Source organism: Vidua chalybeata, chromosome 2 (genome assembly GCF_026979565.1).
Source record: "Vidua chalybeata isolate OUT-0048 chromosome 2, bVidCha1 merged haplotype, whole genome shotgun sequence".
In the NCBI taxonomy this organism is placed as follows: Eukaryota; Metazoa; Chordata; class Aves; order Passeriformes; family Viduidae; genus Vidua; species Vidua chalybeata.
The window spans coordinates 85,318,974-85,426,924 of record NC_071531.1 but is presented as its reverse complement, the minus strand read 5'-3'; the positions used below and the strand labels follow the sequence as shown (position 1 = coordinate 85,426,924).

The 107,951-nt window shown below is 37.4% G+C and overlaps 2 protein-coding genes and 1 long non-coding RNA gene across 6 annotated transcripts; 2 read left to right on the top strand and 1 right to left on the bottom strand.

Annotated features, from left to right (window-relative positions):
- Positions 1-25,033: 25,033 nt before the first annotated feature.
- On the bottom strand, positions 25,034-61,774 carry CEP126 (centrosomal protein 126). 2 transcript variants are annotated; one of them, XM_053935806.1, is made up of 11 exons: positions 61,006-61,762; positions 60,034-60,159; positions 51,268-51,413; positions 49,768-49,888; positions 46,090-46,288; positions 35,807-36,191; positions 30,060-30,184; positions 29,647-29,734; positions 28,912-29,121; positions 26,491-26,554; positions 25,034-25,386 (listed from the first exon to the last, which is right to left on the bottom strand). In XM_053935806.1, coding segments are annotated over exons 1-11 (1,911 nt in total). In that variant the 5' UTR covers positions 61,452-61,762; the 3' UTR covers positions 25,034-25,385. The 2 variants fall into 2 exon arrangements, with proteins under 2 accessions (XP_053791781.1, XP_053791779.1); XM_053935804.1 differs by lacking the exon at positions 25,034-25,386 and having other exon boundaries at positions 26,490-26,554; positions 34,064-36,191; positions 61,006-61,774.
- A 7-nt stretch (positions 61,775-61,781) lies between these two features.
- Positions 61,782-76,912, top strand: ANGPTL5 (angiopoietin like 5). Of its 3 annotated transcripts, XM_053935808.1 has the most exons (12): positions 61,782-61,892; positions 62,009-62,040; positions 63,827-63,877; positions 63,970-64,062; positions 64,648-64,688; positions 66,399-66,546; positions 67,525-67,628; positions 67,971-68,064; positions 68,848-68,948; positions 73,244-73,364; positions 74,383-74,568; positions 75,631-76,911. In XM_053935808.1, exons 4-12 carry the CDS (start codon positions 64,017-64,019, stop codon positions 75,948-75,950), a joined length of 1,161 nt encoding a protein of 386 aa, XP_053791783.1. In that variant the 5' UTR covers positions 61,782-61,892; positions 62,009-62,040; positions 63,827-63,877; positions 63,970-64,016; the 3' UTR covers positions 75,951-76,911. The 3 variants fall into 3 exon arrangements, with proteins under 3 accessions (XP_053791783.1, XP_053791784.1, XP_053791782.1); XM_053935809.1 differs by lacking the exons at positions 61,782-61,892; positions 62,009-62,040 and adding an exon at positions 62,945-63,317; XM_053935807.1 differs by lacking the exons at positions 61,782-61,892; positions 62,009-62,040; positions 63,827-63,877; positions 63,970-64,062 and having other exon boundaries at positions 64,587-64,688; positions 75,631-76,912.
- A 5,104-nt stretch (positions 76,913-82,016) lies between these two features.
- Positions 82,017-83,968, top strand: LOC128781681 (uncharacterized). The gene is made up of 3 exons (XR_008428453.1): positions 82,017-82,195; positions 82,830-82,896; positions 83,836-83,968. It is a non-coding gene; the product is annotated as an uncharacterized LOC128781681 (long non-coding RNA).
- Positions 83,969-107,951: the final 23,983 nt, after the last annotated feature.

The window sequence follows — 107,951 nt, the reverse complement described above, 5'->3', positions numbered from 1 at the left end:
TCTCACAGAAGACATTTGGAGGGTGGAAAATGTATCTTTCTGCTGTGAAATGAAGTCCGGTAAGTATATACTGTTAAGCAATAGTAGTCACTCCCTTTTAAGCAGATGAATTTTCAGCATTGTTTGTTTTTCACTTATTTTCTTATGTGTGATTTTGAAGTTTTACACTGCTGAATAAACTGCGGGCCTTAAGTGCAAAGCAAACAAACCAGCCTTTCCTTGGCAAACAAAAATCACATTACAGAGGACCAGCCCTATTGTACCTCTGCAAAGTGCATCAGTCTTTAAGGCAAAGGTCAGCTGGTGACAGAGGAGCAAGCAGCCTGTTTCACTTGGAGTGGTAGTGAAGAACCTGAATGGTAGCACCTCCCTCCCTCCTGCAGAAGTCTTCAGCATCACTGAGGGATAGTTAAGCCATGTGAATTAGCCAAATGGAGGAGGAAGGGGGTAATTATCAGTCTATATATTAATCTGTGACATAAATTAGTCTTTCCAGTGTTAAAATACTGTGGGGTAAGTCTGATGGAGAGTGAATTAAAGTTCAGATCCTGCATCCAGTCTGTAAGGAGGACTAGAACCACCCAGCCTAGAAGGCACTGTACATACAGTGAAGTTCAGTTCCTGCAGAAGATTTATGGGGTATCAATGTCCAATTCTAGGCACTTGAACTGATAAGAGATTCCAGGTTCAAGTTTGTGAGAGACAGAGGCCAATTAGAAGCCAAATAAAATTGTCTCTAAAACAGTGAATAGAAGTCTGTGATATATCTGAATTTCCCCCTTTCTCCACCACCACTCCAAAGGGTTACTCTTCAGTAATTCAAGCTTGCAGGGCAGGAGTCATTGTCTGCTCCAGAGTCAGACTCTAGATCCCAGGTGAGGGCAGGAATTAACACCTCTGCTTGTTCTGCTTTTTTCTTTTGAAAGACAACCAACTGCAGACCTCATCCAGGAAGAGGAAGACCAGGATTTTACCATCTTGAGGAAGTCCAAGCTCAAAGCTTTTATATCTCAAGTGCCTCAACTACTAGGGATGCTGTCCCATCCTGAGTTAATCTGCTGCTGTCCTAGCAAGTGTATTTCTGAATCAGTGTCAGGACCCTACAGAGACTCAGCAGCCACTTTTTCCTAGTGGTAGGCCTGCTGCACTCCAGGCTAACTCTACTGTGACCTTGGATTGGGCAGTTGGGTGAGACAGAAGTGTAAGGCACCTCAATGGGACCCTAATCCTCTTGGCTTGGGAGCCGCATTTCAGCCCCAACTGTTGCCCCTGCTTCTTGTTGGAGCTGCATGGACAGCATGCTTGTGCCTGGCTATAAACCCACCAATCCTGGGCCTGACCTCAGATTCAACTTTTGTCATCCCTTTGGACTGGTCTGATGATCTGGACTTGTGTTTGAACATGGTCACTGTCACCAGACCTGCTTTGCTGGTTAGGGTGCTGTGGGATGGGGCTGTGTCAGGGAGGGCACTGCCCTACCAACTTTACTGTCACCCTTGGCTGCCAGCTCAGCCAATTTTACAGAGCAAGCCCCTCTTGCAGCTGCCTGACTTTTATGTAATTAAAAGGTTGTTATATTTATGGCAGATTTGTCCATCTTGTCTGTCTTAGTTTAATCAGCTTCATATATCTGAGTGACTGCTCCATTAATAATCTCTGCTTCCAAAGGGTGTGTGGTACATTGCTTTATACATGCACTACAGCCTATTATGAGGCTAAATTCAAAAAGTATTTATATATCTAACATGTAATGTATATATCTAAAATATGGATAATTTACAATCAGCATCTTAAAAAGTATTTAGAAATAAGTAGTAAAGAAAATATGTGAGGTTTAATACCTACAGTAATAGGTAAAATAATACAATATAGTAATGTGAGTTTAGGTATCAAAGCAACAAGCATTACAACATCTAGATTTTCTTTGGTCCTCAAGAAAGAGACATGAAATGCTGAAGATGCACAATTAGAATTAGAGCAAGGCCCAGGAAACTCAACACAGTGTGTGAAACCATCCAGGTCTATTCCCCCCTCTGCAAGAGGGAAAGGAAGAGGATTCACACACTTAAGTCTCATCTCTCAATTACAATGTATATACTCTCCTGGAGATTCACTGCCTTCTTTGAAGGTTGGTGTCTAAACACTTTCTCTAAATCAGATATGGGCTGCTGCTACTTTTAAACCAAGCCTAAGAAAAAAAGGTTTCTGAGCTGCTAATCCTCTTTTCAAGCAATACATGAGTTTATAATATACACAACAACTGAAATGCCCAGTTTCAAATTCACCTTATGTTTTGAGAGTTCAGCAGTATACCCCGTTTCTTCTAGGCCCACAAGCCAAATATATACTTGTGTACACAGTTTTCCTGCACAGTTTACATACAAAAGCTTACAAGGTGTCTGGGTAGTTGTGTCTCAGAAACTGCTTTGCTGTGTAGAAAATAATATTTTACTGTAGTAGTTGGAAAACATAAACATGAATTTGTATCTATAATTTCTTGGTTAAGGACTTTATGAAGGAGGGGACAACTCTGGAGCCTGTTTGAATTCCAAAAGACTCTTTATTATTTGGATTTAGGTCTGCAAATTCTTCAGAAATTCTATTTTTAAATGTTTTTTACTTATTCTGGCTAATGTTTTCCCTTATTATTTGTGTAGCCATACTTCAAGGTGTTATGTTAAAAATTCCTTTAAAGCATAACAGTTTATCTCCCTGTATGTGCCTAAGCACAGCTGAACCAGGCTACTGGATGTGCTGTTTTTCTCTGGACAGTGATCTGGGTGTTTGTAGGCGTGACTGAAGGTCTGGGTGATGGAAGCTTGATTCAGTTGCTTGAGCTTTTTATCTGCCACTCAGGGAGGCGGAACATTTTCGTGGGGCTGTCAGAAATGACACAACACCTAGAGGAGGCCTGTACTTCTCCAGACTGATGGCTGGAGGCCAGCTGGAAATTTTAAATGGCACTAGACTTAGAGGTGAGAGCTGACACCTGGGGGTATGTTTCAGGTTCAGAGACATAATTTTAGGTGCCTACTTGTAGGTCTTCATAGATCAGATAAGCTTCCATTATCATCAAGGGAGATCAAGATCTCAATTTAATTGCAGAGAGAGGCATTTCAGATGCCCAAGGTAGTTTTCAGATTGCCCCAGATACCTCTTTTCTGGTTTTCTGGAATGGCAGCTAGAGGCTGAGTCTACTCTTAAGTAGTGATGTATCTGCCAGTTCCAGAAAGACCATACCCTTCTTTTTCTCAGATAGGGCTAGGTGACCGTGTGCAAGCACCTGAACTGAGTTCCAAGTCAGTAGTGTGCTTAGAGTGAACATTTATTCAGTTGATGAGATGAATAAATCTCCATAAGGTGAGCTCAAAACATCCTAAGCTCCATAACTGAACAACAAAATTGAAAGCACAACTCTCTCTTCTATTGTAAAATTACTTACTATCCCTCTTGGCTCTGTACACCTTACTCTCCACCTATATTCTCAATAAAGCATCTAAGACTATTACCTTCCCACCAGTATTTTGTACATCTCAGTTTAGCCCCTCTCCCCCATGAGCAAATTACAGCAATCTACAGGATCCCATCTTTCTCCCTCCCTCCCTTGCTCCCAACACTCTCACATTGTACCCAGCCTTGGGTTACTTTGTTCCTTTTACCCACACTGACCCTCAGGGTTCTTTGCATCCTCTGCAGCTCTCTATGCCATGGCTTTCAGGTCTCACTCATACGACCCTCACTTTGTGCACCAAAGCCAGGGAGTTGTTGATTGTCCTTACAAAGAGAAGGCAGAAATATCACCACTATCTCTTCACCACTTTTTCTTCTCTGAAAAGGGGACACAATATTAGTCCTATATTTAAACATCTTCTTTTTTGCATATTTTATGTTAGACTGCTGAAGTACAGATGGGTTCTAAGCAGTTGACTAATGTATACTCCCTGAGTGCTTATTCTATTAATTATTCACCTTGATATTTCTTGGCTTTTCTTCTTACTGAATGGGACTTTACAGGGTTTCCATTTTTGGGGTATCAAATAAAAAATTCAGTCAGTAACTGAGGGTTTTACAGGGTGTAATGCTGCATTTGAGGAGTTTATTAAAGGTTTCAAAGAGGGAAAAGGAAAGCTCCATTACAGAATGAAACTGTGTGTGGTTATCCAACAGGATATATTTACCAATAATATTGTTGAGGTGACTTTGGAGGTGCATGTGTTAGCAATGAACAAGCAAAGGTTTGCCTGCAATATTGATTTTACACTGAGAGAGATGATCATGACAAATCTAAATGTAGTTTGACATAAATTGTTTGAAGTTAGGATATTTAGGACCCACAGAGACCTTGATTTGCCTGCTACATGTATATGAACGTGTTGTGTATGTGAGCTACCCATCAATACATTTCACTTTGAAAATTTTGCCTAGTGAAAAATCAGGGTGTCCACAGCTGCTGTAAAAGTCAGGAGTTATGAAGGGTTAAGCCTCACTGTGTGGGGTTTTTTCTCTTCCAGACACTGAGGCTAAGGCAGGGAGGGAAGCTATTAATATGTGAGATTTAGAATTTAGCACTGTTCCCTATCAAGACCTCTGGTTTTGGCATTAAATTCAGTCTTTTCTTCAGGGCTGACAGGCAAAGCAAGTTCTGTTGCTCTCTTAAAAGCTGGGTAAGAGATCATGTGACTTTTGCTTTCGTAAAAATAGCTTTTATTGCAAAAGCAATTTTTTCCTTTGTCTGCTGTTTATACTATTTAAACAAAGCTTATGAAGTGTTATAAAATAAGGTACCCAAATGTCATCTTCCATTCTGTCTGACAAGCATCCTTCATTGCATAATCATGGACCTTAACCTAGGCTGTCTGAGAGACTGGCAATCTAAACCCTGATCCAGTCTGGAAGGGTGGAGAAACTACTCTGGTTTTGGATTTGCATACTAAATTTATGAGGTTTTTGCTGAACAGCAGTATTTGTTCTTTGACCTTTATAAAATGCCTTATTTGCTTGTGAACTTATTTTAAACCATTAAACTGGTTTAAATTCCTATGCAGATTTTTTTCTTGCTATTTTTCAATCATATAGAGAAATCCAGTCTATCCTATTCTTCCTAGACAGGGGAGGAAAAGGTGAGCTCCACTGTGAATTTGCTTCTTCTGGGTTTTGCAGAACTGAAGTCAGTTCCCAATGTGACCACAAGCTTCTACTGCAATCTAAGCAGGTGATTTAACACTAGACCACAAAGGGCAGAGAAGGTAATGCTGTTGGGCTGAGGTGACCAGATTCTTAGTTATATGTCTGAGCTGCCACTTTGGAAAGTCTCACTCTAAGCAGAAAGATACCTAAACTATCCATCAGGAAAGAGTATCTTACAAAAGGACAACTTCCATATGAACAATGAGAACTGAGGCATGCCCTTGAATTGAAGTGTCCCTGATTTCAATTAAAAACTCTGGCTGCTAATTCTGTGATCCTTTTTATACTCTTCAGCTCAACAAATATGGCACTTCTATCCAAACAGACACTTTCAACAGTGAGGCTGATGGACACCTGTCCTATACTGCCCTCTGATCTGGAGGTTATAAAAGGCAATACATGAATGCACATTTCCCCTATGGGTAAAATCCACACAGATGAAAGGAGAAGGGTGATACTGTCTCTCTTGTTTTATGCAGGATTCTCTCTACCAGGACACCTCAGGGAATGCTTACTGAATTGAGCTTGGGAAGTCACATCAAAGAGGAAAGTCTACACTTTGAATCCTGATAAGTCTAGGACAGATATTCTGTGAAGTCAAGTTTAAGATTGTTTTAGACTTGTCCATAAAAATAAAGAAAATACCAGGAAAAGTTTTTTTGGGGGAAATTTTTCTCCCTTTTAAATTTTCCAGCCAATTATCTTGCTGTTTCCCTCCACAATTATGATTTCTACAGCAGCCAATAGATTATCAGCCAAGACATTTTTTTTCTCAAGGTGATGCCAGTACCTCTTGCCATGGAAAAGGCAGAGATGTTTCATGCAATTTGACTCAATTTTGATTATTATGAGATAAAGATTCTTCCAGACACCTAGCAATAATGGGTTCCTTGCTAAGCATCAGGTGCTATGACTGTCCTAGTTCACCGCTACAAATTTAACTCTAGGACAGACAAACATGTCTAGGGACCTAAGCATAATAAGTACAGGGGAACAGAATGCACCCATGTAAATGTCTGAAGCAAAAGGTTCTTGTTATTCTACTTAACCTAAGAGCCAGGCTGTAGCAATCAGGATAATTGAAGAGTGAGGGTAGCCTTTCAAGGATATCTATTTTGAAAGTACTAAGGCAGCACAGCCTGAAGTCAAACAGAGGGTCAATTTAGGAAAATGGGTGTTGTCAAAACAAAAATGTCACTTAACTTGACATTTCTGTATTTTCTACGGAAGAAACAGAAAACAGGTAAACTTTTTGTTTAAGTTCCAGGAATTCTGTGGTTAATTAAAATCTGTTGGTGGCTCTGGGAATTTTCTTCAGTGTGCAAAAGACTACAGGGTTTCCAGGAGACAGGAAAACCCAGTGTAGTCTCCCGGGGCAGAGTTGAAAATCTAAAACTTGGGTACCATAGCTTATGATAGATGCATTAAAAAAAAGCCTTTTATCCAGGCTTCTTCCTCAGTGCAAGGCTGAAGTTCCCATTAGTGCTAGAAATTTTAGGCTCTGAGAACAACAATATAGATTTTAGGAATCCATATCTATTTGCACAATAGAGTTATCTTGAATTCACAGAGCAGGGAAGACCCAGGTCCTTATTATTCTACCAAGCAGTGTTTATTTGGTCACAGGAAACTAGGAGGGTTTTTATTGAGAATTCAGAGTTTTGGTTTTGATTCACATAAATTGAGATTATATAATGCAAGCCTATTTCTCCAGAACTTACAGTTACACAACAGAGTAAAATAACATATCAGTGAATATGATTGCTATGTTATCTTTGCAGACTCCTCCTCCTGGATCAGCTGGTGTGTTTCTTCCCTACTTTCTATTCTAAGCTTCTGTGTGGTTGCTTTATAGTGTTAAATAGTAATCTTCTGACAGCACTGAGCTTTAGAATGCACATTGAAGGAGGCAATTCCTCTCCCCAGATGCAGGTTCAAGACTGAAAGGAGAGGCGGAGCTCTTGTTTATGGGCATGAAGTGTGTGGCCTAAATCTTGTGTATGTCCTCCAGCAGGAAACCAAATCAGAGAGCTCATCACTTTGTCTACAGATGCCAGAAGATAAAAGGATATGTAGACTAGTTTGCTTCTGTAATTTATTTGGTGAGAATGAATTTGCACCTGCAAATTGAACAAAAACGCTGCTGTTGATCCACAGCAACTAGAGCAGGATACTATTCTTGCAAGTGCAGAATATTCTTCTAGAATCTGTCCTTATATTGTCTTCCCCATAAGGTGTTTGCATCTCTTTTCAGTCCTTGAGTCTTACAAATCATGCTGTGTAGTTGCAACATCAGCATCAATCTTGGCTTCTCTTTGACTCCATTTTGAAAGGATCATTATGAATGAGAAGAGCATCCTCTTAGCTCTCCAAATGAGTGTGTACATCTCAGTCACTAAAACCGAGTGTGCATGTCTCCGCAGTTACTAAAACAATACTGTCCCGATGGGAAAATGACAAACTCACTCTAAGATATGAGCCAGTGAAGAGTCTCACTTGTGTTTTATGCTGCACTGTTTCCTTTGAATAAAATAATATGTAAATGCTTTCTTAAAATGTTTCCAAGAAGATATACCTTTTACTTGGAATAGCAAGAAACCAAATTGAGCCACAAACTATCCATTCCATCCCCTGCAAAAGACACTGAATTGTCCTTTCTGTTCAAATGACATGATGAAGAATGAATAGTCTGCTTTAATTCCTTAGCAATGAGTTTGAAAGAGAAATGGCAACATTTTGCTTTTGATTTTAATACTTTCTGTATTTCAATGTCTAAATTAAAATTCCCCTTGCTAGAGCTCAAGCTAAGAAGCAATTCTAAAGTTTTCAACTTATAAACTTTATAATCAGAAGTCCTGGCAGAAGGATGTGAGGTTTTTCTTCTGAGGGATGCATGATTTATAGTGAACAATCTGGCTTCACAGCAGGAACAATGGGATCATTGCCATTTTCTCTAAAGCTGCAATTCTCTTCCTATTCATGTTGTAGTTCAGCTGAGGAATATTTAGACTAGAGTGGTAAATGTTTGGGTATTAAGACCCTCTTAGGAAAAAAACTGCATAAGGGACATTTAGAGAACATTTAGAGAACTAACATTTAAAGAAATTATTTATATAACAATAGACCAAGAAGTTCTTGCCAAAATATAGACTAATCATGCCAGACATGTGCATACAATAAAAGAGTTTGTAATCTGGAGGAGAGGTGTAAAGGGTTTTCAAGCTGTATCCAAGACACAGTAAGTAGGGAAAGGTTAACATGCTCTTAATAAACCCATAACTTCCTTCAGAGCTTAATCTATTAAATGCTCTCAGAATAGTACACAATCTGACACTTCACAATTCTATTTAGAGATCTCCATACATTTCAGAAAGCGCTACTTAATTTTCTAGAGAGCTTGTAAGCATTTCCTTATTTCATAAGCACAAAGAAATACAATGATTTTTCCAAAAGGCTTGTGAGAGAACTTCATGCATTAATATCTTGAAATGCAAAATGATCACTTTTTGTGGATACTTAGGTTTACAGTCTTAATACAAAATTTTACAGAACATACTTTTTAAAGTTAGATGTAGAACACATTGAGAGTTATTAAGAGAATATCCAAGTGTTCAAGGAATAAACAAGGGATTTCAGGAAGCAATTTTTCATACTGATATATCTTTTTATTTGTCATCAGACAATTAGATCTCTGATGTCAAATATCCTGAGAACTGTAATTCTAGCAAATCATCAGGCTCTAAGATGCCATTGCTGTTGCCATTACTGAAAGTTGGTGGGTCAAATCCCATGACTGGAGTGTGGCTGTTGATGGCTGCAGGCTGTCTAGGACAGACAGGCAAGGAAAGAGGATCAAAGAGGTTGCCCTCTACACCAAGAGGGGTGTGTATGATTGAGCAGGAAGACATCTCTCTGAAGAATAGCCATGAACAGATTGAAAGCTTATCAGTAAGAATCAAGATACTGAGACAACAGAGGGAAACCTCATGGCTGGTCTCTCCTACAGCTTGCCTCATCAAGAGAAGCCCATTGGTGAAGCCTTTTTGTTCCAGCTACAGGAGGTATCACACAGGCTCTTGTCTTGCTGGGGGACAGTAATATAGATAGCAGGATCAAGTACACCCCCAGCAAGTTTGCAGATAATACCAAATTGAGTGGCATTGTTGACACGCCTAAGGAATGGGATTCTGTCCAGAGAGACTGACAAGCTCAAGAAGTGGGCCCATATGAACCTCACAAAGGTCAATGAGGCCACATGCAATGACCCAGCAATGTGCATTTGCAGCCAAAAAAGCCAGTCATATTCTGGGCTGCATCCAAAGCAGTGTGGCCAGCAAGGTGAGGGAGGTGATTCTGCCCCTTTGCTCTATTCTTGTGAAACTCCTCCTGCAGTGCTGCATCCAGCTTAGTGGTCCTCAGCAGAGGAAAGGTGTAGACTGGTTGGAGTGGGTAACAAAAAAAATGGTCACAAAACCAATCAGAGAAACACACAGCCATTCGCTCATCCCATCCTGGTGGGATTGGGAGAGAATCAGAAGAATGCAAATGAGAAAACTCATGGGTTGAGACAAAGTTTAATATTGCAGTTTAATATGAAAAGCAAAAGCCACACATACAAGCAAAGCAAAACAAGGAATTCACTGTTTGCCATGGACAGGCAGGTGTTCATTCATCTCCAGAAAAGCAGTGTCCCATTGTGTGTAACAGTTACTTGTGAAGACAAACCTCACTCTGACATTCCACCCCTTCTTTCTTTCTTCTCCCCACTTTACATACTGAGCATGATGCCATTTGGTCTGGAATATCCCTTGGGGCAGTTGGAGTCAGCTGTTCTGATTGTGTCCTCTCAACCTCTTGTGTACCCCGAGCATCCTCATTGGTGGAATGGGGTGAGGAGCAGAAAAGGCCTTGACTCCATTATCCCTTCTCAGCTATGATGAAAACATCTATATATTATCAACAGACTTTTCAGCATAAATCCAAAGCACAGCCCCATTCAAGCCACTATGAAAAAAAAATCACTCTATCTCAGCCAAAACCAGCACAATGACCTTTAGAGGTCATGTGCAACCCAAACTATTCTATGAATCTGTAAAAGAATTTGGATTACATTGGAGCAGTGAAGGTCATCATATATATGTAAGGTAGTCCCTGCATAGAAGTATTCAGATATTAACAGAAAAACTTCAAACTCATTGGCATCAAGTTCCCTAAGGTAATTGAAAACATAGTCAGAATTAGCTAATTCCTGTTCATTATTTGGTTAGCAACCAACTAAAAGGCTGGCAAGCTACACCTCTTCCTCTCTGGGCAAAAATAAAGCGAATGCCCTTCCTAAGATCATGTTTATTTTTAGTGTCTTCCTTTATTCCAGACATTTATTTTAGCAAAATCAACATGTTGACTATGTCCTAGTGAAGCCTTAATAGTAAATGTGAACACTCTCTGCAACATTATCAGAACAGACAGATTTCTCAGACTCTCATCCTGTCATTGGACAAAAGCCCTCAGCTAGACAATACAACTGCTTGATTTGTGGGAAAGGCAATGTTAAGAGCCGTAAATTGGCATTAAATGGAATCAGAATTGTTTGCTCCTTTTCATCTCATTGAACATACAGACTGTTTGGCTGTGTTTATACTGCTGAGTTGATTCAAGCCTTGAAGCTGAATAGCACTGGACTGGCTTGTGTCCACACTCCACAGGGTCAGCTCCCTGTAAACTGGCTTCTCTCAGTGACAGCTAAAGGGCTCCAAAACAGAGTCAAGAAGAGCAGTAAGAATTAAACCATGTAACACTAAGTGTCAATGCCTGAGCTCATTACCTGGTCCCCTTTGGTTTGGCAGTATAGATATTCCCTACAGAAAAAATATCCAGTTGCTGTGAAAACATATAAGCAAGAGACTGGAGCACGAGTGATAATGCATCCATCTGACCAACTCCTTATCCTGCACAGGACCATTCCCACGAATCACACCATGTACCTGAGAGCAATGTCCAAATGCTTCTCGAGCTCTGTCAGGCTTGGTGCTGTGACCACTTTCCTGGGAAGCCTCTTCCAATGAGTCTATAGGAGTACATGTCACAGCCTAGAAAGAAGGCTTCTCCTGGAGACTTTCAGGGATATTCATGTCTGGAGAAGCAAAGTAGAGACCTGCTTCTCAAGACCATTGTCACAGCAATCAGCAATCACAAAGAATTCTGTTGAAAGCTGGGCTTACAAGGATCCCATGTACAGTGGTGTAGCCTAGGCAGCTGTGCCTGCCTGCACCCAAGGGTTGGTTACCCCTCCTGCATGTATGTACACACACATACAGCTGGGACACAAAATTCATATGCATATACATGGACATACAGATAGATCTGTGAAATAAAAGTAGCACTAGTAGTGTTTGTATAAAACCAGATTGTGCTATGACACTCAGTGTAATATTAAAATGCTGCTTAGAAATCTTCTCAACAATGGAGACATTGATTTGCTGTGGTCCTTTTAAGATGTTGCCCTGGGCTGCTATTGGGAAGCTGCTTTGCAGGCTGCCAGATATGTCTTTTTGTTGTGTAACACCAGGGGTGGCTTAGTATGTGAGGCCATCTGAAATACTGGTTAGTCTGGGAGAAGCCAAACCCAACATGAGTCACACTCACACTGTATCTTCGTGCAGTGTGGGGGTGGGACACTGGCACACACTATCTCCTCCTCTCTGCCTAGTTCTTCCCAGACCATAAACAACTAACCTTTCTCCACATTTAAGCTTGGGGGTGAACTAACACTCAAGTAGCATGAACAATCAGGAGATAACAGGCAGAAAAATCCAGCAGATACCAACAAGATAGTATAGATGCACTTTGTGTTTACTAAATTTGAAATAACATTTTTCCTTTGTGTTTAATCTTCCATCTAGAGTAACTCCAACTTTTGTAGTGGAGTTGGTTGGGTTCAATTGGAAAAATTATTTAGGTAATATTGAAAACTCTGCCTTGAAAGCTTGAGTCTAGAGACTAGGAAGGTGTAATATTAAAACTCCACCAACAGTAAATATTGAACATGCTACTGCAATATATTGATTTCCCTTGATATGCTCACAAGGTGATATGATATTGAAAATACAGCCAATTGTCCCCTACTGCACCAGATTATCTGCTTACTGCCAGATTATCTTTGTGGAGGTTAAACCATGTCCTAGGCACACAGATTTATCATCTGGCTGACTGATGGAAACTGTAATCCACATTCACTGGGCAGAATGTCTGAGCCTGTGTATTTTATTAGACTCTTAAACTACCTCTTATAGCTTCACTGGAAACATGTGGGATTAGAGGGAATGTGTTTAGACAGTGACCTACTGATGTAGGTACCCTTTAACTGATGGCACAGTCCTGGGACTCTTCCCCAATGCAACATTAGTAAAGCCACCTGCTCTAGGTGAGAGTTTAGCTGTGTGGTTGCAAGCTGTAGTGTGTCACTTGTTTTTGGGGCCAGAGAATTGTCTCTGATACATTTTATTTACTGACAAAGACATCCAAACTGATCCATGCAGAGCCAGCTTATCTTCTGAACACCCAGTGTCCCAGTTGCATTGGACATATCAGGAATTAGGATGCAGATATCTCAAATTTTCTCGTTTTAGGTTTGACAACACAATTTCTCATTTACTTTTGGAATTCCAACACTTAAATTACTTGAATGAAGGAGAATTGGCTACGAGTGAACAAAGTTTTGTCTATAGGAAGGTGTTCAGTTTGGCCCAAGATATGCCACAGGTGCATATGCACTGGTGATCATCATGTTTGCATGTTATATGTCCTTTTATAGCCAAATTTGGTCATCTCAGCTTGATATCTAGTTTTTTTTTAAAAACAGCACAGTATGCCAAGAGAGAAAGTGATAGAAGTCAGTAGACCACTTCATAGTCTGCCTCCAATGGCATGCATGTCACCTAACTTCTACCCAGTGCTTATGGCTGAGCTCATCTGTAACCTCTCTTTCAAGTCATTAGAAACAAATAAATATTTTTAGGGAATGATTCATCTGACTTATTTCAGATATATAGGAACAGGTGGATCATACCATAAAATTGCTTGTTTCTCTCCAGTTGTTATAAAGGAAGCACTTGGCAATATTCTCATACATAATTTCCTCACATTTACAGGAGATATACATAGCTTCTAATTCCTCAGTCTACAATAGTGCCATACAATTATTTGTTACATTTTCTTCACCCTTTCTGAATAAATCCATACACAGCAGAAGTAGGCATCTAGATATATCAAGGCATAGTTTTTGCTCAGGTGCAGTCCCACCATGGTGGTCAGGCAGTGAAGGGTAGGAGCGCAGACCTCAGTGGGGTGTAGGTGACACGTGATGGCCTGGGGAAGGGGGGCTGCTTGGGGGCCCTCCTCAGCACACAGCAAACACAGTGACCATGGACCTGGTGGGACCTGGGCTCTGCTACAGCTGCAGATTTACAGTGTGGTAAATCTCCGGCTTCTCAGCTGCCAAAGGAAACACGAGCAGCCACAGGAGTCGCGTTCTTTATAGGAAATGAATAAGCACAAAAGGGCCATCTGATACCCCACAGGCCAATGTGTGAGCACTGTCTTATTAAGGACAAAAGAGATCTGAGGAACTGGCAGATATGTCAAATTTAGTACTCTGGCTTTTAAAAATATGTCAATAACTCCGTCTTCTCTAACCTTTCATATTTTTTCTTCTCCAGAAGAAACAAACAAAAAAACCCCAGTAACTTTTAGACTCATTTGATTTAATATATCTTGCATTTTATAGTACCAGAAGGATTTTAAAATGCTGTATTAATTATGGGCCAGATGTTGTATGCAGGCTAAATTGATAGGACTGTTCAGGGCTGCCACAAATCTGTGTGTTTGTTGTCAGCTCTCAGGAGAAGGGTAATGTAGCTGACAGCTATGTATCACTGAACAAGAATTTTGACTGAGAAAAACTGTATGATTTTGAGAATTATATTGTCTTTTAAAGTGTTTTCTGCAAAATTTCTAGAAAGGATTTATACTTTGGTATTCAGAAACTGAACAAAAGCATTGTCATTGGATTATTGGATTCACCTCAATTTGCTGTAATGTACTCTGTGCATTTATTGCTCTTTTTGAGAGTCATTTAAATGCTTTTGTGCTTGGTTAATAAATCATACCTGAGATTTTAAAATCTTTCCAAAAAATGTGGGCACATAATTTCCATTAAAATGAGTAGGAACTTTGGACTCTGTCCCTAACTTGGACTATTATAATGTTGTATGAATAATTATTCATCTCAATATATTGAATACTTTATTTCACCTTCTCTCATTTCAAAATTAAGAAGAAAAATAGAATAAAATAAGCACTTCTGATAAGGATTTAATTGCAACATATTTGTTTTGAATTTGTATTTTTATCAATAGCACAAAATCCAAATTAAAGTATTTTGCAGAGAATAGTCCCACTTTTCAGAATCATCTTGCTTCTACATTCAAAAGAAAAGTAATCTCCTCCCATGTTTTCTATATTCCTAGCTCCATGCAGTAAGTAACAAAACTCAAGCTTTTCCTTGGCTTCCCATTTTGCAGAAGACCCCAAATAAGTGTGCAATATTTTTAGCAACATATAATAATAGTAGTATACAATTCAGTATATATACACTATAATACTTATTACATATCTTGATATAATAATATAAGAATATTGAAAAGTAGCTTTCATAATGCTCCCCTCCATGTGGTACACATCCTCAGTGTTTAAAAAACCCATGAGTAATAGATTCTGAGCTATCAGCGTGCTGAATTAGTAGGGACATCTGACTCCCCAAATGGGGTCTGATCTATTTTATCTGACTGTTTTAGAATATAATCATACTTACACAAATTGGATATAGTGTCTCATGATAATCTCCTTCATCGAAACTTTAAATCAAGAGATTTTGTCTTGCATATAGTTTAATTTACCAACCTTTGGTATGACCAATAGGAAACTTGCAATATGTTTTGGTGGAGCTGCCTGTTTGTGCAAAACCTACTAGCCAACAAAGGTCACTTGAAAAGACAGATGAAAGAATTTTAATATTTAGCTCTCTTGGAAAAACTGAGCCCAGATTACAGGATCTCAGAAAATAGAGCCATTAGGTGTTCTGTGGGAAGATGGTACTGACTTTCTTCATGCTGTGCTGGTGTTGGGTTGAAAGGATGTTTTTTCTTTTGTGTGGGGTGTCTGTTCCTTCATTAATGGCAGATTCAGAACAACTTAGAACTGGTCTCAACATTTTTTTATATTGGATGAGGAATGGAAATGAGCCACTCCCAAAACAATTTCAGCACAATTTTCTGTATGATATTCAGGCAAAGCTTATCCTGATGATGTTCTTTTCATTTGGGTTGTTATAATGCAAAACTATGGAGACTTAGAAGCTGTCTGGAGAGGAACTTATCACAAGGCTATGCAGCCATAGGCAGCCATAAGAAAAAAATAAACGGCCTTAAGCTGAAGGAGTGCAATGTTTAGATTAAACATTAAGAAAAATATTCTCTACTGTGATGGTCGTAAGGCATTTGCACAGGTTGTCCAGAGCGGTTGTGGACTCCCCATTCCTGGAAGTGTCAAATGCCACTTGGAATAGGGCTCTGAGTAACCTGGTCTAGTGGAAGGTTTCCTGCCCATGGCAGGAGGTTTGGAGCTAGGTGGTCTTTAAGGCTCCTTCCAATCCAAACTATTCCATGATTCTTTGATTCTCTGATATTTTTACAGAATCTTTCAAATGACATGCACCCCACAGCATTCTTAGGTGAAAGAAGAGATGAGACTGAGTCTGCTACAAGTGCTGATAAAAAGTAAAACAAAACTAGGGGCAATATGCTCTCTCCAACTCATATGCACAAAGGACAGTTGCATTGGACCTATATGGTCAATAAAGTAATACGTTTAGACCACAGCTGTGCTGGAGACAGTTCAGGAGACCTTGCTGTTCAAATTACCATGTGTATCCAAATGGCTTTTGGCAAGCTTTGTACCTTTGCTGCAGGGTCTCCTGGGAGTGGTAATGCCATAGTTAGCTGAGTTTGAAACTCCTTTCCCTTTCTTCTTCTCCTTTGCAGCCTGCCAAAGCTTGGATCCAGAAACTTCTGGCCCTGCAACCATTTTCCTTAGGTATTGATACGGCAGTGGATTTAATGACACAAACAGAGAAAAAAAAATAGGCCTAAACTGAGAAGAAAACAGGAACGTTTTAGTATTTTAGATGCAATCATAAATCCCCAGAGGTATTAATCTATGTAGCCAGCATTTATGTATCTGTGTAGCAACTGTGCAGTGCCAGGAGCAGTTTCCGTGTTGGAAATGGTCCCTGTGTAGTGTTTATTGTTATAGTGCCATTCCTCTCCTTTCCTGTCATGGACTCATGGCCAGAAGAGCATAAAACATCTACCAGATCCCTGAAAACAGGAAAGGTGAGTGAGTACTGAGAGCATACAGGGGGTCTCTCTTTTGCAAGTACATATTTTCTAACCAATTATTTCTTCTTTGAATGTCCCCTATGTAACAGCCTTTGAGGATAGCCTGGAAAACACTTGTTTTACTTCCAGTGCTGTCCATGACAAGGCTCATGAGTCAGAGCCCTGAGGTGTCTCAGGTCCCAGCCCTGGGTGTTTGTTAACATGTTTTGGGGCTATGAAGTACAGCTGAGCCATGGGGAAGCAAATCTCCAGAGAATGTGAGGATGGACAGATTGGGTCTGTGACCCCTTAAGTGACTCAATGGTTTGACTCAGGAATCTTAAGGGTTTTTTTTTTTAACCTAAATGACTCTGTGATTTTAACATGAGCTATCAGAGCTTGTGAGCAAGGGACCTAATAAGGTTCAATGGCACCGAGATCGGACCATGTGGTTGGACCATTGCAAAAGCAGGAGACAGACTCAGGACACAGATATTCATTTATAGTAGAATGTAACCTCAACAGGGTTGAAGAAGTATTTTATATTCCTCTTCTCTGTCCTAATTCATTGAGATAATGAGGCAGCACAACTGCTATACTATTGGTATATCTATCTATCTTAGAGTGACTAGAAGCCAGGGCTAATGATTTAGTTCTCCAAAGGGTATTAGCCTCTGGAAAATTCAGAATGATATGCATGTACCTTAAGAGGATACATAAGGTAAGGACACAGGTCCAGTACCTAATCCATATGCAAAGTTTGGTTCTCATCCATGAACAGAAATGCTACTACCTTGAGTTAACAGACTACCTGGGCATCAGTCATTGGTTCAAGGCATTTGAGGCTCCAAATCTACTTGTCCCTGAGTGCTCTGAAAAATGAGGTACCCACAGAGTACAAGTAACGAATGCAGCTAATGTGGAACACACATTTCAGAGCAAGGTAAGGGGTGGAGGAGCTAGTAGCCTATTGTGTAGGGATCTAATCCTCAGACAATGAGTTTGCCATAATGGTTTGCTCTTACCAGTAGGACCCTTACTGTCAAGTTTACCGTTTTTCAAAATCAAAGTATGGGGATCTAATAACATGTGTCTTTTCATATTGACTGAATGTGTGAATACAAAATATGATTTAAGAAGACTCACTGTGGAGCTTGTTTCCAAAGCTGAGGAAAGAAGCCTTCTCCTGGAGTTCTCCTGCTTGACCTCAGCCTTGCTTTTCTTACTCTGGTGCTAGGTCCCCAGAAACATGGAAAGGGCAGTTTTCAGAGGGGAGGCTGGATGATCCTGCTGTAAGCACTGCATTGGGTGTGAATGGCAATGAGACTAAGAAAGTAAACATAGAAGGCAATTGAAAACTTTTTTTTTTTGTTGTGAAGATTTAACATAGGATTCATTGCTTTAAGCACTGCCTTGTCAGATCATTGCCCTTTGACAGGGCTTTAATAGCTGGAATAAAACAAACTGTCGGGATTGTCTCTTCGTAATAAAGCTCTTCATAATAAAGTACGTATAAGTGCTAGAAATCAATTACACTTGGATAGGAAAATTGGAAAGGAAAACTTTTTTTCTAGAAAGTATGATTGATGAGAAGTGTGGCTTTTGTGGGAGATAAAGAATAGTTAAAACATTTGGAGGAAAAAAAAAAGGAAAAGTTCACCTTTTTCTATCATTTAATACCAAGCATTCAGCCAAAGGAAAAAAGGTATGGATTAAGCAGAAGACTGCCAAAGTTAGTTAAAGCTTATCATTCATATATTGCCTAGAAAATGTCATTTATTCCTATCCTAATTATTTCAAATTTGGCCTGTCTGGCATTCAGTGGCAAGTCATTAGCAAGATAGACAAGCTGCTATTGCAGTACAGTCTGAACTCTTCTGGAAAAACATGCAAAACATTGAAAGGCACAGAAAAAAGTGAGCAACATGTTCCTATTTCCCCAGACTTACCAAAGAGAAAAGGTACAGGATAGGAAGCAAAGATCACCTGAATCCATTTCAAATATGTTGGAAAAATTAAGGTGAAAAATTCTGTGCAACTCTTCTGTAACACTGAGGTGAGGAGTTGATGACAGGACACTGTATAATTTATTTTAAACTCTACTGGCAGTTCAGGCAGAAGAGATCAAATGGAAGGTCTAGCTACAGTTCCATCACAGGATTTAAGGACGACTGTTGCTGTTCATTCAACATGCAAAGACTCAGCTCTTGTGCCTTTAATGGGTCCTATTGTCACAGCACAAATTGAACACACCAAAGGTGTGCTGTCAATCTGTACAACATCCACTATCCTCTGTGCCCCTGTACTGCAGAGTGTTTCTCTACATTCAGTCTGGCCAATCCATGTTCTTTAAAACAGGAGATACTATTTAGCAGCAGTTTTCTGTGACGTGGAGCTGGCTACCATCTGAAGGTTTGCCTGACATGTTTCTGCTGCCCTGTCTCCTCACCTACACTCGGTTGCTTAATATGTGGAAACTGGTCATCAAATTTGGGGTTGAGGGGCCTCTTATCTGACATGTGCATCAGCTGTCTGGGAGAACATAGCTCATGAGAGTATTGCTACAGCACTTGATATTTGACAGGACCTTGAATAACAGGCTAATAGTGCTGTGTGTTTATTTATACCAGCAACAGCACAGTAGTCAGTGCAGGTGAAATTGGGAAGTCACATACCGTGATAATGATAAGCTGTCCATGTTTCACATGAGTATGAGAAAGTGGTGATGACAGCTGTGTGGCACTTTGAAGCCAGATGCCTCCTGTATTCCAGATACAGTGCCCTTTAATCTCCTAAGAGCCATGCTGGATTTTGCTGTGCTCTGCATGACTTCATGTCTTGCTGTGACACTCTGAGACAGCCTCCTGCTGAGGTTCTCTGAGCAGAATTGGTCTGCAGGCTTCAGAGCTGCGTTGTGAACACATAGAGAGAGGTCAGTCTATTTTCTAGCATGGTGAGTGTGGAAAAGAACCTCCATTTTCTTTCTACTGGTGATCAGGCCAAATTGCCTGGCAGCATTACTGAAGTATTAATTAATGTGCTGTACATCTTCTTCTGGATGCACAATGACTGCTCAGCTGTTGACAAAGAGCAGGTTCCCAGCATAGAGGCTCTGGGGGAGCAGGAAGGAAAGTAGCTCTCAAGATGTTATTGTTATTTCACCTTCTGTTGGTTCTTCTGCACTGGAAGAATGTTCTTTTGTTGATTATGCATTATTTGCAAATATTAAGCTATTTTAGAGTGACTCAACCATGAACAAACATAAATATGTGAAAAGGCATTTTAAGGCATGTCTCCAGAAATCTTTACATGTAATAAGCTTGAGTATGATGTTTCAAGTAATCATTCTGAGACTTATTAAGGCCAGAAATATAAGCCTTAGCTAAATGCAGATTTATACCACTCTGTATGGGACTGGCTATTTTCCTGAGAACTTTCTGACCTAAGTGTGTGACAGAAGCTTTCTTTTTTAAATAACCTTATGAATGTTTGCTGGCATGGCAAAGCAAAAGAACAAGATACAATAGCCTCTTGGTATAAATCTCTGTTAATGAGATCAGGACTAGAAACCTCATTGTTCACTCACATTCTGTCTGAACACAATCTGCTTCTCAAATTATAAATCAGGGGCAAGACACTGTGCCATTGTGTAACCCTACACTCTGGCTCTGGAATGTTTCCTAGTCATAAGAGGATTGTCATCATTTCATTTACGAGAGAACTATCAAACAGGCCTGGGCCATATTTGGTCTACAACCCCCTCTTGAAAGAAGACAAATACCCCTGCCTGCAGCAGGGTATTTTTGCACCAACAGCACAGAGGCATGCATTATAGTGTGCCACATCCTGTAGTCTAAAAACAAAAGAAAAAAGCACTGTCAGAAGCAGTGCTCATTACTAAGAAAACAAATTTGTGTATGCATACCCTATATATCTGTCTCCCTCTATAAAACAAACACATATGTGTAATAAGATCCTTGAGTTGGAAGGTTTAGTTCTGTCAGCAAAGGTGCATTGTGCGCACGAAGTCTCTGCCATCCCAGGAGACCTTACAGCACATTCTGCTTCAGAAAGAAGGAACAATCCCCTCTGACAATCTCAGACAGACAGAGAGAAGGACTTCGTCAGAGAGTCAGAGAGAAGACTTAGAGGGTGTGGATGGTACAGTCATTTGAAGAGATCTGAAGGACATAATTGCTTTCACATTTTCATCCAGCTTTCTAACAATCCAAGAAAATGGGGAAAGACTTACTAATTTTTTGGTGGCTTAGAAGCTGTCTAGGAAATCCCAAGCTCACTCATTAGCTACATCAAATGTAGGTTGTTAAACAATTAACCTAAATGCACAACCTGCCAGCCAAGTCACCTGTTCTCTTTGGTAGGACTCACTCTACAGGAAGGGAAAGAGGTTCACCTTAGCACCCTGTGTTTTGTCTCCTTAGTTCTGCCTGCTGTTAAGAACAATATCATGAAAGGTCAGTGTAAATATCATCCTGCCCCCCATATCCCTACATAGCTCTGTTCTCCAAAGGGAGACTGTGGGCATGGGCTGACTGGACAACACAGAAATCAATGCTGCAATGTGAATAACCACGAGAGAATAACACCAGCACTCTGACCTAATGACCTCTGAAGGCCATGTTTCCCGGTGCCAAACCCTTTGCCTACAGCTGAGAACAGGGTTCAGACCACTTGAATAGATTGTGTAAGTTTTGCTTTTTATTAGATGGCCAAACTGAGAAATCAGAAAGGGAAATAATTGCCACAGGCAAAAAATTACCAAATATTTAAGTGGGCCTGAAATGAAACACTTCATATAGCTTTTGACTAATCTTATTAAGCTAGTCTCAAAACCTTATTTTGAAGTGAAAAGTCAAACTTTTAAATATAAACAGAAATATTTGAACTTTAGTGGGTTTTTTTCTTTGATGAAAACTCTGAATATTAATTATTTCAGCAGCATTTCCTTTTTTAGAAATATATGTTTTCACCTTTTCAGTTTGCTTAATAGCACAACACTTCAATGATCATTCAATAACAGTTGTCCATTCTACTGGCATTTTTACCTAACTGCAGGATGGCACAATCTTCAAGAGATTCAGCATCTTTTAGAGTCCCTTTCTCCTTTCTTTTCTCCTTTCCTTTCTCCTTTCCTTTCCTCTTTTCTTGTTTATTTTTCTTTCTCCTTTCCATTTTTATTTCCTTCTTTTTTTCTTTTTTGTTTTTGTTTCTCTGAAAGAGCACAAACTACTGGATACAGACTAAATAAAAATGTTAAATAATTGCTTCCTTCACAAAAAAAGAATAAAATTTATATATACAATAATAGAAACTTTATATGTAGATTTGAGTCACCCACAGACACTTCGGTCACCCTGGATCACTGCCAACATTGTTGCTGGTTTGGGATTTATATTCAGTATTGAAGGAATTGTGTAGCTATGATTTGAAATACAATTCCAAAAATACTGTGGAGTCATCTCTAGTTATAGGGGGTCAAATTCAGTTTGGGTGAATTCTCTCTTATAAAAGCCATGGTATTAGAGAAGGAATCCTTATGAGCCAAATGATTATGAATATTATGATAAGGATGAAAAAAGGATATGACACCTTCTGTCTACTGGATGGAGCAGATGTGTTTTAGTGTATTTGGTGATAAGTAAGTCTGGTCATTCCCACACACCACCGGCCATGTTTTAGATGGCACTCTGCCCACGTGTTTCTGGTTTCTTTTGTGCTGTGCATTGTCATTCCTGTTGTGTCTGCAGAATTTGACACTATTAGTCAGGCTCTCCTCCCTGCAGGGGCTTTACCAAAGATGCTGCCACACAACTCAAGACTTGTGTACTCTATACTGGCCTAACACAGGCAAATGCATATTTTGAGGTAGCCTTTTGGTCTCAAATGCTTTGATGTACCCTCCTAGCAGCCTGTTGTTGTATGGCACAGTAGTGTTCACTGCTGCAATTTTACACACACATTAGCTGCCCCCAAACACTTGTGCCTATTTTGGCTGCAAAACAGCATGCTCAAAATTCTTGAAACATCATTTACAGGTGTCAGTAGTAGTTCTGCAAAGGCCCTTCACAGGGCTGCAGTTCTTTTAACCTGTGAATATGGTAGCTAAAGAAAATACTTTTTTCCCATGAAAGCAAATTGACCGGGAGCAGTGGCTGGAGGATGAGGGTCTCTGACTTCTCCCAGTCCCCTCTTCCCACCCATTATCACTGCAGCTCTTGCCACCACCAAGACCTTATCAATGAGCATAGGCGAAGACCTGCTGTCTAATGACCCTGGCTGGAAGAAAGTTCCAGAAGAGAAAGGAGAACCAGAGCCTTGTTCAGAACTCCCAGGCCGCTGTGGCAGCTCCAGCTGCAGCCCAGCCAGTCCCTGTCTCACTGGACTCCAGCAGGTGCTGCAGTAGATGGTGGCTATTTGCTGTGGTGCCCTCCCAGATACAGAGGTAGATAATTTTCTTCCTGACAGCATTGCAGGCTGCTACACAGGTGATGGAGAAAAAGGCAGACCTTGGCAGGGTAGGGGTGCTTTCACGCCCTTTTAAGCCCTGATGGGACATAAAGGTTGTGTTAACTTCAGCCCATTTCTTCTAACCCTGGCCTTCTCCTGGCCATGTCTGGGCTCGAGAGGCTGTTTGTCAATGACACCCTCATGAGGCTCTGCTCTGGCTTTTCACAAGTGCTCAGAATCCAACTGCTGCCCCTGAGTTTGCACATTCCTGATGCCCAAGAGTCACCCTGTTTAGACACCTAAACAAAAATTATATTTCACTATTGTCATAAGAGCCAAAGTGACCTCAGAAACAAGGTTATTACCTTTGAGTTGAAGCTTGTAATGCTAAATCAAAAAACGAATTTGAAATTATTTTCCTGGAAATGTAAATGCAGACGCCTGCTTTTGAAAGAATGCCTTTAGGTAATTGAAGAAGTTGACTCATGGGCTTTACTTTTGCCACCTAAACTGCCACCCAGGAGTAGAAACCTGGTTAAGCTGCTGCTCTGGCTTGCTGACTAGCCACTACCATGGCCTCTGGTATTTGGATTATTTGCTTTCCTCTCTGTTAATCTCTGTAGGGAAAACTTCCCCCCCTATTTAAATATGAAATCCTCACCATACTGGAATGTCACAGGGGACTGCTGACAAACAGAGATGTAAGGGCTCAGTATTTCAGGGCAAACCAATTTTGAGTTCCAAGTCAAAATGCTCCTTGTTAGTTTGTTTCATGCCTTTTGCTGGGAATTCTACATTTATTTGAACACCAAAGACCAAGTAAGTACTGACAAACACCAAAATCCTTTAGGCATGTTGACTTCAGCTATAGTTTCCCTTTTCTGGTAGAACTGTCAGAACAGATGGGAATAGTGGTCATAAGAAAACAAGTTTCTACAATTTTGATGTTTAAATACAGTTTATCTTAACAGTCTCCAGACTGAACTCAGCCCTTTTAAGCCAGATTTTTCCTTCAAAGATGTTGTAATGCCTAGGTAGGGAGAAAGGTTATTTATTGTTTATTATTCCATTCTTCAAAATATTTTCTTGAAAAAAATCAATCTTTCCCTAAACCTTCTTTGTAAAATATAAGCTGCTATTTGCTATATGTAGTTCACCTTAGTCTTGGATGACACAAGGCACCAGCAGGTAGCTCTAAACCCTGAGAAACTGTCCATTGCTACAATGGGCTTCTTTTCCTCTTCTCTTTTTCCTACAGTTGAGTCCTTCCTAAGCAATGGCAGCTCTTTTTAAAGACAATGATATGATGATCTTGGTATGATGGGGAACAACCAAGTTTTTAAAATACTTTTTCCAAATTATCATTTAAGAGCTTCTTTTGGGAAGATGCATTCCATTTATAGAATACCAGTCTCTAAATGGGGGGAGATGTTCCTGTGGTTGCACTCTTATGGCACTGAGTCCATTCCTGAAATAAGGCTCTTCTAAGATTCCACACATTTTGTTTCAAAGACTAGCAATAGCACTCTGTGCGGTGGTGGAAAAACAGGAGGAGTGCTTAATCCCCAAGAGAAACCCTACAATTGTTATTGTGTAGGTATGAACAGAAAATCAGGCATCTAATACGGAGTTATAAATTGAGAGATTTTGTAAATTCTTTTTATTGTTTCCTGCAGTTCATTAAAGCCTAAATTTGTTGATGGATTCTGCTCATTTAAAAAAAAAAGAGATGTGGATGTGGCACCTGGGTACTTGGTTTAGTGGCAAACATGGCAGTGTCAGGTTGAACTCAATGATCTTCCAACTGAAATGATTCTGTGATGTTACGATTCTATGAATGCTTGTCTGCTTTTTATCAAAACAGCAGAGGAAGTGAAAAAGAAGAAGTTAAATACTCACCATTTCTTAGCAATTAACTAACTTCACAGATTTAGGTATCATGCTGGTTAACAAAAGGCCTTTAATCCAGATCTGGCATAACAATTCAGTTGGGTTTTTAAAATTGATTTTACAATAAAGTGCAGAATAAAATAGACTTAGTTATCCTAAAAATGCTTACCAGTCAATTGACATAAATTATTTGAGTTTCTGCCTTCTTCTTAATTTTGTTGGTAATTTTGTATTGTCAAACATTGTACATACTGAATATAAAGTACATAAAGCCACAAGATCCTGTAGCAGATGATGTCAATGTCTGCTGTACAATTGCAGTGGGTTGCCAGCTGGAGGTACTCTGGTACTGCTGTGAGGCTATTGCAGGGCTCACCCAAGGGGAGGACATGCATTGCTGAATACTCTATAATAAAACAGAATACAATGAGATATGCATGTATATAAACAGAAATGTGATTATGTAGAACATTCAAGAAACATCATTTGATGGTATCATGTGATCTGTTTTCCATTCTATAAACAACTACATACCTTCATCTGGATTTAGAGGTTGGTATTACAGAGTACAAGGTCCTTCACAGAAATTACTGAGTAAATATCCATGTTTTATCTGGGTGTTCTGAAACAAGGAGAGCTGAAACAGGTTTTCTCTGGGTGAAGTAAAAATTTAAAATCCCATTGTTTCTCCCAGCAGATTTGATGAAATCTCATTCATCTGTACTTTTTCTGCAGCTGGGTACTTGTATGACAGTTCATTCTTATCATCAAGAAGAATTCCAAACCAGTGGCTGAGGTTTGAATGTATATCTATAGCTGGACACCTGTTTCAATGTGTAAGTATATACTTGTAGTGAAAGAAGGGTCTTAAATGTCCATCAGAGAACTTAAAGTTCCAGAGACTGGACAGCTTGAGCAATATCTACTGTTTGTTTCTTATTCAAGAAACAAGAATCCCATAGATGTATTAGTGGGAGAAAGCTTTGTCACAGACCAGTCAGCCAAGAAAGAATTCTGTCTACTGAAAGCCAGGGGAATGTATTGGTGAGGAGAGCAACTTTGTTTCCTTTTTTTCTTTTTTAATGTGGGACAGACCATGAAAGACCAGAGAAAAAATGCATTATTAAAACACACTTAGATCCAATAAAGGTAATTGCACAGAAAAAAACCCAAAATTTACAAGTTGTTTAGCCATAAACAACTAAATTTGTAAGACAGGAGGCAGAAGAAAGGAAGCTGAGATTCCAAGTCACACCTATTACTGAGATTCACAAGAAGAAAGGTGCAGATGCACGCACCATGGTCTTTTCAGAGTCTCATAAATTGTTAAAGCCTGTTTACAGTAATATAAAGCTCATGTTTGTTTGGGCTCGTTTTACATAAACAGAAAATAGGGCAAGCCAGCTGAACAGAGTCATATCAGTATTTTCAATTATATTTTTACAATAAAATAAGCCATAAGGTTAGTTTGTAGAAATTAAAGCTGAACACATTTAAATTAAATACTTACTAAGGGTTGCTTATCTGCAAAACATGTGAAGCAAATGGGTTTCTGGTAATGGCTTTTTGAACATCTGAAAAAAGCATGAAAGTATACAATGAGTATTAAATAAACAAAATACTTCAATAAAAATAAGATTCACAGTCAAATATTTAACTCAAAACTTTCTGAAGATTGTGGGAATGTAATTTAATAGCACTGGTTTTATTTCCCCTACCAACAGCTGCTGAAGTATAGGCCATACCTCTAGTTTAAAAATTTGCATCTAAATAGTATATGAACAAAAAATTTAGTACCAATAAAGACATCTAAAGTTAGAGAAAAGAATCCCATCTACTCTCCAGCAACAAATATTCCAAATGTAGATTGGCTAGTGATTGACTGCTAATCATTAAAAAGACCAATACAAAGCTACATGTTTTTTTAATTTGGTAACATGTGAAAACAAAGCCAAAAGAAGGGACGCAAAAAGATAAGAGTTTAGAAAAGCAATATACTTGTATGATGTGTAAATACCTACAACCTTACCTTACTTACCTTACTTACTTACAAGTACTTACATGTAAGTCTACCTGTAAAATTTCCCAGCTTCCTATTAACAATTTTAATCCCCAAATAATTAGGCAAGCTAATTAAATTTCTGAGATACATATGTATTACACTAACTTTCACAGTTACTTCATTTGCAATCTGTTAATTCCTATGATTCTTACACTGTTTCTTCCATATTGCTATGTACTTTTCTTACAGTTTTCCTTTTCACACTTTGAAAATTTCAGCGTTCTTGCTCCCAGTTCTTTTGCTGAATTCACCTTTCCCTTCTTTGTAGTTTCTCTGTTACTTACACAGAAATTTAGTTTCATATGCTCATATTTCTCTTTTCATATCTACTTTCTTAACCTGAGCACATCATACTGAATCAATTTTCTGGTAAAAAATGGATTCTTAAATTACCATTTGCCTGGAAGCAATAACCACAGGTTATGATACAATGAAATTCTGAACCACTGTTTGACAGAGAAAGAATTGTAAGCTACAGCTGCACAAAGTTTCTAAACAATTGCAAAGATCTTTTATTCTGCTGTTGTAGTCTATTGGAAACTGAAGCCTTTTTCCTCATTAATTACCATGTAATGTAGAAATATATGGATAGTGTGCAGAAGTTTAATAAGCCCTGGTTTAGTTTGATTCCAGTCAATAAGGAGGTAAACTTGAGTAACCTGACCATAAATAGTGCAGTCCAGAAGGAATAGTAGTAGAATAGTAAAGTGAAATTAATGGACTTTAAGCAAGCACATTCTAATAAACTCAAATAATTGGCGTGTAAAATTTTATATGAAAAAAGTGCAAGGAAAATGTAAAATTCAGGAGAGCTGGCAATTCCATGTAGAGCACAAATGGCAAGCAGTTGTTCCAATCATATAAAAAGCCAAGCAGCCAAGCAGAAGAGACTAAGTCATAAGGTCCCCACTGATTTCAAGTACAGGATGGAGCACACAAAATACCAAAACTATGCCAAACTAATGTGAATTTTTAATAGAAGACCTGTATAATCACATCAGTCAAAGCAAATCCCAAAGTAGCAAGAGACTCAAGAAGTAAGTTTGTTCTTCAAGTGTAATATCATAGGATGACTAATGAAAGTGTTAGCTAATTAATCACTGGGGAAAAAATTATTAAGAAAAAGTACAGACTTTTCCTCCACATTCTTCAGGAAAATGGAAGCTGTGATTGGGGAGTTCATATAAAGAGCACCAGTATAAAGCAGATAAGAAATCCACATGGCATAAAGGAAGAACAAGTTAGAGAACACTTAGGTAAGTCTGACATTTTTAAAATGATTGCACAAGAAATATTCACTTAAACATTTAGATTTATCTGCAGCAATGTCAGATCTCATTATTTCTAGCCTTCCAGAATTCACAGAGAAGAGGAACGTTCTAAAATACTGGAAGTAAGAAAATGAAAAGCCATTCATTATAAAGGGATGCATTTGCAAAAGTATATGACATAGAGGGAAATAATTTGCAAAAATAATTGCAAAACAATTAAGATGGATAAGCTTTGGAACAGATTTCCAAATGAGGCTGATGCACGTGATGCACCTTGAAGGAACAATTTTGACAAACATCTCTTACAAACAACATCTACAGTTAGGTTGAGCCAGTTTCTGAAGATGTCCTCCCATCACATTTAGAATTATTTTTTACCAAGACAAAAGTCATCATTATTTAAAATTAATTTAATTGACTCAAAAAAGGGTTTCCTGATTTTGATACATGTTTGTTACATTTAGTAAACAACAACAACAACAACAACAGAAAATATTTCTATTACAAGATTCCTGTTTTTAATCCCAAAAATCTATGGTAACAAAATATAAAGTTATTTAATCAATTGATGTAGGATTATATTTATTATCCAACTTACTTTGTAGCTTTTGATTCAGACAATCCAGAGACTGGAAAATCTTCTGTTCTTCTATGGAAAGGGTACTCCTGCTTGGACACAGAGCCCTTTTAAGCAATGAGAGCTGTCTGGCTGGCTTCACACGGTCCATGGCTGCTAGGATTTCACCCTCTGCAACTGGTGTACTTGCTAGTTTTTCTGCCACTAGAAACTGAGCAGTGCTTTCTGAAACTGAAGAGATTACAGGGAGATCTTCAAATGAGAAGGGCGCATTTGAATAAACATTTAAATTAACTGCTCATTTTCATAACCATAGGTCTGTGAAACACACAAAATTGACTTTAAAAGAAGAAAAAGGTGGGAAAATCAAGAAACATGATATCTTAGAAAATGAAATAATTAAGGACACTAATGCATCTTACAAATGGCATCAGAGTAGGTACTAATGAGTTTGGAAATATGTAATGATAGCAAGCAATACCTGTCCACATCATTCAGTTATATGTGACATATAAAATTAAAAAAAACCCCAGGAATTGAATGAAAATGGAATATATGTTGTAATGCATTTATAAAATCATTAATATCATGCTATATGATGCTATATCTTTTTATTACGGGAAAAAAATGCTGTATAGAATTACCCTTTCTTACTTAGAATCACTGATGCCAAAAGACACAAGCCATGTTACACAGTGGGTATATTCTGTCATTCTACTTTATGTATAAGAACTGAAGTGAATTGTGTTACTATACCTTCCTCAGATTTAGAGATGTTTTTCATCTTTTGTACTGGATCAAATGCAGATTGAATGGGACTCAGCTGGACAGCACATAATGAATTCTGAATAATGAATAATGAATATTGTAAGAGTATTTTAAGTATAATTTAAAGTAACTATACTATCCTCTGAACATGTTTTAATTTTTTAATATTAATATTTAATATTGTATTACTAAATGTTTTCAAGTGAAAAAAAATATTACAGTACACAAATACAGAGATGTATTCTAGTTGGTTTTATTCTTTTCATTAGCAGTGACAGCAAGCTGACTATGCACATTGATTCAAAATCATGTGACAATGAACAAATCTTTGTTATTCCTGAAACTCTTTCCATTTTGAAGATAAATAACATTTTTATTTTTTTATAGTATTTTATATTAACCTGTGCATGATGAGCAGGCTTCCGTATTTTAGAGACGACACTTTGTCTTCTGCATTCTAAAAAACCTCGGTGTATATTTTCATAGTTGCCCAAAACCTGATTTTGTCTTGTAACAGGAACACCACCTTAAATGACATGGAGAAAAAAGTGAGCCAAAAATATGTAAACAACATGATAAATATAGTAGTAGCAGAACTAACAATGGTGAGTAAATGTCTCTGTCCACATTTAGATATTTACATCTGATCTCCTTAAATTGTCTTAGATGTGGACGTAAGCAGCTTAAGTGAAGCCCCATGTTGAGTCCCAGATAATAAAGATGGTCTGTACAGAGGTCCAAAAGCACCAATATATGTTGGTCTTACCAATTAAAAAGGAGAATGAAAGGTGAGCTGTGATATAAAAAATATCAAATAAGTAATGTTTTAGAAAATAAATTGAATTTAAAGAATAATCTTAAAGTCTAACTGTCCAACATAATAAATCACTGTTGATAAATTGTTGTATTTATATGTTAATTGATTCAACTTTCACTAGGATTCCATAGTAGTGTGCAGAGAACATGTAGTAGTTCATAAAGTTTGTTTGATTCACAAAATCACAGAATGGTAGACATGGGAAGGGACCTTCTGAGGCCTTCTGGTCCAGTGCACCCACTCTAGCAGGGCCAAATAGAGCTCATTGTCCAGGACCATGCCCAAATGGCTTTTGAGTGACTCCAAGGATGGAGACTCAAGAAAGTCTCTGGGCAATTTATGTCAGTGCTCAGTCACTCTCACAATAATAAAATGGTTTCCTGATGTTCAGAGGGAAATTCCTGTGTTTCAGTTTGTACCCACTGCTCAGGTACTTTCAGTGGACACCATAAGTTTAATAAGTGTCTCTCTAAAAGTCCTCTTTGCAGCTTCCTCCCAGGTATTTACATACATTGGTAAGACTCACTCCTCAAAGCCCTCTCTTCTCCAGTCTGAATACTGCAAGCTCTCAGTGTTTCCTCATAGGAGAGGTGCTCTCATCCCTTTACCATCTTTGTGGCTCTTCACTAGACTTTCTCCAGCATGTCCATGTCTCTCTTGTACTGAGGAGCCCAGAACTGAACACAGTATTCCAGGTGTGGCCTCATACATGTTGTGAGGTTTAAAAGTCATGGATTTAAACATTATTTCTATAGCTTGGCATTTTGTAGTTAATCTTATTAATTCATACATTTTGGTGCTAATTTTTAAAAGGCAGTACTGCTGTGCAGCATCTTCTCTCAGCCAGAGAGGTCTAATCTAGACACTGTACCTCAAATTTATCTCAATTTTGTCTGGTGTAGCAATTTAAGTTTCAAAATTAAAATTATGTTCTTAATTAAACTTTCATGCATACAAATTGGAGATGCAAATTAGTATTTTCATGTACAATATATACCAAGGAGATACTATATTCTTATTTTTAAACACAGTTACTACATTTGTAAATGGAGTTATTTGATTTAAACTTGGGAAGACAAATTACCTATTTATTTACACAATAAATATTTACATGTGCAGTTTAATGTGCAGTTCATAATTTGACCAAGAGTTGCATTAATGATTCTAACAAAATTTTATTTATTTTCTGGTTATTTCAGTGACACTAAAGCAGAATTCTTATCACGCATAGAAAAATAAAAGAACTGATCCTAGAAACATATTTGAAAGTAGTCATCTGGCTGCTGCCATCAATAGTAACATGGGACACATTAGCTTTGAAATGCTGCCATTTAGTTATTTGCAAATTATTGTATCACAATACATGGTGCTGAATAAAATCTGAAAAGGAAGGGAAATGTGATCATGTTATATTGAATATGAGAGAAAACTAAAAAAAAAAGAAAGAAGAAGAACCCCCTTGTTATATTAGTAATCACATAATGCTTTTCTGAAAAAATAGAATTCAAAAGTTGCTCTATGTCTGTGCATCAATACTTAATTTAATTAATTTACAAGACTAGATCAATGCCAAAGAGAACATTCCTTTGAAACATATAATTCAAAATAATAATAATCAATAGTATCTTTAGGGAATGTGATACTGAGCAGTCTACTGCTATTTAACTTTAAGCATGTTAATTAGCCCCATATTTGTCACAGGCTAAAGGTTAAACACATTTTAAAGCCTTTACTGACTAAACAAGAAAGATGTTAAAAATTCTATAATATGTGTCAGGCAGAAGATATACAACTTGAAGCCTGGAAGCCAAACTAAATTAAGATCCTCATGGACAACAGTTGTAATCATCTGGTTCTCACTTTCTGTACATTTGGCAAAGCATCGCAACAGGTCACATTTTCTACAGTGTCTTCACAGACCTCATGGAACTCTGCAGACATTTTACTAGAGAGCAGTGCAGTATTCAGTCTCACTGCAAGCACTTTAGGACAAGACAATGGTGTCTATGGGCATTTGCAGGCAATTGAACAAATAACAGCAAGTCAGTAATAGTTACTAGAATATTTAAAATAAAGAAGACTTTCAAAATGCAAAATATAAGCAGATACTGAGAGAGGGCAACCCACATAAATTTTAAAAGGCAGTTACTCAGCCCTTCTCTAAAAGAGCTGGAGGTATGTGACGCTGGGGATGTAGCATTTAAAGTTGCAGTGAAGACACTGTCAGTAGTGCAGAGCTTGGACCCAGGACATTTCCTGATTCATTGATCTGATGTGTAGATAAGGACATCAAGAGACAAAAATCTCTGCTGGAAGCAAGGTGTGGTAATGCAAGTCTTCATTCATTTCCAATGTGAAATCAAATAGGTTAAGTCACACAGATCATAAACTCATCTGTTTGACTTTGAACTGGAACAGACAAGCAGATAATATTTTCTGTTCCCGCTCCTGCTTTAGGCCAAGAATATTCACCTGCCTGCATCTGCTCTTACACAACAGAGCTGTTCTGAATCACTCCATTAAAGTTGTGAAAACTGTTAAAACTGTATTACTGTAGATAAAATTAAGATGTGGGGGGTTTAAAGTAAAGGGTATTCATCATTTTGTTAGAAAGTATTTTTGAGTTCCATGGCCAATCCTTGGGGTGATCCCAATATGTGAAGCAGTTTGGAGTACTGCTTGTACCTGACATACAGCTGTACAGCTTCAGGAGCTTCAGCTGCAGCTCTCAATAGGAAGCAAACCAGCATAGAATGTAGAAATTACAAATACAAGGATGTCATCAGTGCCCAAGGCACAGAATATAGCTAGCCTGCACAGGACAAACAAGGCAAATCAAAAAACATAAAATGTAAATTGGAATGTAGGAGATTAAACCCCAGGAGATTAAAGTTTATTCTCCCAAAAATTTCTTATCCATCTTTCCGGTATCTTACCAACCAATCTCTGCCTCATATTGTTTCCAAGGTTAATTTTTAATAAAATACAGGATTGTTCCTCAAATTTCTTAAAATTCTTTATAAATCAGATATACCTTCCAGCAGAGCAAGGTTTGCCTGGCAGAAGCTCTTTGATTTTAACTAATCTTTAATTTTTGCTCAGCTTTTAATAGTATGATTGGGACTAAGTCTCAGTAATTGTAGGCATTTAGAGTGTTAGCATTTTAAAAACACAGTAGAACTAAACTTCTTTCTCTCTCATGTGGCAGTGACTGTTGGACAACAAGCTATCACTCTTAGTTACCTTGTAAAACTCACTTGTACAAACTTAGTCATTTCCTCCTATATCATTATTTAGACCACCTGTCACATCTGCTCATTAGTCATGGATATAATCTCAGGGAAAATACTTCCTTTTCATTTAATATTGCAGAGAACTATTAGAAATGAGGATTGACGTTTGAGAGGCCTCTGGGCACCACTAGAATAGAAATGAGAATGACAAATGGTGAAAGCTTGTTAAAACTGGTTGTGTTGTGCGAAAGGATTAAAACGTTGGGTGTTTTAATTGAAAACAAATCTGTGATGTACTTGAAGAGACTTTTGTCTGAACATTCCCCCACCCCAGACCCAGAAATATGACTCTTACCAGTAGCAGAGTCTTTTGGAGCTTGGGTAGAATGTGCTCCGTGCCAGAAGGTGCTTGTTTTTCCAGCTGCTGGGATATGATGGAGATGTAATCTATTTTCTGTGTTAACAGGTCTTTTCTCAGAGCAAGTTACTGAATGATCGTGACAGGCGCTTGCCTTAACATTATTTACAGAACAAATATTTTTTGCCCAAGGTTTGTATTTGGCCCTGCTGCAGTCAGGTGTAGAGATGGCAGTGGCCACACCAGCACAACCAGCAGTATTCTCACTCTTTTCTGCACTGTTCCTATTTAAAACCTGACTTGCTAGCACAACATGCCTGTCATTGAAATCACTGCTGCTAGCACTGGTAGCTTGCAGGCTGGCAGGCAGCAGTGACTGACACCCAGGGCTGGCTGGGTTTTCAACACTTCTGTTTCCTGGCAGAGGTGTGGAAGGTGGGTGAGGTGCAAGGCATTTCCCTGGAGCTTTTTGAGTTTTGCTGGCTTCAGTGGCTGACTGCACTTTGATCATAGTGCCTCTTCTCTTCTTCAGCATAGAATGTGACTGGACTCTTACAGATGTTGCTCTTCTTGTTATTTTTGCCTTATTTTTGAGTTGACCACCTTCATTAATTTTAGCATTATTGCTACATACTGGGGGTTTACTTACTTCATCTTTTGATACCATCCAAGCTTTCTTACCAGAAAAGGATCCTGTAGACATAAATATATTCTGAGATGGGTATTCTTTATTTGATTTCTCAGTATTAATGTTTGGTTTTGACATATGAGAATTTTCCTGATGATTTTTTATGAACATGGGGTTTGAAGGCTGAGCAACAATACTTAAATTGTTCTTAGGAGAGTTATTTGCAGTTTGAACACACTGCTGTTTTGAAGACGATATTTCACTGATGCTTTTTTCATAGCATTTTTCATTATTTTCTATTATTATCTGGTCAATTTCATCACACCATTTTAGCTTCCTATAGTATTTTTCATTTTCTGCACTTTTCTTTTTTATTTTTGCCAGTTCTAAACTGTCTCTGATAGATGACATGAGTTGAGTTCCAAAACTGATCCCATGGTCTGTAACCACAGCTTTGAAATGACTGGATTCATATTTAGAACTCTTCTTTAAGATACTTGTGAAAAGCTTTGCTCTTTTTCTTGCAAGAATATTATTTTTCAGGATTTTGTCCTGTCTAGGAGTGTCAGAATTGAACTCTGTATCAGGTAACAGTGACATATTTTCAATTATATTTCCTTTTCCTTCTTTATTATTCTGTTGCTTAACTTCCAACAGAAGTGAGACATTTGGTGTGTCCTGAAATAAAGATGTTTCTGAAATAATGTAATTCATACATTTAATATTTCCTTCTTTTATTTCAGTCATTTTTCCTAAGGTATTTTTTAAAAACCCTGTACTGATGTTTTTGTTCTTTGGTAACACATCAGCTGTGCTGGGAATGCCAGTGGAACATCCCTGATTAGGAAATAAGATTACAGATGTTGCAATAGGTTGACTGGATGCTTGCATAGATTTAGTTCTCTCCTGTGGGGTCATTTTAAAAGTCTGATCTTGCATCAGATCCTGAATTCTTTCTCCTGGAATAGAATCAGGGCTGTCCCAGGCTCTGCTAGGACTGAAAACAGGATGACCAGTGGCAAATGTGCTAGCTGCTCCAGAAGATGGCTTGCTTCTGTCTTTTATGTTTTGCAGGAAACTAAATGCATTACTTACAGAGCTCTTTTGCTTACCAGAGAGAGAGAATTCTGCAGGTTGTTTTCCAGATCTGTGAGAAGCAGATGATTCCTCTTCTGAAGTGTTTACATGTTCAGCAGGAGTTAGAACATTATGTTTAGCTAAAAGATCATGAGTAGGTATGTTGTGGTAGTGTAGCAAATCTACGTTTCTCAGACAATTATTTAGATGTGCATTTTTAGAAGTACTTTGATCTGTGTGAAGTAAACCATTTTTCCTAGTCTGGCATTTTTCTGGATCATACAGGGCACAGTCACACTGTGTGGTAAAAGATGATTCACTCTGTGTTGTGCAATTTCCATTTTGTTCTCCAGCCTCAAGACTGTCAAGGCTCATCAGGCTTTCTGAATCATCTCTTTCTTTGACTTCTTGATGAAAATTCTGAAATACAGGCATTAAACCAAACTCTCAGATTTTTCAGAAATGTGGTTTTGCTGATAATAATTTTTCATTAATGAGAGATTAGACCAAAAAAATAATGAGCCTAGTGTTTTTTGACTTGGGGTCATATCTCCATGAGTGTTTCCATCAAGTCAAAATATACCTTTGTTAAATAATTGCAAAAGACAATGACATAGTTTGGGAAGAAATCCAGTGGAGAGAGCAGCATAGTTCAACAAATTTAATCCTAAATTATATATAAATTCTGCAGAATTAAAAAAGGAACTAAATTTGTCTGAAAAACAATACTGTTTCTGAATTTGCCTATGACACTGGATGGTTTTCATCCTCTCTAAGGGTACTTGAGTTATAAATTGAAAGAGAATCCATGAAAATGAAGGTTTGATAGGGGATCTACCCCAAACTGCAACTTTTCCACAATACTAGACTATGTTTATTTTCATACGAAGTGCCACAAGCAATGAGGAGTTAAGCCTTGTCATGGCAAACACAGAAAAGTCTCTTGGTTATCATACCCACCATGATTAACAACTCCCCCCAGTGAAACTCTTTCTTCAAGTGTTTCAGAAAGAAGAAAATATCTCCTGTTCTATGAGGACAGATCAAGTCCCAGGGCATAAGGGACTCTCATCCACTTCCCCAACCTTTTTATTAAATTTTAATGGAGTGAGGAATAACAGCAACTGGCACCATATGAAACACCAGTACTATACAAATGTTTTCTTCACTATTACTCTTCTATCCAAGCACTGAGATGCTGACATGGTTGAAAGTACATACTTTCTTAAGTACAAGACTTCAAAATACACATGAACATAAAGGAAAACAAGCATGTTGACTATTTTCAGTCTCATACACTCTTGCCTGGAAGTTCCCTCTCACACAGCTCAGCAGCAAAGTATTTTTAAACTTATGTTGGACAAAATTGATGCAAAAAATTAAGAGAAGCTGAATTAGATATGCAATCTCATGCAAAAAAGATTTTTTTTTCATTAGTGACTTCAAATGGAAAATGTTTCAACTAGCAAAATCTGTTAACCTAGGGTGAGTGACTATATGTCCCCTAGCAATGACATTGAATTAACATTTTTCAAACTCACCAAACACAGAATTCTTTAGTGAATAATAACACATTTTTGTAGTAAATATTTTTTATTCCAATAAAATTGTTTTATCTAAATATTGCATATTTTATAGCTGTACAAATATATTAAACTGCAGAAGAAAAGGCTTAGCAAGTCCTGAAAGACTTTTTACTATTGAATTAAATCTTATCTTGCACTAAATGTTTAGAGATTGGTGCAGTCTTCCGTTATAGTTATGATCTGAGATAAAGATACTAAATAGAAGATCAAAGAAGAAGTGTAGGGAAAGACAAAATGTTCCCTTTAGGGAACATTTTCAAACTAAACCTATACAAACCGGTGTCATTCTAATAAAAAAATAATAAGTAGCACTTTGTTAGTTATTTACTAACCTTTATTTTTGCCTAAATTATATTGTTAACCTCTGCTTGAACTTCTTCAAACAAGCAAAAGGCATATACTCAGAGTTTTCTGTATCAGGCCAAATTTAAGAACTAATTTTGAAATTTTCAGAAGGGGAAAAAACAGTGAAAAGAAATTACAGCTGTCAGGCTTACTTCTTGTCTAATTTGGAAACTGCACCTGCATAGCAAAATGTGTTTCTCAACTGGCAGTTAGACAGAAGACAAATTTTGTAAAGATAGTTTTAAAAAAATCTTCTCTTGAGAGTAGGTTACCTTAAGCAGATAAATCTGGAGGGCTCAGGAAAATTTCCAACTTTCAAAAATTAAAAGAAAAAAATTATATGCAATTGTGGTTCAGAGGTTGAAAGTAGACTTGTTCCTACATTATATAAATAAGTATGCTCCTTATAAAGCAAAACCCTATGGAAAACAAAATCTCAGTTGAGGTAACATCCAGAAATGTTAGGAACTAAGAACAAAGAAGGAGTTCTCATTTAAACACACACTCACTCCTACTTATTTCATGCAAATTTAGTTAATTTACATTTATTTTGTTGCATCATACAATTTCATCCTTTCACACATTAAAGACGCTTAACATTCTCATTAAAATATTTCCCATTTTATAGTACTATGTAATGCAAATGAATGTCCCTTTTCTTTGTAAAAATGTGTAATTTTTTTCCTTGTAAAAATGTGTAATTAGAAGTACTTCTGCAGAAATAAAAAAGCATTCAACAATTATCCTTTTTTAGTGATCAATAAGTGCAGGGAAATAAACCTAGAAATCCCAATGACTTAATTTTATTTAATCTTTGAGAATGTTATAGGATTATAAGAAAACAAAATGTTCATAGAGTACTATATTGTTATTTACTGGATTTGCATTTTTCCTGTATATAAGTATTATTGTGTAGCCTGCATTATCTTATGTTATAATGCATGAAATCTAACACCCGCAGATATCCACATTCCTAGGAAAGGAATATTTCCGAGGAGTTAAAGAGGTCACTTGTATGTCTTAGGACTTAGAACAGCTGTGTCAAGCAATTTCATTTTAGTAAAGCACTAAAACAAAAGGAAAACATGAGCCTATGAGATCTTTCATAAGGCCAGTGAAAGAACAACATAACAACAAGTAAGATTTTAAGTGAACCTGACAAGTGAATTTTCTGCCAAAGAACTTTGTCAGAGCTCTACTAAAGAGCTGCTACATGCATATTTGACATTTTCTGCAGAAGTGCTGACTGTTCATAATTCCAAGATGTGAATAGAAACACTTCTGAAGATAAAATCCTGAAAAAATGCTACCCATTCTAAAAACCAAGGCCCCTCACACCTCTCACACTACTTGCTATGTTTGATAATTTCAACTGGTTTCTTTACAGAAATTCTTTGTTTTTCATATTTGTATATTTATCATGTTACACTGGACACTGACTGTGAAGTAAAAGACACTGAACTTATTTAGAAGCAAAACTAACTTTCAAAGCCAGTGAGGTACCTAAACAACTCGTTTCAAATTTACCAATTATGGAATGTGAAAGTTATAATTAATAATCTCATTTTTATATGAGTTTGAAAAACATCACGTATAGCAGTACACAATACTTATTTCTCAGAAGATTTGGGCAGACTCAAGAGAGCAAGTGACACTGTGAAAGGATTTTGGTGCTTTCCTTACACAAGAGTTCTATTCTATTGTGCCAAACCCACCAAAGAAGCTATGAAGGTATAGGATGACCAGAGAAAAGCTTACTATCAACACCGCTGTCTTTCCCAATCTGATGCCTAGGTGCCTGATGGCCTCCCAGGCTAACAATACGGAAACTAGCTATCTATGAATCTGTGAGTTTTTGAAAGGATCTATTTGAAATATCATCACAGGATGCTAGAAATGCAGGTTCAAACTTCTCAGTATAAAAAGAACTTTTTTCTTATTTTATAGGCATGCAGGCAATATCAGTAAGCCATACTATCAGAAGATTTTAAAAGAAAAGTGATCTGAACACTGAATACCAATGTTTCATACTGATTTTCAGTCTTAATAAGCCCTAATATATAATTGTGTAGGAAACCGATTTTCAGCTGAACTTGTCTCCCTGTTGCTTTAACATCTCAGAGTGCTGCTTCTCAGGTACTCTGTCCCAGGTATCTATCACACACTAATCTCGTCATTCAGTTCCAGGAGTGTAATTTATAATGTTAGGTAAAAATACTATTAAAAGTGTTAAATGATTAAATGGTGAGGCAGTGTGCACCATAATGAATTGCTCCCTTTTTTTGTTTCTAACCCATTAATAAATTCAGTTTGAGCAGGCATCATCTACCCCACAAATTTGTCATACAACAATAGCATGGGATTGCATAATTAAAAACCATGATAAAGCAGACAGTCATACAGAAATGTTGGGCATGGATATGAACTATGAATTCTAGAAGTTCTTTAGTGTTTAACTAATAAACATTTTAATGATTACAGTTAACAGATTTGAATGATCTGGAGCCATAACATCAGTAAAAAAGAATAGATTAATACTATTTGACAGTAGTATTCAGTTCCTGAATGAATCAGTGTGTGAATATAATTTTAAAAATAATCTCTCATTTAGCAGATGAACCCTACCTAAGCTCTTTATTTTCTAAAAAAATAGTATACATATTTTTAGTCAATGAAAAAGGATTGCTTTTTCTTTTAGCAGTATACTTTGTAAAGATGGAAGAGTTTTTAACATGATCTCACTGTTGTGCACTGCACAGCAGCAGCTAGGGCAGAAGGTGGATTTATGTAAGGAAATCCTAAAGGTCAGATACAGAAATACTTTTAGAATCATGGAACATCCTGAGTTGAAAGGGACCCAACAAGGATCACTGAATACAAAGCTGACTCCATACAGGGCAACCTGAAGGCTAAACAATGTATCTAAAAGCATTTTCTAGTACTTACATTTCATAATAAAGCACTTTCATGTAATTTCCAACATTCACTGCATGCTTCATTAATATAATCACTTATCTTGAAAAAAATTTTGTGACTTAAATGTTACCTCTTTTACAAGTTCAACTTTTTTCAATCAGATATGTTTCAAGATATACATTCTTCCTAAGAACTTCACAGATTTGATTTTTAAGAACTTGTATACAAGCTTTCAGCATCTACCTTCCCCTAAACAGCCTACCAAATTTAAAGGTTAATTTTTTAAAATCTTGGCACTGCTTGAAATAGTGCAATTCTTTGTTTATTACAAGAACTTTCAGTCTTCTGAAAGAGGTCCCAGTTACCCTCTGCTTATCCTTGTCTTCTGAATTTTGGGTGTTTGATTTGATGCTTTATTTTGTACTTTATTTATGGTGAACCATACTTCCTTATGGAGATATGCAAGTACTGGGCATGAACTGCCCAGCAAAGCTCAAGCTACTAAATACCACAGAAGTGCTGCTGCAGATTTATAATAATTAATAATTATAATAATTAGACTAATTTTCATTAGAAATAATGAAATAATTGATTATGCTCCTGGGTACCCAGACAACCATTAGAATACTAGGATATAAACAGAGTACTAGGATACAAAAAAGTATCTGAATTCTGTGTTGCTTTAAAATTCACAAAAGTCTTATCTTTTTAAAACACAGCTCTGCTGTCTTCAAAGGGGCAAAAATACTTTGGAGATTGATATTTTAATCTTCATGAGAAATCAACAGATCTTCCAATATCCTCTTGAGACACCAGAATATACTATCACTGATAATACCACATTAGTATAATGCAGTATCCTCGTAGGCCCACATGCACATGAAGTTTATATCTTCCAGTCCTTTCCTACTAGTAAACATCTTACTGTAACTGCAGTACATTAAAGATTTGATACTGCTATTTTTTACTCCATTCCTTTCTTTCAGCTACATTTATGAACATCTTACCCTGTTGCAGTAAAACAAATCTCTCCAAAACCAGCCATGAAGTATGGTAAAAATACTTTAGTGCATAGCTGTACATAAATATTATATATATGAATGTAAACCCAAAAATGGACTCATGCTAATATGTATCGCAATTCTTATGAAAAAACTATGTGTTTGTAAAAAAGGAACAGGTATATTTAAAGGACAGTATCAATTTCCTTGTTCCTGTGGTTTGTGAGCTATGCTGTATGTATAACAATCATAACTTATCCACAAGCAAAACCTTATCCATGTATAAGTCTAACTGTGATGTCTTTTGTACTGAAAATCTGTTTCAGCTTCAATCCTACATTATTACCCGTTCAAGAAGGGCTTTGAATTGAGGAAAGACAGTGTTGAATGAACTCCAGATGGTCAGGTATGAAGATTGTCATGTGATTTTATACAGAAAAACTTAGAATAAGTTATTTTATGAAAAACTGCCTCCAAAACCTCAAAACCTACTCTTGAGAAATACACAATCAAAACAAGTTGGAGTATTTGGGTAAGATGATACATTTCAATTTGTCTTTATAGCACACGTGAATTTTGGATTACTGAAATAATGTGGAAGATAGCTGTTAGTCACAATATTGGTTGAAAGCCAATGAAAACTGAACACCCCTCCTCTTGCCAAGAGGAAAATAAGTAAGGAAATCACTCAAGCCTGTCATATAATTTAAATGATCAACATAAAAATGTTAACACTCACATTTACAAGTAAAAAAATCACCAATTTTTCTAGATTTAAGGTGACCGTAGAAACCTATTTCAAGTTGTTGAATGGTCTCTACAAAATCGAGTTTGACTTCTGCTTCTATGCCATTTTATCCTAAGCCTCCTTGTCAGAGTCTGTTTTCCCACTAACTAGCCTTGAGCACTCTAAAAGTTTCTGATGCTTGGGAGAGACTCTGTACACAGCACTCCTTTTTTTCCATGCTGGTTTTGCCTATGGCTCTGAAGAATTAGACTGGCAACACCCCTTGCAGAGGGAAGTTTGGTTAACTCATTTCAGTCATACTACAGTTTTTCCATCAGTTACCTGAAACATCTCCATTTCATAGACACTGTGAAACTCAAAAGCAAAGTAACACCAACAGCTAACAGTCTTACAAGTGAACTCCTGAAAGGCAGGTGATGTCCAGACCATTCAGTGGAATATCACTTAGAAAATATTCTTCATTGTTTCTCAGAGACTTCTGGGATTTTACATGTAACATGTATAAGCACACACAGTACAGGAAGATAAAAATTTTTCCTGTATTATACGTAATATAATTTGGGTTGCAATTTCTGAAAAATTGTATCAGTGTTCCCTTCCTATTTCAATAAATATTGAAGTATTTTCTTCGAAGGGGAATGGTATTCACAGAAAGAATGCTACTGAGTACTTCAATGGCTGCACAATATTCTCAGAAAAAAAAAAAAAACAAAACAAAACAGTGAACCAAGGTAAAAATCCTGCTTCAAATCAGTCAGAAAAGGATTTAAATTTGGATTTCACAGATACCACTTGATACCACATAATTATGGTCATATAAAAGAGGGAAGAGGAAAATACAATCTCCATGTGATAATCTACACCTATTTTGTCTTGAATTAACTCTCACTTCTAAGTATTTTGTTTAAAAAATGAAACTATAGACATAAAATGTTATGCTATCAGTTTAATTCAGACATAATGCAAAATTTATTCTAGTAGAGCCTAGAAATATGGTACTGACCAAAATAATGTTGCATGACCATGAAATTGAAGAGGTGAAAAGAAGAAAAAGACACAAAAATACCTGAAAAATACTCTTCCTTGTCACATTTGAGCCATTTAGTGTAATTTTTCTAAATTGTTCGGTCCAAGGCAGGTACCAGAAATGGAAAATTTCAACATAAGGAGTTAACCGTTCAAAAAAATGTTAAGCACCTTGGGACTAATGTCATTTGGTTAAAAGCTGCATGCAGCTTTAGCTAAAGACCATGCTACTAGCTCCACCTTAAAGATTTATTTATGCATGCAATAAAACCAGGAAAGGATGGAGAGATAAAACCTTTATTTGTGAATGAAGTTAGCAATATTAAATTCTTCAAAATGAAACATATTCCCGAACATAAAACAGTAACTTGATATAGTGGCTTGGATGCAACTATTGCACAAAATAAAATCTACTGCTCTCAATACTTTACACAAAATAATTTTGGAAAACAGCAGAAGCCACTAAAACCCTAGCTTACCGATGAATCTGTACAAATATTTAGACATGTAAAGCAGGCAACACAACAAATCTACTGGTAAAGGTTCACATAGAACTTTATTGCCCTGTAGGAAAGTAAAGAATTTTAGGAATCTTTATAATCCTGTTGGGCCTGTAAAAACAGAAACAAAGAGAGGTCAAAGGATCTCAATGGATGGCTAGGTTGCAAAGCATGTGCACAGTGAAATACTTTAATCTCAGAAATTACTTCGGACAACAGGTAGTATCAAGACCACTGAAGTATATTGATTTCAGTAAGAAATCAATCTAAATCATTATAAGTTATAAATTTTATTAGTAAGAGTATTTCACAGTATAGGAAATCACAATGCACATGCACACCAGCCATCAGCACAATCCAAGTATTAAACTTCCAGAACTCAGGCCTTAGAACAAGGTCAATAGCTTTCTTGACTATTTTTCAAATCAGAGTCCAAAGCGTGCAATTTCAAGAAAGCAAGTCCAAATGTCCGAAGTATAAATATTTACATTTTGAAACTATTCATCAGAGGAAAGAAGCTGAGCAACCCCTAGTGGTAGCAGAAAAATACCTTCTGGAAAAAAAGCAAAATTTTTTACAAGTATTTTCAAAAATACATTAATTTGTAAACACAAATTCCTATATTATATGCAGTATCCAGTGCTGATGATAAAATTTAGAAAAAACTAAAAGCAAAAAATTATGCATGACTCATAGCTGTTTTCCCCTAGAATTCAATTAGGAAGTGATAATTCTGTTTGATAAAACACTCCAATACAGAAGTCTTAAAATACATTTAGAAGAATATTTTTATATATTTTTCTCAAAGAGAATGTGTTTTGTTTTCTAATTTCAAGATGTTCTAATGCAGCTACTGCCAAATTCAGCATAATCATTTAGGGAGGGATTGCAAACCAGTGAAATGAAAATGTGGTATTATTAAAAAAAAGCTTACACTTTTTTTTTATTTTTGTTAAGTGGTTATCTAGAATTCAGTTTTATCAGCTCTCTTCTATAAATTGTCTCTTTCTCTTCATTCTTTTATGCTTAGAAGTAAGAAAGAACACTGACAGTACAAACTATACTTTCTCTCCATTCAACTTTTTTGAACCTCACTCCAGTTGAGTGAGATTTTCTGTCTTAGCCATCAGCTCAAGATTTTCATGCATAACCATCAGAACAAAGTAGATACAAAGGCAGAGATAAATGCTCCAAGAAACATAAATGCCAAACCATATCTGAACTCTCTAAAGTCTTTCATGAGTTATCCATATACTTGTAATAAAAGGAAAAGCCCTTGCTCTATAGCCACCAATGATTCCATGCCTCCAGCCACAACCAAAATAGAGGGAGGGGCTTCATGGAGTCCAGGTCATTTCAGATGCCATGACTCTGGATACCAATAGATATTCCAGAAATAAAAGAATAAGCCCCAAAGTATGGGCTTTTTTTTTTTCCCAGAAACTACAATGTTGAAGACAGTATTTCCAAAATCAAAGACAACACTGAGACATAAAATCACACTTAAAGGTGCACAACTAAAAATCACCTTAGAGCTCAGTTCTTGATTTTCAGTGTTTCTAAGGTTACTTTTTAAACTGATTTTCAATCTAAAAATTAGTTTAGGCAGAAAAAGCTCATTACTGGAACACCCGCAGCTATTCCAAAGATGATAAAAAAGGATCTCAAGAGACTTGAAGTCAATCTCTAACATATCACCACATACTGGGAAAAAAAAAACCAAAACAAAACAAAAAAATCCTCCAACATTTCACATGCCATCATAATACTTCTATAGCATTTCATGCTGTCACAATCAGCACAGCAGAAACTTGGGTGTGCACTGAAAACCAATTCAAGTTCAGAGGTAGCACAAGACTCCTGTGATCAACTAATGGCTACCAATGTCAGAGACAGGAAGTCTGACATACAAATCTTACATTAACAGAGGAAAAAGGACAACCTAACAGGTATCTTGGATGAATTTGTGAAAACATTCTTATAAATATTTTTAAAGATCTCTGACTTCTTACTGGAAAATATGTATAATTTTACTAAAAATAATCCATTGATAAGGCACAGAACAGTGTGTCCTCCCATCTTGTCTAATTGACAAAGTTAGCTGAACAGGACTTTCAGTTTTATTACATTCAAGAAACTTTCTGTCACACTTAAAAGCATCTTGCAATGAATCACATGAAAATGAAAATATCATACCTCTAAGTTGTTGAGATGCTGTTTTTCAAGGAGCTGTTGCATTTCTTCCAGATTTTTCTGGAAGAGAAGTTGGTGACTATCCATGTCCGTTCTACTGCTCTCCTGTATTGTTTCATCACAGCCAAACACTGCTGAATTCTGCTTCTGACAGAAAGAATCACTTCTACATACTGATGAGGATGAAGTGTCATCTGTGGTTCTTGATACAAACAAGAGAATTATTACTTTGTGTTATTTTTATGCATCAACAGTACATTTTTAAATATATTTCTTACCAAATGCATACAACATCAATAAATGATGAAAAGCCCGACAAATGCTGTTAGTACTATGTGAAGGTGTCCAACACTTTCCATTTTAAAACTTCTCTTCTGTTTATTTATAAATAGAATTTTCTGATTGAGTTATTGGGTGACTGCCTCAGGCTTGCATTGATAGCGCAAATGTCAGCCAGCAGTTTGGTAATTTACAGAATCATAGAGAGGGTTTTTTTTAAAGAAAAAGAAAAAAAATGAAAAGGAAAATGGGCTTTATTTTTCCATAAAGTTGGCTTATGCAGAGTGTAACTATATTGATGCTGTCAGGTATTCCCTTACTTCAAAGAGCAAGAAGACTTTCTAGTATCCAGAGAGTCCAAATCTACCAATGATATGTAATGTCAGTATTGCGGTATGTTAAAGAATTTGCTGCCCAACAAAAAAAATCTTTATAGTAGCTAGTGTAGTTGGGCCCTGTGACCAGCTCTTAGCTGGAGATATATGTTTCACATATGTACAGAAATTCAAGAACCTCTTTCCTTAATTTCTATCCATTTCTTCAGCTTAATGTTTTTAAATTATCCCTTTTATTTCAGAGGATCTGTTTCAAGTAGGCAAATAATCTAGTAAGACTTCTTTTTTTTTTTTTTTTTTTTTTTTTTTTTTTTTTGGGGATTTATAATTTTAGGGCAATGGAAAATGGAAACTTTCAAACCCTTAAGATTATTGTTATATTTCAGGAGATTTTATACAAGGCTACAAAAAACATTGGCTTAATTGCAGTGACCTAAGGAGAGTATAAAATGGAATTTATTATTTCTGATGAGATGGATGACAGCAAAAAGGGAGAACAAATTCACATATTTATTTATCAAACATAGAAAACTGCATGCTGTTTTCTTTTGAATGGCAGATATCCTCCCTATCCCAAAACTTTTTTGTTATTGTGGACTAGACTGACTGACACCTGGCCCCCAAAAAACATGTTTTGTTGGATACAAAAACCAACTTTAACCAAGTTAAACCAAGTTAATCTTGTTTTTTTGGACACAAAAACCAAGTTGGTTGGGTTTTTGGACACAAACAACATTCTTTATATTTATTTGAGTCTTTAAATCATTCATATCTATAAACATTTCTACATGCTTGGACCATTTATATTTTTAGAAGTTTCAACATTCCAACTTTTCCATAGACAATTTTTGATTTGTTGTATTAAAGTATATATCCCATGACTCAGCTTCATCAAACATAGTTATTTTAAACACCAATAGGGAAATATATCTTGTAAAAAGAGCAGCATGCCATTTACACACCTAATGTACAAACATCTCTGTGTCTGTTGGCTAATGAGTTCTCCAAAATCTTTGCTTTAGCATTCAATAACTAAACCCTACTAGAAGCAAAATGGCTCTACTGCAGCATAGAATACACTTACTAGGTGTTTCAGGACTTTTGCTTTCTCCAAGAGGAGTTAATATGTCACCATTGCTTATTTTTTTACACCTTTTAAAAGACAGACATGAATCCTAGAATATTTTAAAATTCACAGATATTCACTTGGGTCTGAAGCTATGTTTATATTGCATACTTAATACAGTATTCATTTCTTCCTTTAAGAGGGGGCTGTCAATTAATTCTAGGCATTCTCTTTCTGAGGAAGGGTAAATTCTAAAGATGACACAAGATTTTTGGCTTCAGCATTTATAAAATTTTAAGAAACAGAATAGGTATCTACTACTTCTTATGTGTTAGTTAATACCCTTCCCAAAATTTCCAATTAACGAGATTATAAGATCTGTTTAAAGCTTTACATCTCAAAACTGGTGACTTTTTAAGAACCTTCACTGTCCAGAACCTTCTCAAAATGCTCTTCTGTTTTATCTGTACTAGCTGTCTTGTGACCTCCCAATAGGTCATAGTGGACTCAACTTTTAAGCCTTTCTGATGCTGGGGTCACTTATTTTCCTTTTTTTTTTCCTTGAGCAATTTCTAAGTTCAAACTTACAGAAACATAATTAACTTAAAGATTCTTAAGCTTTCTCTCAAATTTGGTTATGAGGGGAAAACAAACTGTAAATAGTATGAACATGTAAATATAATTTCCTTAGGAAAACAAGTTAAGAAGATGAAAACCAGAAAAAGAACACACTATCATTATTAAATGATAGTGAATTTTTTACATTATACAAATAAAAATGGAGTGACAGCACTGCAAGAAATGGTAAGTGGTTTGTACAATTCCTGAGATACCAATGTGTCGCACAAGAAACAGTTTGAAAAAAGTTGAAAAATAAGGAAAGAAATTATTAAGGCAGTGAGGTGCTGTCCTTAATGAAGCCTATGAGTGAAATGAGACAAATGATTAGAAACCTTAGACAGGGTTCAGAAACATCTACATTTTTTGCCATAAATTAAACTTAGATTTATCAAGTAGATTTCTTGTTTGTTTCTTTGTTTTTGTTGCAGCAATCTTTCTATGAATGTTGACTAGAAAATAGCATGAGTATTAAGCTCTATAAGTTATAAAATATTTTCTCAACTGACCAGTTTATCACCTGAAAATGTGTTAATCAGAGCAGAGATATGTAAACAAGTTGAGTATCAATGTCACCCAGAAGAACATACTGAAGCCCAAAAGGAGGGAGACCCCTTTCAGAATTTATCTCTGTTCTGAACATCTGCACAATTTCTATCATGCAGAAAATAACTGAAATGCAGAGAGGAATAACAAAAGAAGCAACAACAAAAATAACCTCCTGAGGTGAAATGTTAAAGAAATTAGAGGTTAGGAAAGAGATAATCAGGAACTACTAGGAAATACAGCAGATAAATAAACTATGTATGAAGGAACATTCTGTTATAAGTCAAGGTATCTTAGAAACAGTGCTTGGGTAGAATGAAAAGTATGCAAATAAAATTTTATGTGATATAAAATGAAATTTCCAGTCAAATTGTTACCAGGATGCTCTCGATTCATACGGAGAATGAGAAATATAAAGAAATTACAGTTGGAAAGAAGGCCCTTGGGTGAACATATAAGCTAGTGTACCCTTGAATGCAAAAAGGAAAAAAATCTGGATAAAAAAAATCACTTAGACAGAATAATTCTGAGAACAGCAAAGGGTTTGATAACCATGGCAATCTGAATTGGGCTATAACTGGAGATTGGGTTAGTCTTGACTGTTCCCAGAATTCCACTGAGGGGAAAAGGTTTGTGTCATCTCCTCTGCTGTCGTACCAACTGGACACAAACAACTCAACAAAATTGCACAACATTTCATTGGAAAAGTTCACAGAAGTGCTTTCTTTGTCACAATGAGAAATGCCCTACAATTTCTTAAAAGTAATTCTCTGCTGTTTATTGAATACCGTAAGAAATTTACTTCCTTTGATCATCAGAATGAACAGGAATGCTTACCTGAAATTGATTTTGTTTATGTTTTGCAAGCACAGTCCTGGTGTTAAAACTGATCCTTTAATTTGTTCAAGAGCTTCTTCTAAGTGAAAAGCTGCTTTTGTCTGAACTGGAGGGATCAGAGCTAAAAACACACAATGGGGAAAGAGTTTTTAAAAATTGGAATATTTTACCATAAATGGTTTGGTTAAGTTGCTGAAGTTTGGAAGCCTAAATCCAGACAGTTACAATAAACACAGTAGTTTAGCATTATTAGACATGCAAGAGCACCTTGAGTTCCTCTGGAAAAAAAAAAAAAAAACAGTCTATTTAAGTGTTTACAGTCACACATGTATTCAACAGTTTTGCTATTTGCTTTTAAACTGCACTGTTGAAAAAATACGAGGTTAAAATATCTAACTTTGTTTTTACATTATGACTATTCCACTCATGCACTGAGCCAAAATTATGGCTTGCAGATATTTTACAAAGGCCAAATTGTAACTTAATAATTGAACCAGTGGGGAAAGAAGTCCAGACAGGCACAATGTACTGCCACTTTCAAGTGAGTAGAAGTAGGACAGAGAGTAGCAGAGGCAAATTTATATAAAGGAAAACCAAGAGAAAAAACTGTGATTCCTTCTATTGCTACACATTCTGGGCATCAGTAGAACTATGAAGAAGCCCTAAACCAGTACTGTTCTATTTTGTTATTTTAATCTGACATTTGATCTTGAAGTCAGAGACATTACCTCACAGCTGGCACAACTGCAGTTGGGAGAGTAAATCTGTTAAAGAATACCTAAGTAATAGACCATATCTTAAGCATTTGAACACTGGAAAGTTGACGGGAAATCAGACTTGGCCAATGCTGTTACAAACTCCTGCCAATCTGCACTGATTCCAAGAAAGCAGGAACTGAGCTGAAGTGATCATTGCTTCCCAGCAAGAGAAAAGCTTAGCAAGTGGACTAATTCAGGAAAAAAAAAATTATGTACCATGTTAATATATCCTAGAACTAAATTTACTTAATGACAAACAAAATGCACATTTTGGAATATTTTATATTCAAAAGTTCAAAGAGGGGATCATTATGCTATCCTAGTAACTGTCAGTGGCCTTGTAACACCTCTCACCCAGCTGTGAAAGCACAGTACTGCAACCAATAAGCACACTGCAGTCAAAAAAGTGGGGAAAACCCAGGAAGCCACAATACCTCAAGGAGGTCATGTACTTACTGTGACTGGAATATAGTGAAATATCTCACAATACAGTTTTTAGGAAAAAAAAACAAATCTGTTTTTATTTCCCCTACCTAATTGTCATATCTACTATGGTGATGTAGATCTGAGCTACTTGTCAGCTGTTTTGCTTTTGTGAATTCAATTACTTTGAGTGAAGTCAATTGTTCTGTTTACTAACAAAAATATTAACCGCCTCCAGCGGTCCCTTTCAACCTTAACTATTCTTTGATTCTGTGAATATAAAAATACTTGTATTGTGAATAACAGTTAATTCACAAACCTGTTTGTTTCTGCCGAGAAAAGGACTGATGAGCATGTTGGAACTTAGCAGTTGCCTCCTGAAATTTAATTTTCCTCTGCTGCAGAACTTGTTCTCTAAATCTTTTTTCTTTTGCTTCTTCTTCCTTCTGTCTTTCTTCAAAGGCTCTGTATTTAAGAAGCCAAAGCAGATCATTCGTATGTTTATGAATTACATTTACTGACATATTAGTAACTAGCTTACCAACTTGCCGTTTTAGTACAAAAGCTTGCCTGTCCATAAATTAAATGCTATTAACTTCAGCACAGCTGGATTTTTAGAGTTAGTCGGAACATAAATGGGACAGTGGGTAATGAAGAGTCACAACATATTTTAATTTCTTAGCCTCAACCAGGGATTTTATTCTTTTTCATATGTGAATTAACATGCAAACTCGACCAGTTCTTGTCTAAAAGTCACTAATGTGACTTTTACAATAGCCTTTACAGTACCACATATGTGTGTCACAGTGAGCAGATCAGTAGGAAAGTTAATTGCAAATACTCTGTGTGTACTTTTCACAAGCTGTTGGGGAAGTAATAACAGTTTAAAAGTTGTTATTTAGAAATAACACAAAGGAACTACAGCTATTATTTATAAATACGCAAAAGTATCAAGTTGTAGTTATTAAGAAGCTTCCCAAAAGACAATCAGTTTAGCAGCACAAAATGGGATAAAACAGCAACACAAAACTATAATTGACAGAATCTGTTAATATTAAAAAATACATTAAATGTGTCCTCTCACTGGTTGTAAAGCAAAGCAGGCTCTAGTCAAAAACAACCATCATCACAAAAAAGTCTTTCAGTAGGCGTGAGCTTCATGAAGCTATGTGTAATCTTTTCTCATGCTGACAGAATCATCAACTTTTACTGACAAACTACCTCCCAGAGTGAAATATACCCAGAATATTTATTGGCACAGTGCCTATGTAGGCAAGTAATACTTAATGGTTTTAAACTAAAAGAGGGTAGATTCAGACTCAGTATAAGGAAGAAATTTTTTACAGTGAGGGTGGTGAAACACTGGAGCAGGTTGCCCAGAGAGGTTGTAGATGCCCCATCCCCGGCAACATTCTATTCTAAAAGCAGTAATACTATAAAAGTAACCGTCTTCATGTGAAACTTTCAAAGCCTGCCATGCAAAGATCATGGGAAGCTGGGAGCTTCCCACCTGTATATTAGAAATGTGATTTAACAGGTCACTAGTACATTAAGTAGGGTCACCCTCTAGCCAGCATTAGTGGAAAGTTTAGCCAAATGTTCTTTGTTTCTCTCATCACAGTAAGATATCTTCCCATAACTCTAATCAGTAGCAGTGGCTTCATAGCTCTTCTTGCTTGATGGAGCAAAGCTGCTACTTCATAGAGCTCCTCTTTAATTCAAGCTATTTTAATATTCTTCCCTTTGCTTTCCAGGGAAAAAGTTCAAACTGAAATAATCAATGTCACCCTCTCTAGTATCCCTTCAAAGTATGACTGATCTCCTGTGAAAACAAACACAAAAATAATTTGAAATAGGTACTTTTTATTTTAGAAAGCTGAAAGGCTTGAAGGCACAATAGTAAAAAAAATAGAAAAACTGCCAACTAATTCCTAAGTACACACTTATACAGGAATATCCACTTTAATGCACTTGGAAGCCAAAGCATAGCACGAGAGAGAGACAAAAACTTTCACTATTTGAAAACTCATATATACATAGCTGTCAAAACATGTTAGAACTAAAAAGTAGAACTAGAGTTCATTGTCCACTTTCAGTATTCCTGAATTTTACTCACTGTAAAACCTAATACAGTAATGTGCAATTTTATCTTGACTAAATGAAATTCACAGGAGAGGAAGCAGACTTGCTTATCCTCCTAAGTACTTTAAACACATTCTTCTTGATGTCCTTTGATATCTCTAGAAGCTGATCAAGAAGGCCTTTTGTTGAACTATAGTTGTTAAATTCAGACATGTGGGAAATTCTACAACTTTACACCTGGAGTAATTCCAGCGTATAACTCCAAAATGGAAAAAAGTCAATTCTGACAGAGTATTTTTTTTCAGATTATTTTGAATATGGCTTAGCTGCACTCTTCCACATTCCTAATAATGATTATTAAAAAATATAGCTGGGAATGAGCAAGTCCAAATGCTGATGCAAGAGGTCTTTTTCAGCACAGCTCATCATGATCAATATTTGGTTTGGATTAAGACAAGAAGGAGAAAAAAGGATCTTATTTTAATGTAAGGAAATGGATTAAAGTTATTCAGTGAAGCTTATTAACTTCTTGACCTCGCAGAATGTAAATTGTAACACTCAGGTTCATTATGTAAAAAAATAATTTTAAAAGTGCACATTTACATCTTACAGAAAAACAGTTAAAGCAAATGTTTGTTCATGCACTCTCCTTAAGACACCAGCTTAGGTTCATATCACAGATGTACCATTGGCAAAAGAGTATGGCTTTAAGATGGATAGTTAGCAGAAGAATTTCCTGACTGGTGTTTTTTTAACCCAATTTTTCTGTCTACTATAAACAACCCAGTGGTGCGGCAATTTTTGAAATGGCTGCCAAAATATTTATGGAGAATTTGGAATACAAAACTTAAAATATTTAGCTGTCTCACATATACAGACATTATGTGGAAGGCATTTTTATGTTAAAAACAGTATGACTAGATGGTAGAGCTATTTCCTGGTTAATTTTATTAAATTCTCTTCACAGTGAAGTGATAGATGCTACATTCCCAGGTGGACTAAATGCATACTATTGCATTGGATGAAAATAATAATTAAAAAAGGAATATATACAGTGTGTATGGAATGCTATGAAATGAATATTTTGATGCTGAGTTGATATTATTCTTCCATTGCCACATTATGTTGCAAACCAGTGCCCAGTAATTTTAAAATTGAGGCAGGGAGATATTTGTATGGTCAATGACTGCAGTAGGATGAAGAAAAGGCTAAAATGCAGTGTCACACTCAAAATTTCCTTCATGGGCAAACAGGAAGCAATTTTATATCCTTAAAAAGATCTGTAGACATTGCCCAAAAATCAACTTTTTTATCTGAGACACTTCCCAAGATCAGGAACACATATCAAATCTATTCCTTCATCTTCTTTGATTATTGTATACTGGACATAAAAAGACAGCCTGAAATTGCTGCAAGAGCTTCAGAAGGACCAACCCTTACAATACTGTATGGGGTCACAGAGAGCTGTCCTGCAAATATGCCCCAAAGGTCCACAGGTGGGCTGCCTGCACTATATACCAGTTGTCACATTCCAAGTCTTGTTCATAGGCAAAACCCAAGCACACCTTATTAAGTCAAGCATTTTTTTTGTTAGCATAATTCAAATCTTAAGAGTCCAATTATTATGACTCTAGAATTGTTACTGAAAAATAATAATATTGTTAGAATACTTCTATACAGAAAAAGGCTCAATAATAGCGATATACCAGTTTGAACAGTTATTCACATATTGAGTTTCTATCCCCTTTCCGGATGCTCATTCTTGTATTGCTCTTTTGCATCCCAAGGCTTGTAGTTTCATTCTGCTTGTGCTGGAGCGTTAGGGTGAACTGGCAGCATCAGGAATCCCTTCAGCAGGACCAACAGGATCTTCATGTAGATGCTTTCTTTTCCCTCACTTTAGGATCAATTTGGAGTAATTTCTGTATTTGCTAATACACTTTTACACCTCTCCTCTATCATCATCAATCTGTAGCTTCACAGTACCTCCAAATATTCCATACATGGTGCCTTCTATGTATGTTATATACTATTATTTTCTTCTCTTCGTTACCTCTAAAAGCCAGGTTTGTCAGATCTATTTCTGTGCTTCTTTAGCTGACTATTGGTGAGTATAGCCATGGGGTCTCCAGTGCCAAGCTTGTGTACCATCTCTTACCATTCCCTGCCTGTATTCCTCCATGCCACATCCTACACCTCCAGTTTTCAAAGCCTCTGCTACTGTACCAGGCCTGCATTTCTCTATACTACTTCATGATTTTAGAGTCATAAATATATCATTCTCTGCATAGAATAACTGCTTCTTACTGCTATCTACATAAAACTGTGGTCATACAATAAAAAGATAAAGGCAAAATTAGCCACAGATACCTGGTCTTTTAGAGAAATTGCTGTTACAGCCAAACCAAGCAAAACAAAGCTGCTGGTAGGTCAAGAAAAGTTCAAAGAGAGCAAGTTTGGCAAGCATCTGTTCCAAGGCCTTGCTAATTCAGCACAATCCTGTGGCCCATTATCAGAAATAGCAATACTGCATTTCAAGTCCACATCATAGTGGTTACAGTGATCACCTACTTTTCACAGTTCCATTCTGATGTAGAAAGAAATACAAAATTCTTAACACTCTGCCCTCTCTGTTTAGCAAGTGCTGACATTGTTCTCGTATTTCTGGCCACAGACTGCTTTTCAGTCTCTATCAACAAAGGTGATGAATAATTTAAAGAGCATTTATTAAATAATCAATGCTAATCAGCCAGTAGGTGGAGCACACAGCTTGTGCATATGTTGAAAATAAAGTATTACAGAAAGAACAATAGATTGGGAATAGATTTGAAACAAATTGGAAACAGATATAGACTTCCTAGCCCAGTTTCAATAGACAGATTAGCTATTTCAAGGTAATTCAAAATGCTGAACCAAGACAACCAACCGTAAGGTTTATTTTAAAATGCACATAGACAATTGCATTTCTAGAATGAACCAGCTACCTGCAGACAGTAACATCACAGTAAAATGGGAAACACATTTTGCACTGAGCAGTAACAGCACAAAGTCTATAGTCCCCAGCAAAAGTGACAGCTGGTATTTAGAAAGCAATGTGTTATAGAAACATAAAATATGATATCCTATTCATTTGCATTAAGTATGTGCTTAGTCAGTAGCTCTTATTTCCAGAATACTGTTATTTAAACAAAATATCTGCCAGCTACTGCCCCAGAGAATATTTGATTCTTAATCTGATCTTGAAATTGCAACTTCATATATCAGTGAGACAATAAAGAAATTACTTTCTTGATACTCAGGCAACTTGTAAAAACTGCAGGCTAGGGTTTTTTGCTGTGTCGAAGTACTGTTGTTAACACAAAACTAAGGAGCTTGGTCAGTACAAGAGATGCAAAGAAACAGATGACATCAGGGGGACTGAAAAAGATCTGAAATTTAAGTTACTGAGACTTTTATTTCCAAACCTATCCTTGCTCTTTCTGAGCAAATGATGATTTTGTTTTTTAGTACTAAACCAATTAACTGTGTACAGCTGGTAGAAGTTGACTATTTTTAATGCTGAAGGTGCTGCATTTTAGAAGTATTGACAACAAATCAACAGTAGACTGTCAGGGAAAATTTCATTATGAGTACATATAGAAAAGGTTGAAAACAGAAGACCTCAATCTGCAAGAATCTTGCATATGCGGGTCTCATTAGCTTAAAAAGTGCTTTGGTACAGCCTTGTTTAAAGGAGGCCTGCTAGTGGTTCCTGAAAAAAATCAAAAAGAAAAACCCACAGAAAAGTTTTCCTCCACAAAGCAACATTAAGAGAATGAACCTAAATGACACAAGATTACAGAGAGAGCAGAAACTCTTCTGTATCTTCACTAGTGCTTCATCCTAAAGGGAATTAACTGCTTTTACTTTTTTAGTAGAAAATTTATAAACTTAAAGTTGACACTAAATTTGGTTAAGCTTGATCAACTTCATAAAATTCTACAAAGAAATGACAGTCCTGTAGATGAGAGGAGAGCAGTAGATATTTTCTATTTGGACTTTACTAAGGCTGCTGGTACAGTGTCCCCTATGATCCTAATAAACGAGATGCTGCTGTACAGGCTGAATGAGCAGCGAGCGAGGTGCAATCTAAATGTTCTGAATGGTCAGGCTCAGAGGGTGGTGATTAGTGACACAAAGTCCTAATGGAGGCCAGTAGATAGTGGTGAACCCTAGAAGTCAGTACTGGGCCAAATCCTCTTTAACATCTTCGTTAAACATAGAAATATAGAATCATTTGGGTTAGAATAGACCTCTGGGATCATCAACTCCAACAACAAGCCCAGCATGGCCAAGTCCACCACCAAACCACACCTTGAAGTATACCACATGCAACCACTCCAATGGGCAGCTTTTTCCAATGCTTGACAACCATCTTCATGAAGAAAATTGTCATAGTATCCAATCTAAACCTCCCCTCATGCAATTTGAGGCCATTTCCTCTCATGCTGTAGGACTTGTTACTTGAGAGAAAGGACCAACCTTGCTGCAAAGAAGGTCAGTGGTATCCTGAACTGCACTAGGAAAAGCCTAGCGAGCACGTAGAGGAAAGTGATCCTTCCCCTCTGCTCAGCACTAGGCAGGCCACAGCTGAAGGACTGTGTCCAGCTCTGGGCTCCTCAGTACAAGACAGACCTGGACAGACTGGAGACAGCTCAATGAAGGGCTGTCAATGAAGGGCTGTCAGTGAAGGGCTCAATGAAGAGATGATGAAGGGACTGGAGAATCTCTCTAGGAGGAAAGGCTGAAAGATCTGGGACTGTTCAGCCTGGAGAAGAGAAGGCTCAAAGGAATCTTCTTAATGTCTACAAATACCTGGAAGGAAGGTGCAAAGAGGAGACAGCCAGGCTGTCTTCAGTGATGCCTGCTGACAGGTCCAAACTGAAACACTTAAGTTTCCTTTAAAATATCAGGAAACACTTTTTTTTGGTAAGGATGACAGCACTGACACAGATTGCCCTTCCTGAGTGGAGGTGTTCAACTAGATCAAGAGATCCTTTCCAACCTCAACCATTCTACATGAAGGTTAGAGGTAGAAAATGGACTGTCACACCTCACAGTGCACTCATTTCTACTCGCCATATAAAAAATGCAAAAGATACAAATTTTTGAAATCATACACTAGCAGTGCCAAGAACAACTCCTGATACACATCTGTAAGCCCTGGCAGGGAGAATTTTGGGTGCTGCTGGGTGAGAATGTGGAGCTTCAGAATGTCATGCTACTCTTGAGAAACCATCATCATGTCTAACACTTTACATGTGTAAGTAAGAAAGCTAATGGAACTTGGATCATATAGACTTGAGACACGACCTGAGGGTTGATCAATCAATTCCTACCTGTATAACTGCCAGGAAAAAATATTTAGATTCAAAAAACTTTATTTTCAAACTACTTTCCTGCACATATGCAGGGACCCTTAATTTTCAATTATATATGACACAGCTTATAACATTCTATGCATTTACTACCTTTCTAACATTAACTAACTCACTCCTTTTCAGTTATTAGGATAAAACTTGCTACTACAGACTTCCATTTGAACTCCTTATTGTGCTAATAATTATGTCATTCTCAATTATCACAAATTGAAACTACTTTGTTTTATGAACACCATACCCAAATTTCTAAGTGGCTTGCCTGAGTAACTTGGATTTATACTGTGTTTCTTAAGGCTGCAATGAAATACATATGGAAATGTATTTATGTATCCTCGAGTATTACTTTAACTACACCAGTCTGTCAAAAATATGCAGGCTGTCTGGTACTTGCTTTTACATTAGAGTATAATATTTCAAGACCAGTAATACAATAAACAGTGTTCATTTGAGATGTGTAGCATTGCAGTGGTTCTGTTCCAGAGAAAGAAATTAGGTATTTCATTTTTCAACTGAGACTCAGTTTATTATCTGCAAAGGTTGTGGGTCGCACTCTGTCTTTAATTACTCACAGGTGATTATATCTCCTCTTCCATTTTTCTTTTTATTTCAAAGGATACATTGATAGCACATACTGTCAGGCTAAAATGGCAATATAAACAATAAATACCACCTCTCTTGCAAGCTATGAACATATGCAATGAGTGAACATTTTACAATAAAAGTCATCAGATAAGGGAACTGTGGGGCACGAGCATTAATGACTTAACAAGAGGCAGAGGAAGCTGGTCTGAGGCTGGGGGCTTGCAAGGAGGAACTCATCTGCCTCTCCAGTACACACAGCTGAGCCCCCTGTATGTGTGAACACCACCTCAGTCCTATGGAAAAAACCTCTATGCCCATTAAACTACTCACAGCACTTCACTGTGACATTTCAGGGCATAATTTACTCAATCCATTTGCCACAGAATATTTCATGGCTTTGCATTCTCATGTATGCAGAAGACAGATTATGCAAAGCTCTGTTTAAAATGTAAGTACAAAATAAGTTTATTATAAGTATAATCCTGTACAAGAAAAATGTTGCTTTGTGTTTATTGGGAAGTTGGAGCACAAAGCCTCGGCATGAAGGGGAGGCTGAGCAGCTGTTACGCCATGCAGACAGAAAAGCACACACTCCAGAAGGCAACAACTGCCTTCTGCTGGCCCACGCTGTACAGCTGAGTGCATTTTTGATACATCCGTTGAAGCTAATAAAACCCAGAACACTAGAAATGTAGATCAGAGCTACAAGATGAAAGTACTACTTACATTTAGTTTATATAAAATGTGACTACAGTGAGCTTCCAAAAATTAGTGAGTAAATCAGAATATTGCTCTTTTTTATTATATTTGTCCTATAGCAAGAAACTGGATTGGGGAAACTTTTCAGCTTAGATTCCTCTAGGCGAAAGCAGTGAGCTATTTATCAAACTGAGCATGAAAATAGTAGAGATATATTGATCTGTCTCAAGGTTATGACTCTTTTTGCTTTGGTTTTCTCTTTTTTTTTTTTTACAATCCTCCATTAAAGGAACCCTACTTGCCTTCTTCTTCTGTTTGTCTCCATCAAATATTTCATTGCCTTGTTCCGATGCATTTTTTGATCCTCTTTCAATGCCCGACGTTCTTCTTGTAAATCCTGTTCAAAATGAAATATTATATCTCTACCCCTAAGACTGTGTTAAGGACAATGGAAACTGGATGGAACAGCTCATTAAATGATACAATAGCCTGTGTGATTGACCTTATATAGAGTAGGTCCCATAATTGTATGTTACAGTCATAACTAACTTTATGCTCATCTAGAAAAAAATGTAATTGCACTTTACTTTTAAAAAGCATTTTAGGAGAGGCTTTGCACTCATCTTTCATGATACCACCAGCTGAAAAATCCCACCTTTATTATGTTCATTTGAAGGGACATTTTGTGTAGTTATCTAAACCTGTAACATAAGGATGCAGATCTGAGAGGGAAAATGTTAAATAGTAAACACCCCCTCACACACACACACTCACTCCCACACCCTAAAGGATTAGTTGTTTACACTGAAATTGATCAACATCACTAAATAAAAGCTCTCCACAGAGCCAGATCAGTCCTGCATCATGCCAGTAATTATTTAAGTAGCACTGTGCAGGCGGATCTTAAGAGTTTGTGTCAGTAGTTCTTACTACTAAAATTCAAAAAACAAGAACCCACAAGTTAGGATGGAAAACACTATTCCTAATGGTATAATCTCCTAGAAAAGGGAAAACAAGAAAACTCCGAAGTTGCTTGAGAAGTCAACTTTCCCATGGCAGTTTAAAACCTGCAATGTGCAAATTCTAGTTTGAAGACACCCCTGAGGCAGTCCCTGACCTCGGAGCAGGGCGGAGGCTGGGACATCGCCACCCCGGCCCCGCCACCGCCCCACACGGGCCCCACGCAGCCGCGCAGCCCCGGCCCCCCTTCGCAGGGCTCGGCCGGCCCCGAGAAACGCCCGCCCGGCGGTCGGGGACCGCCTCAGGAAGGATACACAGGGACGCTCTGCCGCTCTCCCGCGCGGTCCTGCGGGGCCCCGGCGAGGAGCTGCCCCCGCGCCGCCCCGCCGGCCTTCTCGCCGAGCTCCATCCAGCGCCGGGCCCACACCGCCGCCAGCACCGGGCCCCGCCGCTCTGCTCTGCGCGTCCTGCCGGGCCTCGTAGCAACCGGCGACGCCGCTTCCTTCGCAACGGGGCGGGGCCGCGGCGCGGAGGGCGCGGCGCTGCGGGAGAGGGCTCGGCTGCCGCAGCATTTGCTGCCTTCGAGGCGGGCACAGCGGGCAGGGCGGGCCGGCAGGCCCGTATCGGTGCCCGTGCCAGGGTGGGAGCCACGCGTGGGAATCGTTCCGCACTCTCCCCGCGGGCCTGTCCCGTCCCGTCCGGGAGAGCGGTGCCGAACACCCTGCCAGGGACGGTGCTTGGCTCTCGCTGGGCTTTCCATTCTCTGCAGCGCTGTAAACCGCGGGATGACCTTTAAAAGCCCCAAACACACGGGATCCGAGCGAACGCGTCCTCGTGGGCAAACACCCGGCCCGGCCAGGCCCGGCCCTGCGTTCGGGTTTGCAGAGCTCTGCGGGTGCCTCTTAGGCCGAAGTTAACACCATAAACTTTTTTTTTTTTTTTTTTTTAAACCGCAGGATGCAGAAATAACAACAGTAACAACAACCACCAAAAGATGTTTTATGCGTCAGTTGATGCACAAAATTATGACTATTACAGAAAAATATTTAAAAGAGTTACACAAAGAAAAAAAAAAAGAAAATAACCCCCCCCCCCCAGTTTGTTCTTAAGACTACAAATCTTTTTTTTTTTTTTCTCCTTTTATTATTATTTTTTTTAAGCAAAGCAGGGTGTGTTGTCTTGGGATATTGCCCTGCCTTCGGTGAGCTGTCAGCAACAAGCTAAATGCCTTGGTGATTTCCTGGCGAGACATTTCTTGGCTGATATATTTGAACTTAAACCAATTCTTCCTTTTTTTTTTTTCCCCTTTTTTTTCAGTGTGCAGCTGTTCTATGGCTTTGACTAGGAAGGTAAAAAATAGTACTCTGCATTTGTAAAACACTTTTCTCCACAGACCCCTCCCTCATATTTGTAGCACAGTTTGGGAAGTGGGTGTTGCTGTTAGCATTTTACCAGCAAGACCAGTGGTGGTCAGGTTGCCAAATGTGTTTAATATATATAGTATCCCAGTTACTGCCACTGAGAAGATTACCCTAAAATGGAAGTCTTTCAACTCTAGTTCAGAAAATGAACCCCAAATTCACCATGTATTTGCCCCATCTGCTCTGTTGTGTTGCAGAAGGGGGAAAAGTGGTTGTCAATTTACCACTGTGGGCTTTTCAACCCACACACACATTTAAAATCCCAGTTTGCCTGATAAAATGCACTGTTTCATTTAGGATGCAGTAGAAGGCTTTATCAGGATGGAAAACTGAGTCAGAGCTGGGAAATGGCAGAATTTCGGCCCATGTCACATCTAGGAAGATTGAAGGTCATGGTCAACTCATGCCACTGACAGATTTTGAGCTTCCTTAGATTTACGGAAAATTTTCATCTAATACAGCACAACTTGCAGCTTCACCTTAAGATACCTACTGAGATTCAGAACTTATTCAGTGTTTATATATTTCTATCTTTCTCTTGTTTACTTTTTTGTTAAGTCTTCATAGTCCTCCTTTATGGTTATTGGATAATTTCTCCTCATGAATAACCTCACATCTTTCAGACTGTAGGACAAGAAGGTGACAAGCTGAGGGCCATGTAATTCAGAAGTGTATGATTATTCTGGGGCAGCAAGAAACCTGATCTTAAGTAGTTACAGAATGGAAGGTCTTGCTCTGGCAGCTGCTTTGAAAGAAGTTTCATAAATTTTACTTTGGGCTGGACACTGATGATATTCCAGTGAAGGATAAAGATCAGCTTTTAAAACTTTGTGGGATGGATTCTGAATTTATTATAAGTCTTATTTGAAGTTTGGAGCATAGCTGTGCTGCTGCAGAAACACATTTTTCTTTCCTTCATGTTCCAGTAGAGGATTAATCTGCTGATGCCCTATAGTTTTTCTCCAAGCTGTGTAGGTAACTGCATGGGAGAAGATAATGTTCTGACTATTTCAGCCATTCCTGTCTGAAATTTGTCACTCTGCCTATTGATGTACATAGAAAGAGGAAGAAAAACTGTTCGTTTGCCCTTAATGTGATATATAGAGAGCCATGGAAATCTTTTCACCTTTTTCCTGAGACTGAACTAATGATCACAATCTGCATCTTCTTGAGAGAGCATCAACTGATGCACTAATTAAACCCTAGTAAGTCTCATATTGGAAAACTATTATGTACCATGTGGTACTTTAGAAAAAAAAAATTGTTTTTGAGAAATACAGAACAGCCAAAGTTGTTCAGAATTTCACAGGCAATTCAATATACTCCTCTCAGTTACAGGTTCTTAGTACCATTAAACTATTAATTTTTAAAGAAAACATTGGATTAAAAAGTGAATTAATCCCCACTCCCAACAAATATTGGTTGCTCCCAACAAATCTTCGTAGCAAAAGCTATTTGCAGTGTATTTCAGCTTTAGATAGAGGTAGAGATTAATCACATTATCAAGCCAAATTTGGAACATTGTCTACTTGTACTCGTGTAACGTGCAGGTTAACACTGTATTCTAAAGATCCTTTAGACAGTGTATTTCCCAGTGGTACATTGGAAGCTGAGGTCTTATTTATTTAGCCAGATCACAAACAACTTAAATTCTCTAATGTGTCTAAATTTAAATATGTTTGACCTTTCTGAACTTTTTTTTTTTTTTGCTTAGACTGTCAGATCCAGTTTTAGAATACAAAAGTAGTGGAATTGAGTGAAATCTGTAAGTGCCTCATAGTTTTATTTAAGCTTCTGTGGACTACATTTAATTTTCTTCTTTTTCATGCCATTCTCTTATACTTTGACTTTTTTCAGGGATAAAAATCATTGTACTGAATGACAGTCTCAGTACCTGTGTTACAATGGGTGGGCTACCGTTGACACCAACATACTGCTATTATACTCCTGGTAAAAGATTTTCTATGTAATACAAAGTACTAATTTAAAATAATGTTTATTCAGTTCTCTATTTTGAAATTACTTTGATGACATATTCCAAAATTGCCTCCACATCCTGTTCTAGTGCACTACCACCACAGCAGTACAGACTCCTTAATTTTAATGATAAAAAAACTTGGTAAAAATTTGAAAACATCAAGTAATACTAGTTTTTCTTTCAAGTAGCCCAGAACACTCACACCAAATATACAAAAATGCTCAAGAATAGCATATAAAAAAATCTGTTAGAGTTTATCATGATGAAAATATTTATGTTTGATGTGTCGTGTAGAGGTGATAAGCAGTAGTAATATATAAAATCTACTGTGCAGTTGAAATGTGGTTTATTAAATCCAGGCAGTAAAGGAGTGATGTGTTGGCTGCCCTTTGTGCTGTAGACATTCCCAAATAGTTAGATCAGGCCTTCATAGTGTACAATTCTTTCCACAGAAATTTGAAACCCATCAAAACATTTGCATTTCTTCAAGTAAAAGATGAACCACCACTTTAGGGTAACTTCATTTATTTGTCTTAATATTTTTTTGTTTGGTTTAGGAGAGACTGTTATAAATAATGGCGAACCTTGTTCACCTAAGGTAAGATTTTCTATTACTTTGTTCAGATAAGATAATTAATGTAACTGAATGATTTCTCAGAAAAGTGACAGATGTTTTAAAAATATGGATTGCCTTATTCAAGATTGATATGGAAATACAGAAGAATCAAGTATTTTCAGATAGAGAAAAGAAACTACATTGAAATTGCAGGAATTCAGTATATTAGAACATTTTTGAGTTAATGTCCTGTATCACAGCTCACTTGTTATGTCATATTTTTAATCTCAACTGCATGACTTTAAATGCAGAGTAACTATTGGTTTTGGCAGAGTCAGTTTTTGCTTGAATTGCTGAGATCAGACTTAATTGCTTGTTTGATGTTGGCTTTTGTTATAGATAAATATTGATTAAGAATATTTGCTTAAGAGTGTTTAATTGAACATCTGGTGAGTAGCTGTGATAGCCCTGGAACAAGCCATACTTTCAAGTGTTCTATTTATAAGTTTCTAGAGATCTGTTTATAACTCTTGCATAATTTTTCTTTCTTTATTTTGTGCATATTTCAAAATTAAAGAAACCTATTCTTTTACTTTTTTGTCATTCTCCTGGCACAAAATGCAATTATACTAGTAATTCAGAAACCTTTTTTTGTAAAATTCCTTTGTTAACAGTTTTCTGTATTTTTTACTTTCACTTTTTAAGAGCAAAAATCAGGGGAGAAAAAAAAAACATGTTCAGTGCTTGCTGGTGTAGTACCAATTACAGAAAGAGAAAACTGGAGCAGGAAAGAACAACTATGATGATGTATTCAAGTCTAAATAACTTTTGTTTTTCATTAAAATCTTGACATTTCTCAAGGATCCTATTTACGTTTGAAAACACAATATATGAACATACTACAAATTATTTGCTGAGATGATGAAATCATCAAACAAAGACTCATACAAAAATATGTTTCTTAGTCTTTTGACAATGACACATATTTTGGGAATTACTTTTAGTAATTTGTTAAAGTGATGATTCAGAGCATTCCCTTATTTTATGTCATATGGCACCATGGAAGAAAAACTATTAAATATGAAAATATAATTTTAAAATAACAGTAATAGGTGGAACTACTTTTACTAATGCTATTATTGTTACTGCTTCAGATAATTGTGTGCCCATGTATACTGTCCCTTTATTATTTCCCCTGTACGAACATTTAAAATATTTTTTACTGCTGAATTGGTCTACAAATCTTAACATGACTGCTTGTGTGCATAAGTTAAAAACTTACGCAAGTACTTCCTTGATGAGTGTCTAAATAATGAATTCAGAGATTTTCAAGAGTAAAAGTACTTTGCTAATATGTGGTAAATCCAAAAGCCTGCTTCCTTCCAGTGAAAATAAGTTCATTAGCATTCGAGTTGTCCATTGGGTGTGGTAATGCAGGATTTGCAAGTTCTTGCCTCCCACTTACAGTGCTTACAAGTGGAATACCTCACCAGAAATGGTGGTGGTATTTTTTTAATTTATAGAGGTTATTCTTTACCTCTGACACTACTTTTTTCTTGTGAGGTATGCCTAAGCAGAGAACATCTAATTGGTTTTGGTCTCAGCTCTGTCAATTATTGCTTGATAAAGCTTTTAAAAAAACAGATTTTGAAGGAAGTTCTGTGAAGCAATATACTTCATTTTGACAGACTGAGCTATTTTATGTGTGCTTTATGTTCAATTTATTTCCCCCTCCATTGTTTGGTATAACAGGACACAAGGAATGCTGGAGCTGTGGAGGAACCACTCCAGGCAGAAGAGAAAAATAAATCTGCAGATATTGCAAAACAAAAAGAACAATGCCTTGTACCATGTGATGCTCAAGCTAAAATTTTACGAGGGGACAAACATTACATGTGCAGTATGTATTCATAAAGAATACTTTTAGTGATGAGCTGTGCAGTGCTGTGCTATGCAATCCTCTCCTCTGCTATGCTGTGCAAATTTATTTTTTAATCTTCTTGAGCACACGTGACAGCCTTGTGATCCTGCTGCCCAAACTGTGTGTTGTCCAGAAAATCTGGGGTACCCTGTTTTACGGATGCAGCTGGTGTGACAAAATATAAACATTGGTGAAGACAGGCAAATCCAAGCAGCCACACCACCCACCTATATCTGTTGCCCTCTGAATGTCAGTATCTCTTTCAAGTAGAGAGGAAGAGGAGGATGTCTGTTCCTCATTTTAATGTCATAGCTGGATGTGGGGGTGTAAATGGGAGGTTAATTAATTAGTTAGTCAGTTACACAGGAGTAAGTGTGTACTTCACCTTACTTTTATGGAGGCTTACACAGCATATCCTCTATGCACTAGCTTGATAAACTATACAGCAAATTACACAATCAGCCTCTGAAAATAATTGTGCAAATTCTTGGTTTTCACATATGATTTAAAAATATACATTATTAATTTTATGCCATTATGATGATGATCATGATTTTTAGCATCAGGGCAAAAAACAGGAGTAGTACAATGAATGAGCAAATGTAAGGTGACAAGAAACCTTATATATATCTGCCTTTTATCATATGCATTTATATTTCTGTGATATCCATTAACGAGTTGTCCAGTTTACCCAAGGAGAAAATTAATTTCTTCTTCAAAACATGAGAAGAACCATCACTTCTTAAGATGTCTGTACTGCAATCAGAAAGTCTGAAGGTTTTAGCACCTCTGGCTTTAATCTGTGGTCTCTATATTACTTTCACTTCACTTTCAGGTGCTGTAAGGTAAAACACCTTCAAGTATTCATTTAGATGTCATAAATAAATATGTTGTCATTTAGTCAAGAATACTTCTCGAGTTAAGAAAACAAAGTGGATGAACATATTTCTTTTGAAGGAAATTTGCAGAACTCACTTGCTGAATATGCCAGAAGTACAAAAAAACTGGTAAGGGACATGATGGATGATCAACAGTCTTCGCTAGATTACCTTTCTAATCAGGTACCTTTTACCTTTATTACAAAGATTTGTATTTGTTATTTCTCACAGCATGTATTATCTTTCTGAGGAAAAATAGGGCTCATTAAACCATTAAATTGTCATTAAACCAGTAGGATTAGAGTGTCTTCCATTTCTATGAGGAGTGGTAAGCAGCCCATTTCACAGCTTAGTGTCTTACATTGCAGTAGGGAAAGTTGAGGACCATTCCTTCACATTGGTACAAATTACTACACATCACAAAAATTAACTTCAGATTATGTTTACTAGGAGTCAGAAAAAAATATTTAAAATGTAAAATTTCTCATTGCAATCTAATTAAGGATCTCTTGTTTGAATTTGCAGGTAAATGAACTTATGAACAAACTTGTTCTTTTGAACACAGTAATTTTGAGAAAACATCTGGATCCACTTCCTTATAAAGCAGTTCAATCTCATGGTAAGTATTTTTCAGGTGTAGTCTTCCCTTTTTAGCCCTTTTACACCTTCCCTTTTTATCTTTGTATCTTGAAAAGGAGCTAATTAAAGCAAAGGTAAGCAATTATACATTGACATTTATCCTGTATTAGTAACATATAAATTCTGGAAACTTAATAAACTGTTTAAAAGTGTTATCATAAATACTGCTTTAAATCATTTGCAAATGACAACTCTGGGCATTCCATTTAGCATGCTGATTTTTATGTAAAACACCAAGTATGATTATTAACTAGTGAGTGATCTGAGGCTGCTGAATAGTACATTCTTTTGCAATGAATAAGGTGTGCTCTGCATCTGCAGTATCCGTCTTCAAATGGAATATTTTTCATGTTTAGTTTAAGATGGAAAGGCCTTTACACGTATAAATATCTGTAGGAAAAAGACTTATTTTCTCAGATAATATGTCTTTTTCACAGTACAGGTGTCATAAATAAAATGAAAAAAAATCTGTAAAGTGACCCAGATACATAATCTTTAATTTCATATAGGTATGTATCATAGCTATTAAGATTAGAAAGAACTGTGTCAATACAATGTCATTTGTACTTAGAAGTAGAATGGTGTTTAGAGAATTTTAATTTACAAATAAATTCATGACAAAGCATGATTTTAATGTTTCCATGAGAAGAAAATTACATTTTAAATAATTAATGCCACCAATAAAAGTATTTTTCCTGTATTAATCTGTATTTTTTAAAGCATATTTTGCTCATGAACTTCCTTGAGTACTTTTTTCCTGTAGGTTTGGACTGCACTCATATTAAAGATACTGTTGGTTCAGTTTCAAAAACTCCAAGTGGTCTGTACATTATCCATCCAGAAGGATCAAATTATCCTTTTGAGGTAACTCATTTATTATTATAGCCATAATTTGCTTGAGAATATACATTTAGAATATTTTTAGTGGGCTTAAAGTTTTTTCCATGACAATTCCTCAACAGATGAATGAAAAATGTATTAAATCATATGCACATGACTGCTTTTACTGTAATTTTGACAAGTTTCTTATTTTCTACAAAGAAATTTAATCTCTGTCATAAGAGCCCATCGTCATTGTTTTCACATGCAGTGTAATATTGCAATGCAATATTGTTTTCATATGTAGTGAAAAATACCAAAGAGGAAAACCCAAGGTGTTTTCCAGCACCTTTTTTGGATGGAGACAAGCTGTTCTTTTCTGTTTTAGAGATGGAAAACTGAAGAGCAATTGACTGATCCCTTTGGCTTTTAAGATGGCACTTTTAGATTCTGAGTGATAACATTGCCTTGTCTTGTGATAGGACTCTGCTGATGCAGAGTCATCCAAGTGTAGGTGCAGATGTGCCTTGGTTTGAGGACTAGAAACCTTCTCTGAATATCATTATGATCCAGTCTTGAGTCACAGAGGCATCTAAAATTGTGGTTTTCCTATCCAGTTTGCAGGATTTATATTCCTAAGACAAGGATATATATCCCTAAAACAAATTGCAGCAATCATGCTTCCTATCACTGCCTACACTTTATGTAATTGCTCAGATTAATAATGCTCATATAGAAGAAGGGAATTTTGGGTTAATTTCCTCAGACTCAGAATATTAAGATCCTTACAAACACAAGGAATATTTTTTTAATGTGTTCATTTCCATTTCATGTTGTTCTATTTAGAGAAGGCCTTATGCATAGTGGAAATGCAGATATGGCATTTTCAAACCTTCAGCTTTGCCATAGAGGTTGAGGTCATTATTTTTTGAAGAAAAAACAAGGAATTTAAGCCAAATAATAACTAGCAAAGTTTAATATCTAATTTTATAGTGTTCCTTTATGTGTAACAAAGGAAGGAGGAATCTCTTTATCTCTAGCCAAGTGGAGCCCTTCAAAATGCTAGAAAAAGGAGCTTAAACTGCTTAAGAAAATGTTTCAGAATTATGCTGGCATCTCAAAAGAAAAAAATAAACTCGATTCTGCAACCTTTGATATAAAAACCTGTCATTCTCTCCATACAATGCAGTGAGCTCAGGAAAATGATCTGTAACTCATCAGTAAGTCCCTTCCATGTAAAAGAAAGGCAAAGAGGTTGCAGTGTTCACAGAACAACCATATTTTTAGTATGAACAAAATGCTACCATAGCAAAAAATGCATCTATTTCAGAATTTCTTCTGGATTTAAGGTGATTCCAGAAATACAAAAGAAAAATCATAGCAATTTGATTAAAAGAACAAGGTAACAATAAATAATGAGAAGAATGTTTGCAATCATGAGTGTCTCATTTCTTGTCTGGTAAATGTTGCACAAAACTTGAAAGACAGTGCCAAAAAGCTCTCAGAGAAAAAATTTCTAAAATATGTGTTCCATAAAGCATGTTATTTTAAGGAAAACTATTTAATGTGAATTCTTTCATGTGCTGAAGCATAAAAGAAGTACAAGAGAAATGATAGATAGACAAAAATATCAAGACATTAGACATAAACAAGAAGTTTATATAAAACATCTTTTAGAGACTAACAGCTAAGAGTTCTAGATGTTCTGCAGACCAGCAAAATAAGAAAAAATACAGAAGCAGAAAACCATAGTAAGAAAGTAGAAACAAACCCAACATGAAACAATTTATTTCAATGAGGACCTTTGCAGCAATAAGATGCCTTTTTATGCAATGGAACCTAAATGAAAATATGTTCAGAATAATATGCATAAAGATATCAGTGAAATGAAAACTATTTAGAAAATGTGATCCCATTCTTATTTGTCATGTTTAGTACATCATGTTTCCAAAAGTGAGTATAGATTTTGATGCTTAGGCTATTTGAACTCCAGATGCCAGGAGCAATAATACCTAGCTTTAGTGATAGTGGCAGGTTTCTGTCACCTCAGGAAGACACTCTCAAATAGGCTTTCTCCTGAGCATTTATTCATGATGTGGTTAAAACCAATTTTACTTTTGGAAATATGAACCATGACCAATTTCTGATACATTTTTCAATCAATAAATTTAGATAAATGATATTTCTCAGTTGGATCAGACAAACTAAACAGTTGTTTAGAATATACCTCTTATACACACTGCAGGTGGAAAGGCAAGAAATATTCAGTAGAAGTGTCCTCCTTCTCATTTAATTTAGGTTGTACCTGGCACAATCATGCCCTTCATACCTTTCATGATATGAGATAGAGCAAACTGTAAAGCAGATTAACTATTTTAAGGCTTTAAAATTGCAACATTTTCATAATGGATTAAGAAAACTACACAGCTATAACTGTATTTTTCTGTATCTACCTTATATTTTTATTTAGCTGGTGTTTGTATTGGTGCTGTATCTAACTGGCTGATAACCTCTCATGTAGAACCATATCTGCTCCTTCTGTGAATTATCAACACTCACACTAATTTATATTGGACTGAAGATTGATGTTGTGACCAAGTGGGCTCCTCATAGTATTTCTGAGTCATAGAGGAGTAGCCAAGCATCTTCTCAAGACAGTAGATGAGGCAATGGGATTATTTTGAATGAGGTTTAGGTATTTTCATCTAAATATTCATTTTGGAATCTTCTGTATTATTTCTTTTTATTCCATTTCTATCCTCCTTGGGTGACTGAAATAAGCATGTGATTCTCCAGGGAATAAAGGTCACAGTTTTTTTTTTTTTCATGCATAAAAACCTTAGTATGATTCATTTCGTATTTGTTTTGCAAGAATTGCCTGAAGTATCTTACTTGAAGGTTCAAGATCCCTCAGGCTGTATTAGATCAAATTGCAGCTCTGTCCTGTTGCTTTCTTGTCATTGATTGAGAAGACCTTGTTAAATCACAGAGGCTCTGACTATGATGTTGATGTTTTCCTGCTAAGGAGAAAGTCTGGTTTCCTGAAAAATATCTGGCTACTACAGGCAATGGAGGTGCAATATAATGCTCAGTCTGCCAAAATTTTTTTTGAGGGTTAAACTTACATCTAGTTTCCACTTTTATCAGCTGGCTAAGACTGCAAATCTCTCTTTTCTGAAACATGTTTCATTTTGTACATTTCCTGTAATGTCAAAACAATTTCTTACTTTACTCCTATCACTTGTGCATTGGCTTAGTGTTATCACAGCCAACATTATGTTCTGAACTTACTTTTGATACCACAAGAAGCTTACTGGCTCACTACTTATAAGCATTTTCCAGGTTAATTCTCCTGATATTAGTCACCTTTGGAGACAAAAATGAGTCCATTTTCAAACACTAATTATGGATACTATCCCTTAGAACTACATTGACTATCTTAGGTACTACAGTGTATAACTGTGCAATATGATATTTCTAAATTAGATTCCCGGACTTTATAATCCTAGTTAGAACTGATCAAGATTTGGCACTGTGGACATACTTAGGAAAGTCAATTACAAATCTTAGGTTAGATGGGCTGAGGAGAAAACATGCCACACAATGTGATATTCCAAAGCAGAGCAGATGGCAGCTGGACCACTGCCATTTGACACAGTGCTGGGCACAAATTTTAGCAAAGACTCATAAAGACTCATAAATTTGAGAGTTGATCTCATGTATTTAGTGCTTTCAGGCAGTTATATGTTCACATTGGGACTTCCCTGGATTGGGGCCACTTCTTATGTAGAGGTTTTTGCTGCTGCAAATTATTGTTATATGCTGGGTTATTGCTATCACTGTTTTCCATTTCCTCACCCTTATTAAAGGCTCTAAATTTCCCAGGCACCACAAACACAGTATTCACTGGAAGAAGGCATGGTGGTGACAGAGAACATATAAGAAGTTGTGTCTATTTTGCTTTGCTGAAATAAAAGTTTATTCAGTGTTGCTACCTGTATCAATGATATGTTGCCCGATTAATACATGACATTCCAAGTTGCTTCCCTTTCGTGCTATAAATGTTACAGTGACATTTATCAAAGCTTATTTATTATATCTGTTATGAGCAGACCATTATAGCCGTTTCTACTGGTTGAAGAAATATCCAAATCAAACAGTTCAATGAGAACATATAAGAAAGTACTGCAGCTTCATTTTTTTTCTAATCGCTTTTTTAAAAGATATTTGAAAAGCATGTTACTTAGCAAAACTCCGAATAGTCCACCTTTATTTAATGAGAATGTGTTTTTCATAAAAGCTGCATCAAGAATGCTTAATCATGTCTATATCTATTTTAGGTTTTATGTGACATGGATTTTCGAGGAGGTGGATGGACTGTGGTTCAGAAAAGAACTGATGGAATTGTTCAGTTTCAGAGAACATGGTCTGAATATCTGGATGGATTTGGTGACCTTACTGGTATTAATTTTAAATACTCTAAAGTGCTTTGGGTCCCACATTTCTTCTGTTTTTATGTGAGCTACATTCCACTAAATTGCATGGTAGTTTTAGCAGTATGAAGTTCTTGTTTCTTAAAAGTCTTATTTTTACTTAAGAATTTTTTTCATCAAATCTGTTGTATGATCTTCCCAATAATGACTATTACCCCACTAGAGTCTTTAACTATTGCAGTCTCACAACAGTGTTTTAAATATATTTTCTGCTTGAAATAATAGGTTGTATTTCCTCTCTTTTCAGATTAAAAGAAAAAGTGCCTTTGTTGGTTTGAATCACTTTTGCAAAATATTTCCTTAAAGAAGAGAAAAATCAATAAAATTTCACCATAGGGCATGCAAAGTTATAAACAATGGAAATATTTCAGTAGCTTATACCAACACAACTGTGATATTAATTTTTTTATTGCCACCTTTAATCCCGTAAATCTAAACACATTTGCTTTTTCAGAAGTTTATCTGGAATTGCAATGAAAGCACGCAGCTTTTCTGTACAAAGAAGTGCACCTCATGTGAGGCTACAAGTGTGATTTATGGAGGCAGCAAATCTTGAGAACAGGGCTTAAATTTTGAGAATAGGGTTTGCATTTTTTTTGCATTTCATAGAATGCTAACATTTATCATTTCTCAGTATTGCCCTTAGGATGCTACTGAGTTCTGTTCATGCAAGTGGATCTTTAGCACATCCAATTTTTGTGGTCTTCTAAGATATATTGCAGACGAATATTTGAAATCTATCATCTGGACAATTTTCTAAAAAATATCACTGAATAAAAAAAATGATGCACACATGGGTTTTCTTAGGGATTTCCTAAGGAAATAGGAAGATTACTCTGTTCCCTCATTAGTCTTTCAAAGGAATATAAGCGTATCATGCAACTTCTTTACATTTGGTTCAAAGTAAAGAAAGTAAAAAACCAGGAACAATCACTTTTTCTTTTACAGTTTCCATTTCTAGACTATATATTATATTTCTCTTCAAGGAGAATTTTGGCTTGGACTGAGGAAGATTTTTGACATCGTAAATCAAAAGGCCACTCATTTCAGTCTTTATGTGGATTTGGAATCAGAAAATGACAAACATGCCTATGCATCATATGATGGATTTTGGATAGAGGATGAAGCATGTTATTTTAAGATCCATTTGGGGCATTATTCAGGAAATGCTGGTAAGAACTTCCTTCTTTGAAGTGTTTAAAGGTAGTTGTTCCCTTTCTTAATATGAAAAAAATGCATCCAAAATAATAATAATTAACTTCAAAAATTTTATTTCTAGTGTGTTTTTCTCTGGTATATAATGAACATTTATGCAGATAATTTTTTAATTATATGGTGATCAGTTATGCCTGTAATAAAAAAAAATTGAATGGGTTATATATAAAATAAACAAGGGATTTTTTGGGTGTTAGTGTTTATTACCCTAATGTACAATTATTTAGATGCCCATTATCTCAGAACAGATGTTATTGGCAGTCTTCCTGATGATGTTTTGGATAATTCAGAAGTGCCCAGATAGTCAGGTACAAAGGATAGAGGAAGAAACTGTGTGGAACAAAGCTGGCCTACAGTGTATAATAGTTGCTGGGTGATACATAGATACAAATTAATTCCAGACCTCCCTTAATAGAATAAATATACCAAACGTGCAAAGATTTGCATTAAGCATTGCATCATGTCTTACTACTTTTTTCCATGTTATACAAGAATGGTCCTTATTATCAATGAAATAGTTACTCTCTAAAGGTGTTGGTGCTCTACTCTGTATTCGTGAAAAATACTATTTCTTCAGTAAGTTCTTTAGTAAGGCAACAGAGACAGTAATAACTGACCTTTGTGTTTTAACAATTCCATCATGTTTCATGACTCACTCTGGGGCTTTGGACATGTTACTGGAAAATCTGAAGTTTCAACCCTTTTTGTTTACTTTTATCTTTTCTTCATCTGCCTTTGAGAACAGAAGCCTTTACCTTCATAGCCAGAATGCATCACTAAAAGCAACGAAAATACAAACATTTTATTGAATTTCAACTTCTTCCATATTTTTCAGTTTTTTATTCTTTTCTTTCCTGCATCTCCAGCACTTTTACAGCTCATTAGCTGGTGCTCTTGAACCACTTCTGAAGAATTCTACTTTTCTAATTCAGAGGAAAAGTTTGCACAGTGTGCATCAAGTAAGAAACATTTCTCCATAAATAACTTTTTTATTGTTCTGTTTTATCTCTTGTACTTAGGTGATGCATTTAGAGGATATAGAAGAGAAGATAACCAAAATTCCATGCCTTTCAGCACTTTTGATGTTGATAATGATGGATGCAGGCCAATGTGCACTATTAAAGGAAAGCCAGTAAAGAGCTGTAGTAACTTCAGTGATAACACTGGATGGTGGTTCAACAAGTGTGGCCTTGCAAATCTTAATGGTGTTCATCGCTACACAGGTCGGTTCCTTGCAACTGGCATTCACTGGGATACATGGACAATGAACAAAAAACCAGTCAAAATTAAATCAGTTTCAATGAAAATTCGGAGAACCAATTATCCATATTTCCATTAACATATGAAAATAGAAATATATCTCTCTTTGCAGTTATGTGAAATGATGTATCACTACAATCATAAGTAGCTTTCATCTTCACTTGAACAGTTCAGTCTTAAAACTTTATTAGACATGTCTATAATACAGTTACTAATTTTTACTATGAAATGTCAGCATTTATAGTGTTCCAGCTTGAGAAAGAAGATCCTAAAAAGAACTGGGTTTTCAGGAAAAGGATTAAGCTGAGTGTTTGTCAGTTTTTATACAACTGCCTCTTAAAAAAATCTCAGAACTAGCAGAAAAAATTATAAGAAGAAGTGTAATACTGACTTTTGAATGTGCTCTTTCTATGCTCTCCACATATTTAAATTGACAAGAAGTTTTAGCAAATTTTATTTAAAAAAAACATGTACCTGCCATTTTCATTGTAATATTTTGGAAAACTACTTTGTCTTAAGTTAAATTTCTAGCATCAACTTTTCTTTCTATATTCCTTATCAGGCAAGATAACAATTGTTTCAATGTATAAATAAGGTTTTGTATACCATAATGGCCCAATTTTTATACAAGTAAGGTTGATAGTGACATTCAAGAACTATGACCAATTTTGTATTTAATTTTCATAGTCAATGTATTTCATAATCCAATTTTGACTCTACCATTGCCTATTTCACAATTGACTACAAATTAAAACTTTTTTTCTAAGAAAACTTAGAGCTTTTCATATAACCTGTGCAGTTTTAATTTTTGGATATATGGGCCTGATCTTATGTTTTTCATTCTTAGTGGCTGTCACTTTGTGAATGATGATGTGGTAATGATTAAAATCAACTTAAAACTAAGTTTTAAAACTAAGGATTGTGAATTCTTTGAATTTCTGACAGCAGAAATAGAAAAATATCAATAAAAATGTGAATAGTGTCAGTACAGTGTTTCTTGAACCTAGCATCAAATCTGTAGCAGCTAAGAATGGTATTTCTCATCTTTGCTTCAGTTTCAGCAGATCAGCTTTGTAATATCATGTGGAATGAAAATAGTTAAAAGCTCCATTAATTTCCTCTTTGCTGTTTTTCATTTTAACCAAGCATAAATACAGTGAGCAAAAACCATCATCAATTCAGAACCACCACATTTTAGGACTTCTTCCCAAAGATTTATGTAGCCATAGGAAGAAACAAAGCTTTTAGTGGGGTATGTTACAAGGTTAAGGGGGAGAAAAGATTCTTCTTTTCTTGCCTGTTTGACTAGCCTTTAACAGTTGGAGGTAAAAGTTGCTAAAAGCAGAAGGTTTCCTCTCTGTTAGAGAGAAATTGAAGACTGTCCTTATGGGGAGGCTTACAGGAGATGCATGGTAGGAAGTAGCTTGAGGAAAAATACCACAGACCCTGTAGAGGCATGGTGAGAAAGGGTATAGGTCCTGCTCTTGGGGGAGACTGAATTCTCTGAGCACAGTGGGGGTTTGTTTTTGTCAGACACTGGAGTCTTTGAAATTAAAGGTGAAGAGATTGTCTAGTACACCTTCTTCAGCCTACCCTCACACCAGCCTTATTAGGAATGCAACTGCTTTGAACAGCAGCCTGGACCCAGCAGACTTATAAAGGTAGATGCTTAAAATGAAAGAGCTTCTGCACTAAGATTAACAAGCACTGGAGCTTAAAAAGGGTATTAATTCTGGCTGCAAGTCTGGATGTTGTCACTGTATTAGGGCTCTTATGTCAGAAAGAGTCTTCAGCCTGTGGCACAAGAATCCTACTGGAGAATGCCAGTGGGTAAATTTCATGGAAATGTAATGGCTTTAATGAAAGCCTCAAACTTTGATGGTGAGGCCTCTGTTCTGACAACCAGATCTGAGCCTGTGAGCAGGAGTCTAAGTAGGTACTTTGGATGTATATAGCTATATTCTACTGACACCCTGAGGCTGCTTTTGGCTTAATTAGAATTCCTGCTTAAAAATGAAGGTAGCAAATGAGGATTGCAGACTTGTGCTGGCAGATATGACCACATTTAATTATGAGGTTTAATCTCCCTGCTGTCAGCATTGGGTAGATTAGCTGGCAGCAACAAATCTTAAAGGAGATGGACCTGAATAGATAATTAAAGACTCATTCTTGCAAATAGACATTTTTCTAAAATGTAGAGTATGCCTAGAAAACCAGAGTGCTAGAGATTAATTAGCAGCTTCCTGCATATCTTAAATGCAGCAATGAAAAGAGATCATTTTCCATGTGATTGATGGCTATTGTCTTCGAAGATTCATTCCATTTCCTCCCTAGTAACAAAAAAACTGGGAAAACAAATAATTTTTTTAGTTAAACACAGACAAGGACATTAAACTGTTTCCAGGGGCCCATGTTTCATATTTGCAGCTGATGGTTCCCAACTGTCATAAGATAGCATAAGATTTGTGTGGCCATTTTTAGGACTGGTAATTGGTTATTTCACACACAGTCTTGTTTCAACTATAAGGGAACATGTAAGGTGTAACATATTAAGAGAAACCAACTGAGCATTTCAAATAAAGAGTACCTTGATTTAACTACACTTAATATCTACTTCAAACTATGAGAAGTTGCCATTAAAACACATGTAATCTCTGATGCTACAAAACTGCACTTCTTTTGTTTTCTTTTTCCAATAGTATGTCTTCAATTTGTAAAGCTCAGTTTGGTGAAGTCAAATTGTTTAGTTATTTGACCATTCTGGTCACGAGAAACCTTTCTGGTGATTTTAATTTTGTTTTGCATGTCTCCCTCTGAAGTATGCCCTGTATTGTCCCATTGTCAAACCAGAAGCCTGCAGAGACAATCCCTCAGCACGGGAGAAGTGCTTTGTGGGAATTCTGTTGGTATGGCTGTATTGAGAATTTAAGTTATTTACAGAAGGGGTACTGGAGACCTGCACAGCCATTTCCAGGCTGGGTATTGATCTGCCAGGTGTTCTGATCTATAAACAGAGGATGCACTTCATGTAGCAGTTCATTGTAAAATGAGTTAAAAGTGAGGAAAGAATGGCATCTATGGCTTTCAGTGGACACAGATTTTGCTGACACGTTCTATATTCATCAACCAGAAGCTAAGTTGTTACTTTACAACATGCTCTAATGAATATTTCTTATACAGAAAAGACCAAATGATACTGTACTATTCAGGACTGTACAAAGATATAATACAAATATAGAAGGGAATGGTCCAGAAATCTTTTTTTGCTCCATCATTTCAATTTTTAGCTGTGTGTGTGTCTGTGTGTGTAGAAATCACACATGAGCAGATAAATCCAGGTATGTATTTCCAGTGCAATTCTCAGTGAGACAGAAGGCTGCTAATACTCGTATCAAAGGGGCTCACAATCATATGTTTTCCATGTGTTAGCCTTCATTGCTTCAGCTTTTCTCCAGCCTCATCTGATCTGACCGTTTTAGGTTCTGTGCTTGTGGCAGGCTTTCCTTAGCAGGAGGCTCACAGGCGAAGCTGTCTAACAAAAACAAGGCTTCAGAAGCAAAAACCAGGCTCAGCTTTGAGTGCAGTAAAGCTTTGTTCTAAAAACCATTCAAAACGGAGAGCGTTTTTCCAGGTCTCTCGTCCACTGCCAAGGGCCTGAATCCCACGAGGCTCCAAACCCGGCGGGGCTCGCGGGGCAACACGTCTGCCCTGGGTAGCCGCTAGAGGGCGCCAAAGCGCCGAGCGTGCCGCGCTCTAGGGTCTTCCCTTCCCTTCCCTTCCCTTCCCTTCCCTTCCCTTCCCTTCCCTTCCCTTCCCTTCCCTTCCCTTCCCTTCCCTTCCCTTCCCTTCCCTTCCCTTCCCTTCCCTTCCCCCTTCCCTTCCCTTCCCTTCCCTTCCCTCTCCCTTCCCTCTCCCTTCCCTCTCCCCTTTTCCCTTTCCCCCTTTCCCTCCTGGAACCTCCCTCCCCAGAACTTCCCTTCCCTCTCTTTTTTCTCTTTTTCTCAGTGTCCTTATTGAGTTATATTTTGTCTACAGTCTCCTCCAGTCTCCTCCAGCAGTGATGTCAAATGTTATCTCTCTGAACTGCTCCAGCCCAGGATGCACAGGGTGGCAGGAGGCACAGCCTGTTCTGTGCTCTCTTTGCAGCCCAGAATTGCAGTCAATGCTGTTTGCTTTCCATGAGAAAACCCTCAGAGCAATGCCCATCAGGGTTTCCATGTACTCTGGTTTTCATTATTCACTGTACAGTGCTGTGCAGTGGTTTAGGGGGGATTTTATATTTAGCTCTAGGGAAGAGGGGCTCATGGCAATGAATCTTTACACAGAAGAGTTTGGTAAAGATAGCAAAAGCTTGCATGCTTTCAAAAAGGACTTGAATGGATTCATGGAAGATGAACCGCTAAGATCATCGAGTCTCCCCCCTTAACCTGATACTGTCAGGTCCTCCACTAAACCATGTCCCTAAGCACCACATCTACATGTTTTTTTAACTCCTTCAGGGATGGTGATTCCACCATCTGTTCCAATGCGTGACTACCCTTTCAGCGAATAAAATTTTCCTAATATCCAATCTAAACCTCACCTGGTGCTATTATGTTCACAGACATTGTCATTAGGTCAGGGAGCCCCTGCACCAAAGGTTTCTGGAGATTAAGTCTTGTTTTACCTTGATAGTTTCCACAGGCACCTGCCGCAGGCTCCCATCAGGTGTGAGGCTTGCTTGTATGGACCTCTGGATGAAGATTGTGTAATGGGAATATGTGGGGTGGGTAATCTTCTGTAAGTGCTCAGAAGCTGCATTTATAGAGATGAATGTAGGAAGCACTTCCTAGTTAAGGTTGGATGGATAAGCTTTGGCTGTGGTTTAATGTCACTGTGCTTAACTCCTCTTGTGCCTGGGTGCCTGCCAGACCCTCATTACTCTGATGCACCTGACTTTTCATGAAGAAGTAATGCATGGCATTTCCTCTGCCTAATGTGGGCATTAGAGGACACTTTGACCGGATGCTGGTCAGAACACTCCTCAGATCAGGACTTCTGAGTTCACCATGTACCCACAGTAAGTGCAGAGGGAGAAGATGTCACCCTCTCTCTCCTTGTGCCTCTATTCCTGGACCAGGTACAAAAACATAGGTTTGTGTCTCTCAGCAGAAACAGAGTTGGGGAAACTATGAGATATACAGGAAAATTAAGTCAATTCTTCCAGTCTCAGCTATTTTGCGGTATTTAGCTGCAGACAAAAAAATGTCAAAATCCAATTAATTTTCTGCAATGAACAGATGTAAAATAGAAATTAATTTGTCTTCTTTTTTTTTTTTTTTTTGGATTGCAAAACTAAGTACACAAGTTATGAAATAAAACTCAACACAGGCACACAAGTACAAAACTGAGTATTTAAAAAATAAGGTTTCATATTTTGTATCTCCCGCCTATGACAACAGATTCATTTTTGTATTTGCAGCTGTTTCTGCCTCATAATATTCAATAAGGTCCTGTATTGTTGCAAGGTTAAATATTTTTCAAACTTTTCTAACATTCTGATTTAATTCTGATCATATCACATTGGCAGTCCTTTAAAATGCCAAGTAATAAACAGAATTCAGCAGGCCAGAGTTCAAAAGTTGAGAAAGTCCTCACAATATAAAAGAATATTTTTTACAAAGCCTTTTAGCTATTACAATTTTAATAGCATCTTTCTTATCCAGAAATTGTAATCAGAAGAAAAAGCACATTCTGTTTTCTAGTGAAATATTTGAAGGAATTCAGCTATGTAACTTTTCAGATTTTTCTTTATATTCTTTTCCTAATACCTTTTTAGATGCTCCAACTATTTTTCTTCACTTTCTTCCTGTCCTTTTAAATTAAAAATTACAAGACATAAGCAGAAGTATCTCCTGCATTCTAATGAAAGTGAATGACTGATTAGTGCTTATCATTCTGAAACACTGTGTTCTATTTGTGTGTCCAGGTTTTAGTAGTGGGAGGTCTGCATGGGCACTACGGGAGGGGCTTCTGTGAGAAGCTGCTGGAAGCTTCCCCCATGTCCAATGAAAGCAATGGCAGCTGGCTCCAAGATGGACCCACTGCTGGCCACAGCCCAGCCCATCAAAGGCAGTGGTAGCATCTCTGGGATAATGTATTTGAGATGGGCAAAAGCCCCTGCAATTCTTGTTGTATATTAATCAGATCCCTTGTAGACCTTGCACTTTTATTTTTTTTCCTTGGGATTAACATCAGGCAAAGTGTCATCAAATTCTGTCAGACAACCTGTAGCCAGAGAGAGGAGTGAGAATGTGTGAGAAGAACCACCCTGCAGACACCAAGGTCAGTGCAGAAGGAGGGGCAGGAGGTGCTCCAGGCACAAGAGCAGAAATTCCCCTGCAGCCCTTGGTGCAGCCCATTGTGAGGCAGCTGTGCCCCTGCAGTGCTTGGAGGTGCATGAGACATGTAGTCTGTGGGAGACCCCACACTGGAGTAGGTGGATACCCAAAGGAGGTATTTTTCTGGAAGCTGAAGTCTCAGCTTAGGACCCAAAATTAGTAAATCAAAGCAAAAAACCTTTAGCTGAAATATTTATTTCAATTTAGTATTGAACATACTGGGGCAAGGTGTTCCTTTGACTTGTGAGTGTGCTCCAGCTATGTTATAAGGTGCTCTATTGAATTGAATCAACTGTGATTAATCTGCTTCACAGAAGTAGCTGTAAAATAATTTTAACCTAAAAGGCTGTATGTTTCTATTCACTTTGAAAAATGTACATGACAAACTTTTGTTTGGCGAGTTGGTTGATAATTTTATGAAGGGTGACTTAATTTATTTTCTGGGCTGTAATGAAACAAGATTTAAAACTATAGGAAAATTCCACAGTTGGTTTGGACAAAATCAAACATAATTTCATTGAATAGTTGACACTGTTAATTGAAAAACCTCTTGTCTTTTTCTACATCGCTACTTACAGAGTTACTGAAGACAGTAATTGTATGTATGGATTCACTAACAGATGCAGTTAATATCATCAACAGCAGGTATAGTCCAATTATTTACAAACTTGCTTTCTCAAATTACATCAGAAAGGAAGTGTTCAAGCTCCAGATTCAACATTTTTAGAAGCCACCCAGGAGAAAGGAAAACTTACATGTATGCATCATTGAGGCAAATGTGCCTTCCCTGATTATAGTTAAGGGAAAAGACTCTTTGGAATAGGGACTCTGCCTGCATGGAATTTTCTAAGTCAAGGATATGAAGGAAGGATATATGAGTCTGTTTAGGCCTGGTTCATGGTAGAGAGCCTTGCAATGCACTGAAGCATGTAATCTTAATCTGATTAAGAAACTGGTGGGGTTTTTTTTGAGAGCACCCATTTTAACACCCATTTTAAATGCGAGTAAAGTAAGTTCTTCTGTAGTTTATGTTTATTATGGAATCAGGTTTGCTGGTCACATAAATATGTGATTATTCTTGTTGCTGGATAGGCAGATCTCAGCTGATCATTTGGTCCATTTGTAAATTGTATAAGGCTTTTTTGAAGAGGCTGATCTTTAGAAAGTTCCTTAGCTATAAAGTAAACACCAAAAATATTACAGAAGTTTTTGATGGCACCTCTATGAAATAGTGATCATTTGAATCCTTTACAGGTGTGAGTATAGTGAGTTGATTAAATCCTTAAGGAATCCTTGTTTCTGAATTTGCATACCTGTGCAAGGATTTTCTTCAGGAATACTGAAGGCATTTTAAGGTGTTTGCTTCTTAAACGTCCCTCTGTACATAGTTCTTATAATCTTCAAAAAAATTGTTTTATTGCCGGTGAAGCATAAATAAATAACTTTAGTGAAGGTGACAAAGTTTTAGAATTTTTTCTCGCCAAGTGTTTTTCTGTTGAAAAGTACTGGGCTTAGAAGTTTCTGGAAGCTTATTTACTATATTGTTTTCTTTTAACTTGCTGATTTTTCATCTACGTTCTTCAGTTGCTCTTCAGAAGCTCAGTGTAACCTGAGGTCTGGGACCGCAGATGGGATCTAAAGATCCCCTTAGACATGAGGAGTGGAACCCCCCAGGTGTTTGAGAAGTGGCAGAAGCACAGCAGTAGTGACCAAGCCCTGCAGCAGCTATTATACTCCAAGAAATCAGCTGTGGTCCAGGAGCAATCAGCTGAGAGCTGAGACCAAATAAAAGCCCTGCTCTTCATAGATCCTCTCTGCTTGGTGCCAAACAGCTTCTCTGTGTATTCCTGTGCCCTGGCAGTCCTGGGTGTGGGGGTAAGGGAGCCAGCACTCCTCCCTGCCTTCCAGCCCCCGCTGCAGTCATAGCTTCCCCCAACAGGACGGTCTCAAATGACTTTGCACTTGCTTTCCAAATTAATTTGATTCCACATGCCTCCCACACCCACCATTTCCTGTGGACAGGGATTTGGGGAGGAAAGGATGACTGGGCAGAATTAGATTTGCTGGAGCTTGACACAGAGATATCTGTAGGGGGATTAGGAAGGAAAGCTGATGGCCATTTGTTGATTTAGACAGGGTCAGGGGACCCTGCTTTCTCATACACCCTTAAAATGTTTACATTGGCATGAAATTAACATGTTCACTAGACACCTAGCACATGCCTGTCCCTGGCTGAGCTCTCTTCATCTTTCTGCCTCCTCAGTGCTCTGACACATGTTGAAACCCTCTGATCCACACCAAGAAAATAATCTGCTGCTTTTATTTAGCTCTGCTTCTTGCCTTTGCTATTTTGTTAAGTTTTTCTAGTTTGTTTCTAGTCTCAGCCTGTCCATCAAAGCTGGTTCCTGTGAAAGGGAGAGGATGGAAATGCTGTCTGGAGAATCAAGTCACAGATGAAACATGTACTTTTATGCCAGTGAGATTTTCCTTTCAAGGTTATTGTCCTGCTCTGTACTCAGTACTCAGGTACTCTGCTGTATCCTCTCAGAGTTACTAGTACAGGAATTGGCTAATTCTGTATAATGTCCACTTTAGGATTAACATAATGATGGAGAAATCCCTGCTCTGAGCTGATGATGAGCTCATTTGAGCAAATAGAAGCCATAACAGCATAAGGGGCTTATTATTAACCTGGGAGTCCAAGGTGAGTCATGGAGGCAAGACAGTGAAATTTTAAGGCGCTGGTATGGAGATGCAGAAAATTACCTAATGGAGAGGGGCTAGGAATCCGTTCCATGGGTTCACTGAGGACAGGTAAAAAGGACAAAAGAAGGTGCAGAGGTATCAAGGAGAGGACTGAGCCAAAGATAGGGGTGGGGAGAGGTGGAGGATGAAGCAGAACTGAAGACTAGACTACAGGCAGCACTGTTTTTGAAGAATTATAAAGGTGAGATAAAGAAGTCTGAATCTGTTGCATAAATGGAAAGGATGCCAGTGGATGCATGGAAAAAGGCAGGGGATGGCATTTTTTTTTGTAGCTCTGGTTAGAGAGATGCAGGGTGTTTTGACTTCTAAACCAAAATTTTCACAGATCTTCAGAAAAGAGAGAATCAGTTTGGCTAAGCCATATGGTAGTGTCAGTTACTTACATACATACATGACACTCGGAGTTAAATGATATCCTGTATGCTTTTCTTATACAAACAGGTTACCACTTTGAAAATTATTGAGTCTGGGAAAATATTCCTCATGAGCTCTCATTTGTCTTTGCATAAATGGGAGAGTATCCCACTGCTGTCATTTTCTCCTGAGGGATTATCCTCCCTGTCCACCAGTTTTATACCTACCGTGAATAGCAGTTTTGTATTTTCATTCATTTAGTTGAACAAAATCTGTCATCAAACCCCAGAATCTCCAGACAGAAGGACCATGTGAACAGAGAATCCTGTTAATATTGGAAAGGCTTCCCAACTAACACTGATTTGTCAAAATGCCAGTGATAGTTTGAAGATACTTGCTCCTTCTGTGAGTCATACCTAATGCAAACAAATAAAGCACCCTCAATGGAATAATTAATGAAACTTAAGACAGCAGATCCCTGAAGAAAAGAAGTTAAAAAATGAGATTTAATTTTTATTGCATTTAAAATACAATTAATACAAAAATACATGTAATTAATTTTTGTTTATATACAATAAAATATCTCAATACAGTTTGTGTCATTAAACAAGAAAATTGTGAGGTTCATTTTTCACCTCACAATAGTTTGAGTATTATAATGTTACAGGAAAATAAAAAGAAGTGCTTGTAGAATTGCCCTGAAAAGAAGCAGGTTTGATTAAAAAAAAAAAAAAAAGAAAAAGAAAAAGACAAAAAAGAAATGCAACTTCATATTCAGGAGCTCCAGCAGAGGAAGCCTTTGATATACTAGTGCCAGTGTTATAAGACAGGAAAAGCAGTGGTCACTTTTAATGCTAAAAATAAAAATGCAAAGATTATGTGAAGTTTTCCTATATCTGTATATATGACTGTGGATGTATATATCTATACAATTCTCTATATGGTTCTGCATAAGTGTCTACATGGATATTTTTATCAAATGATCAGAGTGGGAAAGATGTAGAGCAAGTCACTTGAAAATATGTGTGCATGAGTAAATATTTTATGACAGCATATTCTCTTTGCAGACATACACTGCATCATACAGTGGACCAGATGTTCTGACTGTGTTGCACTGATCACTGTTTTGTCTTATATTAATTGATCAAGCTATGGCTTTGTCATTTATTTACTATACATCTCTCTGAAAATAAATCTAAAAACTCCCTTGAGTTTTCCATCGCAATAATTGTGTGAAATATAAGGCTTTCTAACATACTAATTTAGTTTCACAAAAATATTGTTAGAAGCACTGTTTTTATCCTCATTTCACATCTTGGGGACTGAGACACACAGATAAGTCTACTAAAGACTAAGCCTTTTCAAAAGAGTTTTTTTAATATAACACAGATGGAAATGCTTGGTGCTTCAGAAAAAAAAAGAGCCTAAAAGGGGCAGCTTATCAGGTATCCCAAAAATAAAAAAACATGAAGTTTAATTACAACTCATTAAAATCTTAATGTTAGTTATGCATAATCAGATTGTCATTCAGAGGCAAGTACAGGAATAAATCAAGGGCAATCACTGAGCTGATCTGTGATCTTTTCCTCACTCAGCATCTACACTGCCTGAGTCAAGCTCTTAGAAATGGGAGGGGTTTTTTCTGTGCATTCCTGGCCCAGTCTTGGAACCTGCTCCCTCTTGTGCTAGGGAGTTTCCTCTCTAGAGTATATCTAGACCAGCCAAGAGGAAGGGTTGTTGAACCTCGAGGGGAAAAGAGTGAGGGCTTGAGTATTTCACATTCTCTTGTGTGAGACTGACTGACAGTCACAGCTTGGAAACCCACCCCTGATTTGGGTACTTTAATTGTGCTTTGAACTGTAAATGATTAGCTCATGCTTTGTGCTCTGAATAGAACTGCTTTTTAGGGGGTGAAACAAGTGATTGGAGAGCTCCATAAAGGCTGCTCCAGCCTGAGATAGACCAAATGTACAATTTCCACTAAGTGCATGATTAAATGTGTTGATGTACCCAAAGGCAACATTTCATATTTCATTAGAGTTTCTGTTTAAGCTTGAACTTGGTCACCCAAGAGATTGCCCTGTTTTGAATATCTGCTATGTGTGGCAGGTATAATGGTAATGATTGTGATTTTCCACATGAGGCTGCTGTGGGTTTCTGTGCCTGGAAAAGCAGGTGATCACTATGCCCACACAGAAAATCCAGAAGTATGGTGCATCAGACAATAGAGACTAGACTAGACAAGTAAGAAGAGATTAGTAGGGTGAAATAAACAAAGTTCAAAGTAGAAGAAATGAACAAAGTAAAATGAAGAAGAATAAGAAAGATTGTAGTAAATATCCCAAACAATTTTCTAACAGATTATTTATTTATTCATACCGGACCCTGCTTCATTGAAGACAGTATTTGCCACAAAAATGTTCAATGTCAAGGGGTTTTCTGCAGAAGATGAGAGGAGCACAAAGTCCTCCAAGCCAGGTTTTGCAATGCGGCTTGGGCAGCGTTACAGCTCCCAAGCAAACACCAGTGATGAGTACAGTCATAAAATGAGCTGGTAGCTCATGGTAGCTGTAGTAGAAAGAGGCTTCCTTTAATATTTCACCAATATAAGCTGTTCTTTGTAAGGAGAGACAGAATCTCAGCAAAACATACAGCTGTCAACAGGGATGTAGGTAAGGAATGCAGAAGGTGGCTCTTTAACTCAATCTAAATAGATTATGTAATCTGCTCCAGCCTCATGATAACAATATGTAACACAGATGGACTGCAAATACACATGTATTCAGTCAAGGAATGATGCTAATGACTAGTGGCTTTAATAATGTTCAAGAACATTGTGTCTGGAACCTGCAAAATGATCCACCTGTGCAGGTTGCTCATAGTTGTAAATTGATGCAGGGATGCAAAAGTTTACCCCTTCTAATCTCAATGTAGGCCCTTTATTCTATCATCAGATCAACTCAAATTTCTGTAGTCACTAATAAGCATCACTAAACATCTATGAGATCACTCTGAACACTGTGGGACACATCCAGAGACAGTAGATATTCAGGTTCTTATGGTTGCAAGTTACTTAGGGCCTCACATCATTACTATCTACAACAGGAGCACAGACAGTTATCAGATCCATGATGATTAACTCTGTGGGGACCTTAACATTCTGATAGTTTTGTGCGCAAGTTGCTATGTGATTTGATTACTTTTCTATTGTAGCAGAATAGGGCAATCTAAGTGATACTCCATGAGGACAAACAATATTTAACTCCTGGTTGCATCCCTTGTGATTTATTTCACTCAGCCTTGCAACTTTTCTTATAGGAAGACTGATAAACATACACGTGGACCTGAATTTGCTGCTTGGTCAGCTGAATTGGCCCAACTGAAAATGAAATACCAATTCCTTATGTGAGCATCTAAGCCGGTGTTTATACAGAGTACCAGCTCCCCAGGAAATATAGCAGTAGCATATTTAGACCAATAAGATGTTCAATGAGATGGCTTTAAGTGAAATAAATGTTACATATCCAGCTTTTTCCCTGCCTAAAATTGTACTGTGAACCATGTGGAGGTAACATCTGAGGACATACTACACTGGGTAGATCTCCTACTGTAATGGTTTGGTAACATGTAGCATGGGCAAATCCACGGGGCATGATTCTGAACTTTACTGCATTTGCAGCCATTTAAGTCCATAGTTATTAGTTTTATTGTCACAGTTTTCCTATACTGTGAATAATAAGAGAGAATCAATAATATTTATGGGATCCTAGCCTTTGCTTACTTAATCTTACTGTGAAAGGAGGTTAAAAAAGTGGTGCTTTTAAATCTTAAGAAAATTGAAAGGAAGGAACAAGTCCTGGTATTCTATTAATGCTACTGGCTAAGTTGCCAAAGATCTACAAAAGATTTATTGGACCTCCTGAAGTTGTAGGGTTTGATTACTAGTAATGTCTTCAGAACTTTTTTGTGCTCTAATAAAATTGAATTTTTTCTCCATCAATATCCATTGTGTTTTCTCAAATGTTTTCTTGCTTTTTTCTTTTACAAGCTCATCTTCACCAGATTCATGTGCTAAGTACTTCTCTTAAGTAATTCTGGTGATCTCACACTTCTATAAATTTTGCTTAACCTATCAACAATGTTGGATTGACCACTATCCTATTTCATCATAATGATGAAAAAAGCTGCACTTACAAATTTGGTCAGTGCCCTAACGAGGCCCTATTTCTTGCTAAGTAGTTCCTGAATATACTGAATTAGTATTACAGAGCATTATTCTTTACTTTCCCTTCCTTACAAGAGCAGCAGTAATGCAATTTTATGAAGACTGGTTATCAGTAAACTGGGTAATTTCCAACTCTGTAAAATAATGTCTACTCTTATTTGCAATTAATTACTTTATGGTTTATTTATGATTTCTGTTGTTTCCTCTTCAGAACACTAGCACACATAAGGCTGGAAGAAAAACAAAAATAGTTGTTCCTAACAGATGTCTTTGATTCCTCCTGAGTAGTTGTTGGATGGTTGTTCAGTTTTTAGGAAAAAATTGCTCCAGAAGGAAGTCTTTATTTTATTTATATCCACATATTTTATTCCCTGACACTGTATTACCAGTGAGTTCAAACTGAGTAAACTGTTCTGTAACACTTTTCAGCTCTTGAAAACAGAAATATTATTTTTATATATGTGTATATATATATGTAAATACAGAGAGCTATACTATACAGATATGGTATAACAAGGGGAAAATGGCTTCGAGTTTTACTAGAGGAGGTTCAGGTTGGATATTATAAAAAATTTCTTCACTGAAAGAGTGATTAAGCATTGTTACCAGCTGACAAGGGAAGTGATGGAGTCACCATCTCTGGTAATTTTCAAAACTGATAGACATAGAACTTCGCAATATAGTTTAGTGAACAGAGTGGTATTCAGTTGAAGGTTAGACTTGATGATCTTGGAGGTCTCTTCCAACCTTAGTGATACTGTGATTCTATAAGCTGATAGCAAGGTTTCCATCAAAACCAGAAAAATACTGATGTTATGACAACAAACATATTAGCACTTGGTTTCTAACATTATTTTTAAAGAATTGGGTTTTTTTCCTTTCATGGGGAAGGGTGGGACATTTTAATGCAGAAGAACAAAACCGTGAATATAAGTTAGTTTTGACACTGGGAATATGAATTTTGTCTTATATGCCCCTCCTCATAAAGGTAACATCTGAATGCCTTGCAGGTTTTTGTATGTTTTCACTACACATAACACATTTTTCCTTTTTTTTCTGGTCACAGCACCTGTCCCTTGCTGGCACATCAGTGTACCTTAACTTAGGACAATCATTTAATCATTTCATGTTTGACTGAAGGACTCACTTTCTACTTCCTCTTGCTCTTGCAGGGACAATGGTCCTCTTCAGGCAAACTGCAGCATTGCTGAACCCACGTCTGTCACATTTTCCCATCACTCTTCAGCTCTACTCAAACTTTTGCCCAGTGTCTGATACCAGTGGGTGCCTGGGGGGGGGCTGATTTCCCTGGCCAATACTATCTTTATTAAAACAACCTCTACTTTTGTGATTTCAACATAGTCTGAGCAATGGCAAATCAGGGCAGAGACCACAGTGCTGAATTCATTACTGAGAAGACAATTTCATAGAAGTTAATCCCTTTTGACAGGTGCTGGTGGCACCATTTGTCTCCATAGCACAGACCTAGAGATAGGAATATGGTTGATCACTTCTGTGATTCTCTCGTTTTGTCATTACTTTCAGCATATAAACTGAGAGAAGCTGACCCTGATTTTACAGTGGTGTCACATAACTGATTTCAAAGAAGACATTAATGTAGGGTTGGTGCGATTGATTGGCACGTTGGGATCCTGCTTTCCATTTGTTTGGTAATGCTATAGGCAGACACTAACACAGAAGCAATTATTAATTTTATGCATAAAGGAAAGAAATCTTTAAAAATAGAAATAACTTTTCAGTTGGAATAAAAAAGAAAAAGGAAGAAAACTTTGTTGTATACTACGCACAGATCTTGATCTCTAATAACTAACAGAATGTGGATATATAAATCTGATCTTAGATTTTGGCATATTGGAATAACAGTATGAAACTACACATTTTGCATCACAACAAAAAAAAAATGCAATTTCTTAACATTACATTTTGTATTAATGCTAAGTTGGAACTTTTTGCCCCAGAATTTCATAGTGCATGAGTAGATGGTCCTCACTAGATATGCATCTTTTCTCATTGAAATAAAACTATGAGCTTGTGTCACCCACTACAAGCTATTTAAGGAGTTTCTCAGCATTTAAGGCCACTGGAATTTAAACAGGAAATGTTGCATGTTGTGGGAAAAGATTCTTGTGTAAATGTTCGAACAATACTGACATAATGTAAAAGTCCAGTGCAGGCAATTAGAACTAGAAATAAACCCTCAGTGCACATGTGCACCAATGATACAAATCTAGTTCTGTTAAGATAACAAAGATCACACTGAAGCTCATGAGGATGTCTGCTAACTCCTACTATGATTTATTCACATTCCTCATAAGGTTGTCGTGTCAGACAATATTCTGATGAAGTCCTTAGTTACCCCAAGGAGCATCTGGCCTTGTTGCTTACCCTTCAATCCTTTGACAAAATGCTGGGGTCTGAAATGGCTGGACTGCTGTTCAGAGAGGAAGGAAGAATCAAGGGATCAGAGTCTGATATGAAAAAGAAGAGGAAGCTTAGCTCCCAGGTCTGGCAGATAGGAACTCCCCGGAGACAGGTGGGATCCTGGTTTTCATCTTTTCTCTTAGTGCTGACACTCCAAGGGAAATGTCTCAATAGATTTAGGAGAAGGGATAGCTCCTAAGGAGTTTTCATCCCCATAGAGTTCTGCATTTGGTGCCTACTCTGTGGCTGTTTTCAGTGTCCAGGATTTTTGCATGGCTCTCAGTAGCACAGTGAATCAGCTTGTTTCAGTGATCCTTTTTGCAGAACTGCTCTGCCAAACAGCTGCTTCAGCTCAGCTAATGGGGCTGCAAGCTATGGCTGGGGGAGGGAAGATCTGGGAAGCAAATATCTTCAGATGAGTCACAATCAGCAGACCCTCTGAGCAAGTGATCAGAGCCCAACAGATTCTGTTCCTTATCGTTTTTCCTTGGGTAGATTCAATTCTGCATTCCTCTTCCTTTTGGTGCAGAAAGGCTACTTTACCTGTGGTGGAGTCGTTGCCAGGTTCCAGCTCAAGCTGAGGATATTGCACTTGCTAACAGGATTCACGTAAGTGCAGAGAGCCACTATGCTGCTGACACAGCTGGTTAGGGAGAAAGACTTCAGCATCACCTTCAAGATCAAAGGTCCAGAACTTTATGCACCCTGTTGGGATGACCCAAACTACACCAAGTCCCAGTACAAAGGTGCTTATGGGTGTTAGATCATGTTTTGTGGCCAGCACTGCTCCTCTGCAACCCTTTTCCACAGCACTCAGCACAGTGGTGCAGGTTGCACATCTCTGATGAGGCCTGTGGTTGCCCTGTTGCTTGAACATCCTCCCACTACTTTTCTCGAGGATAAGAAGTAAATGTGTTACTACCTCTGCTCAGTTCTTGCTGTCAGGCTTGTAGTTTCATGCTTCTTCAGCATGCTGGGATAAAGATGACCCTGTTTATACAGTTAAAAATCCATCAAGCAAATGCTGAAATTTGTTTCAACCTCAGGTGCAGAAATTTTGATGTTTTTCTCATTCCCCCTAAGTAACCTGGCTTTGTCTCTGAGCTCAACTTTGTAACTCTACATTCAGGTAAAACAGTTATTGTGGGATCAAGCTGAGATTATTTATTATCATTCTTCAGGAAACACTTTTTCCCTTTTCTCTCTGTCTTAATCCCTGTACTCCTTAGCTTCTTCAACCATAAGCTCCTTTCAAAAACAGCCATTAAAAATATATATATACACTTTCCATTTCCACTTACTATCTTTTTGATTCTTAAGTCTTCAATATTTTTTTTTGTTCCTGTTCCTAACATACAAATTCAAGTTAGAGTTTGACTGTTTGGTTTGTTGATTAGGTATCTGCCTAATCTTATCACTCTGACATTGTGAATCCAGACTTGAGAACATACTTTGAGGGAAAGAATGACCAAAGATATGGAAGTGAACAAAAAAGATATTAAAGTGCTACATTGTGCCTCATTAGTCCAGTATCTTTATTTTAAAAGAGTAACTCCTAACTACATAAGTGATGCTTTACACACTTCACATCACTGGTGGGATTGCTTGCCTAAGAAGTGATTCAGTAACTTAATTTAGTGTTGCTTTTTGTCACTTTAATTAGTTCTGTACATTTTCAGCATTACACAGAAAGCCTTAAATACCCTTTCAGATCCAAAGAGGCAGTCCAAGAGTGCAAACACAGTGTTTAATTTATTGTGCACCTTCCTACAAGTGAAGTATATGGAAAAGCTTCATCCTGCATCCTTCAGCCTGCTCTCCCCAGTACATTACAGCAAGAAAAAGCACCAGAATGGCTCTTGTAACTTGCCTGGCTCACTGGGGTGAGAAAGGGTAAGAATAATTTATTACTCCATCTTTAATCCGTGAGATATGTACCAGTTCCATTACCCTGGAGCAGGGATTAAGTCCTAGTGGAAAAATTTTAAACTTATGGTTGCACAGTCCTTAAGCTAGCAAACAAATGAGCAAGCACAGTAGCATCCACTGTCATCACTAATCAGGGATTTAAAGATCTGTGAAGACTATAAAATTGCTTTAATTGTTTCTTCTCCAGGAAATCCTAGTGCTTTGGGGCAATTTGTTGTTATTTGATAACAACAAGAGGTAAGTGTGTTTAAAAAAAAATTGGATTTGTGCAAAAAAGAAAATCATGGCAGCACAAACAGCGACTGTTTCACATTGTATCTAACATGACCCCCCCTTCCTGGACCATGGGTCTGCTGGAGTCATCTGCTGCCTGAAGCCCATTTTCTTATTACTTTGGATACTGTCAGCAAGGCTGCTGAGAGATTGTACTTCACAAACATCTCCCTTTCTTCTCCAGCTAATGGGCACAAGTGTTTAATTTTGAACTTATAACGAGGTTTTTCTCTGCAGAAACACCCACTGAGACCACAGAAAGCTGCAGGATAGGACCTGCTGGTAATCCATGTTTCAACCTTGACAGTGAAGAAGCCCAAGCACAGATCTTTGGTACATGTAAGGTAGCAACAGTCTAAGAAGGATTTAATTAGTATTAGCTTACTTTGAACTCAGAAGTAAACACACTAATATAGCATAACTGGAACAAATCTATGAAGATTTTTGTACAGTGCTCCAGTACAAATAATATTGTTGTTGCCAGTAGCAGGACATGTGCCTCACAATGTACCTTATGCTAAAAGTGCCCTATGCAAGCAGCACAAGCTCCAGTCAGGGCTTGTACCAACTTACTGTGTGAGCTTCCTGTGTGAGCTGGAGCTTAGTACCAGTTATTCCCTGTTAGGACACGAAGCTGAAGCATGAGATAGCAGTGAAAACTTTGAATGTATGGGTGCAGGTGGAAAATTGAGATCTGAGAACTGTGACCAACTTGCTGATGGTCACCTATTCACCAGGAGCTGGTGCTGCTCTGAAACAAGAAGATGCAGTCAGGCAAGAAAGGAAAATGGACACGTGAGGTAGTAAGATACCTGCTGCAGCCTGGAAAATAACCCCACCTAAGCATCACCCACCTGTAATTCAGGAACCCAGGTAAAGAGCTCAGAACCATCCAGAGACTGAAAATACATATGGAGATCTCACATTTGCAGATGATGGCAGGGGAGAAAGAAAAGACCTGTGTCAGGTCCAACGTCTCTTGTCAAAGAGCTCTCATTGATTGCCCACACTGGGTAAAAAAAAGACCATTTGGGGCCATAGCCACCAGCACAGGCTATGTGGCTTGAGTTTCAATTTGTATTTTGTTTCAAAGTTTGATTTATCAGTCTCCCATCCCAGCAATCTCTAATTTGTAGGTATATACATTTATTCAGTATAAAAATAGGAAAATAATGAAGATGCATTTTGGTAAAATGTTGTCTCTGTACTTTTTGTTGGAAGTGCTAAAAATTCCTTATGATAATCTTAAACCCTTCAAGGTTAGACAAGTCTGAAGAGCTGTCATGTCCTCTCAAGACATCAACCAAACTACTTCTGCCATTATTGCTCAGTGTCAAGTATTCATTGAAAAGGGTCTGTAGCAAAAGTGAACTTCACCTTACCTCTGCTATATAGTAAGTGCTCTGTGAGAACAGCAAACCTGTAGCTGGATCTTGGCTGATCAGTCCTTCTGTCCTTCTTTTTCACCCTCTATGTTTTGACTTTGTAGCTGGAGTGTTCTGCTATCTGTGTTTCTTTTTAGAGAGGAGCTACTGTACAATTTTAAAAAAGATTTTTATTTTAAGGTTCCTAAGAAACCAAAATTATCTAATGAACTGAGCACTTGCTAGTCCCAGTTGACAGCCAAAAGCTGAAAAATGCAGAAGAGTGAGTCCTGTATCCTTTCTGGAAGTTAATTTCGTTCATTTGATGGTGCAGTAGGAAAGTAAAAGCTGATTTTCCAGCGGACTGAGTCATCAGAGAAGGATTTAATTTCTAAGTGCTAATAACAGGTGATGTACTTTACTGGTGATTACTGCTTGGAAACTGGCTTTCAAAGTAAAGGTGAAACAAGAAAGAGAAAAAATAGGACACAGCATATTGTTTCAAGTGCTCATTAACTGCATGGTGATGTTGAACACTAAAAGATTTTGAGACCCACTGAGATGATTTTTTTTTTTTTTGTTGATATCATCGTGCTTCTGCCAAATGGACTGTACCTGGCCTATATGGGCTCCATCCCTGTTTCTCAGCATATGAAGTCAAGCAATTAGTGGCTCACTGGTGTGGCAAACTGATAAAATACACTGGGTCACTTTGGCAAGTACAAATCTAAAAGACAAAAGCAACTTGGTTTTGGTAAACTGTGAGCTGATTGTTACCTGCCTTCTGATCCCCACATGCAGCTAATTCTGTGCTGCTGGACTCTATCTTTGCATTAATTTTATACTCAGTACCAAGGCTCCCTCCAGTGCAGGAGAGTGAGGGACCTTTGACTGCACCCATGCTAGCACCTTAATTTAGGTTAGGAGTATGCTTCAGAAGTGAATCCCAGTCTTAGCACACTTAACTGTGTGTTGGGTCATATTGTCTCACAGCACACAGACCGAATACTTTCTGAAGAAACTGAATCTGGTAGATATGCTTCAAGATCCCCTCCAATGCCCTCTGCCTTCCAAGGGGTGTTAAATTCCCAGGGACAGACTAGCTCCAGTCTAAAGTTAAACCTCCCACTGTGCATCTACTGTGCACATTGAGTCCTTGGATCCAACCCACTTCCATTGCACTGCCTTTCAGGTTCCAGTGCCTGCAGCAACCCCAGTCCCCATGACCTCCAGGGAGAGGACTCCAAGCAGAACAGCAGGGAGGGCAGGGAGGGCAGGAGCAGCATTCAGCTGTGCTCAGCCCGAGAGCCTCTGATGCTTGAGAACAGCAGAATAAGACCTCCTCTGGAAATAAGTGCCCACATATTTTTCTTTAAAAACTAGAGAAAGGGTCAGTCTTTATAAGAGAAAGCAAAACAAAAACTGTGTGAACTTTGCTGATGCTCTTTTTCTTCAGCAGCTAGAAGGTTAGAAAATATGCTGGTCTTTCAGAATGTTTTTAAGGTGAGAATGGGAAGTTTTCTGTTTTGTATTTCAAAGTCAGGTGTCTTGTGGTGTGTACTTCTGTTCAAACTCTATGGACAGACCACTCACTTTCCTGTGTGCCTGCATCACACATTCTTTTTTTTTTTTCTCTGCTGAATCATGCAGTAGAAACATTGGACAATATTAAACATATTATAATTAGTATTGCTACATGTTCAATTATTACGCAAAATCATTCTATACACTTATTACTAACTTAGGACTTTGCAATATCTTTGATTGAATATGTACTTAGGGACCTGTTTATTTTGGTAAAAGCCTAAGAATATAGTTTGAATAGAAGTGTGATCATTATAACAATATAAATTGCTCCTGAGAGCTAATTATTCTACAGTAACCAATTTACAGGGTTTTTTGAAATTTCTGAAGGATTTGACTAGATGGGCTGTTTACAGTTTCAAGGCAAAAAGAAACCATTGTGCAAGTTATAAAATCTTAAAAACACCAACAAGCCTGTGTGCTATGACCTCCTCAATATTTTTCTGATCCACTTTTCTTCTCAGACACTGAACATGTAAATCAGACAATTGAAGACAACAGATTTACAAATATCTTGCATTTCTCTAGCTGGAAAGTGGATAGAACATAATTGTCTCCTCTTTTGGTCTGAAAAATAGCAAAACTCCATCCCCCAATAGGTTCTATAACAGAATTCAAAAGACAGAGTTGAGTTTCTCATATAAATTTAATCAGCAATTTCATTATACGGAAAAAAAAAAAAAACCAAATCAGGGACATGACAACTGAATTCAATGCCTTTTACAGTTCATATGTAGCACCAGAAGTAAAGGTTGTCCAAACCAAAAATGTGATTTATTCCAATGTGATTTATACAAAGTTTAAATAGACTCATTTTAAGGTTTTGGACCAAATTTGTTTTAAACTGTTGAGTGTCAACTCATTCCCTACCAGTCAGTCCAACACTGGTAAAGCCTTAAATTAACTTGAACTTAAATATCTGAAGTGAAACTTCAGATAATGTAAACTAAAACAAGATGCTTGTTAATAAGAACCTTAACAGACCTAAAATACAGAGTTTTTCACTGAGCTGGTGTTGACTGCAGCCATCTGTTCTAATTTCAAATGCCATAATATTGTTAAAGCACCTTTAAACTATTTACTGTGATTTAGAAAATGTTTGATAAAACCATTTGACGTAACTTGTTGCAACATGACTTGGAAGAAGGTCAGAGTTTGACCTTGCTTGTAGTAGTGAATTAAATATCTCTCCAGAAACTGATGGTCACATTTACAGAAATGGAAATGAAAGCAAATCAGATACATTAAGTGTGCACTTGCAAATTATCTGTTACACAAAATAGTATGAAAAGAAAATCAAGGTCCTGCTGTTAGTAGAGTAATTGCAAAAATGCAGCATGAATAATGTAATTCAGATTACATACTAAAAATGGTGAAAACACAGCAAATTTTGAAAAAAATTGTAATCTGTCTGAAATGATCCTTAGAACTCTCAATGTTTTCATGACTGAGGTTTGAAAATGTACTCTCTTTTGGACAGTTGAAACTTTTGCTTTGAATATAACACTTCTTCTGAAACATTTACTTTTTCAGCTTAGAATATATTAGCTTTTGCAATGAAAACTATGTGACTTAAAAGCAGAATTCATGATATGGAAAACAGGTTGCTCTAAACATTTTTAAAATACAGAAGCAAAACATAATTATATATATTTTTTTTTTTTTAATTCATGACTAAAATTAAATTGTAGTTTTTTGTTGAAAAGCAGTCTTTGAAAATTTCATTATTAATTTGGGACATACATTCTACTTTTAGGCTACCATTTCCAATTAGGCAGTGTACTGTCTTAGCTATTAATCTTGAATGCTCCATAAATAGCAAATAGAGAGGGACAATTCAAAAGGTAAAATATTGGCCTCATGGAATTCCTAAAATTTTTTTAGGAGGTATTTCAGTGTGAGTGGAATTTAGGCACTATTGAAAGGCCTTATCACATCCCTGTAATTAAACTCAGTTCTGCTGCTTTGTAACATTTTAGCTGAAGAACTACCTCTCATTTGATCACAGAACGATCATTTAATGTTTCATACATAAAATAACTGGAGTAAAAACAGAAATAAAAAGTCACACAGAAAAACTAAATTTTGGCAGAAAATTGGTCCTCTGATCCTTATAATGTGGATAAGTAGAGATTTCCCCTTTCAGAAGCCTCTTAGGTAATTTTTTGAGAGTTAAATATTTACAAGTTATCTGAAAGTAGACAGAAGGTAAACCACGAACCTTTATTAATCACCTTTATGGTTTTGATAGTAGAGAGTTCAGATACTTGCCAAAGCACTTGAGTTGTGGGGTCATTGGAAATAATCTGTGTGTACTGTGGCTGCATTGAAATTTCCTAGGTGGCTGTAGAAAATAGGGAGAGAAGTTTGCCTTAGCTGTGCTGCATGGGTTTTGTGATTTAACACATCACTGTGCATCATGCAGTAGCAATGTCTGACTGCATGTATGCTCTTAACCTCCTTGCAAATGTGAGATGAGGTGGAATAGCTACAACCTCCTCCATCACTATGTACCATTTTGTTTTCCAAAACCTGAGAATACAAACATGATCCATGACTGACTCAATGGATGAACAGCAGTTTATGAAACTGAAATCATGTCTGTGTCCCAGATTTTAGATAAGAGATAGCTGCTGGTGAGAGTCCTTCAAGATGAGGTATTTTGCCAGTGCTCCTTCCCCTCCTTGCATATTTAGGATAAAAGGGTAGAAATCTATGTGCAGCCTGAGGTAGGGGATTTGCTTTATTTGAGTACTGACTTTTATTTAACATGCTAAAATGATAATGTAGCTAGATGGCTTTAGAGCAGAGTGCTCTTCAGTGAAGTGGCCTCTTAAGTGCATGAGTTAAAATATACATGGGAGGTGAAGAGACTGCAAAATGTACAAGTATTCCCCTGGAGGGAATTCTGCGTTTGAAACTAGACAAGTATCTGGCCTGTTTGGTACAATTCTTCCAAATTAAAGTGTGGCATCTGTTAAGAAATTGTTGGATTCTGGTTAACAGTTTTCCTACATTTTGTTCCCTGAAAAACAGAGTACTTTTGATAGGAGCCATTTTTCAAACTCCATGTAGAGGCAAAAAAGTCAGAACTTGTTCAACTTAAACTGGCCTGCTTTACGAGCAGGTGGAAAGCATGTTCTTTGAAAGCTATTCTTCAAATGCCTCCTTTTCAGGATCATTAATCTTATGCCACAGGGCACAGGCAATTCCAAGGGGAGCTGACTAAGCCTGTGAATTTTAGAACGTGCTTTGATAGTGACCTTTTAAATCATTCCATGAACTGGAAATAGTAGTGTTTCACACGGAAAGGAAATGTACAGTGCACTTGAACAAGCAGATCACGGGAGGTCGTGGAAACAAAGACCACACAACCCAAGGGAGCAATTCCACTCTGGCTCACAGTCTTTATTTGTAAACGCCATGTGGTCTGGATGTCAAAGCACTTGACATCTCTGCTTTAAATAATTTGTCATGGTTGCTTTTAAAGTTCAGAGCACTTGTTCATGGCCTCTCTGGAAAACTCACAATAAATATTATCATTGCAGTCGAACTTGATGGTCTTTGAAGTTGCTTTGATTCCAAAAATGGTAATAGAGCCTATGTGCAATATTTTATTTTCCAAAATCGAGACTCTTGGACACTTATGGCACAAAAAATATGTACAAATCCTTTTTTTTTTTTTTCCCACCTGAGAGTCATTGCTCCAGAAGTACTGCAGTAGGATGCACTTTCCTAGCACTTTCAGTGTGACTTTTCACAGGAACTAAATTCCAAAAGGCAAACAAGATCAGGAGCTTGAATCTGCCTAATTAAACCCCAAAAACATTACAGACAAGCTTAGTAGAAGCAATATCATAGCTAAGCACCAGGTGGTCCTTTGGTGGCAGGACCACTGATAGACCACTGCTCAGAGAATCAGTAGAGACAAGATAGTAACGGGTTGCAGAATGATAAAAGTTGGGAAACAAATTTCCTGAATTTTCTTCCTTCTGGAGTGAAAAGTAACCTCAAGAGTCATTGAAGAGTAAAAGCCCAGATGGGCTGATTGCTGGAATAAAAAATAAAGTTATTGTTTGTGCAAATAGCAAAGCATTTAACATGTAGAAGTGCTTTTTCCCCTAAGCCCAGCAGGAAGAAAGGTCTAGGTCTGGAAAGCTGAACAGTGGGAAGAGTGATTGGCAAAGACCCAGATAACAGATGAAAACTTGATCTACAGCCTCTTCATGACTGTGACTACCAATATTTCCAGTCTCAGATACTGAACATTGAAAAGACAGGACTTTACTTGTGAGAAAGGCTTTAAAGTTGCATATATTTCTACATGTTCTCATTCAGAAGTTTATGCTCATGATGCTTAAATAAGAACGGGCTTTTTGTTGACAACATGACATTTTCTTGAGATAACCTAGATGTGTTTAATCCTTAGTAGTTTACTCTTATCCAATCTATTTTGCCATAAAACCACTCAAATTTCAAATATTAACTGAGATAAAAGTTCTGGAGGCTATGGTCCCATTTTCCTAAGTAAATTCAAGTGAAACATTTGTGCTATGAGTGTCTGGAAGAATCTTTTGCTTTCTGCTTGTTTTGAACTAATCAACAAAGTTGTCTCGTTTCTTCTTGTTCTTAATTTGAGCCTTAGAATTATTTTCTTAGTTTTTTATCATTGTTTCATTTTGCTTTTTATTTTTGTTTTGTTGAGATTTCCTAAGAAAAATAATTCTATCATTTTCTCTTGCTTTTGAAGGTATTACTGCTTTGATTTGTATAAAAGATGCTGTACAGAATGAAGCTGCTCTTTTGTATGATTTCCTTGCTGGAAGAACCAGTCTGTCTGAGTCTGACCCAATGCATCTGTCAAATGTGTCTAAATAATAAAAAAACCTTTAAGTTCAATTTCTAAGGATTTTTACTTTAAATAGTTAAAGCAACTGCAGCTCGTGCTCCATTCTAGATACTAAACTGCCTTTCTGGATGCCTCAGGAAAAACAATACTTACATACAGATAATATTTGCATTTTCCCTTAAGGAGGATAAAGGTCCTCCTTTATCTGAGGGAAGGAGAGCAGAGTTATGATATCCTCTTTGAAAAACAGCTGATGGAGTTACAAGTGGGACAGACTGGCATTCTGGAAGAAATTGTGGCAATGTTCCTCAAATGTGTACTTCTCCAGCTGAGATATACTGATGTGACTAAAGTCACAACCCTCCTTTCCTGCTGATGTTGCACTTGGCGCTCAGAGCCTGGCTCCTGCTCAGCTCCCTCTCTGGTACTAAAATCCCTTGTTATGCCTGCTATCCCATGGCTGCTCCTTTTACTGCTTCTGAACACTGTTTCTATTTTTGTTTCTTGTCACTGTTTTGCTGTTGCTATTCCCAGTTATTCAAACACATCTCAGCACTGCAAGATTTCTTCTCCCTTGAGGTACAGCTGTATCAGCTGTGGGTCACAGCACACTACCCCAAATCTCGTGACTTTAAAACCCCAAATCCAAGCTTGACTAAAGGTATTTTGTATGAAACTAATCCCTGTCTCTGTTTACAAAGCCACTTATGTCTGAACTAAACTTGCTTGATTCTCTCTACAGTTAAAGCAGAAGTAACTACTCTAAGAGCAAGATTCATCTTATTCTGATAATGATGCTTAAAGTGGGTCAGGCAAATTTCACCAAATGCATGTTCCATATGATGGGGTTCCCAAAGTGATATTCTCAGGTGTTGATATCTTTGCTGTATATCTCTAAATTTAGATAAGAACTGAATCAGGAGGGTATTAGAGTGACACATCCAGTTCTTTTTCTTGCAGTGAAAGATTACTAGCAAACAGAATGAGGATCCTTGCCTAGATGGGCATTTTTTTTGACTCAGTGAAGCTATTCCCATGTTCTGATGTAAGCCCAACTTTTATGCCTAAAATGACTTTTCAGGTGTATATATTTGCAAAAGTGGCAGGAGAGGTCTAAACTGAAAAATCTAAGTATGAGCTGCAATTTGCAGTCAGAGTACACTGCTGGGGAAGAATAAAGTCACACAAGCGCTCTACTTCATCCCTCTTCCTTGACAGTGAAGATTCTTTTTCTCTTCTGTCATTTCCTACCTTGTTGTAAAGACTTTCTTTCTTCTGTGGCAGCTGTGTTGCAGCTTGGTGTTACTTCCTCACCTCCAGCATAGAGCAGGATGTCCAATAGTCTCTCAAATAAAAATACAGGTGTTAATACCATACTTAAAATGTAGAATTTTTTACATAAATTACCCATAATGTATATAATGTACAAGAAAATAAAAATAATGAGAAAAAAACATACCAAAATCAAGCAAATATTAGTAATTTCTTCTCTTTAAAATCATGAACACACCAATTGAATAAAAATCAGGCCAAACAGAGAGGTTGATATCAGATGAATTTTAAGAAAGGAAGGAAATATGTAGTTATCCTAAATTTACAAAACCACTTTAAATCTTCTTATGAAGCCATGATCTATTTTATTCAAATTGCATCCTATTTTGAGCTCATTTAAAATTCAACAATTCAGAAAAATCAAACATATTTTGTCTGTCAGTGAATAGGGTGGAGATAACAAAGAGAATGAGACAGCACTCATATGGAGATGAGGGATAGAAAACTAAGTAAACAAAGTTTGCTGAGAAAGGATTTGACACTATATATGTGGTTTCTTGCTTATAAAGCGATAACGTTGCTGCGACAAAGCCATGATTATAATCTGAAAGTAGTTTTATCAGTCAAGCAGAAAGGCTGAAGCTGGGAGGCACCTCAGGACATTGCCTAGTTCAACCAGAGCTCTCCCAGAGCAAGGTCTGCTAGAGAAGGTTGCTCAGGGCCATGTGCCTGAAACTGGGTTTTGAATACCTCCAAGAAAGTAGTCTTTAGAGAATCTCTAGGCAATCCATATCAGTATCTGATCACCCTCACAGTGAATTTCTTTTTTCCTATCTTTAATGGTATTTTGTGTTTAATTTCAATTTGTGTCCATTACTTCTTATCCTGTCACTGATCACCACAGGGAAGACTCTGGCTCTGCTTTCTTTACTCCCAGCATGAGGTATTTATACCCTTTGCTAAGCTCCCCCAGAATCTTTGCCTATCCAGGCTGAACAGACCCATCTCTGTCTGTCCTTGCATGACAGATGCTTCAAACCCTTCATGGCCTTCATGGCCCTTCACTGCACTCACTCCAGTACGTTCAGGCCTCTCTTGTACGGGGGATCCCAGCCCCGGACACAGCATTCCAGCTGTGTCTCACCAGCTCTGAATGGAGGGCAAGGATCACCTCCCTCCAGCCGCTGGCTATGCTGTGCCTGATGCAGCCCAGGGGGCTGGAGCCCCTCTTTACTTCAGGGATGCTTTTCTGGCTCATGGGCTCTTGTTCCCTGCCAGGACCCACAAGGCCTGCAGTGCAAAGCTGCTTTCCAGCCAGCTGGCCCCTGGCCGGAGGCTCCCGCTGTGCGAGTCTCCTTTTCTCAACCCCATGAGCAGAGATGCTGCTGATCCCTCCCCCAGTGCAGCTGAGGCTGAAGGTCATGAGGCTGCAGGTCTCAGAGAGGACCCAGCCACCCTGTTCCTCTTCACCTTGAGGCTCTGCAGGCTCCTGGCCTCCTCCTGCTGTGAGAGTTCCTGGGTGGCCACATCCTCTTTCCCAGCAGCAGCAGGCACCCTGGTGTTCCTCAAGGGGTTCCCAGGAGTCCTCTGACAGTCTCAGGAGAAGTTCCCAGAAGACAGATGGGATCTCCAAGCACAGCCAGGAGCTGCTGCCTGGACTGTGGTGTCTGCCAGCTGTGCTGTGCTGTGGGGATCTGTGGGACTGGAGGGAAGCAGCTGCTCTTGTGCAATGTTTTTTAGGAAAAAAAGAAAAAAAAAAGTGCATCAAGGAAAGCTAAACACAAACAGAGGAAGACAAATTATTCTTCTGTGGATAATAATATACACTTCTAAAAATACTCTCAGAGGTCTTATCAGTCCTTGAAATTTCTGAGAATGTTTGGGAATATTGATATATGAGTATTATTGTGTTAAAGGCCTCTGAACACTTTTCTCTTTGGAAAGGAGAGATTACATTAAGTCCTGTGGTTCCAGGAACTGTCAGTTCTCATAGTTGCTGCAAGTAAATTCTTAATGGAGTGTTATGATAAAGCTGAAGTGCTTTATTCTCCTTTATCATGTTGATTTTTATAGTAAAATTTATTACAGAAAGCTTTAGTGAGAAGAGTCTTTTTGATTTATTGAAATGAAAATCCAGATAATAATTCTGAAGTGATTTTTTTCTAGAAGTTTCACATTATGGGAAGTTTGGACATTTTATTTCAGTTTCTGTCAAAAGGAAATGTTGAAGAACTAAATAGTCATGCAGAACAGAAATTCCAGATTTTGGGCACTGTAAGATTCTTTGAGATAAAGGTTGTGGTGTTTCTTTCCTCTTCTGCCTATCCTATTAATTTAATATCTCTTATCAAGTTACATTTTGTCAGTAAAATCTGTACTGGGCAAGTAGATTTCAGTGTGTGCCCTAATGAGTTTCATGTGGGAACAAAGCCTCTGTTTGCAGAGTTGCTTGCATAGATCTAACATATCTGGTGGCTTCTTTCATGCTTGCTGAGTTTGAGCAGCACTTTATAAAGGTCCAGATTTTCCCTGCAGTCTCTTACAAAGATGGAATTGCTTGAGGATGAGTGCTGTAATTGAGAAACTAGTAGTTTAAATGCTTTTATGTGTAACACAGTGTTTTCTCCTTTCTCCTTTCTGGAGAATAGTGTATCATAGTGAACCTATTTTCTGTTGGCCTTGACAAGGAAACCATCAAAAACTTGGAGCAAACAGAACTGTGTTCCAAAGACGTGTGGCATTATATTCTACAAATTGATGGTAGCCAGAGGATATGGGCAGAACTCATTAGTCAGGCAGAGGGCCCAGTTTGGTACTCTGTTTCTCACAAAATAATTTTTGATCTTTTTTTGCAGTAGCTATCTTCTTTAAAAGGTTATTTTTTGGAAAGTATATAATTTTCATTTGAAGATATTTTCCTATTTGAAGATTATAGGATTACAACCCCCCAGAACATACTGTGAGTAGCATTTATTCCTGCTTTAGTGTGACAGGTCCATGAAAGTAAAACTATTCTTGATGAATATAACAATTATTATCTGGATCTAAATCCTGAGGTAAAGGACTAGACAAATAAACACAAAACTTTCTCAGAAATATGTTCATCTTCTCCTAACTACTGCCTCTTGAAAGTCTCATTTCAATAGATAGGTGTGGACATGAAGGTTGCTCCATCTCCTTGGTTCTTCCTCTATCAAGCATCTCATATGATTGCTTTTAAGTGCAACCTTTAGATAAAGAGCCCCATCCTCAAAAAGCTGGCATTTCAAATGCATCCTCCTACCCTGCAGGAAAAAATTGCTGTGAAGGTAAGAAGGAGCTAACTTTTAGTATTGGGAATTTTCTTTCTATGTTTTCCCTAAAGACGTTCTCTATGGGGAATAAATAAGTTGTTACAGAAAATCAATCCTGTTATTAGGAAAAATGAAATGAAAAGAATTTATTTTTGTTTGTAAAAAAAATTACTTAGAACAATAAAAAATAAAGCATACCTGAGCCTTTCTCATAAAATTCAAATGCAGTATGATTTAATATTAACTGGGAATGATTTATCCCATAGGATTGAGCTCAGGATTAATGAATCCGTCATCTGCTGGAATGAGGGGCTTGTTTCATCTTAGCTGCATACTCAGTTATTTTCCAATTGAGATAATTGAAATGTGATCCTACCCTGAATAAAAACAAACTCTGGGTTCCTCCCCCCAGTATAAGTCTCTTTGTAACACAGTTTTATTTGTATGTCATGACATTCTGTTTCACACATGCCTTTTTTCTGTGAATAACAACAATTTTTTAAGGCACATCTCTAAGAGATAACTACTGTGGGTCAAGGTCACTGGAATCATATCTCCCCAGGAGACACATTTGGAGCATCTGTCACTGAGAGCCTCACAGATGTTAAGTTTATTATGCATCCCTCATTTTTGGCATTATCATTTGTTCCTCTGTAACCACTGCAAAAAAAGTATTCCATTATCATTTCCAACAGTAGTCAGAAAGTTAAGCCAGAAAGTTAATCACTGGAAAAGTCATTACCAGGTCATCCTATGATTCAGTTCATGCCCTGTTGCATCCTGGGTTTGGGTTCAGATTAGGGGTTCTGATCTAAGTTAGCTAGCTGAGTTCTGTGTACCCCCGTGCACCCCTGTGTTTCCCCCTCTCCGTGGCGGTTCACTCCAGGCTGCCGGCTATTGGAGCTTCCCCCCATCACTCGTGTAACCACTCTGTCTGCATTTGTGAATGCAAACTCAAATCCTATTTTAGTTGGTAGGATGGTGCTGAAACAAAAGACTGGGGAGCTAAATTTGCACTTATCGTTGAAGTAAATGAGAATCTCACTGTATTTTAATAGAATCGGAAAACTAATGCATGTATTTATCTTTTCACAAAATTAAGCACTTGGAATACACAAAATTCCAGAGTAAAGCATTACTAATTTGGAAATACAGGAGTTAAAATCTCTGGCAGACTTTAAAACATTTCATCACCATTCAGAAGAAGACGCCAAAACCTCAAGATAACTCACAGGAATACTCCAGTGCTAAAAGACACTGAGCATCTTCTTTGCTGCTGCCAAGCCTAACATCTTTCACTATAAAGTATGACAGCGAAATGACCTTTAAGAGACTGTGTCTGGTAAACT

Bases quoted from the DNA above. Each gene is read 5' to 3' on its own strand.
- CEP126 (XM_053935804.1), bottom strand. From the start codon at position 61,451: ATGGAAAGCCCAGCGAGAGCCAAGCACCGTCCCTGGCAGGGTGTTCGG. The intron at 36,192-46,089 runs GTATGATATTTT...CCTGTATTTCAG, and splicing joins AGCATCTCAACAACTTAGAG to AATTTTCATCAAGAAGTCAA. The intron at 26,555-28,911 runs GTAAGTTGGATA...TGCTTTTTTCAG, and splicing joins TCTGAATCAAAAGCTACAAA to ATGTTCAAAAAGCCATTACC.
- ANGPTL5 (XM_053935807.1), top strand. From the start codon at position 64,587: ATGAACCACCACTTTAGGGTAACTTCATTTATTTGTCTTAATATTTTT. The intron at 66,547-67,524 runs GTATGTATTCAT...TTTCTTTTGAAG, and splicing joins GGACAAACATTACATGTGCA to GAAATTTGCAGAACTCACTT. The intron at 73,365-74,382 runs GTATTAATTTTA...TTTCTCTTCAAG, and splicing joins TGGATTTGGTGACCTTACTG to GAGAATTTTGGCTTGGACTG.